This window comes from Watersipora subatra, chromosome 3, assembly GCF_963576615.1.
Source record: "Watersipora subatra chromosome 3, tzWatSuba1.1, whole genome shotgun sequence".
NCBI classification, from domain to species: domain Eukaryota; kingdom Metazoa; phylum Bryozoa; class Gymnolaemata; order Cheilostomatida; family Watersiporidae; genus Watersipora; species Watersipora subatra.
Window position 1 is genome coordinate 15691685 of NC_088710.1, and position 134189 is coordinate 15825873.

The following is a 134189-nucleotide window of genomic DNA, read 5'->3' on the forward strand; positions in this document are numbered from 1 at the left end:
TTGGAGCTATTATCAGGAATTGCTGTGACTGCATCCCATCTCACTATTTGTAATAGTATGAACAGACATTAGGTTGACAACTCTCAGATAGTCTGCTATTAAACATGATTGAGTGCAGATATGACGCGAGAGACTAGTATATGCATTTTTAAGCGTTCTTTTCGATTGTTTAGAATATCTTGTTGCCTGGTGACATGTGCATTTTTGAATTTATGTATATACATGTGTATATTATTTGTACTTAATGTGAGTTTTAATAAAATATTGAACAAATAAAGCATTATTGTAGTATTAAGTTGTGTTTGGTAAAATAGTAGAAATAATATTTTAATGAGTTATTTTGATATTTAATTTAATTGTTGATATTTTTTATATTTAATTAGTGAATTTTAATAAATGATTGCTATAATTATCATTTTTGAAGAAGTGAAAGCAAGCTAGGCTTATCAAGTATTGCTTGGTGTCATTTGCAAAGCCATAAAAATCTATCTTGTACTTGGTAATTATGGCCTCAATATTCAATGGAGGCCATAATTCTAGCATTGAACAACCATGTCATTAAACAAAACTTATTGGTAAAAATGAGATGAATGACAACATAACTCACCTAAAAACCAATGCTAATACAAGTAGATCAGCTATTACATTCCTTCGCTTGTTCCAAAACACTTGTGCATAACGCATTTCACGTGGATAGTAGTAGCTCGCTGAAATTTGCAGCCACTGCTTTGGGTTTTGCGATAACAAGGAAATGTAAGCAAACTATAACCACTATCGTTGGTTATGTTACTCCATTTTTTAAATTCAAAAAAGGCCTTTAATAAGAGAAAGCACCATATATCTAGATACATATACCGGTAGGTGACAGGTTCTACAATTTTGGTTTGTATTCGGAGTTGCCTACCCTATTAAAAATGTCAAGCTGAGTTGTACTTCATAGAAGTGCAAATAGCAATGTTAACTGATATCCACACATCGTGGCGATGTACATGATTCTTAGGGTTTGATAGTTCCGGGTTAGTTATCATTGTTGCGTCGCCAATAACTAACTATAAAAATCTGAATTGCAAGGATGAGAAAATAACCGTAGTTTTGTTTTAAAAACGTGTTTAGATGGAGAGTGTAACTATGACATAGTTGTTGGCTGCTATCACAAATGTAGTGGGCCTTGTGAATTTTGTAATTATTTTTAAACCAACCAGTTTGACTGTAGCCAATTCTGTCACGAAGTTGTTTTTTTCAAGTGTACACACTTCCTTTGCACTTACTTTGCACGTGGTCTGCGAGATGATGAATTGTGAAGGGTTCGGCAGGAGATGCAAATTCACGATGATTAGAACATTTTTCCCTAGCTTGCTGGACTAGCCAGCTACTAGCAAACCTTTATATGAGTTATCTGGGAAATTTGCGAAACTTGATTCCCATGCCTGTTCTCACAAATTACTGGCTGTTGAGATTTTCCTTGCAACTTCCTAGATCTATAACTTTTACCGCTACTTTTATTATTACTATTATAAGCATTTTTGATAGGGCTTGTAGCTTTGCAAAATTTTCCGTTATACTTATATGATCCTTATCTGTGATACTTATAACAAAGCATCATCATAATGTGAGTTACACTTGTAGACACTAGCATTGCCTTTATACAACATGCTGGTACAGGCCTCCCAACCCAAGAGTAGGGCAATGCTTGAGATTTGGTTTTGGGGCAATTGATGCATTAATGATAGCATATATAAAATTGTGGAAATTGAGGCAAAAATCTCACGCATTTTCATTTTTTCTTTGGTCTTATTGCCTGAGTCTCAAGCCCAATGCGTGAGAGTTGGCAAGCCTGTGCTGGTACTTGAAAGGTTTTTCTCATTCAGGCCAATCTTATCTACCATATCTTAAATTAATATTAATTAATCAGTTTATTGACAGCGAACTGATGTCAAATGGCTTGAATTCTAAGATGCTTCGACGAGATGCAAAGGGTAGCCGTTTACCACAATGGTTGAACTGTGATATCAAGGATATGCTGGTTGTTTGGTTGGGAGATAACGATTCTACAGACTGGTCCAGAGGTCTTCGTTTTGTGCAGTTTCAGAAAAATAGTAGTTTTCACTCAGGTATACAACACTCACCTTTCACTGCTTTATTTGGCAGTGATGCACATGTCAGGTTGCGTTCAGCATACTTGCCCAGTGAGATCCTCAGACGGTTGATAACAGAAGATGACCTGAGGAATCAACATCGGCCATTAATGAACAACAGGAAGATATTTCAAACAGCAATAATAATCCTACAGCTCCACCAACAGAACAAATAGGACAAACTAAAAAGACTAAACAGTTAAGACAAACTAAAGAAACTGAACAGATAGGACAAACCGAAGAGACCAAACAGATAGGACAAACTGAAGAGACTGAACAGATAGGAAAAACTGAAGAGACTGGTCAGATAGGATAAACTGAAGAGACTGGACAGATAGGACAAACTGAAGAGACTGGGCAGATTGAGCTGCAGCATAAAATCATTCAACTCAGTCGCAAGAGAGCTGCTGATGGACAGCTGTCACAGGCAGAACGCATGGTCAAATGGAATCGACTTGAATGTGTAGCTGAAAATCCTGCTGAAAATGTGACCATTCCCATTCCTTTGGTATATCACAAAAAAGGGAACTCTTGCAACATCATGGGCATGATTGTGGACAGAGATGACAATGATCTGTATCGCATAGCAGTCTGGGTGGGGATTTTCAAAGGCCGCTACAGCAGAAACCAGTTTGATTGATTCACCTATAAGTTATACAGCATGAACGATGTGTACAGAGACGAGAAAATAAGCTTGTGACAGGCAGTGCAAGAAGATTCCAAGTGTTGCAGGCAAGGGTGTACCAAGTGTAACTGTGGACGAGTGGCAAGCACTGCAAATCAAACAAATATAAATTTTTCCAACAAATGTAAATGTTACAAATGTGTTAATTTTCAAACAAATGTAAATGTAATTTATGCTGATGAGAAATGTTCCAGTAGATGTTATGAGTGTTGGACATATCCAAATAAAACTAAACCTAATAATTTGTAAGTTATCATAATCAATGACCATATAATTGGTAATCAAATGGACCCTTTGTTTTGGGAGAAGGGGCTTTAATCGGTGTAAATACATGTATAATTTAAATTTTTGAGTAGAGCCAAATGTGATCACTGTTTTAGAGACAATTAGTTTGAATTTGATGATACTGTTATTTACAGAATATTACAGATTAATTGTTTGTATTTTTTAATAAATTATTTTATAAACTGTTGTTTCATTGATCTTTCCCAACATAAAATGGATTTGTGGATGACTGCCTCTTTTAATGTGAGAACGCTACCAGACACTGTTGTTTGGCTCTAATTACTGCCTGAAATGGCCTCATTAAAGCTAGCACACCATTAATATGGTGAACAGCTACTCTTCGCAACTCATCCAAGCATCTTAGCCTTCAAGCATCTGGTGTTGGATATAAACATGTATTCAACTGTAGGTCATCTTCATATTCTCAATCAAATATTACACAACATGTGCTGTACCTATTAAAAATCATTTTTTTAATTACAAAAGGATAGCAAGTTAAACAATATAAGAATGCACATATGTGATAGTTGATGCATTACTTGACGTGAATGACTTGTTTTACTTCATATCAATTTTTCAGGCAATTTGTCTAATAAATGGTCTGATTTTTAGTCAATTTGTAAAAAATTCCTGAAAATTTCAGTCATTTTGTAAAATGACTGAAATTTTAGTCACTGGTGCACCCGCCTGTCATTTTGTAAAATGACTGAGTGAATCAGACAATTTGTATATTAACTAAAAATTTCAAGCATTTTACAGATTGACTGATTTTACACATTGACTGTAACATATATACAGAAAAAACTAAAAAAGCTCAATTGATCGAGAGCAAATACAGGCCAAGCTTGCCAGCAATGGCTGCTCAAACACACTTGACCAGAAAAGCAAAAAACAACTCACACATGCAATCACATTTCACAACAAATGAGTGATATTTAATGTGTATTACAACTGCTTACGTTAGTACTAGTTCTGGTGCACTCACCTGTTGGCCATCAATACTGACTAACCTTTTTGACCTCTTAAATATAGCGTAAATAGTGTCTATACAAGACGAATAATCTTTATAACTTGAATCATGAGTGTCTCCACTCCGTCGAGCATGCTGTTCTCACTGTAGTGCTCAACTTCACTTTCAAAACGTGTTAAAGGTGTGCAAGCTACAGGATCACTCAGAATCGTAGCGTGTCAAACCCGATCTCCTCACAGGTGATGCTTATTTTCTTAGAAGTCTCACCCATGAATCTCAAAACCATAGTCTTGCAAGAAGTGGGACACTTCCCCTTCTTGATGCCAAGCCTATCTGGTTGACTTTGCATATTCATTTTCACCACAGTCATGCTTTCCATTCAGTTCTCACAAATCTCATAGATTTCAGTATTTTATAGGCTATGTACTATACAAATATGTCGCGTGTAGAAGGACATGTACATACAATATACTATAAAAATATGTTAAAGGACATGTACGTACGTGTATAGTAATTGTGAAAGTTCATAAAGCAAGTTACGTTTTCTTAAGTGCTAAAATTTTGGCCTCAAGAAAATCTAGTTTCTGTTTCCTGGAAATTCCCATTTCACAGTTAGGTCTCTGCAACGTAACCTTCTCCTCCCCCGCTAAGCAGAAGAGATTACTGTATCTGCATTTTAATACTTTTTAGGAATTACTTTGGGTTAACTAACAACTACATTACTATTAAACTACAGTACTATTAAATGGTAGCCTATGTATCATGTATATGCTGTGAATTCCCAAATTGTTATTATAGGTTTCAGAATCATTTTCAATTATTAAATTTGTGTTCATTTTATTTTACTCATTTTGTTATAGTTTAGCATAGATAAAACAGTGATGGTATCTGTAACAGCATCTAGAGCATTCACTGCTGGGGTTATTGGAGGCACAGCTCTGCTCATCGGAGGCAAGTGGAAAGAGAAACAAGGGCTGAAGGCTAGTTGGACAACTAATCATAATACCCCAGAGCCTCTCTATAAATGGGATAATAACTGGGACAAGTAAGCTTATCACTCAATTCAATCAGTAGTCACAGTGGATTTAGCTCTGGCTGATGTATGAAGAAACATGGAATCCAAAGTAAAGACAATTTAGCAATATCTCACAGTCAGCTAAAATGTTCATTTTGTAATTGAGAATGCGAGTTGGTTACAGTATTATTGAACCAAAAATACTCTAACACTGTCACATATAACATTGTCACATATAACACTGCCACATATAACACTGTCACATATAACACTGTCACATATAACACTGTCACATACAACACTGTCACATACAACACTGATACATATAACATTGTTACATATAACACTGTTACATTAATGTTGTTACATATAACACTGATAAATATACAACATTGTTATATACAGTATAACATTGTTACTTATAACATTGTTACAAATAACACTGATACTTATAATAGTGTGACATTAATGTTGGTACATATAACACAGCTAAATAGAAAGCTCAATGAATGCACTTCAAATGTCTCATTGAAATCACCCAGGAGATTAGAAGTCACAGATAGTTTTATAAATTTCCGTACTCGGGCCAATATCTTGCATTTACTTATATAATGTTCTTATACATGTAGTTGGAGTCCAAGAAATTATCAAGTTTTGTTCACCACTCTGGTAGTTTGCAGTTTTTCACCTGCCTTGTTGTTTAAAACTACTGTTAACATTTTAGTACATAATTCAAGGATGTATCTATCTGATAAGCAAAGGGCTAACTGGTATATAAGTAGTAGTGTGCCAATCTATGCTTATGTGCAACTACTAGCAACTTTGGCCGAAATTATGGAATTAATATGTAAAAATTACATTGAATTGGAGTTGTGTTTCGCTTGCTAGGCGTCAACATATACCTGGTGACGGCGACTCCTGTGATGCTGCAGGTGATAAAGGTCCTGGGCAGCCTACAGCCATCCGGCATATCTTGCTTATAAGGCATGGGCAGTATATACTTGATGGTGAGACAGATGAGAAACGAGTTTTGACTTCTTTAGGTATTTTCCTCCTTATTTCTCTATTTTAACATGTTTTCTTTTGTTGCAGCGAAGTGTTTATGTCTAACCATAAAGAGAATAATATACTGTAGGGAAAGTACTAACTAGATTGAAGAGGTGCAGTAATTCTGTTGCATATCTTTCATCCTGTTTGATTCAGTTTGTTTCATCAACAAGACTCCTTTAGAATATTCTTGGTTTACAATAATTTTGGAATAATGTGCCGTTGCTGGTGTGAATTAATATTTATTTTGTTGTTTTTGTAACAGCAAGAAGCACATATAATACTCATGAAATTAGATTACTTCATAACCTCTACTTCAGGGATGGCCAAATGATTTTGTTCATGATCCGCTACAGTCAAATCTGACAAATTAAAGATCCACGAGCTGAAAATGCGCTGTTTTCTTTCTACCACACATAGACATGCAATTATTTGTGTACATCTTAAAACAAAGTATCAAATACGATTTTAAAAACTTTGTTTATATACATACAGTCAAACATGGATAACTCGCCCACGGATAACTCGAACACATGGTTAATTCGAACGGTTTCTTTGGTCAGTTCCCACGTAATGATAAATTGCTATAGATAACTCGAACTCAACACTGTTAACTCGAACTGTTTTTTGCCCAACGGCTACCGAAACGGTTGTAATCGCTTTAGAAAATCACTTTATTCCAAGCCATAGAGGTAAACCTCAACTTTTCGTAATTCATAAGCGTCGTTATTACCACCATCGGCAAAATATTTTTGTCAACAACTTTTCTAAAGGTTTGGTGAAATTTGATTTATACCAAACATCCGCTTAACGATCGCCCTTCCGAAGCGAGGTAAAGTGAGGTAATCTTTGCATAAAGTTCAAGAAAAATCGGCAAAATTGATCGTGGGTAAAACGCTCAAAAGAAAAAGATGTCTTTTCTTTTGAGCATTTCAACAATGATCAAGTTTTGCCAATGTCAATCTAAAAAACGTCCTGGCAATAACATCACCTCAAACAACAAACCAATCTCAAGTGATAGAAAAATCTCTATACTTTTTGATAAAAACGTTTTAAACTTTACATTAGAAGCATTTAATTTGAAACAAGCCATTTGTGCTTTTGATTTATATTATAGTTTGTATATGTACTGATGTCTTTTCTTTTGAGCATTTCAACAACGATCAAGTTTTGCCAATGTCAATCTAAAAAACGTCCTGGCAATAACATCACCTCAAACAACAAACCAATCTCAAGTGATAGAAAAATCTCTATACTTTTTGATAAAGACGTTTTAAACTTTACATTAGAAGCATTTAATTTGAAACAAGCCATTTGTGCTTTTGATTTATATTATAGTTTGTATATGTACATGTATCTACTAATAAATAAGTAAATACATGGACTTGTGACAGTGCTCTGATAACTTGAACGCTCTGATAATTCGAACACTTTTGCTCGGTCCCGTGAAGTTCGAGTTATCCATGTTTGACTGTAATTGGACTAAAAATCAGTGAATGAATGTGCTGTGATAAATAGGTCTGATATCAGTCAGAAAAATGATGAGTGGGCTTTGACTTCACAATACTATCAAAATGCGGTTTCCTGTTACTTACAGTGACTCTTAAAGTATATAAAGAGGAGTATCTGTGAGACTTGTTCTATGATTGTTTTTCACAAAATCCATTACTGAAAACAATGAATATACAAAAATCCAAAAAACAGTTTCCAAAAATCTTTTTAAACCAAATTTGTAAAAATGTACTTCAAAAATATTTTTGACAGCCAACTTGAAAGATCCACAGAAAAACTACAGAGATCCACATCCGGAGCTCGATCCGCCATTTGGCCATAGTTGCTCTATTTGTTTCTTCTGCTTTCTTTGCTTTTCCATGCTCTCTTACTTAGTATCGACCTGAACTTTGCTCTGTGAACATCAAACAATACATAAAAATGCATTGATAGAATTACAATTTATTTTTGTTTATGCAGGTAAAGAGCAAGCTGCTGAGACAGGTCAAAGGTTAAACTCATTTGACTTTCCCATAACTAGGGTGGTCTGCTCAACTATGAGTCGTGCCAAAGAAACTGGTTCTATTATCTCATCACATCTACCTGAAAGTGTTCCTGTGGAGTATTGTTCCTTACTCAGAGAGGGGGCGCCCATTCCGCCAGAACCGATGTCTAGCCATTGGAGACCTGAGGCGCAGGTGAGCTATGCAGCACACATAGTGTACATGCGGAAGCGTATTCCACTATTGAACATATCGGTAATCATCTGGTTCCATTGTCGGCTGGCGCCATGAAAACTTGTGCGTTTGTTTACTTAAAGCAGTTCTTCCAAGATGGTGCGAGGATTGAGGCGGCCTTTAGAAGATACATACACAGAGCAGATGTGGAGCAAAAAGAAACGAGTTACGAAGTACTAGTGTGCCATGCTAATGTTATTCGCTACATTGTCTGCAGGTTTGTGAACAGCTCCATCGCTACAACTAAATACGCTTCACTAACTGCTTGATTTTCTGCATAGCAAGCGATCCTTCATGCTTATTTTCAAGTCCAACTCTTTTTGACTAATTATTCATCAACTCAGGCCTTTTTCAAGCTGTGACAATTCTCAAGTTGTGCGTTATTTTTGTGAAGACTTCTATATAGTGAACATCTGGCTTCCGTGTGTAATACCTTGAAAAATAGTTTGTTTTGTGACATTACCATAAATCTGCGCATGGCTTGCGCTTTTACTACAATGTGATTATGCAGATATTGCGCGCAGTTTTTGTAGCTACCTGTATGTCATGGAGGTTCTATTACGTAAATAACTGTGAAATGAGTAATTTTCTACACAGCTAGACATCTTATTCAACCGTTCTAGGTGTAGTCTCACTTAATGGTGCTTACGGGTAACATTGTGTTATTACTTGAATATTAATTAAAATTTGGTTTCAATCAATGCTCCCATGTGTTCGTTAGGATAATCTTCATTCAGACTACGTACATCGGTTCCATGCTGATCATACACACAAATATAATTGTTTTGGTTAGAATTGTATATTTAAAAGAATATTATCTAAATAAAATCTGGGCGTTTCATCTCTATGATCTACATACAACAGGATGATTCAGGGCTTCTTTGGTTCTACATCTTCATCATTCTTTCAATATATTAGCCAAAAAAACCAATGAAGATAATAAGGATGAAGCTTTAGTAGGCGATATAATGCTTTGGGTAATGAACATGTGGATCAACAATTTCTAAGCGGCGTGTTGCTATTACATGCGAGTACATGCAGGCTTTTATACGGAGTACAGACAAGCTTTTATGCATAATTTAGTCAACATTTGTAATTCACTTTCCCACATCAACCTATAGTTCTGTGGGACTGTTAAAAGCAGTTCTTTGCGAGCAATCTCTGGCAAAACCTTTACAAAACTTACAGTGAGCATGTTTTAGCTGCTAAGTGAGCTCATAATTTTTGCATTTGTTGTAATTGATGTGTTCTATTTAGTGGTTTTGTGAAGCAATTTGACCTGCTTTGCCTAATCATGCAAACAAACCTAGACAATATTCAAATTGCAGCGTTTTCTCATCTGCTCAGCGGCAATGTTTTTGCTAGGCATTTTAATCAGTCATTATTTTCTATTTGTACAAACATCTGTGATTCTGGTTTTCAACTTGCAGGGCGCTACAGCTGCCACCTGAAGCATGGCTAAGGATGTCCCTCCACAACGGCAGCATCACTTGGTTAACTGTCAGACCAAGTGGCAATGTTAGCCTTAGAGCTGTAGGTGACTGTGGTTTTATGCCCATAGATAAACTAACTACCACCTAAGCCAATTGAATTCATGATCGTCAATTGCCAGAGTAGCGATGTTTTGATCAAATAATGAATGTAAATAAATTTATTTCAGTAAAGCATTCACTTGATTCTTTCAAAATAGCTTTGACCGATTACAGATTTCTACCTTGATTTTTATCCAACTTCTAAACATAATGTGAGCTGAAGCTCTACAAGAAACCTATTCTCCAGGTGTTATGCATAAGAAAGCAGCACTGCAGGGCTGTATAAACAAAATGGGTAGTTTACTAACTAAATATGAGACAGCTATATTGGAACAACATGGTTGGCAGAAAATGAGTATATACAATGAAGATGCTGTGCTGAAAAATGAGTTGCTGGAAAAAGCGTACAATAGGTGTTATGATGTCAGTTTTACACAGAAATGTACTGATAGGAACACTACATGCACTGCTCAATACATTTATTATCTTACAGTTACAAATGTCTACAAGGAGTGCGATATCATGTTCTGTGCCCTCCTGTCTGTTCTTGGTAGACTTCTATACAATCATCATCCTCCATGCCAAGCTACAAAAATTAACATTTTCAACGCTTGTAATGACCTATACTCCATACAAAAAGTATGACTTCTGTAAGGATGTATAAAACGGTGACACACAATTTTATCTCTTAAGAAATCTGCTAGGGAAAGTTGAATAGATAAAATGGACACCACTAAAAACTTACACTACTTGGAGTCTCCTCATCATCAATCCTCCTGCCATCAAAGAAAAAGCGTAACGATCCGACAGGCAAGCCCTAAAACATGACGTGAAAATTTTACTCTTGTACAGACAAGTATAAAATGTGACAAAAAAATATTGCAGAAATAGGCAGACCATAAGTGAGGGACATTGGGCTTTTAATGGGCCACAGACATTGGCTACGCTTGAGTTATGAATTAGAATATTAGGCGATGTGATTGAAATTTACCACTGACCAAAAACAATGGTACTCACCACTAGAGTATTTCGAATTCGATGACAATCAAGCATTCTTTCAGAACCTATATGCGTAGTTGTGGTGTTTGCAAATAATGGAAATGAATTGTATGTTACTCAAACAGTGTAAATACATGCTATATTTCACTAACTCTTGAATTTTGCTTCACAACCAATGATTCAGGAAAACTTAATTTACTGTTGGGTTGTTATACCTAATCTACTGAAGGTTGTTTCTGTAAACGGAGAGACCTACTTAACATGTGACAGAAAATGCAGAATAACAATGAATATCATCAGCATTGATTAACTTGGATTGAGTATCATGTTGTTGCAAATGTTGTGTGATCTTACTCCAATGAAACGAGGTTCAAGCACAAGTGCATGTGGGGGTACCTTGCAGAGGTTGATCCTAGTTTCAATTCTGACAATTTATGTACAAAACCAAAGTTAAATACACTTTAGAGTTTGTCGACAATGAATGACAATTGGATAGAACTGTAGTAGTAGTAAACAACAGGCTTCAGTAATAATTAGCCGTTTCTAATGGTCTCCCTTCTGCTAACAGTTTATTCTAACTGCAACTCACTGTGTACCCTATTTGACTCACTATGTACCCTAATTTAACCTGGAGACAAGACTTGTAAATTTTAAAAGTCGATCAGCGTAGTATCAAAGATAGCCCGATAGCTACTACAAAAAAGTATTTATTGTGAGTAAACTATGGCATATATACTAGGTAACATATTTGACATTTTTACAGGTTATGCGCAGACTATTGATGCAAAATGATAGATCTCAATAGACCAAAAAAACTGAATTCAATGAAATTGAAAAATTTTTAAAGCTACAAATCGGTTCAAAAAACAAATTAAAATCTTCCCATCACAGCAGCACTACAATAAATTTTCACCACAGCAGCATTACCATAACCGGCATAATGAAAATTTAGAGCCAACCAAGCATTAGGTCTCAGTGAGGTGACAACAGCAAAGTATACATGTAATTTATGTTAAATTGATGGAACTTTCTTCTGCAGAAATTGTTAACTAGTCATCAAGTGTGTAATGTGCACAGGATTTGTTGTGCAGGTGAAAGCCCTACATTGAGTACTATTACTAGTTGGCCGACTGTCAATCCCATAAGGCTAGCGGTGGATTATTATCTAGCCATTTATTATATCTGTGGTTTTGTTCAACTTTGTCTAAGACAAATAAATATTTATCATGAAAACAGATGATGCTGATATTATTGTGGAAACTCTGTTAGTGACAAGTTCCTTAAGCCTGGTTCCCATATCGAATGCGAGACTCCGCGGTAAATTGCGCAGCAAAACGCTTGCGACGCTAGACTTCCAGGCTTCTGTTCACATTTAAAGCTGCATCGCTAAACATAATCGCATAATCACAAAATGTTCGCATGCCATGCCGTTTTGATAATGGTGACCTTCACCTGTACAGTGCATTTCGGGAAGGGTTTGCCTGCGACTTTTCGCGAAACTTGAACAGCGCTAAACTCTTGGTACCCGGCGTGTAGGTTCACATTTCACCGCAATAGCCTGCGGTGATGTCGCCGGTGCTTTGCGACATATATGGGAACCATGCTTTAGACACACAATGCTAAGAAATTCAAGCCTATTGTTCGCCATTGTCTATGTTTTACGCCTATTGCCATGTCAAAGGTTGATTACTACTTAATTTTTAGTTTTTCAAACCAAATTAATAAAACTTGATCAGCCAGAACTTTTTATTTATCTGCGTTGCAAATATGAAGCCAGATTTTTTAAAATTATCATTACATAGGCTTACTTGAACTATTTAGTAAAAATTATTGTGCATTTTTTATAATATTTACTATGGAATTTAATTCATTATACATGTATACCTCTATAACTACAAATATAACTATATATATAACTTTAATTCAATGACCATAGGTCCTGAGTTTGATAACAATGTTAAAAGATGAAGGAAATGATAATCATTGCAACGAAGCTGGAGTTACTAGGTTAACAATAAATTAACTATAGTTACAAAGGTTAATATACTATTTTGTTACAAATTTTTAATTAGTACAATGCGTATATAAAATTTTGATGTTTTTTATCAAGGGGTGTTTCCTTTAGATAACTACTGTAGGTTTTTATATCCTCTTTACAATATTTGCGCCTTACGATGCCAACACCGGAATGAATTAATGTCGTATGGCGGGATGCACTGTAGAAGTAAACAAAGTTGCAAGTATTCCAAACTGAAGGAATACAATGAGTAATTTTAAAAATCAAGGTAAGTGTGACCAACCACAGCAACAATACGTAGATTGCCTGAACCTAGGAGTTCATACATTACCAATTTTAAACGAGGCAGTTATTTCCTTGACACATTTAGGAGCTACATATCATTGGCTCACTCATCGCACAGCTAGGAACCCACATTGCCAGTGAATGAACTGATGCTTGCAAAATCTGAGAAAGACAAGGAGAGTTTTGACCTAGGCTCTAAAGGTTGGAAGGTAGTTTCTTGCATGCCATTTTTCTTTTTCAATTAGGATTGGAAGTATTAGTTTTAGGTCATCAGAGGAAAGATTAAAAACCGCTATGACACTAGATGTATTATGAATAGAACAAATCAGAAATAGGCTACGTTATTCTTGTGAATCTGTTAAAATTTAAGGAATGGGTCACACCATGTACAATATTTCCCTGTATAAATCAGGCAGCGGTCTACTAACTGATGTATCTTCGAGCCAGCCATGTAATAGTGGTATAATGCACATACAGGATGATAACTAGTAACTACTAGTATTGATTACAATTATTCTACAATAATCATTAATCATGACCAACCTGCTTCTGGCTATATGTCTTCTTTAATTTGGACATAGGCGTGGTCATTTTTACTTTAAAGTGTATTTCTGATCCTTGATCCTAAAAGCATTGAATAAATCCTACAATGTAACCTTGAGGGACATCAAGAAAAAGCTATATCTAACTCATCATTTCATCTTGCTAGTTGATTAGTAAACCATGTCCATGCGACATACAAGGTCATAATCGAAAACTAATTACAGTGAAACTCGGATAACTCAAACTTCAAGGGACCGAGCAAAAGTGTTCGAATTATCAGAGCGTTCAAGTTATCAGAGCACTGTCACAAGTCCATGTATTTACTTATGGCTTGTTTCAAATTAAATGCTTCTAATGTAAAGTTTAAAACGTTTTTATCAAAAAGTATAGAGATTTTTCTATCATTTGAGATTGGTTTGTTGTTTGAGGTGATGTTATTGCCAGGACGTTTTTTAGATTGACATTGGCAAAACTTGATCGTTGCTGAAATGCTCAAAAGAAAAGACAACTTTTTCTTTTGAGCGTTTTACCCACGATCAATTTTGCCGATTTTTCTTGAAGTTTATGCAAAGATTACCTTACTTTACCTGGGATTCGTTAAGAGCAACACTCCGAGGCAGTTCAATTAAAAGTTTTACGAGGTTTTACGGTACATTGTATATCACTCACGCTTTTTGAATGGATACTTATTGAATGTACACACGTATTCTGTGTTTAGGTCAAACGATGAATAGTTTTTTTTTAGCTAAGACAACGTATACGTTTAATTACAACAATTTTTAAGACGTTTTAAACATTCAACATTCCGACGTTGATTCAACACGGAATCAACGTCGGAAAACTATTCGTCACGGGCTAGCCGGGTCACGCACTCAAGGATTTTCGCCATGCAAATACAAAACAAAAACAACATGCTGTTTTTGTTTTGTATGTGCGTGGCGAAAATCCTTGCGCCCGTGACCCGGCTAGCCCGTGCTATTCATCGTATAGCAGTATAAATCTAATTTCACCAAACCTTTAGAAAAGTCGTTGACAAAAATATTTTGCCGATGGAGGTAATAACGACGCTTATGAATTACGAAAAGTTGAGGTTTACCTCTACGGCTTGGAATAAAGTGATTTTCTAAAGCGATAGCAACCGTTTCGGTAGCCGTTGGGCAAAAAACAGTTCGAATTAACAGTGTTGAGTTCGAGTTAACCATGTGTTCGCTATATCCGAGGGCGAGTTATCCATGTTTCACTGTATTTAAAGCACGGTAGTTAGGATATCGGAGAGTACAGGCAGTCATTTAATCAATATATAAAATAATTAAATGGATTGTTGAAGATATAAAGATTCTACTGATCTTGTAAATCTCAATTCAATTAAATTTTCTGAATAGTAATTATTATTTTTATGACGCAGAGCTGAGTTGTACTGAAACCATCAACAGCACCTGCTATTATTATGTGCACACCTGACTTTTTTCAACTGACCTACAATCATCTACAGCACCAGCTATTACTACGTATTCGGCATGTAGTGTACTCACAAACAGTGATACAGTTTGACAGAAAAATGATGGCGGTGCATCTATCTACTAGTACAACTAGACAATGACATAGAGATTGGTAGATTCACCATGAAAATATGCATGATAAACAAATTCCGCTTGCTACCTCCATAAAACGCTGGCAATGATGGACAACTAACACTGAACAGTAAAAATTCTTAGCACAAGTCAGTAAATTTACTATTAAATACACAAGCACAAAATGGCTGCACTTGAGGCTTCATTTGTGTGTATATAAAAAAGTGTACTGTCTAGTAGGAGTCACTTTTACTAGTGTATAATTAGTTGGTAATAGTATTGTTGGGTAGAACATAATGTTCCAGTCATTATAAGCTAGAGTACATAATAATTTAACATACAATTAAAAATATAAGCTGAAAGAAATACAGAAATTATTATCTTCTGTTCTTTTACCTGCCCAACAACTTTAAGGGTGATGTATTCTGTGGTTTCTTTAGAGTCACCACTAGGCCCGGCAGCAGCATCAGGTTTTGCATCCTACAATCAAAACATTGGGCAAGTTATATCAGTATACATTAATATAATATAAACTTTAATCTAGCATTTCACCAAGTGAATTGAATCGATTGAACATGTGAACATAAAATAATTATCACGCAAATTGTTAAAACGGAAAAAAATACACGTGATCATTGGGCTGCTACGAATACTATAACCCAATCAGAGCTCGGCACACTTAGGAATGCCTAATAACAGAACTTTCCATGAAGAGCTTCTAGTGTGTGCTCTAGCCCATGGCTTTTGACCACGATTTTAAGCTGCAATGCTGAATATTTTTCTTGGTGGGGTGAAAACCAAAAATAACCTTGAATTTTCCATTATCATTTTGGAAGTACCACAGTATATATTAATCATCTGTCATGGATAATCAGTTGTGTTGGCAATAGCATTGGTGCAACTATTCATATTGTTATATTTTTGGCTCAAGAGAAACCCATTATGTTTAAATAAAATCAACCGACTACAAAATTATAAAGCCTATGAGATGAAGTGAGCAAAAATAATTTTTCAACATCTTCAAACAGCGAAAGTCCTATTTTAAAATGTTTTGCATATAGTTACAAATGGCATCAGTGGTCTTCACAAAGCTGACACAAGCCTATCATTGTTCTATATAAAGCATTTGTTTGCGTAAAGCTGGAGTATTGTCATTCGAAAGCGAATCTTAAAATACCAACTAAAGCTGAAAAATAATCCCACGACCACACGAGCGGAGCGGAAGTGTGGGAGTTTTATGATAAATGCATGCGCACACAACTTACGAAAATTATTCATCAACAATGAGACGAACCCTCGTCAAGAAATTTCATCAAAAAATTTAAGCATCGGAATTTAAAGTCGTTAAAGTATAATAACGATACAAAACATATTTAAAACTATTTAAATATGTTACCAAGTCTTTGTAAACCTATGATAATATCTTAAAACTCACCCATCTGATCGGATTATACACAAATAGACAGATTAATTTCAACGAAAATCGCCACAAAACACTTGAAAAGCTTGGTTTAATAAAAGTTAAGACCGGAAACTAAAACGCCGAGGGACAGATAATAGAACGATGAAGTATGAAGATGTCTTGCGCATTTCACGAAAAAGTAACGTGCACTTTTCACCAGTCTATAGCATTGTCGAATTGCCGAAGGTTTTGGCCATTAACATAGGAGTACAGAAATCGTTTCATTTTTGCTCATTTCAATTTTTTCATTTTCATTTGCCAACACATTTAAATACTTTCCCATTCTAACTGATGTCCAACGCAGTATAAGTAAAGGCAAGCAAATTACGATGATATTTTTTAACGTTTCTTATGAGATTATTACAATAATTAACTATAAGTTTGGACGACTACAGAACAATGACTACGTAGTACAGACTTTCTAAAAATCTAACGCAGTGTAAGTAAAGGCATGACGATGATATTTTTTCTAACGGTTCTAATGAGATTATTGTAATAATTAATTATAAGTTTGGATGACTACAGGACAATGATTACGTAGTACAGATTTTCTAAAAATCTATATAAATATCACAACTTCGTGATATTGTTAGCTATGCCGTTTTGAAATGTAAACAAAATTGTGCATTGGTTTTTTATTATTACTATATAAATAATATTGGTTATTCTAATAATATCAATGCATTTTACTTCTAATATTGGCCAATATTGCATTTCTTTTTTTGCAGGAGGAGAGATATAAACATATAATCTTTTCCTTTCATTATTACTATTTGTTGTATATAATAACACCCAGTTTACTATATTCTAGAAAAATATACTATATATATATATAGTAGAAATTAGTATATATTTTACTATATATATAGGAAAATCTATATAAATATCACAACTTCGTGATATTGCTACCTATTACGTTTTGAAATGTAATCAAAATTGTGTATTGTTTTTCTATTATTACTATATTAATAAAATTGATTATTCTAAGAATATCAGTGCATTTTACTTCTAATATTGGCCAATATTGCATTTCTCCTATTGCAGGGGGAAAATATAAAGATCTTTTCCATTCATTACTGCTTATTGTTGTATATAATAACACCCACACCCAGTACATTACAGCTACCATTGCAGTTATCCTATTGCACTGCAGAGCCATTTGATTGCTAATATTGCATTTCTCAACCATCAGTACCCTTTCTTTTTTTGCCAGTATCTCTGGCCATCTCTTTGGTCGTGGGCTGTATGACAGTGGAATTTCTAGTAAAATACAATCAAAATAATTCATCTTAAATGAAAATCAACTTTTTCGGCCAATTATAGATGCTTTGGTTTCAACTAATCATAGACAACATATACATTTAGATATGATGCTAGGTGTCGGCTACGCAAAGACTTGTCGGTGTGTAGTTACAGCTCAATAGTAAGGAGCTGAGATAGTGTGCCAAGTTTAAGTTAAAACCTCAGAGCAGAATGTGATTGTAAAAATTAAAAGGCGTAGGCCTACTGTCTTTGCACTGGACACTCAGTCAGACACACTGAAAGGGGTTACAGCAGAGCTCATTATACCTATTGTAAAAAGCTTGGATGAAAAACTGTTCTCATTGGTAATTGACTCCCTTCAAAAACTATACCTACCACAAGTCATTTGTCAACAAATTGTATTGATCTTATATTTTCAGTACTAATACGGAAATATTAGTTTGATTTGACATGTTTTGCTAATATCTTTTACATTGTGTAATGTAATAGATCCCAGCAACTATAACGCTAATCCGAGGACATGCATCACTTATTATAAGACGAGACATTGAGAATGTAATATCATTAGTCAAATACAAGGTCAAACTTAAACATTCTTTAACCAGAAGAAAAATGTATCAAATCATTAGAAGTTACACAAATTACCCATTACGACAGAGTTGTTTGCCTATCTCACCCGTGTATTGAATTAGATTTCCAACAGTATTCTTTGCTTTTTTTTCATTTAGGCACATAGCACTAACTGTTTTATGCAAAACTGGCTGTGCCAGCCAGTAATTATTCATTTGTCAGCTCTTAGATGAACTTTGATCATGACTATTGTATGAACACATTTATTCTGCACATAGTGACAAAACTTGCAAATACATGAGCATCAATAAATGGCAAATACTTTGGCACTACATGCACCAAGTACTCATATCGAAAAATACCATGCGTCGTGTCAACTCAATCGCACTTGATGCGAGTTAACTCGCATATTTATAACATTGCTATGCACCCAACGCGAGTTATCGTCTGAGATTTACTCATTGTATCACTATTTTTAAATTATAGAAGACAATTTTTTATTTGTTAGGCCAATCAGACAAACGTTGAAATATGTCTCAATGATGTCTCTGGTAAAAATTATGACCAAAATAGTACACCCATATCGGCATCTACCTAAACCGGAAATCATCATGGCAATTTAAAATTTTATCGTTTGCGATCAATTTTTTTCAACTCCAGAAGTAAATATGCAGATTCAGAAGTGGTAAGACAGCTAAAGACTGCATAAATCAAATCAAAACATTGTTTTTAATGTTTCAAAGTTTTTATTAACTTTTAATTTTGCCAATTTAAATCGTTATACTCAAATAAAAATACACTTTTTAGGCTGTCAGCCGTAGTCAGCCTAAAGTTATTGTTCACTTTTGATAGCATCAAATTGATTCTTAGAGCTGTATATGAAGTCTGAAAAGCCAAGAACAGAGTTATTGAACATATTTTTATCATTTAAAACATATTTGTGACAGTTAATTTGCGTTATATTGGAATGTAGATTAGCTATGTTTTGGTGTGAAGGATTATACTAGCGAAGAAAAGTTCGAAATTAGAGTTTCATAATTTTCATGTTCATGATTAACTGTTTATGTATAAATAACATTGATAACTGTGTATTGTATGTAATAAATAAGAAATTTTAGTCAAACTTGGCATATTTTGCAATTTTTATGGTGCAAGTCTAACTTTGTTTCAGCAAATAACAATTTTTTCAAAATGAGAAACTTTCTGAAACTAGCTTCTTTGAGACAAAGATCTACATGAAATGGACATGAGTTGTCTATATGAATGTAATATCATTTGAAAGAAATGACTTGGTTGGTTCTTGTGCAACTTGAATGAGTAAATTATCTAAAGTCTGTTTCTTGTAGTAGTAATTTGAATTATGGCAATTTTCTGAAAAAATGAGCAGTATTTGGGGCTAATCGCCTCGAAACTAGCCGGGTGCGAATGAGTTAAAGCCGTGAAAACACGTAAAAAACACGTGTAAACATTGCCACTCGATTGCAACTCAGTTACTCATGATCAGAGCCATATAGAGAAGGGCAGTAGAAAGCGGTGCTTCCAAAATCTCAGGTTAAGTTTTTTATCTATTTAAAGTGGTATACCAGTTGAAATTCCTGTAAACTTTTGGATATGTCTATATCAAAGACCTGTGCTATATAGTTTTTGATTTTTACATTTGTGTTAAAGTTGTAATAGCTTTAATAGATTATGCCAAGGTGTCCATATTGTAAACATGTAAACACGATAGCACGAATCCTATCATTGCCAACTTATGTTCTGCTAGTTATATTATGTGGGTATATAATATCATATATATAATATATACCCACATAATATATATAATCACCATTGTTACAGTTAGAGGACAAATTTCATTATAAAATAATAGTACTGCATTAAAGAGGATTTCAAATAAGATATTTTATTGGAGTTCAGCCAACCCTTTCAAACTATGTATATTATTATATGTGAGGCTGGATTAAATTTTTACTGAGAAAGTTTTTAGTGTGTCCTTTGTGTTAAAACGGAAAAACATGCATTTTGAAGAGCTAGTGGCTTATCTTTAAAAACTCTCCGATTTGGTGGAAAGCACACCAATAAAAACCAATTTGGCTAATTTTAACAAAGCATGAAACATGCGCTAAATGTTAATGTTAGACAAATATTTGATGGAGAAAGTGAAAAACATGCTTGTAATCATGTCACCGCTGTTACATATAATTGTCACCATTGTTGCGCTGCTTATATTCTGTAACCTTGAAAGCGTTTACATTACCTGCAATGAGATCAATAATGGTATTAAAGCTAAGGATTACAATATAATTATAATGACAAGCATTAACTTAAAATGTTTTTTGTTTTCAAAGGATAAAATATAATTGCACAATAGTTGTAGTAATAATAAAAACGTGATAAACATGATTGAGCTTAAATAAAACAAGATAAAATAACGAATACTGATCATGTAATTGAGAGCATGTACTAACAAAATGTTTTAGGACATTTTGCACTCTTTTAGAGTGAGTAGAACATGACAGTGACTTGATTATGCGATGAAACTTTACCCATGCTATATCTTGTGTATTACCAACAAATGTTTTTAAGCTTAACCTTTTTGACAAACTGCACTTCAGCTTCAAGAGTATCTACACTTTTTACTACTCCCACAAATGCCTAGAGGTTTTTTCCAGGCATCAATCTTAGCACAAAATCACCTTCATTTAATGCACTTGCTAGTGGTTGCTCAGTTCTGAATTGCAATCACCTTCTGGATCACTAATTACACATTCATCAGTATCTATGAAAATGTGTAAAACTTCCTTATGGCATATTTTTACTTACATGGCTATAACTACTGAATGTTTTGTGCACAGCTTGAATGTGGTGTACCTGCTGCAATTTGTTACGCTATTTACGCATCCGCTGAACAGATGCTATCTTGCCCATGTTGAAAGCAACAATGACTGGCAGACTTTTCACCAAACAACATTCTGTATCAAGTATTTGTTGCAAGTTACTTGCATGAGTAAATTAGATTAAATTTCAAACCATAATTTTAAACCTACTCAGAATTGGAGTCGCAAGTTTGGGTAATACATTTGTAAGGTAATGTTTTGCATGTTTCATCTACCAAAAATGCTTGTTAAATTCCCACAATGCCTTAAAGTTATAATATAATGAATAACTTGTACATGAGAACATCATTGCACTACTAATTACCTTCAAATGTGAAGCGCACTCAAATTAACCCTATAATTATGTGGGTTGAGGGGTTCAACAATGGTGCCAATGTAACAGCAGTGACATAAATTGCTGAAACAGACGCTACTTGGAGCTAAACTAAAATTAGTTATAGATACAGCATATTAAGTTACCATTGAAAACAAATTACTAGTAATTTTGAAATAAAAATAAAAGTGTAGCAGAAACATATTGATGTTTTCTGTTACCATTGTTACTCAAAACATGTCAACTTAGGCCAACACATGCCACAACACATGCACAACAACATGCCAACACATGGATTAGTGCACAAAATAACAATTTATGCAGTAATAGGCAGCAAAGCCACTGAAATCCATTACAAATAAGCATTTGTGTTCAGAGGAATATGTATACCATATACTAACATCTCTATCTGGCCATTATTGCAGTAACACGTTTTGCACACATACACTAACTTTAGAAACTATTAAAACATGATAGAGGAGCACTATCCCCACAAGTATTCTTTATTTTAGGGTATGAGGTGTATACTTCCTATGAGATGCATTCTTTTAATGAAATTCCTGTTTTAAAATTTTGCCAAAAAATCCTTTATTTATGGATATGTCCATGTAAAAGCAAGAAGCTATCCAAAAAATTGTAATTTTCACACCGATTCATTCAATTCACATTCACCAATGTGGTCCTGTATTAACCACAAGAAGGAGTGCTTAGCTATAACCAGTTTTTATTAACTCCATGACAGCGGACCTTGCAACACCAGGGTGTGGCTGAGGGTAAAACTGTTGAGACGCTTCATTTTCATGCATCTAAAACTTATTATATTGAAGACGGCAACGATATCAGTAAAATTAGTACTAGAAGATATTCTATCAAATATATTGTACAGGCCGCAATAAAATGGTAACATTAAATTGAATAATTAAAACAACCAATGGATACTTAGAAGAATTATAAAAATGAGTGAAATTTACCACAAATTTTACACATCACCAGATCACTTTAGGAAGGAAACCATTGTTGTATACGTTGCATTTAGCAGAGAAATTTATTAGCAGGGTAGCTCATCGGCTACGAGTAATGAGGCTGCTTTGGTTTGAAAACTTTCAAATTTCTGGATATTCGTGCGATAAAGCTTCTGAATATCCAGAATGTGAATCACTGATAATTTTGTGTAACAGAATATACGCAGGTTTTCTGGCGATATTTTAAGGTTGTCAGGCTTAAGTATTTCACCAAGACCGTAACACTAGTAGCACGACCTTTGGGGTTGCATATGAACCTAGCTGTTTTCCTTTGGATAGCTTCGAAGTGATTGATATCCTGCATATAGTAGGGATCCGTGCTATGAGATGGCAAGAGACTACAGAGTCTCTACTCGCAAAGACTAAGAGTCCCCATCACACCTAAAAGCCATACTCTATAATTGGTCTGATAAGAAATTTATACACAATCAGACTAAAAGTTTTTGAAGTATGAGAAATTGTTCTCGTAAAAATCCTAACACACGGCTGGCTTTTTTTATTTTTGTATTAAATATGTTGCCAAGACACATCATTAGAACGATGGCAACTTTCTGCATGAGTCTCAATTTTGAAAATTTTTTTTAGCTCTCTTCGACTCCAACAATTTTCTGCCGCAGCTGCTCTCGTAGCATTGTTTAACCCTGATCATGACCAAGCACTTTTGATCAATCGATCGCGAGCGATATTGGCAACAAAAATGAACTGTACGATTCGATGTAAGTACAAAACTAAAACTGAAAAAAAACAATCCTAATGTGTAATAAAATTACATGTACTATGAGAAATTTTGTTTGCCGACTCCATGTGTCAATTGGTAATTCTGCTGTATGTAAAGATCGCGGTTACAGCATGCTACCAAAACCAAACAATAACTTTATTACACTGAAACAGTGATATTAAATAATGTGGACGTTTATTGATTGTGACCAAATAAAATGTGTGTTAAATGTTTGTGATCAACACTATATGACATAAGAACAGTCATTTACGTAAAGCTTACATTGGCGGGCTCCGACATGTTTCTTCGATTTTGATCCGCGGGCGCTAAAGGAAATTAAAGTTAAGAATTCGCGGCGTTAGAGCTTCTTTGCGAGAAGAAACGTACATGTACTTATAAAAAAATCAAAATATTACATTGTAAATATAAAATAATAAAACATTTTACAACATTTTTTTTGTATTTTTCAAATAATTATTAAATTATTTAAATCATTATTTTCAAGTATATTCAGTTAGTTTTTAAGGCTAAACCAAAACGCACATTTTGAAAAATTGAATAACTTATGACCTGAGGCTTACAAAGACTGTGATACGAGCAATTTCCAAAAAGTTTCATAGTTCTATGAAAAACGGGCTATCCCATGGGATGGCCAGATTTGTTTTTTTAAGATCATGCGATGGACCGGCTTTTATTCATTCATTCATTCGTTTGTTATTTTTGTTGCAGCTTCGGCGATATGTTAAAAAAGTTTTTACTGATGCTTTAAATTTTGGCTTTAAATTAAGATGGGTAGTTTTAAGTTTGATCGATATCGGTGCTACTTACATCAATACTTTTCTTTGGAAATAATTTAAAGAATGAAGATACTATGTAACACACTTCATACCCACAACTCTCTAGAATATTTGCTAGATGCAGAGGGCTTCGTTTAGTTTTTTATTTTGTTTAGAGCTATCATAAAAGCTACATCAATGCAGCTACTTGCAATTCATTTGTGATTAATATCTTTAACAGTCCTGTGTAAGAGGTTTAACTACTGTGCTTAGCTTTTAATTGCATGCTGTGGTGTAGATGTTTACTAGTGTATTCTCTCATATTTTGGTTGGTGTGTTGTAGCAGACTGTTATGTCAGCTTTGTTTTGCTGCGTGTAACATAACTTGGTTGTTACCAGATGTCAATACTTTGTTTTTATTGTTTCGGTTTTGGTAGTCATTTGGTAGTTCATCACACGCTGTGGTATGTTGCAGCATCATATCTTAGAAATTTTTCATCATCTTGTGGTTTGTGTTACATTTTTTTTATTAATTAGAGATTAGCTAATTAACTTTACAGCTTTACAATTACGTTCAACTCCAGATCATCTTCCATGGCCTCAATATTTTTAGGTACTGAGTGTTATTTTTGTGTTTTGCGTCAGTATTGAGCAGAGGAGCTAGTATACCCCAGTAAACGTTCGTACCATGTGAGAGGTTTGAGATCTCGCTTGCGCACATTCTAGCAATTGTTTGTTCAGAAGTGGGTTATGCGTAATTTTTCTTTTATAGTTTGTGAACTTTTTTATGCTCTTTAAAATCTGTTTAGCAGGCAATGCCTATTGTAATCTACAGCTGTCTAGCATTATAAATTTAAGTGTAGAATCATTGTAGAGCTTTTTTTGTTGGAAATTAATCAGTGTGTTAACCATGAATGCTACGTAACCATACGCACTATGCCTTGCATATTACCTACACATACATTGCATATGACATAACTTGGCTGCTAACAGATGACAATACTTTGGTCCTGTTTTGGCAGTTCATCACAAGTTATATGCGTGATTCATTCATCCCTGCTAGCACACTCTGTGACACCATGCACCAATATGATTCTGGTTTTGCATTTATGAAAATGGTTTTTAGAAGTGAAGTTGAAGGTATTTGTTGCTTGAACATATGTACAGTGGTATTAGCTTTTGGATATGATTATGCAAATCACAGTGATTAATCTATTGCCCTAGAAATAAGTTTAGCAATAACTCTTCATACCAAGTTTTATTAGATCAACTCTGTTTAGTGAAATTTTTTGTAGTCAATGATCGATTAAAATACAATATTTTGATGCTGTAGAATGTATTGGTGAAGTATGATTTTGTTCCAGCTATCGTAACCTTGATAATTTTCTTATACAAAATAGCTAAAAGTTGTAAGGTTAATTATTGAGAAAATATATGTGGTAAAGATACAATGGTAATCTTTTAATGGCAGTGCTCTGTAGTATGCAACTAGATACTAAGTATAAATCAACTGATAACAACTTTAATTGTTAATGTGTCAACTGTTGTTGCTAAGGATGTTTAACATGTGGCTGCTCAATAATTTGGCTGTTTTTTAGTTTTTTTATATCACAGTTTTTGAAAATTTTCTTACTACATTAACTGAATTTCTGAGCATATCAACAAATGAAGTGTTCATATTTAAAAATGTAATAGATATCAAGTAATGAAATTGAATTTTTTATTGTATCATTACATTGACTTCACACACATTAGTAAATTAACAGTTTCAGCCACTTGTAAAGTCTCCAGACATCAATGTGTATGACTTGTGGTTTAATTTCTATTAAATAGTGGAATATAATGTTTTCTGAAGATGACTGGTTTCTTTGATCTATTTTTTTATTTCACATTTTATGGCTCTCTGTTTTATTAGCATTCATAAGAAGAATTATGTCTGACTATTGCTGCAGTATTGCTGAACTATTCTACAAAGCAAAACTTGGGTTTATTGTTGGATGAGCAGATGTGATGTTAGTTTCATCGTTCTCTTGAAATTATAAATCTGTCAAATATTAAAACCGCAATAGCTGTTCAAGGTGAGTTTAATATTTTGTTGATCCTGAAGTATATTTAATGTAACCGAATGAAAAAGCTCATTGGATAGCAAAGAATTTCAACTGTATGTTGCGAATAAAAATATGTGCCTGACAGTTGGATTTGCTAGGTATGAAAAATCTTAGAAAATGGTTGTTTTGTCTGTTTGTTAAAGATTTTCTAGGTTCCATAAGGTTGGTAATAGCCCAACCGTATAAGACCCATGGTGTTACTTGCTCAGCTCAGGAAACATATTTTTTGCCATCTTCTGGAAAAAGTAGATTATACGGTATTTGATTTTGTCAACTGCATTAATTTTTATTAGTACTGTATTAGCCAACTGTTAACAGACTGATATGCCAGTACCTCTAGTTCATAAAGTACATGCAGCATTCTTATTTCAAACAAGTAACGATCAAATACTTTAAATGTTAAGATGATCAGTTGACGTAATTGCTTTCAGCAGCAACCATCTCACCCAAAAACGTTTGTGCTAACAGTTAGTAGTACATAACTGTAAGATTTGTTGATTTGATGTGTAGAAATTTAGACCTTGCTCTTGTATACAATAGTTGACCAAAGAGCTGTAACTGAGAGGGATGGGTATAAATAGTTTCGTGGAATTCACCTAGAGACACAAGGTATTGTGTATATTATTTATCTTTGGCCAAGTGCCATGCAGATAACCACTTAAACAACAGGCCAGTCAGTATACGTCGAAAAACTGAAGGTTGCTGTCAAGGTGACTTCTGTTAATGCTCAATTAGTTTTTCTGATGATTGTTTCATCCTTGGGAGAACCATGCTTTCAATTTCCAGGCTTTCAACAGTAAGTGTATGTATAGCTTATGATTATTTATTTCTGAACATTTCGCGATTGATTGACCATGTTTGAGCTATTAGCTCTGCATCTCTAAGTTATGCTCAGTCGCATATGCGCAGGTTTAAAAGCCATCATATAGTAGTTCATCTCATTAATATTTCATGTGGCTTAAGCTTTGGCTTGCCAAGCTATCAATCGTTTGCATGGCCCCTCCAGTCACAGTGATCGTCACACTTTTTGGCATATTCAATTGTATTAAATTAAAGCCGGTATGGCAGAGAGAATTTCAATCAGTTATTCTGGTATCCTATTGCCGGCAAGACAAGATTTTCTTTTTATCGTAAGAAAAGAGGTGAGTGGCATATCGACTTTCTTTTTCCATAGTAAGCTGCTCTACAAGTAATAGCTTTTATTGATTTTGTCTTATGCAGTCTAATTTAATTATTGGTTTACCATGGGCCTTCATTTTACACGATTCTTCAGTAAGAAGAGTGTTGGGTTTCACTTAACATTGGTAATAGTTGAGCTTTTCATATGTGTTTCTGCTATAGATACGAGCGGTAGTGTATGTTGTAGCACTGAGGTGTGATGGCTGCGAAAGGTATATATGAAGCAAAGGGGAAGAGCCTCCTTAGCGCATCTCTTGGTGATCTGGTTGTAGCCAACAAATGTGCATCTGTGAATTCTTCAACTGATTGGGAACAACTTCAACAAGAGCAGCCATGGCTCTTAACCTCGGTAAGTCTATCTGCAATCTCTCTATTCTACTTTTGTGTAACATTTGTAAATCTAACATCATTAGACTCATTATGCATTGTAAAAGCATCTGTGAGTCAGGCAATAGTCTTGGATTGTTATCAATGCGCAAATAGAAGCTAATTCTGGCCGATCAAACATGAATTTAGAAAATGCCTATGGAGAAACTTTCAAAACGAACATTGAAACTAAAAAAAATCATCTTTGCCTCACATTAGATCACAGCGCAAATTATTTGCTTCATCTGGTGCTTAAACTGGTGAATTTTGTTCTGGAAATTTGATTTTAAGACAATTAGCACTTGGCAAAGTTAATTGAGCATTATGTATATGTGTATTTAGATGTATCCTTCTCAGATGTGTGACTCGGTTTAAATGGCCTACCAGACAGCGTTTGAAGTGTTAATTATTCTTGCAAGACTGCATGTAGACTAGCAATGCCTGTACTGTTGGTAAAATTTAGATGATTTGACAAAAATATGAGGTATGATGGCATCTGGCTGACGAATAACTACATATGCTAACGAAGAGAAGTATTTCACTATTTGTGCCATTGGTGTTAAATTGCATTGAAGATAGACTAGGTGATAATGTTGGTGCTATTGAGATAATGTAAAAAGTAAGCTATGTATTGTAATGTAAAAGTAATGTAAAATATATATATTATATATATTGTATCAAAAATATGTATTGTATTTATATATGTTGTATCAAATATATGTATATTATATTTATATATATTGTATTAAATATAAATATTTAATACAACCAAGTTGGATATTAAATATAAATATTTAATACAATACATTTATTAAATATATATATTATATTTATATATATTGTATCAAATATGTATATATTATATTTATACATTGCATCAAATATAAATATGATATAAAATATAGATTACGATATATGGTGCTTGATAACCTTGCTAGTCCAGTCTTATTTTGGCAAAAATATTTCTCATTAAATGATTAAATCAGTATTCTAAGATACCTGATGTGTTGCTTTGGATTTCAGCTAATACATAAAGGAGGAAGATTGTTATCATTTAAAATACAAGATGATTATTTTCGTGATTTTGAAGTAGGAAAAGTGTACCACTGATCTTGAAGTAGAAATATAGCACCTGTTACGCGCGTGTCACTGATCACTACCTGCCTTAGGCTGCTTGTCGCTCACGTCATGCAATGCGATGCTGTAGAGGCTGATTGCCAAGCCTGATCAGATGATTAAACGAAGAGGAAAATTGGGGTTGATAAAAATCAATGCAACTCTAGGAGAAGTAAAGCAGTGGATACAAGAGAAGCTGACTGTCTGCGTGGAGGTTAGGAGAATCTTGAATCTCGGTATTTAGTGTGTTAAAGGTTAACTATGATGTGGTTTATGTAGCGGAGACATGCCTTACAGAGTTTCCTTGTTATATCACCATGCAGGTTATTTACTGTCATGTTAAGTTGTTATGAAAACATCTCACAATGGCAGCTTACCCAAAGTGGAATGGAGCTGTTTTACCTTAGCAATGTGCAGCAATAATGGAATCCTTCTAAGTCATGGGTGGGCAACCTTTTGGGCATAAGGATACTTTCAAATTGTAATTTGCTAGAAGGCCGCCATCACCTATGTCCTATAACTTTTAATAACCAGTGCAGACAAAAGAATGTTTACCTCCCTATATCACCAATTCTCAAAATTTAATATTCATAGCATGAATTTTCAGATACTTCAACATAAAATTTTAGAAATTTATGTAAATTGGAAGAAACCCTATTTAGTTTGTCCAGTTAGTGAAATGACTGTATTATTCATCTTCAATTCTCCTTGAATGCAAATAAACATGAATTAGTATACATAGAAAGCAAAAATAAGATAACGTTAGCATGGTAACAGCAGTTTATGTTTGCACACAACTCCTTTAATGAGACGCTTGGCGTTGAATGTCATCCATGACTCGAGTGTGCCGTGGTGTATTGTCTGTGGCAGGTAAGTGAAGAATGTCATTGATGTGCTCATCTGTGAGCCTTGTTCTGTATTTATTTTTGACATAATGCAGTCAAGAGAAGAGTTGTTCACACCTGTAAATGTTTCTGAACATGCTCATGATTTGTGCCGCATAGGCCTTCAGTTGTGAGCATCTCAGACAGGGAAGCATACGATAGGCGCGGGTGAGATCTTGGTCAGGGCTAACAGCGGTGAGTAGATGAGATCATTTCGAGATCAGTCACTTTTAGTTGAAGATGAGGTGGAATATTTTCACAGTTAGCACCGCTGAGAACAGACAGAGTTCTCTTTTTATATTCTTGAAGTCATGTAAACTGGCTTCAAATTCTTGCTGTAGATCACACACAACATCAGTATACTTTTCTAGCTGTGGTTCACTTGGCCGATCTCAAAGCATTAGAAAGCTTTGTTCATCGACATTGGCCTCTCTCAACTGTGATTCCCACATTTCAAGTTGACCGTGAAAACCACCAGCAGCATGATAGATGTCACTAATCAGCTGATTTTCACCTTGCAGTTTAGTGTTGAGTTCATTAAGGTGCAGCCTCATATCCACAAAAAAGCAGTCATCCAAAAATTGAACATCATGAAACAGGCAGCTGTTTCTCTTGCAATCTATATAATTCTATTATTTCAGTTTGCAGGTTGATAGCTCGGAGTGACATCTTTTCCTTTGATAGCCAGAGTACTTGAGCAAAATATGGACCCTCTTCTAATTCTGATTCGATATCATTGAGAAACTGACGAAATTCACAATGTCTCAATCCTTTGCGCTGCAAATAGATTACATATTTAATGACACTTATAACATGATCTAGTTTCATTGCCTTTGCAGCCAGGTTTTGTTAAGGCAATGAATGCAGTGAAATTGTAACGAAAGTGGATTAATTCCATCTTTCTAGAGCTCCTCCATTAGCAAACTTTCGAAACCATTGACACAACCAATCATAGCAGGCCTCCATCTGTTGCTATGGAACATAAGTTGCGGAGAACAAGATTTTTTCTGCTCTTACCACACATTCTTTCCTGTTATACGACCATGCGTGTTGCACAGAGCAAGTAAATCGTCAGTAATAGTGAGCTCTTTGTCTACTCCACGGATAAATACAGCTAACTGGGCTGTATTTGTTCCACCTCTCGTTTCATCGAGTGCAATTGAATTTGCTATAAAACCTTGCAGTTTATCTTGTAGCGGTCGCTGCACAGCTCAACTCAAAACTTCAGTTCGACAAGCTACTGTACGACGGGAGAGGGGTATACCGTTAAAAGTTCTCTTGGTTTTTTCATCAGAGCATATAATATCAGCTGCAACTTCAATACTCTCTTTGATTAACTTCCATTCAAAAATGGCTTTCCACACTTGCTGGTTCGGTAAACTATCTTCATGCTTGCTAAAGTGGCCTTTTGACTGCTCTCAGTAGGAGTCCTCATCATACTCTGCTGTTTTCTTCCGTTGCTAAGCAGCGTCGCAATTCTTGCCCTTTTACCATCATTAGACATCTGCCCATTTACTGTTCCATGCTTGGAGTTGAAATGCATATTTGCATTGCTTTTTTCCTGGTCTTGATGATGTCTAAACATTCTGAACATGACATTCAATTCCTGTTTGGCAGTTCCACCATAAGAAATTCATCAGTCCGCTCTTCGTTGAGTTTACAATTCCCTTCACCTATTGAACGCTTTGAGTTTTTTTGCTGCACTAGTCATTGCTGCACCGTAAAACTCGCCACAGAGTTGCTGAATATTTTGTTGTAGAAAGGAACTGTTGGGGGATTCTCCATGCAAAAAGGGGATTTTATTTTTCGCAGGACAAGCACAGGGATAACCCATTAGTGTTGTATTATTTCATCAATAAGGGAAGCAACTTTTTTATGATGCCAGACTGACAATCGATTTTTGCATTATTCATATAAAAATACATTCAATGTTTTTCTCTTTAGCCAGCAATGAAAAGGTCACATTGAAGCAGCAAAAGGCCGCAGGGGCCTGAAGGCCGCACCTTGCCCATGCCTGTTCTATGTCGTCTTGATTTGTTTGCTATAAATATTCTTGGTCTGGTCTCAAAATGGTATGACCTTGAGCATGGAATACATTTGTTTTTGGCTAACTTGCAAGTTTACAGACTATACTTTAGAGGAAAGTATTTTAAATGTGAGAGGAAGCAACTCATAAAGTTTTGCATTTATGATTGTCTCATGTTTCAATATCCTTTGAATATTACATGTATGTAATCTACTAGGGTTTGAGACTTCGGTAATTGACCTGGTATGGCATTAGTTACATTTGTTAGAGCTCTAATCATGTTATCAGTTTAAGCTCCTTATGTGTGAAATAGCAAATTATTTTCTTTTTCCATTCATAATTAACTTATGAATTTTCAAATCTAATTTTATTTTATCGTTTCTGACCTTTTAAAATTGGTCATTGATGTCAAGATATACAATTGCCTGTATCTAGTAAGCGAGCTCAATATACTGATTTTAATTTATGCAGATTGGCAGGTCTAAAGGCTATTTGAAGACATTCATCATAGAGCCTTTTGTTCCGCACGAGCAGGTATGCTGTCTTTTCGATTATGTTACAAAACTACAGTAAGTTGTTCGCTTGAATATGATCTGTTCTGTATTCTGCGTGAAATCATGCGTTAAGTAGGTTAGCCTATTACAGATAGCTGGCAGTGATATGTGAAGTAGTTTGTTTGTTTACAATCTGGCCTCTTGTAAGAGATCTTTTTTGTTGACATTGGGTTTATTCTCTTCAGCAAATGTCAACACCTAATTTGCTTGGAAAGCCTTCCTTCTATCAAAGATTAGTCTAAATAATTTGTCATTGTGTCCACTAAAATGGCTGCTGCCGTTAGATCATTTTTAATACAGCTAATAACTGACAATGCTTGGGGAAAACAACTCCAGCTCGCCATCGTTCACTGATGGAATGTCAATGCCTCAGCTTTTGTTTGTTGAGCATTTCGTGAAGCAGAATTTTTCGGTACATATTTATTTTTAGGTCGTACTGTTTGGCCTTTTAGCTATGTAGCTAAATTACAAGTATAGCTAAATTGGCAGCTTCAAAAATTAATGCTGTCATTGATTTGAATCATTACGTTAGCATCAGGTTTGAGGCTACTTTTCCATAATCTTAACGACAAAATTACACTTTTTTTAAATTTTAGGGCTCGAGAAGCAGTTGAAATATGTTAAATTTCAACTACTATCGAAGTAAAAAATTGTTTCATGGCAGAAGTTTTTACCCCAAATATTTATAGTAAAAAACACTCCTTAAATTCTTTGTTCGATATCGTAGTTATTTGACTTGCTCAAAATGAATGAGTTACGTGTGTAATAATTTGTATTACAGTCAGAGGAGAGCTATGTATGTATTTACTCACACAGATATGCAGATACCATCCTTTTCTATCACGAAGGAGGTGTTGATATCGGAGATGTGGATGCCAAGGTACCCTTTTTTAGGTTTATATTGTCCTTTTCTTGTCTGATCATGCTCTACTAGTAAGATTTGTTGCATTTTAGTAAATAGTTGTCAAACTAGGAGAAGTGAGAACATCATGTGCCGTATTATCCACACACTGTTTGCTGTGTCAAAAATTTGGAATAGCAAATATTAAGTTTAGACATTTAGAAATCCGTTTTTTGTCAGCTTATAAAAGCAATTTTGGCAGCCTGAGAGGCACACTGGCTTGCCGACGCCTGATGTGATGTTTAAATACATCAGTCGGTACAGACACGCAGTTGTCAAACACGAGTTGCTCATGAAATTGTGGAATTACAATGTCTTATTCACAGATGTGGTTATAGTGTGCTATGTTTTTACATGTTGAGTATTAGTAGGTGTTACGCTATGGTAAAGGGTAGGAAAGGATATTCACGATTAAATTCGGAAACCATTAATCTAAAGCGCTCTACAGCTGGAACACAATATGGGTTTATGACAAACTTTAATATTGTATATGAATAACACAGTGTATGGTTTACAATTGCACTAGCTATATCACAGAGTGTAGCTATTGTGTATCAGGCCTGTATTCACTGGTTGCAAGTTGGGGCGGCTAATGTTAGGCGACTAGTTATGAACACCTGGGAGTGTGGAGGGGGTAGTGTAAGCCCCCCAACAGGTTTCTCTCATGTGGGGCCTCAACCAGGCCTCACATACGAAGTTTTAAAAATTTTTATCGGAAAGTATCAACATTTTTCTATTTTTTGAGATTTATTTTGTTTTAAGGTGATGTGACTGCCGGGACATTTTTAGATTAAAATAGGTAAAACTTGACTGCAGTTAAAACGCTCAGAAAAAAGACATCTTTTTCTTTTGAGCGTTTTAACAAAGATCAATTTTGCCGATTTTATTTTAAGTTCATCCGGAGGTTTTCACGCTTTCAATGGGACATGGCCAAGCAGATGTTTGGTAAAACTTGACCTGTTGCAAACCTTTATAAAAGTCTTTAACAAGAATATTTTGCCGCTGATGATGATAATAATGACGCCTAAGAACTACTAAAAGTTGATGTTTGTCTCTATGGCTTGGAATAAAGTGATATTCTACAGCGATAAAAACCGTCTCCATTACGGTTGGACAAATAACTGTTCGAGTAGATGATGTTGAGGTCGAGTTATCTGAAGCAATTTATTATTGCGTGGGAACAGACCAAACAAATCCGTTCGAGTTAACCATGTGTTCGAGATGAACTGTTACATTTTATCCAAAGGCGAGTTATCCGAGTTTGACTGTACTTAGCCGCGGAAAATTCCTAAAAAGTTGGGGCGGCTCAGCCTGCCAGCCGCCTCAGGGAATACGGGCCTGTTGTGTATGCTAAAGTATTCCAATCAGGTATATGACGGTCAGAGTAGACTGTGCTCCCATCTATCAACATACAGGTGTGAGATAACGAGATTGGCTGCTTTTATCATTATTGCTGGATTTACTTACAGGCAGTGGCAATGGATGTTGAGGTGGGAGCTGACCTACCAACTACCGAGGAAGTTACACAAAAACTTTTAACCGCTGTGCAGCAAGCTGATGTTAAACTGTATGTTTAGTGTGCTGAGTTTTAATTATTCTTTTTATGTATCTTGTAGATGTTTTCAACGTGTCCGCTTGGATTAATAGGTAATATAAAAAAAATTACAGCTTTCCTTGGTTGAGAAACTTTGCATGTCCTCTTGGGGCATGTACCTGAACCAAATACATTTCATGGACAGCCAACTCCAACATCTTTGACGGCTAGTGTTTGGCGAAAGCAGAATTTTTATGCAGACAAATTAACATAACCGAATAACAAAAGGAACTAGTATGTGTGTGACTTACCTGGTGCTATAATACTTACATACTGAAAGGTTACAAGAATGTTTGTTACTTTAGGCATGACATTTTGAGAACCTTTGAGGGTCCTGTTGGGTCATGTTTAGGTAAAACAACCCGCTAACACCGTGTTGTTCTGCAGAGTCCTTCATGTAAGGTCACCAAATTTCAGGTCATTAGAAGCATCAGTTTTCGTATAACTGGCTAAAATGTACAAACTTAATTGGCTTAAAAAACAATCATGGTGTCGACTAGTCTCTTGATGGCGTATAAAAAATTGTCCGTTATTGTTTACAAAACATTAGTCTGAGTTCTGAAATACTTTGCTCCAAAAATAGATTAACTAGTTAAAGATCTTTTGCTAGTAGTATGTGTCAAACATTTCAGTAGTACTTTCATCTAGACACTAATAACGGTTAGTAAAACTCATACTGAACAAACACATTTAAAGAGTGATTTTATTAGAAACGATCAAAGGAGATGCCAGCAAAAGTAGTCCATTTTTTGCGTCGACAATAAATAGTTTAGTACAATTATTTTATATGTAAGGTTCAAGCTCGATTAATTTACTAGTCATCCTAAATAATATGGTGTAATTATTTTTACACGTTAAATATAAGCGTGCGCAGTTAAACCAATTACAAGAAATATGATGCTTCAATTGTCCTAAGTTTGATGATTTTTCATAAAAGGCTCTGATCAACAGCACAGTTGCTTCGCCTGATCGTGGCCCAATGGGTTCTAGCATTTTTAGACTTGGCTCCAAGTTCTTTAAGTTTTTGGTTGTGGTGCTGGATGATGTTGAAGTAGGCAAGATTGTATTGATTATTCACAGACATTCACTAGATTCTTTCTTTGTCTGATGTTTTCATTAGCTGATACTATTTACAGACTTCTGGCTGGTTTCATAGTGGCACTCTACAATTCCTACCGCGATCTCTTCTTTACTTACCTGGAGATCAACCCATTGGGTAGGCAAGGATCTCACTTGTTTTTATTACCTCATCTGCTGTGACAAGTTGGGAGTTATATACAATGTACTCATCTGTGTTTTTATGTGGGAGTTGCTTTTTCCTACAGTAATCACAGGAGGAAAGATCTACATCTTAGATTTAGCTGCTAAGCTAGACCAGTGTGCTGAGTATCTCTGTAAGATGCAGTGGGGAGATGTTGAGTACCCCGCCCCATTCGGTAGAGATGCTTATCCTGAGGTTTGTCGCTATTGTTTCCTATCTTTGTTAGTCAATGACTATCCTATTTCATTGATTAGATTGATTTATGAATAGTTAATATGGTATAATTCACGTTGAATATGTATTTCCTGTTGAAGAACCAACCAAGTTGTTTTAAAAATGCGCTATTTAAAATTGACACGCAAAAATTTCAGCTTGGATGTAAATTGTTGATTTACCTACATTTGTATGTTTATAAAATTGCAAAATCATTTTTGATCGACTAGCAGTTTTATCATTAGCATATAAAATTCACTAGTAGTAGTATATGTGAGAAGCCCGTGTCGTTGGTATGGCAACTTTACTACTGGATAGAATCTACTAATGTATTTAATTAACAAAATTTGATGAAAGTTCAGTCAAAACTATGCTATAAAACAATTTAAACTAAACTACCATCACTATAATAACAGGATTTTGATGTCTGCAAAAAGCTTAGGCGATTCTCTGAGCTATAATGCAGAAGTCTGTTTTCACTCTCATCCACCAGGCAAGTTGATTCATATGAAACTTGGTGTGATATGTTCTGAAAATTTTTGGTAAACAACTTTTTCTTTTTATCAACTTAATGCACACCTACTTGTCTTGTCCGGAAGGAAGTGTAGTTTGGTTACCAAAAGGTCAATCAGAAATACTATTACTTAAACTTCCACAAACAATGTCAATCTAGGAAAAAGTACCTCTATTTCTGCAAGGGAGCGTATCTGATGTGATAGTAAATGGCTGAATATTACTGTTGTAGGAAGATTTTTTACCATTTTCTGAGTTTTCATGAACCTCTTCTGCTGTAGATACAAATTTTGTTATGAGAACCATGCCATGCTGCATATTTATTACCAAATAATTATTTAATAACGAATATTGTTAAATCAACATATCATTTCCCTTAGTAAAGCAGTTTCTTTCCAGTAGCTTGCTATGTACTATGCAAATTAGTTGTACAGTACGTACTTAGTCAATTATTTTCTGACCTTTGGGAATTGTTTTCTCGCTAGTAAACAGTTTACTCAAGAACACAACTCCCATAGCTACTTTGCCCTCAAAACTAATTTCATAATGTCATGCCCGTAGATAGTGTAAAAGCAATGCAATATTGCTTTAGTTTATTCTAGTTCTTTTGACAAAGGAACTTAAAGGTTGACTTGCAACAAAATTCACATTACAGTTATTTGGTATCAAAAGGTTCACCATGTCTTACTCTGTTGTGTTGTAAGTGCCAAATATGTGGAAATGTGATTACAAGCTCTTAAAAGCTCAAAAACGAAAAGCCGCCGTAGATTGGAATCTCTTTATTTCGATGACGTAACCACGAAATTTGGTTATCGTCTTGTCACGTATATTCTCACGTGAATTGAAAGGCCAATACAAAGCTCAATATAAAACTTATCGTAGTACTAGTTTATGACAAACACTTCGGGTTTTACCGAAGACCCCGTATCAAATATAGATGCTCGCTACTTTACAGTTTTGTTTCGGCATTATTCAATCGTCAAGTCGTAGTCTGATCATGTGACCCAATACTTCGAAAATAATTTTTGCAGCACTTTTCGATTATCACAGGTGACCAACAAGCTCATCATAATTATCAGACAATGATATGTACTCATTCGAGGTAAGGTTAAAAGGTTTAACAATTTTTTACGGTAAGTTATAAGATATCAGTGCTAAAAGTGACAGCATTACAATGACGATAAAATAGACGCGTAAGATCAATAGACATGGTTTTATTGAATGCGTGAAGTATATTTGTGAAAATATTTCGCCGAATAAGGTTGCAACAAAGTGTAAACAGAAACCATCTCTCACAGCTACATCACATTAGATCCGTTTTGGAAAGGAAATCCAAACTACGGCAGTCTCGTGTGGCTGCGATTTTCTGTTCATTTTTTAGCTTTTAAGAGCTTGTAATCACCTTTTCACATATTTTGGACCTACAACACAACAGAGTAAGACATGGTGAATCTTACCATATCAAATCACGGTAATGGGAATTTTGTTGCAAATCAACCTTTAAGAGACTTGAGATTTCTGTTGAATCAATCAAGCGCTATTTAGCTGCCTTATTACTACCTTTGTATATTAAGTTGTGGTTTTTAGGCATAATATATATTATAAGATATAATATAGTATAAGATATAATATATTGTAAGATATCATATTGTGGTGTTTAGGAAGCCTATATTCAAGATTTAGACAGCAAATCTGGTGCATCGCTTAAGCTCACCATTCTGAATAGAGAAGGGAGGATTTGGACTATGGTGGCTGGAGGTGGCGCTTCCGTCGTCTACGCGTAAGTATTAGTTGTCTACTGTGCGAGACAATTCCTTGGTTTCAGTATAACATATCAACATTACAATTGAATTTTACTCGTACATTATTAACAATTTTTACTTCTCATGTCTTTCTAAGGAAAGACTAATAACATAGCGTATGTCTTTTGAGTTTGATGCATTCGTAAGGTAACCCTCATTCCCATTTCACGCAAGCGTTGTGAAGACCTAAAATGAAATTTTTTTGTTTGACCTGTTATTTCCCAATGTTGTAAACTACAGAATATGTAGTGTGACACCTCTATTGCTCTACTGCACCACAGACACACTTTGATAGCTTTGAAACCTGCTACTCATGTCGATCAACTTTTTCCACCTCCATCATTTACCCGACTCGTGATATCATCATCATCTTCACCATCTTACTTATAACATCAGCTGCAGCCTCTGAAAAAACCTCAGCCATAAGGACTAAAACATCTCTCATTCAATCTAAATGACAAAAATACATTTTAATGGCGAGGCATTTTATTTCAGTAATATATTTATATTATTATTTATATTTAGTCGCTATGTTATTGTGATTGCCTGCCCTTACTTAATATACGCTCCGAGTCCTTGATGTTTGATATTTTAGTGATACCATCTGCGACATGGGTGGCACATCCGAGCTCGCAAACTATGGTGAGTATTCAGGAGCCCCAAGTGAGTCGCAGACGTACGAATATGCGAAGACTCTGTTATCCCTCATGACAACCAGTGCTAAACACCCGGAGGGAAAGGTTCTCATCATAGGCGGTGGAATAGCTAACTTCACTAATGTGGCCGCTACGTTCAAGGTACCACCATTGTTCTTGTTTAGTTGTTTACTAGTGCAACTGCTAAAGCTGCCTGTGTGTGGCTGAGACACTCTTTCAAATGAGTCTGACACCATAGAAAGAGTCAACTCTCAAACTCTGAATTGCAATCATCTCTAAGTAAAATTTCCTCTACAAATGCCGTAAAATTTAACCGAATGGTAGTCTTAACGTCGGAAGCAAATTTAAATGTACGACTTTCTAATTTTGTTTAATCATCGCAGTTTATATTAATACATATGTTTGCAGTTTCCGTTTACACAGTTTTGTCCCAACATATGAAGTTATTCCTAACATGCGACATTTAAAAAAACTAGTGGAAATGTAAAATAAAGGTATATAAAAACAAACTATATATAGTTTAAGTTAATTTCAACCATATTATTTAAGCCCTATAATATTAAACCACAAGCTGGAGTAAGTTACTCCCACTACTACCCAACTTATGCATTACTGAGATGGCACTTCTATTCACATAAAGACCTCACATAAAGACCTCACATAAAGACCTCACATAAAGACCTCACATAAAGACCTCACATAAAGGCGCACGTAAAGACCTCACGTAAAGACCGCACATAAAGGCCTCACATAAAGGCCTCACATAAAGGCCTCACATAAAGGCCTCACATAAAAGCCTCACATAAGGCCTCACATAAAGACCTCCCATAAAGGCCTCGCCTAAAGACCTCACATAAAGACCGCACATAAAGACCTCACATAAAGTATTAACCGAAACCAATTCTTTTACTGATTATTACTATACTTTTTATATACATGTAGTTTAGGTTTTTATAATTAGTCTTTTATATAATTTATGTTTTATCGCCTAATATGATTATTTGAAGTATTTATTGTTTTTTAATCTCCGGAACAAATAAACAAAATACAATGTATTTGTATAAGGATGCTTCTTTATCATAGGATAGATTCGACATCGGAAGCAAATGCATGTAGTGCAACAAGTTAATTCGTTATGTTGCGATCTGACTGTACATGAGTACTCTACCAGTGGTACTGGCCTGTGTGCATGTAGCAAGCCTGAATATGATGTCTTCAAGTCAAGGACAGTTGAAAAATTACATAAAATGTGCAGCAATGATCTTTTTACACGCTTTGAGTGTCTGTTCACATGAGCATCTGAGCATCCCTCGAATTGAGCTACAACTAATTCAGTTCTAGTGTTGCCCATGACTGCCATCTTATTTCTGATGACTAGTTTATCGTTTAATGATGATTTCATGAGTAAGTGCTCTGTAAGTGCTCTCAGTGCTCTGTAAGTACTCCGAGTGACATGTTCTACATTTACTGTGGCTGCAATGGTTTACATCTACCTTGTCCGATCATGCTACAAACATTTTCATAAATATGGTTAAATTTCTAGTTGACATATTTGAGTACGTAAAGGTTTGTTGATTTTTCGATGCTAGTAGTCTATAGCTTGTTTTATATATTGCAAGTGATTTGTGGCATAACAAACAACGCAGGAGGCTTCATCTTAGTATCGCTTGTATATATGCAAAAATGCTTGATCTGTTAAAACATTGCCATGGGTGACTGCAGCGTGTAATGATCTGGCCTTAATTTTTAAGGTTTTAGGCAAATTAGTTATTCTCTCACCGTACACTGGCCATTTATAAATGTAGGGTTATTTTCAATTATTCTTCGACCTTTTTATACGCAGAGATTATTGCAGTGGTATAATTTTCAGTTACCGTTAAAAGTACAAAAAGCACTCAAAACTGAATATAAAAATCTGGTATAGAGCTGAATGATACAGAATTCTTTAGAACAAACAACAGCATACTTGAAACATTCATTGTATATGCTTTTGAACTTGTTTTAAACACATCGACACTGCGTGTTTGATGGAAACCTATACTCACTCAATACAATGTAGATATATTTTGGAGTTGTTTTTCCTATACTCTAGATTGAAAGCTTTAGCGTCATTCTTTATTTCAGTCTCGGAAATCTTTTGGTCAACGAGACCAAACATAGTATTTCTGCGTGTCACACTGATACTATCATGTTGGTTTTGGCTGTCTTTCGCTGTACTACAACTTGGCAACTGTGTTGCGTGATATCATGGTTTGTAGGGTAAGAAGGAGAAGACAACTTTCTGACTTTGTTTCTTGTTTGAGTTTTTGTTTGCATGTTATGTTGGCATATGCAGAACGGAGTTATTGTCTGTTGTACATGTAGTTTATAACATGAAGCCACTCAAGAGATGTCATTCTGCTCGCTGCAGTTTTGGCTTCATTACTTTTAGAGTAGTTTTGCCAACTATGTTTGCACTTATTGTATGCCGGACTACGAATTCAATGCTTGGTGAATATTGAGTCTTCGGGGTCAATAAAATGGAAACAAAAGTTCCTTTTAGACTATGTTTTTTGAAAGGCATTAGTTCACTTTTTTCTAAATTCCCAACCTAGATAGCCAACATAAAAAATAAATTAACACTTTGCCCAAATCAATTTCCAGCTTCATTTCAAAAGTTATCAATTCGTACTTTGTTTTCATACCAGACATGTTTAGGTAATTCAGATGATTTAGGATATCTTCATAAACTTAGCAATTTCATTTTTCTATCGGCAAGCTTCCTGATTGCTCACATAGAGTGCAAAATGGTAGGGATGCTAAATATGATGCAAACAGAAATCTTTTAATCATTTTGCATCATATATGGTTTGGATGCAACAAATAACAGCTTATGGGTAAATCAGAGACTCGGTGAAAGTTATTGCTGTAGATATCATTTAGATTTACATTTTAACTAAACATTTTAGCCAATTAGTTCGAGCGTGACGATGATTCTCAGTAAGTCATAACTTAGTCTTGGATTGCTCATGCAATTAAGATTGGCCATTTTTGGGATTGTACTCTGTATCACTGATTGTACAGAGATGATTAATTAGATTTGCGTGTATAACACTGACACGACAATTAGTTCAGCATATTTATTGTAATAAAGATTAGTCAACTTGTAGTGTCAGTGGTAGTAGCACCTTTTATTGGCAATTGAGCTCATGAAAATGTTCTACCTGTTATGAAACTTGAAGCAGTTTAGAAGTTGTCTTCTCATTTCATGTGAAGTCCAATGGATCACAGTAGCTATTAAATGAAAAAATGTTTTGCCGATTATGTCATCCTATAAATATGTAATATATATAGTATATATATACTATATATTTTTATATATAGTATATATAAAAATAGATGCATGTTTTATATAAATGTTATATATATAGAATATATAAATATCCTAGAAATGTATTTCTTTGATCATTGCTATTGCCTAGTCGCCTGTGTAGCTTACTCTTCATTCTACTCTCAATCTCTCCCCATATTGTTGCACTCCTGCCGTTTTTCATATAATTATACTGCGGTCATGCTCAGTCTAACTGCATCAACAATCTTGTTACGCATTCTTTACACGCTCCTCTTTTACAGGGGATAGTCAAGGCCCTGCGAGAATATCAGCTCGCACTGCAGGAGCATCATGTTAAAATATATGTGAGGAGAGCCGGACCCAATTACCAGGAAGGCCTTAGAATTATGAGAGAGATGGGTATGTACCCAGTAACATGCTATTGAGAATAATATTATGTAACCTAGTATATATATATATATATATGTATATAATATTATGTAGTCTAGTGTAAGCAACGAACTCCAGACGCATTAAATGCACATCATCAGTGTGAATGAATATAGATTTTATATATTTGTATTATATAATTGTACTAGTGAATGCACGGCGTTGCGCGAATAATAAAAAGGTTTTTACACAGAAAATGTATTTTTAATCAACATATACAACATCTACCATTTCAACTTTTAAATGAGTGTTTCTTTATTTCTGTGTACTGTGTTTATAACTCTGTAATTCATACTATATCGGCCGCGGTGCCTACTACAGCTACATATATACTGATTGCAATAGTCTTGTTGGCTATATGAGTTTGAGCATTTTTCTTCTGTCCAACAATTCTAATGCTAGCTGAAATGTCTAGCATGAAGCCATGAAAAATTGGCATATGTAATGACTATGTGCATAATTGATTCCATAGTATAGCCAGTTGCAGTGTATTGTATTAGATAAACGCCTGCCTGTCTGCACAACTGGAGGTTCCAAGTTCAAATCCAGTGCACAGCGGATTTTTCATTCCTAAAACTATTTTGCTATATCTGGACACACGAACAAACAAACAAAATGCAAACTTTGAAATTTATACATACTGTATAGACTAGATAGATGAATGTTCGACGTTGCCCGGATAATAAAAATGTCTTTGCACAGAAAATTAATTTTTATTTAAGATATTCAACATTTACCATCATAGATTTCAAACTTCATATTACGAAAAAGTATTTTGTGCAACTCAAATAAATTAAGAGTTAAAATAAAATTAATAGTTCGTTTAATTTTTAAATTAAAATTAAAACGAACTAATAAAACAAAATGAAAATCACAAAGTTTACTGTTGCTGCAAAAGCTATTCATCATGATTTTGATTACGACAATACTGGTACCTCTCGATACTGCCACAAGTGTAAAAATGAGATATCGAAATTAAGTTCATCAGTGAAGCCCACGAGGGTACCTTGTCTCATTGAACCGAGAGAGAATGAAGAGGCAATTCCTACTTGAAAATGTCCACGTGAACATTTTTTAGTTTTAAAATTTCTAGCAGTTACCTCTTTGCAATAACCGAAAATTGAAGATTGAAATTGTTACAGTTGCACTGTACTGGTACCTTTGAATTTGAAATGGCTCATTTGAAAATTACAAATTAAAAAAAAGGTAATGGAATGTGAAAGGGTTTTAAAAAATTTTAATAAGAAAAACAAATGCAAAAGGTAATATTAATTGATAATAAAAAGTACATACTCATTTACTGCAACCATGATAAGTAGACCGTAGATAACATAGCTGTGATGATAAGGAGCCGTTTGGTTAGGCACACGTGTTTGCAAACGCGCTTACAATTATCGCGTGTTCAATTCCAGTGCTGTGCGGATATTTTCATTGCTAGACTTTAATAGCTATGACTGGACACATGGACGACAGAAAATAAAAGACAAACTAGACAAACTTTGAGGTTTATATATATATGTATGGTTTGTTGTACTCTAACCTGTGGTCAGTCAGTGTCTATATGTTTCCATAGGTCAGACCCTTGGTCTCCCTCTAGAGGTCTTTGGACCAGAGACTCATATGACAGCTATAGTCGGCATGGCCCTTGGTCATGACCACGCTAAACCTACTCCTGAGGCGCAACTGCATACTACAGCCAACTTTCTTTTACCTGACAACGATGGCATGGTGAGTACAATTGCGAGCAATTGCTCATTAACAAAAAGTTACTACAGTATACTCGCTATTAAAAAAATATACACATCTTGGAGTTATTTTCCCTTTGCACTTTGTGAGTCGTTTTTGTACAAGACATTTTTTTGAAAAGCTATAGCAACAATGTTTTTAAAGAAATCCTCTAAAAAGCATGTAATGAAATATTAAATTACCTATACACTTATTAGAAATCTGTATATATTGACCTTGTACCATAAAGACTTATCATAGAAGGCATATATGGCCTGTCTCCTGAAAGGTAGCCATTGCTGTCGTGACAAACTTTTAAAAACTTGTGTGAATGAAGGAGTGAGTAAATATTTTATTCTAATAGTAAACTTGGTATGAATCTTAGAGAAATGCCACAAACAGTTGACTTCCATCCTGATCTATTTAGTTGACATAGTAAGTCACCTTGCTTTTATTAAAATTCCTTGACCTCTACAGGCAATGCAGAGTGATGAGATGAGAGTTGCATCAGCCATCCAAAGCTGAGTTAAGGGAGTTTTTAATAAATTAGTCTCTCATTTTGAACATGTCTCGATATGCATAGACATTGACACTTTCTTTAAGATATATACTAATTGTTCCTCATTAATCAGTCTTGAAGTAAATTCAATGTAGCACCGGCACTTCTTGGCCCTTCCGCAGGACAATCGCAGGAGGCAAGTTTGTATAATTAGTGAATTTTACATTTGCTATCTCGTGTCAGGACAACCAATGCTTTAAGCCAAAATAATCTGTCTTGTCGAGCTGATTGAAGGGATGTCTTTTTAAAAAAAGAAGACAACTACAAATATTGGTTATTGTCGATTTGTTTTTGTAAAGTTCATGAGAATTCATGTTATTTTCAACCTGTTTATAAATAAGGTACAATGTAATTTGTAATTATGAGGCAATCCATAAACTGTTTAAAAAATGTTTAAGCATTCATTTTATTACTGGCAGCGTCATCATTCCGAACTTGCATGTAAGTTCATGCCATTTTCTTTAAAGCGTATCTTTAGGCCATTTTAAAGGACACAACACCTTTTTTCATCACTTTTAATGGTCTCTTCATCCAGTACATTAGTCTGGGATGGAGTGTATTTGATTATTTTGCATCGGGTTGTTTCCCCTTTTTAGTGTCAAATTGTGTTGTTTTAGAAATGTTCTACTCAACAGGTAAGTCACTTTTAGCGTAGTTCCTATATTGTTTATGCGTCACATTATTCATCCTTTTGTGCGACAACTTGGTATTTGTGTGATTCAGCGAACTACCCTCACTTTACCGGTAAGCTTTATCAATGTCAGCATTATCATTCCTCGCTGCCTCCCACTGCTGGCCAGTTATAAGTCATATTTGTTATGTTATCTGACCCATCATGCCTTGTATGCTTTCTGCGCATGCTTCTACTGTATGCTTAACTATACCGTTGCTTTACGACATCAAATCAGTATATTTTTATTATTTTACATCCTGTTAGAGGACTTGGTTTGAGCTAAATGAAACTGTTTTTGTTGGTTAGCAATCAACTTAGTTAACCGAAGACAAATGTACTTTTAGCTTTATTGTTTTGAGAATAAATACATACATTTCTCAAGATGTAAGGCTATGAACTGATGTCCTTTTGCATATAATTTTACAGCTCATTTTTAACGCTTTTTCCTACTATCAACCTTTTTGCTCTTTGCAATAGATGAACGTTTTATAGGGCTCACCGAGTGTAAGCAGAAACCAATCAGCTGCAGATCTGACTAATAGCATAGCCGAAGCCAAAGAATTCAGCCAATCGCTGTTCACACCTAAGACGCGTGCCATCGTGTTGGGAATGCAGAACCGGGCTGTTCAAGGCATGCTCGACTTTGACCATGTGTGCAGTCGTGCAACTCCTAGTGTTGTTGCTATGACCTATCCGCTCATGTGAGTCACTATTCAAGCTATGACGGGAGTTGCTCGCTCTATATCGAGTGTATTTTGTGGTTTTGCGCATTTTTTCTGGGAGTGTGAAGCTTTGTGACCATTGTGTCTGTCATTCTCTGCTTGTAGACTGTTCGTATTACTTCAACCAGAGCTCTGTTAGATATGTCAAGTTTTCATTATTGTATATATAAGATTCTCTAAAAACACCTTGCTCTTACTGTAAAAATATTTAGGTATCTCATTGCTTTGGCCATGTTGATGGTCACGGCATGGCTTTTGTCTGAGCAGCTCAATTGATAAACAGATACTACGTTTGTTAGCGGTAGTAAAAATTCTCTGCATATGTTTGAGCAGTGTTAGAAGCTCCCTTCCGTACTAGCTATCTATGCGCTAAATTTGAATGACAGTCTAGGAAACTGTTGACTGGATGCGCCACAAAAAATTGACTTCATCATGCAGACAAATTTGCAAATAATTATCTCAAGGAAAAAAACTTAATTTCTTAAATGTAAAAACAGGTGTTTAGACTTGAGAGTTCAAACTGCGTTGTGTATGTTTGTGGACTAGCACCAGTCCAATATCAATAGATAGACGGATGCTGTTAATAGGTCAATAGCCCTTTAACACACGCTGAACTCTGGCATGTCCTATGTGTACCTCATATAGCGTGTCAGCTTCCGCTAGAGCTCACTATTGTCCACTCGTATTTTGTAGCGGCGACCACAAGCAAAAGTTTTACTGGGGCCACAAGGAAATTCTATTGCCAAGTATGTGTCAGATCTCATGTAACTTAAAATGTGTCAGATCTCATGTAACTTAAAATGTGTCAGCTCTCATGTCACTTAATGTGTCAGCTCTCATGTCACTTAGTATGTGTCAGCTCTCATGTCACTTAATGTGTCAGCTCTCATGTCACTTAGTATGTGTCTGCTCTCATGTCACTTAGTATGTGTCAGCTCTCATGTCACTCATAAAGTGACCCATGTCGCTCTCTCGTCACTTAGGTTTTAGTGATAGTGACCCTTTGCAAATATTTACCTTTACATCTCATGACAGTAAACTGTTCATGGTGGCACTTTCTAACAGCTGTTTACTATGAATTATGGTTTGCCGGTCATCTTACGCAACCACAGCCACTTCATTAAGATGATAGTTTCTCGCTGATCATGTTCAGTGTATTGCTGTTGAAGAGATTGTCTCTCCAAACTTCATTTTTATGATGGCTGCGGTTTTTCCGGCATGTTTTTCATTGTAATTATCTTTGATGATAGTGCAATGCATGTTAGCCTGTCTTGACAAACTGTTGTTTTTGCGGAGTTGTCCCCCGTCGCGCGGGCGAGCAACACAACAGCTTGTCACAAGACGTACTGCACCTGATGCATCAGCTGGACTTATAGGGAGTTGTTCTTTTCCATCTATGCGGCTTGGTTGCGATGTTATGTCGGTCGCTCCATTGGTAATCATAACGGATTTCGCGCAAAAATTTATGTAGAAAAAATAAGATCACAACGTTTAACCAGCAACCAGTCTCTGCGGTAAACTTTAGTAGAACTTGAGAACTTAAGCAACAACAGCGACTAAACATGTCGTTATTTGTGCGCTCAGTCAGTTTAATTTCTATTTTTGTATCAGTCAGTTTTATTTGTTCTTATGGATTTTATTTTCAATTTATTTTATTTTTAAAATTTACTAAAGGTTACAACAGAGTTGTAAACAACCAACAGTCTTTGGTTAAACGGTGTAATCTTATTTTTTTCTACATAAATGTTTGCGCGAAATCAGTTATGATTATCAATGGAGCGGCCGATATAACATCGCAACTAAGCCGCATAGACGGAAGAGAACAACTCCCTATAAGTGCATCTGATGCATCAGGTGCAGTAAGTCTTGTGACAAGCTGTTGTGTTGCTCCTTGTTGGGGACAACTCCGCAAAAACAACAGTTTGTCGAGACAGGCTAAATGTATGTAGATTAGTTTGATAGGAGGTTTGGACAGTTAGTGTTTGACAATTAATACTTAATCTACATATAAATCTCAGTGTTTGTGTTTTCTATGAATCAGTGTCTCCAGCTATAGCTATTAAAATCTTGGAATAAAAGCTCACATCGTGTTGGATTTGAACTCGCAAAGAGTGCAACCGCTTGTTTGTAAACTAATCATCTAACCACAAGTCTATGAAGGCTACGATTTCGTAGCTCTTACTATATATACTGTATACCCTTTTCTCGATTTCACACGCTAAGTGATGTATTAATTGATACATTGCGCCTACGGGTTGCGATGCCCTTGTTATGAAATATTTTTCGCCCAACTCTATAAACCACGATGCTTTTTTGGCCTCACCATACTAGGGCGAATTTGTTTTCCGTCATACGATATCAACAGAAATTACTCTCAAAGTTAAAAGTTGGAAATTAGTGTATTGATTATGTACGCTATTAAGAGATATACGTTGCTCGCCATGTCAGTTCAGCGTTATCCGTTATGGTTAAACGGATTCGCAAACAGATAGGTGATAAAATTTTAGTTAAAAGTTTGTAGTTTACTAAAATATATACTAAAACTTCTTTTAAGTATGTGTTTAGTAAGCTAAATTCATTTAAATTACATTCAACATTTATGTTACACATCTGTCTCGAAGGTAAAAACTCTCCACAGTACGTTTTGCATGTAGTACATTGTAATGTTACATTTTCTTGCAGATCATAATCACAAAATGCACTAAAGTTATTGTAGGTAACTATAGTTACTAAGGTTAACATATTGTTTGGTTACTATTTTTTAATGATGATGATTTTTGCCAGGTGTTTGCATTAGATAATTACCATGGGTCTCTATACCACTCTATACGTCTATACGATATTTTCATCTTATGATGCCAACGCTGAAACAAACGAAAATCATATAATTATATACCAAATAATTTTTTATTGTAATCGTAGCAAAACGTACTATATTTAGCCATTACTTGCTAATGATTTCGCACTTATATTTGAACACTTACAGTTTTATTTTTTTTCCCTGATTTATTTCACCAAAACACTTCTTTCATTATATGAAATTTAAAAGTTACAGTTGTTTGGAAATGTTTGAAAACCTTTACAGCTGTTTTATTTTTTCTTTTAATTCATTTGAACTGCGCACAAACACTTTCCTCGTGATATGAAGTTTGAAAGTTAGAATTGTAAATGTTGTATATGTTGAATGAAAATAAATTTTCTGTCCAAAGACTTTTTTATTACCCGGGCAACGCCGACCATTCAACTAGTAATTAATGAAAGAGAAAATATACTAAATATTGGCTAGCAGTCGAAAGCTCTGTCATGATGCTGTGTTATTGAACAAAATACTGGTTTGATGGCATATGCAGGTAAAATATATGCAGGTAAAATAATTGTTTGCGTTTGTCTGGTACAGTCTTACCTTGACATACGAGCTTAATGCGTTCCAAGGCTTAGCTCCTATGTCAATTTGCTCGTGTCTCAAATCAATTTTTCCTCTATAAAATAACTAAAATACAAATTAATTCATTCCCACCTTCTAAAAAACATTTAAAACAGGATATTTTGATGAAAAAACATGTTTTTAATTGTTCTGATTCACCACCTACGCTCACAAAGTAACAAATACCCATCTAATGGTTATGATCTGCAATACAATGTAACATTACTATGTACAGTTCTGTATGGAGTTCTTACCTTCCAGACATATGGTAGTGGCTAACTGCAGTGTGAGAGAGACTTGAGGGCAAGAATTTCGGTACATTAGGCTTTTGTAACGCTACGTAACACAACATAGACATTAACTTTTTACTTGAATGAACTTGGCTTATTATACACACACTTTTGAAAATAAACTTTAATCTTACGTTACACTAAACCTAGTTCTAATTATGTTTCTATTTTAGTTTCGTTCTTTTCGTTCAACTTTTTTTGGCTCATTTGCCTCGCTTACCGACTTGCTTTCACTTTCAGCCAACCTTTTTTTAAACTTTTTCAAACTGATTTAACGAGAAAGACCAAGCAATGCTGTTCTCATTAGCTCAGCCAATTAATTGATGTCGAGACACTCGTATGTCTATGTATGACTCGTATGTCTAGGTATGGCTCGTATGACTCGTATGTCTAGGTATGACTCGTATGTCTAGGTATGACTCGTATGTCTAGGTATAACTCGTATGTCTAGGTATGACTCGTATGTCTAGGTATGACTCGTATGTCTAGGTATGACTCGTATGTCTAGGTATGACTCGTATGTCTAGGTATGACTCGCATGTCTAGGTATGACTCGCATGTCTAGGTATGACTCGCATGTCTAGGTATGACTGTACATTGAGTTTGTCTTGCCGCTGTGCTTTGGCATCTTTTATCTCTAGTGACTAGGTTTAGCTCATTCAAGCAATCGCAAGTTCTTACAGGGTATATTATAATTTCCTAAGTGAAGGGATGAACTTCTAAATGATGAGATGAAACCACCAAGCTAAAATATCAAGCGTGTCAGATTTGCTGAATAATCGGTAGCTGCTGCCGCTAACAACATGGATTGCGCTTGTGCATTCACCGATCTCTTTAGTTGGCTATACCTATCATATATTATCTCATTTGAATGAGCTTGCATTCTGTCCTTATTCCTCAGTAGCGTTTAGAGTTTTCTACCTTCTGCCATAAATGCTATTTTTAAAAATAAATGTAAAACTACAAACCATTCCTTCAGTCAATCAAAACAGTTTTTTATTTTGCTAACATAGTCATAGGACACAGCCATAGCTTCAGGTATGCCCGCATTTATTACTGGCACCACTGCTTAAACGGATGACTTCATCTTAGTTTTTGTGCATAGTATAACAAAAATTTGTCTATTACAAACAAGTAAAAGGTGGCTTTTATGTTCAAAAGTACGATTTTAAAAATCAGTTCTCTTCTATTAATTTAAGAGAAAACAGTAGTATGTTTTTTTTCTTTTATTAATTATTAATTGTCAAACATTAACTGTCCAACCTCCAATCAAACAAATTTACATACATTGCATTATTATTAAAGATAATTGTGACGAAAACAAAAAACATGCTAGGAAAAATCGCAGCCATCATAAAAATGAGCGCATCTGAAGTCAATACGATTTAAAAAATCAGTTATTTCAAAGGTGTCAGTAGCAAAGTCCATGTGTTTGTGAAATGGTTGAGGAGCCGACAAAATGAGAGTTATGTCCTCATGCATGTGTGAACTAATGGTCAGCCCTTCTATCTCTGCTCAATGTCCTCATAAAACGTGTTTTATGAGGACATTATTATCGCAAAACTCTAAACACTGATTCAAACATGGCTGCTCTATACTTGACACACTCATTTTTGTTATTATGTAGTAAAAATGTATTATAATTTCAAGTATAATTTTTAGTATTTTTAACTTTGCAGGACTATTGCATTTGCTGTGACATGTGTAAGTCTTTTGCTGTCATTAGTCACTATTGCGATATTTTCAAACTCAGTAAAATGATAACAGAGCAGTCTTGTAAATGTTTTTTAATGAAGAAGTTCAAATGTTACAAAAAATACTCCTAGTAACATCTCTGATTTTTTGCTAGTACATATACAAAAAATGTGTTATTTTTCAATTTTTATTATCTAGGCTTATATGAGCGGAGTACGTAAGCTGTTACTAAAATAGTTGGTTGGGCGGCACTTTAATGTATCTTTACACAAAAGGCGGGTCACTTGAGGCAAGTCTAACTTTAGTTTTGTTTCAACTCATAAGATCTTCTCAAATGTTGCGACACTCAGCTGTCACGTGTCATAAGGTTCTTTTATTACATGGTATCTAGAAGAGTGAGTGCACAAAAACAATGGCCTTTTCACCTCGTAGCAATATATTCTTCAGAGGTGAGGAAAGAAATGTATTTTTAGCGCTGTTACTCTATCTGACACCGGGTGATTCAAGAACTCAGTTCATTTATGGTAAAAAATGAGATCTGTGAGCTTGAAAACTGCTTCAAGATCTTGGCTGTTCTCCATCAAACACACCTGGTAGTTGACATCGATCTCGCTTCCTCTAATTGGGAAAGTTGAGTTTGAGCAACCAGCATTTTTCAAATATGTTTTGAGTAGGCCTCAGTTGGTCTCCAGGAATGTATGTACACCTCTACTAATGTATAATCATAGAAGTATGTATCTATATTTACAGGTGTACATTGATGTGCTAGTTTTTCACCTTGCTAGTTCTTGTCAGTTTTTGCGAGCCGCTTTACTTATCTGTGGCTTGTGTTAACATGACCTTTACGCGGCGGCTTTCACATTTACTGCAGTCTACAAAAAGATGAGTGATGCAATGAGCAAACATCCAGAGGCTAGCGTGCTGGTGAACTTTGCGTCACTCCGATCTGCCTATGAGAGCACAATGGAGGCACTCGAGTTTCCCCAAATTCGATGCATCGCCATCATAGCCGAGGGCATTCCTGAAAATAAGACAAGGGAGATAATCCGCGCCGCTAATAAGCGTGGTGTTACCATAATTGGCCCTGCCACGGTATGCTACATAGCAAGGTCTCTCTCATATCATAACATTGTTTGGGTCTAAAACTATATTTAATTGTAAATATGCTGCTTTTATAGTCTGCTCTGCATTTTTGCTTCGTGTTATCTTTTTAGTTCCTTTGTACTAAACCATAGAGATGTTACTGTGGGTCATGTTATAGACTTACCTATTACGATAGCACATATCCTAAAAACAAAACCAGACAATATTGTTGACTTTTTGATAGTTTAAATGATATCTTACGAGTGAGTAAGAAAGTGTTTGAAGTTTTTGTATTTGGCTGAATGGCAGTATAGAAGGCAATGCCATCAACTGTTTTGTTAAAGAAAAATATGTACTGATAACTCCATATTGGTGGCACGCTTCAGCCACGGCCATTTGGTACCGCTGTCTATTTTTTAGCTAGTAGGAGAAGCCGTTTTACAATTGGTGTAGAGAAGGTACCAGTGGGAAAGAGTGAAGTCAAAGATAATGTGTTTGTAAAATCATAAATTTTGAGAATTCTTATAAATTTTGATTATAGATAGCGCTCAATATTTCACAATCTTTATCCGTTAGGAACATAGGGCAAGTTGTGATAAGCCTCTTGGAATTGCATCATAGCATTAATGTTTCATCGCCCAGCTGGTAAAGCTCAAACTTTTTCAATGAATGTATCACAGAAGCTAGCCTTAGTACCTCTATGCAACTAAATTGGTATAAAACCCAACCCACAGGACATGCGTAAATAGTATTTTGAAACTAATCATGTATCAGTAAAAGATCTGACAAGTCGCTTTGTCAATTAACATGTGATCTCACTTGCTATAGCTGTAAATACAGCTCAGACTACTTGGGCTAGATTTTTATCTGTTACCAACATTAGTTAAAACACGTATTTTTGTTTTTTATCCTTGGTTGTTGGTGCAAACAACCGACAGCATATGCTGATTCTGTAGCATCGGTAGTTGTCTCACCCTCTATGTCCATAAGATAACATATATTCTCTATAGCAATGATCATGTTCATTATGTTTAGGGAAGCTTGTGCATCAACTACCACCTTTTTTGCAAAAGTCAGGTCTTTTGCTATGGAAGGTTTTAACGTGGCAATGGTGGGAGTGTATTTGACCAATTAAGTTGTATATTCACACTAATCATGTCTTCCTATTGGTCGTATATGCTTACTTGTTGTTAAACCACTAGATCGTCGCGACTTTTACATTGTACAATAGAAATACTTTTCTCATGACAATAATCTATAGCTTTCTCGGTAAGATTCTTACAATCTAAAAACTCAAAGATTCTTGGTTTCCGGAGTGTATAGGATATTTTAAGTCGTATAGATAAAAAGGTAAAAGTCGGGTGTTTCAAAATCATCAAAAAAATGGCAGCTTTCCTAAAGCTGTTAAGTGTTAATTTGTGGTTTTGAGAAGAAATGATTCGCGCAATGTAATTTTTCCATTCTTTGTTAGAAATCTTTGTGCACCGAAGTTTCACTCCCGCGAGATATATGACCAGTCAATGTTGTTGGTAGGCAACCAGATAACTGGTTGAACTACAGCACCTGGCTGGTCTATTTAATCATTGTGGAATCTGGTGAAATGTTTGATACTTTGGTACAAACATTTAAAGTGAAATAAAAAATCGTAAAGTATCTCTTAAGGCAGTTGTTGTTTTGCTTTGCAATGCTAATATCTGCACTCTAATAGCGTCCATGATGGATTGGCTGCGATTGCTTGACATCCACTGTTGATGTCCATTCTATTTTTTTAGTATTCACCCGGTCATGTGCTGGCCGTTTAATGACAGGAGCGGCTTATACATTATGGAGTGCATGAGCAAACAACTGCTTGTGTTAGAAACGTGACTATGATGTGATGTGTGCGTAGGTTGGAGGAATAAAGCCAGGCTGTCTCAAGATAGGCAACACGGGAGGCATGATGGATAACATTCTCTCCTCGAAGCTCTATCGTTCCGGCTGTGTAGCTTATGTGTCAAGGTCAGGAGGGATGTCCAATGAGCTCAACAACATCATAGCCCATAATGCTGATGGCGTGTTTGAAGGTGTGGCTATCGGCGGAGACAGGTGGGATGCGTAGTCAAGTGTAATGAACACGTTTTGTAATAAACATTAACGTTCTAACGTCGTTTTCTATTCCGTGACTCCAACATGCTACATACACCATCATATGTTTCAGTTGATGAAATTTATGTTACTAAAACCTTCAATTTATATCCCGACTCTGCAATACTATTAGATATTAAAACACATTTGTTCAACTCACTCAATAATTATTGAATTCTGTCTTCTCATTTTCCTTTTGGCTTGTAATGTAATGTTACTACAACTTTCAATTCACTATTCCGACTCCTCCGTAACACCATTAGATTACCAACTTTTAAACACATCTGTTCAACTTACTCAATAATTCATGAGTTTTGTCTTTTCATTGTTTTTTCTTTTGGCGTGTAATGAAAACATTATTTGGTTGATGGTTATTAATACCACTGAAAAGTTATGCATTCATACATCATAAATTAAGTGATGTTTCCAGAAAGGTTGCATTTGTAAATGGTGTATTATTTGTAGGAATTTCAAAACCAATTCGTCAATTTTGTTGACATAGTTAAATTATGGTGGTAAAGGTGGTAAATGTATTGGAATGACCCGTGCCAGCATGCAGCCGTGATTGGCAGAGGCTATTTTCGTAGTACATATGTAAACTTGGTTTTTCACATCTCAGCATTTGACCTAAAGAGAAATGACAAACTAGCATTTTTCTTGTAGATCATAGTAGGTGTCTAATTCATACTCACTTACTATTACTAATATTGACTTTGGCTGTCTGCTTCCTGCATTCCAACATGCGACACTGTTTGGCTTGCAGAGATAGCATTTCATGTTTGCCTACAGTTTTGTTAGTCTCACTCATGTCTGTTTACTTTGGAACTAGAGCAAGCATACTGCTTGCATGACTTGCACTTTTATCTTTCTACGATGCAGTTTGTTTTACACATTTGTAAAAAAGAATTTTAGTCTGCCAATCAAAATTCCTAGTCTTGGTCACTCAACTCTGCCTGTGTCCATTATCTATTTGTCTAATGATACCTGTCATATGCTGTCAAAGGTTAAATGCTGTTACCTGTTGAATTTTGACCAGTTAAGGTTTTCGGAGTTACGTTCACTTGTCAGTCTGCGGGTCTATTGCCACTGGTGGTTTTGGATTTCATACATAATTTGTTATTTTATTTTTTATCAATTGTCTAGTTTATTGATCTTAAATAGGATTGGCATCACAAGCTGGGGATACTCTGATATGGATGATTTCGATTGATCTAGTGGTTGAGTTATTGAGTTGATACTTGCTTCCTCTTACTGTCTGCTGATACATAAGCCTCGCTAGCAAGATTCGTTTTCAATGTTGAAACTTTGTAATGCACAGGCATTTAAATAGTCATGTTTTGCTGAAATTTTTATGGCCTTCAATTTTAAAATATTTGGTAACGTTGAAACAGATGTAGAACCAGAAACACCTGTTAGACTCGCAATGTATCTTAAAACATGCTCATTCCAGTATTTATCATTAATTGCTTTGCTTTAATGTTTTAGATATCCTGGCTCTACTTTTATGGACCATATTCTACGCTATCAAGCTGAAACAAATGTACATATAATTGTGGTACTGGGCGAGGTAAGTGTCGAGTAGGAGGAAAAGAATTCGTGTGATCTGCCCCAAATATATATGCTAATTGCAGGCACTTCTTTTATGACAAATGTAACCTAACCACGTTTTATGCATTTTGCAAATGTATGCTAGTTTTTTTTGGCATGCAGGTAAAATTTGCTTGCCTAAAATCCTATCACGTCATTGCGAATTGTAGATATTGTTATTGGAATAGTCAACATAAATGGGGAGTTGTCCTCACCTTTGATTGGTTAGTATAAGAAACATAGGCAATGATTTTGCCTTAATAAATGGAAGGTGCTCGTTCATGAAATGGGTGTTAAAGTATAGATATGTTGTGTGAAGGTTTATTTAATCAAACAGGTTTTCTGTTCACTCTATGACGTACGTAATTGATTTAATCCTTGGTGAATTTAAATGCAAGCGGTTTTGCAATGAATCATAAACCCTCTCATCGCCACCACAGAAAATATTACAAATTTCAATTAAAGTTAGAGGCCCCTGTTAAGTGTGTTCTGGGTAAAGATTTATGTATGAAATCTGGTTGTTTATGCATTGGAATTGCTGAACATTTCTCTAAGGTTTAATGATTCACTCTATAACATTGACCGTGGGTCATGCCTGTCTTCGATATTCATTTGTTATTGCAAAGCTAGTTGCTGAGCATTACAATACCGTGTGAAATGGCTGTTCATAGAGCTGAAGTATGGTAGCAGGGACACGGTGCTAAGAATAGTTAGAACTCGGCATGATGACACTTTGTCAGCAGCATTTTACAGTTTTTGCTCTGCACTGTTTCTGAGTATCGTGGCTGATAAAAGGACTTCATAAGTACACATGTACCGTGGGCATATTTGTTGTGGTCGGTTTGTGGATAACTAAGGCCCTGGCCGCCCACCATACCTGATTTGAGATGAGATCAAAACTAAAAATTTGTAACGATGCCAATGATTATCGATCATTTCGGTTTTCATCTCAAAAGTGTCAAAACAAAGTTGTAAACATTTTTATGTGGAAAAAATTCTGTTAGTATTAACAAAACAACCAAGATCTGAGCAGCATATACATTGAGGGTATACGTATTTTGTATTTGTATCGCTGTAATAAACTGTATCCGTGTCACAGCTAAACACTGTATTCGTGTCACTGTAATATACTGTATTCTTGTCACTGTAATATACTGTATTCGTGTCAGTGTAATATACTGTATTCCTGTCACTGTAATATACTGTATTCCTGTCACTGTAATATACTGTATTCGTGTCAGTGGAATATACTGTATTCCTGTCACTGTAATATACTGTATTCCTGTCACTGTAATATACTGTATTCGTGTCAGTGGAATATACTGTATTCCTGTCACTGTAATATACTGTATTCGTGTCAGTGTAATATACTGTATTCATGTCAGTGTAATAAACTGTATCCGCATCACAGCTAAACACTGTATTCGTGTCAGCGTAATATACTGTATTCGTGTCAGCGTAATATACTGTATTCGTGTCAGTGTAATATACTGTATTCGTGTCAGTGTAATATACTGTGTTTGTGTCAGTGTAATATACTGTATTCGTGTCAGTGTAATATACTGTATTCGTGTCAGTGTAATATACTGTATTCGTGTCAGTGTAATATACTGTATTCGTGTCAGTGTTATATACTGTATTCGTGTCATTGTTATATACTGTATTCGTGTCAGTGTAATACACTGTATTCGTGTCAGTGTAATGTACTGTATTCGTGTCAGTGTAATATACTACATGCAATTTTCTTCGTAATTTATTTTTTATATAGATATGCTCGTGGCATCCTATAACTTTGACTAAAAAAAGCAGCCAATGATTTTTTAAACGATTTTCGAAATTTGAACTCCTGAACTCCGGACAACTCGTCACTGTAATTCTCTCAGTCTTGCTGCACAATGAAGTGCTTCACAGCAAAAGAATGGATTAGGTTGTGGCATTACAATTGAGGTTATTTTAGCATTACATTTTTACAAAGCTGTTACTATCACCTGATTGGTTAGTCATTGTGATGTCATAACATTGTCTGATCGCTGAATGAAAACAAAGTGAATGGAAACATTCTCTAATCTAATAATACGCATTCAGTTATTTGTGGAATTCAAGGTAACGATGGTGAAGTGAATAAATTAGCATATATACTTATGTCTGAACACCTCTCTGCACGAGGTTCAACACGTTTACGCACTTCACAGCAAACCTTTTCAATATGTGAAGGCCTTTAGATACAGCATTTGATATATATTGTGCATACATGCAATGTTTAATATATATTGTGCATACATACCCACTTGTTAATATATGTATTCTGTATATACAAGGATTCAAATATTTAATTTTTAAAATCTTCAATATATTTCTACGTACTGCGTTTACTCTTTTTATTAACCAAAGTAGCAGTTATCGTTTTGTTACGCTAAAACAATAGTGGTTTTGTCGTCAAGTCTTAAATAAGTAATTGTGTATAATTATACGTCTTAATAAGCAATTAGTGTTTTACGGAATACTGTAAGAGTGGGTGTTTTGACAAATGAAATTTTGTGTTAGTGGAATGTTCAGTAATGAAGGAAGTAGAAGATGTGCGAAAATTCATTCTTTTTAGGAAATGACAAAAAATATTTTCTAAGCACAAATGTGCTGGTTGCTTTAGGCCCAGTTCACCGACATCAAACTTCCTATAGATTATGTTAAAAGACACTACTAGTTGTGTACACTAATAGAATCTTCGTCTCATGAGCTTTTAGGAATAAAATATGTGCTCTTGTTGAGCAAAGATACAGGGACATTTTGTGTAAATAGCCATAGACATTGAAACTCTCCCGCAGCTGTGATCGCAAGCACGCCACTCATACTCGAGCTCCCACAATTCTTATAAACCGTATCACGATGGTAATATTGAGCAAGGCTCAGAAAGTTGGTAGTTTGCTTTTTTTGCAATGATTTAACGATAAAAGAAATCATCGAATAACAGTTCATAAGCCTAACATCAAGTTTGTTTTACGCTATAACTGTCATTTTTATAAACCAAGTTTGCTCTTTTAGCCCTGGAGCAGTTTTGTTGCATTGGTCCCAAACAGGTGTAAAACTTGGCATAAAAGAAGCTAAAGATACATCCATCAATAAATGTACAGCTTGCAGAAAACGCTTGAATGCATGCAACCTGTTACATTTATGTGGTTTTGTTGTCAAAACAATCGACTTACTATTCGTTTAGGAAAAAAAACATAGTTTTATGTAAAGGAAGTCGGCAATAATATACATTTGTTAGTAAACTTTCTACCAACATAATCTATATACGCCACTTCATTCAAGCTACCAGACTATCTTGGACACTTGTTAATATTGTTACAAAGACATTGGTATGCTTACGGAAAGCTTATAGTCTGAGGATTGTGTTGGATTGTTAGATGAAATGGTCATCAGCGCTTTTAGACCAAACACAGCCTTACGAAAGACTCATCGTAGCTCAACCATAGAGCTATCATAACCCTGATATAGCGTTGTCGTAGATCAACCATAGACCTATCGTGATCCAACCATAGGCCTATCATAGCCTACCTATAAATCACATTAAAAGAATGGTTAGCTAAAGCCATTTTGGTCCTAAAAGTCAGAATTGTGATTCAAAAAGCATTGACCACAGTTTATTGTGTATTCCACATACATTCTAGATCTAGATTTAATATAATTAATACGCTGGATAACTAACATTGTCTATCAAAGACAACCAACATAGAGTTGTTAAAAATCACCTGTCTGAAGTTGTCAAGCCTTTATTCTTCCTGTTTGCGATATAGGTGATGGCCATTTGACGGATCTTCTGTTGTTGTTGTCAGCGGGTTGTCATCTCATCAAAGAATCAATAAATCTCTCTTAACGTTTCTTAATACGAGACTCATTGTCTTCAGTACATTAAGTTGATTCATCCGTAAATTTAGAACTGTCATGCACTGTTGCAATAGCTTACTGAGGCACTGCTATATCAAGCCATCTCTATTTTGTTGTTAGTTCTCACATCCTGATGTAATACCTAAGTTTGTTTCTTAACATGTCTCGGGTTTGAATTATCAGGTCAACACCGTAGAAATCTGTTCTTCCCTGGAATACTTACCTTAATATTAATCAAGTTTATGTCGAATAAATAATTGTGTGATTGTTATGATATATCGTATATGTTGACTTCATTTGATACTTTCCATAGTATATCAAGTGATTTTTACTAGCTGTTGTCATCTCTTCATATCTTCCATGTCGTACATGGAATAGTCGATATATTGTTTTTACCTACACAAGTCGGCATCCGCAGTTTTCCATATAGTGCTGTAATCACAAAAAACAAATGTACATGTTTCTATTAGTTTTTGTTATCCAGACAACTAAGGCTTGGCTCTCAATTCTGCTAATTAATTTGTCTCAGATTCAGGGATTTTTTGCATTCAGTTAAAAGTTGTGATAGGACTTGGCTCTCAATTTTGCTAATTAATTTGTGTCAGATTCAGGGATTTTTTGCATCCAGATAAAAGTAGTGGTAACCATTAGAAAAAGGTTTAGAGTTTTGATAAAAGTTGGACTTTGGAAAGTTTTGGGGTCTCTATTATTTAGATAATTGATGGCTTGGTTTAGATATTTCAACAATCTCTTGCGTTGTATATTTCCCTCTAGCTCTATTATCCTGATAAAATTTATTCCTCGTTAATGTTTGCAGTTTTATCTAAACCGTTTTCACGTGATGAACTTTCACTGCCTCATATTAATGGAATGACTACCCATAGCTAGGTTTCACGGTAATCAATAAAAACATCAAACACCAGGTTACTCAGTGGTATAGCCTTTGATCTAATTAAAGCGCCAAAAATGTTGGTGTTTTCATAGCATAAATTTTATCAGAGCGTACTCAACCAAAGCAGGTATTAGCCATTTCTCACCACAAATTCTCATATCTCCCCACCACTACTTATTTTCATCACTGAACATATCATCTATACTAACTATGTTTTACCTTTTAACTGTGTCGGTATTACTAGGTATATGTCTGGTATTTCATCTGCTTTTGTAGGTTGGCGGCAGAGAGGAGTACGAGATTTGCAAAGCCATCAAAGATGGCCGGATCAGCAAAAAAATTATCTGTTGGTGTATTGGCACCTGTGCTAAAATGTTCAACTCAGACGTGAGTGTTTGTATTGCATACACCGTATCACCTATGCTTTTTAGCTTTATGATGCAAGAGCAGCCTCTTGGCCATCATAAACACATCAGAAATATGAGGAGTCTCCTTTGTCTCGCTTGTGAAACTAATAAAACCTGTTGGTAAAAGTGACTCGGTGTTTTTCCATCTTTTTAACACGCTAGTAAGATTGCTCAAAGGCTGGTCATCTTTTTCTATTAAAATTGAATTCATTTTCATTGTTTTAGAATATTCTAGAAGCGCTTCTCGAACAGTTTGTCAGTTTTACGCACTCTGTCGAATTATCCTTTAACAAAGCCGATTACCGATGCGATCATTTCTTCATCTGTCATCATTTACTTTGTAAAGTTGTGTGAATTGCTAGAGAGGTTTTTCTACTCATACACGAAACATGGATGTTGACTGTCAACTCCATACAGGTGTTGAGGAGTTACCTTATTCTCTCACACTCGTGCCTGGACGATTATACAATAATTGAACTCTAGTTCTCATTCTGTCTCCTCTCCCATGTTTAAATTTTATTTGTTTTGTTTGCCAGGTGCAATTTGGTCATGCTGGTGCATCGGCGAACGCGGACAGTGAAACAGCGACGGCGAAGAATGTAGCATTGAAGGCAGCCGGAGCCTATGTGCCAGCGAGTTTTAATGACCTTGGCCAGATGATAAAGTAAGTGACAGCCTAGCTGTTTTGTAACCTTGCATGAGATTTTTACGATTAATTTATAGAATTTAGCTGTTGAAGCACTTGTCTGGCAGCTTGGCAACGCATTGCCAATTTTTTGCAACATTCTTTGCTAAAAACGTTTATTTAGCTGTATCTGTGATGATGGATGAGTTACCGGCTGAGTATAGTCGATTGCATTATCAGTACCCGGCATTACTTGCCTAAATCATTAGGACTCTCTGAATCATTCTGTTGTTCATCCAGGTATTTAAATTTGAAAATGCGAAGCTTTGTTATCTTTGAACAGATTTAGGAGGGATGTGCAATGTTGTGTCTAGCAAAAATATCGCTCTCCTTCATTGTCTTTTTCCTGTCAGCACTGTCTCGACATCATGCGCTTGTTCTTTCCTATGGTCTTTTTCTCTCTGGATTCCAACGTGTTGACTAAGGTCCCTATGAGGAATGCTCCAGGTGTGTGTTTTAAAACCCACACGGTCATAATACTCATCAGTCCATCATCAATAATATTTATATTCGATTGTAATAGCAAAAAGAATGTGGTTCGTTTAGGTTTTAAAGCAATCAGTAATGATCTTTGTAGGGGGGGTTTAGGATTCCATCTCCACTGTTACATTTCTGTTGCTATTCACACTAGATCTCACAAAAACATTTTGAACCGAGAGAATACAAACAGACTCGTATTGATTAGCATCGATAATGACAAAGGGAATGTTGTGTTCAGAGTGACTGACATATATTTATATTTTTGTATGTTGGTTAGAGAAGTTGGTATGGTTTGTGGCAGCTTTTGTCTGGAACTATATACAGCTACTTACGAAATTAATTCGTTGCTGCTGTCATTTTGTAGGTAGAAAATTTCATAAGGTAGATATTAAGACATACTAAGGCATTTGTATGGCATTGGTATGCGTTCCGAGTTTTACCATTTGAATGGTGAAATTTACATTGCACATTTTCTGTCATATCACAAATGCCCTAATCATTTCCATACCCCCAAAACTCAGACATTATATTTGTATAAATTATAAATATACAGTGTATGTAATGGTGAAAAAGGACACATGGAAAGAATGACAGAAATATCAATTAAAAACTGTGTATGGTATATTTGTTTACTTTTAGCGTTGGCCAACTAGACAAGATTAAGTGCTAAGGCTAAGTGACGACTGCAGGGAGTGGATGCACGGTGAATAAAAGTTAATCAAAATTGGAAGAAAGCATTAAAACACGAATGAAAACAAACCCTTGTCGTTTTCTGACTTCCGCTAGCATATGAAACTTGAGTGAGACGCATTGTACAATCCAAGGGAAACAAACGAGCCAAAATATGAGCCAAACCAAACCAACGGGCCAAAACACATAAAGCCTTTCGTATCTAGAAACATCTTTCATAAGTCTTTCGTAAGAAATACACGTTTTAAGCCTCATAAGTTTCAAGTTACGAAACGTATGTGTAAAGTTATGAGTGTTGCATGTATTTATTCTGCTCTCTTTTTGGCCAGTTCAAAGTCATCAAGTGAGATTTTGTTAGGTTTGTTGGGAGTTGTCTCACTTTCGTGAATACTTTCAGACAAGTCTACCGTGAACTTTTGGCGGAAGGAGTGGTAAAGGAACAACCCGATGTGGCCCCTCCGACTGTTCCTATGGACTTCAACTGGGCTAGAGTAAGGCTTGAACTAAATGTCTGTAGCCTTCTCGATGTGTGTCACATGCAGTGTGGTGTGTAGTGGGGACAGCAACGTGTTGGATGTGTGTAGTGGGGACAGCTGATCGTGAAATGATACATAGTAATTAAAAATGTTGATTAGATGTCATAATATTCTCAACGACTAAAGTGATTGTTGAGTTCTGATCGAGTTTTACTGTTGTGAACAGCTGGCGTGAAAGTTGGTAAATATAAGAGCATGAGTAGGCATTGATCAAGATTTATGTCACCTTATCTTTTCTCCCCAGCGTAATTGTACTATAGGAGTTACATAACATACATTAATCAACTCCATGCTTGGAATTTCCATTGATATCAGTTTCCTCTGTGCATAATATGACATACGCTTCATTCTGATGTAGGGTGTGTATGAGGTTAGGCGAACCATATGTGCTACAGTTCTGCAAAATGAGTCATATAAAAAATTTGTATGTTTGTGTATATTTAGTTTTATTTATTTTATTTAGTCTGTTTATTTGTTGATTAATGATGAACTTGCGCAAGATTTTAGTTGATTTTATCGGAAATCTTTGGTATTTTTCTACCATCTGAGATTGTTTTTGATGTTTGAGGTGATGTGACTGCCAGGATGTTTCAAGATTAAAATCGATTAAACTTGATCGTCGTTAAAATGCTCAGAAGAAAAATAAGTGTGAAATGACGTCACTAGTTGTTATCGTTGCTACGGCTGATATCGGCTATTGCATTCAAGATGCAGCGTTGCCGTCACTATTCTATCGGTCTCTTTGCAACTATAGACGTCATAATCACACTTTGTCTTAGTCTGAGCATTTTAATCATGATCAATTTTTGTTGATTTTAATCTAGAAACATCCTGGCAATCAGATGACCTCAAACTTCAAAAACAATCGTAAATGATGGAAAGATACTGATGCTTTTTGATAGATCTATTAAAATTTTGTACAGATTCTTTAAACACTTCGGTTTCATTTTTAAATGTAGTGTGCATAGAACTTTAAACTTTTCTGTGAAAATACTTAATACCTTCATAGCATAACAATATTACATGAAAAGGCAGCATGAAAAAGCATGCTAAACCATTCACTTATACCAAAAATATAGCTCTATTGCAAATAATTAAAAAGAGTAAAGGCGCATGAAATAATCGTTCAACAGCTGTTTCTGTGTTGAAAATAATATATACATAAAAATGGTGGGAGTAGACTGGAATTAGGCTATTTCATATACTGAACATGCCTTTGAAGAGAAAGATCTTCCATTAATAGCTTTTCTGGGCATATTTCATTTGATTCTATCAAGAAAAGGATTTTTGGTGCAAAGTTCTCCAGCTCATAAGTACATGTAGAAGCTGAACTGGCGCTATCACTTGGCTGTGTGTCTCTAAATGAGTATTGAATTATTGGTATTCATGTCAACTCTAACAGGGCTTACCTCCTAGATCAGAACTTTGGATTACTGCAACTGTAACTAGTAAACCAGAACCTAGCAGATAAAAATTCCGGGAGGCCTGGAGTGATTATTACGTGAACACGGAATTATGTGAGGATTATTGATCACTTGTGAAGTTAAGCACTCTCGATTAATTACGCAATAATAATATAAATCCTTGAGAATGTGGTGGGCAGTGTCAGGCAATAGCGAACATTTGCATTCCAAAGGCTTCTGCGCTATCGACCAGAGAGACCAACATATACTCCATCTTACTCCTCATCTAGAAGTACACGACTTAGGTTAACGAAGAGCTTTGTAATGAAAAAGTGGATGTTTCCTTTAACAACATAATCTGACATCAACAGCAAAAAATCTTGGATTGCTTGCCCTATCATTGCCTGGTGCGTTCCCAATAAATGGGTGGATCATGGCAACTAAGTGAGGCATGGCTTACCGATCTTACTTGGATTTAAAACTATTAAGAAGAAACTGCATCGTAAGGCCATTCAGTGACATCGTTTATGGGAAAATATATCCGAGGATATCAAAGAAAAACACAAAAATGATAATTTTGGTAAAAAAAGTTTTTTATCTATCTTAGATGCGAATGAAACTGTCTAAAGGTCGTTCCTTCAAATATCACGGCGTCGCACTGGAATTTTAATCCAGCGGTTAAATTAGACCAAATATGATCATGAAGCAAGGTTGTGGTTTTCAAAGGAAGTCCGTGAAAAAAGTTCTCTCAAGGACTGAAGACACTTGACTCCATGATGACATTTATTTTCTAAAAGATTACTTTGATATCTGAATTTAAATGCGTACGGCTTCTCTCACCTATCTCGGAATGCGTAGTCACTCTAAGCTGCTCTAAGCCATAATAAAACCACCATAATTTTAACAATGTCATATAAATAAATGTAAAAGGTGTGCTGGTGTTGCTTTCATCTCAAATGATGAATATTTTATAACATATAATATACAAAATTATGTTAATATAACATTGTAATAAAGTTTATGACATCTTAGGGATTCAGTAGAAGAATGAATAAAGCTTAACTGCACATGACGAGTTTCCGTGGGAACTGATTTAATAATGGGATCTACATGCGCAAGGGTAAAGCATGGCTGGCCTAGCCGGTTTGCTTATGAACTAGCATTTGTTAATAAATTATTCTGCTATCAATGACATGAAAAAATTCATAAAAAACTAACTTGTAACCAAATATCTGTGTGCCTCCGATAAATAAAATCTCAATGTGTTACAGCAAAGCAGCCAGTTAGAGCTTGTTGACAACATATAAACACAAAGTTATTAGGTAGGGGAATTTTATGCCAACTTATGAAAATTTAGGCTAAATCATAGATTGAGCGCATTGAGCGATGGATGAAAGTTGCAGCGAATATGTAACTAGAGTATATTTATAACAACACTGTTGAGAGGCAGGCTGAAGTGATTTATATGCTTTAGTTGAATTACACTATATGCGATTACACAAAATTTTAGTAAAATTTATCAGAGAGTATCGTTATTTTCTTATCATTTGTGATCGTCTTTGATATTTGAGGTGATCTGACTGCCAGGATGTTTCAAGATTAAAATTGATAAAACTTGATCGTGATTCATATGCTCAGATCAAGTCAAAGTGTAATATAGTTAAAAAAAAGACCGACAGAATAGAGACTCAGCACTGCAACTTAAACGCAATAATCAATATCAACTATAGCAACGAGAGTAACTAGTGACGTTATTTTGGTATGTATTCTGCTTCTGAGCATTTTAACCGTGTTCAAGTATTGTCGATTTTAATCTTTAAACATCCTGGCAGTCAGATCACCTCAAATATCAAAAACAGTCACAAATGATAGAAAAATACCGATACTTTCTGATAAAATCTACTAAAATTTTGTGCAAGTTGATCTCTAACATGGTGTTTAAATGCTAGTCAGTTATAGAATAATTAATCGGTAAATTAATGGTATTTTGTAGCTCGCTGCGGTAATCAGCAAAAATGTTTTATCGTTATTGTTCCGTTATTAAGAATTCAGTTGTCGTGCACAAGAAATAACTGCTCGACGATGAAAGAGTTGTTGGTAGGGTTAAAAATATAGAAAAAATATTTGTATTGTTGTACATACAAAAATTCGGCAATTCGACGCTTTATGAGACAGTCCTACATCTGTCTCATAAAGCGTTAAGATGTGAATATTTCTATTTCTATTCATGTTAAGACACCAACTGGAAGGTAGACTCGGGCCTGACATTGTTTCATTCTTCTCCTAGTCTCACCTATAATACAACTTTGGTGGGCTATATCAGTCCTATTTGTTCTCTACATGTTATCCCCTCTCAGATCTGAGATTGCGATTGTATCTGTTAGGCTGAATATCATCACAGCTGTAATGGTTGGTATCCAGAAAAATTGCAATTGGGTGTTGTTGTTCATCGCAGGAGTTAGGTCTGATCCGCAAACCAGCTTCATTCATGACTAGCATTTGTGACGAGAGAGGACAAGAACTGCTTTATTCTGGCATTCCTATTACTGACATATTTAAGGATGATCTCGGGGTGGGAGGTGTCCTCGGACTGCTCTGGTTTCAGAGAAGGTAGGCAATATTGTACTGTTTAACCGCTTTCTATTGATTGGATTCTATTCTACTATCTTTCAGCTCTCTTCTGCCTTCTACGTCATCATTTTTTATCTTTAAATAAATGATTGTATCATATTGTGCCGGCTCATTGAGTTTCCTTTTGCAGCTGATACCCTCTAAAAAGTTACAGCCGCAGTTCCAAGAATTTAGATCTTTTAATATGATAAATAAAAATGGAGTGATATTTACTTATATTGTACTATGAATGATTTTGGCATAATCTGGTCGCACAAACTTATTTTCATAAATGTACATTATCAGTCGTATGCTGAATGTATGCTCGAGTAGAGATAGAAATTGGAGTAGTTTGTTTCTCCACCCTTTTGACCATTCTTCATCTCTCCAGCCATGTTACAATCGACCTCTGCCGCAGCTGTGATCACAAGCCTTCATTCATTGTCTTCTGCTTCCGTTTCTTAAAGACATAAATGCCTTGTCAGGTGCAATATATGACCCATTTAGTGGTAATATATGACCCATTTAGTGGTAATAAAACTGATTATGAAGTATGGAATTTAATCATAAAATAATTCATGGATTAATTTTGCGGTTTGGGGTTAAGCTCAGCTTTTTCAACTTGAAACATTTATAATCGCCTCTCCTACATGTATATCATATCTCCTTTATATTCACATCTACTACATGTATATCATATCTCCTTTATATTCACATCTACTACATGTATATCATATCTCCTTTATATTCACCTCTACTGCATGTATATCATATCTCCCTTTATATTCACCTCTACTACATGTATATCATATCTCCTTTATATTCACCTCTACTGCATGTATATCATATCTCCTTTATATTCACATCTGCTACATGTATATCATATCTCCTTTATATTCACCTCTACTACATGTATATCATATCTCCTTTATATTCACATCTACTACATGTATATCATATCTCCTTTATATTCACATCTACTACATGTATATCATATCTCCTTTATATTCACCTCTCCTACATGTATATCATATCTCCTTTATATTCACCTCTACTACATGTATATCATATCTCCTTTATATTCACCTCTACTACATGTATATCATATCTCCTTTATATTCACGTCTACTACATGTATATCATATCTCCTTTATATTCACATCTACTACATGTATATCATATCTCCTTTATATTCACCTCTCCTACATGTATATCATAACTCCTTTATATTCACATCTACTACATGTATATCATATCTCCTTTATATTCACCTCTACTACATGTATATCATATCTCCTTTATATTCACATCTACTACATGTATATCATATCTCCTTTATATTCACATCTACTACATGTATATCATATCTCCTTTATATTCACATCTACTACATGTATATCATATCTCCTTTATATTCACATCTACTACATGTATATCATATCTCCTTTATATTCACCTCTACTACATGTATATCATATCTCCTTTATATTCACATCTACTACATGTATATCATATCTCCTTTATATTCACCTCTACTGCATGTATATCATATCTCCCTTTATATTCACCTCTACTACATGTATATCATATCTCCTTTATATTCACCTCTACTGCATGTATATCATATCTCCTTTATATTCACATCTGCTACATGTATATCATATCTCCTTTATATTCACCTCTACTACATGTATATCATATCTCCTTTATATTCACATCTACTACATGTATATCATATCTCCTTTATATTCACATCTACTACATGTATATCATATCTCCTTTATATTCACCTCTCCTACATGTATATCATATCTCCTTTATATTCACATCTACTACATGTATATCATATCTCCTTTATATTCACCTCTACTACATGTATATCATATCTCCTTTATATTCACGTCTACTACATGTATATCATATCTCCTTTATATTCACATCTACTACATGTATATCATATCTCCTTTATATTCACCTCTCCTACATGTATATCATAACTCCTTTATATTCACATCTACTACATGTATATCATATCTCCTTTATATTCACCTCTACTACATGTATATCATATCTCCTTTATATTCACATCTACTACATGTATATCATATCTCCTTTATATTCACATCTACTACATGTATATCATATCTCCTTTATATTCACATCTACTACATGTATATCATATCTCCTTTATATTCACATCTACTACATGTATATCATATCTCCTTTATATTCACATCTACTACATGTATATCATATCTCCTTTATATTCACCTCTACTACATGTATATCATATCTCCTTTATATTCACATCTACTACATGTATATCATATCTCTTTTATATTCACATCTACTACATGTATATCATATCTCCTTTATATTCACCTCTACTGCATGTATATCATATCTCCTTTATATTCACCTCTACTGCATGTATATCATATCTCCTTTATATTCACCTCTACTGCATGTATATCATATCTCCTTTATATTCGCCTCTCCTACATGTATATCATATCTCCTTTATATTCACCTCTCCTACATGTATATCATATCTCTTTTATATTCACCTCTACTACATGTATATCATATCTCCTTTATATTCACCTCTACTACATGTATATCATATCTCCTTTATAATCGCCTCTCCTACATGTATATCATATCTCCTTTATATTCACCTCTCCTACATGTATATCATATCTCTTTTATATTCACCTCTACTACATGTATATCATATCTCCTTTATATTCACCTCTACTACATGTATATCATATCTCCTTTATATTCACCTCTACTACATGTATATCATATCTCCTTTATATTCACCTCTCCTACATGTATATCATATCTCCTTTATATTCACCTCTCCTACATGTATATCATATCTCCTTCATATTCACCTCTACTACATGTATATCATATCTCCTTTATATTCACCTCTCCTACATGTATATCATATCTCCTTTATATTCACCTCTCCTACATGTATATCATATCTCCTTTATATTCACCTCTCCTACATGTATATCATATCTCCTTTATATTCACCTCTCCTACATGTATATCATATCTCCTTTATATTCACCTCTACTGCATGTATATCATATCTCCTTTATATTCACCTCTACTGCATGTATATCATATCTCCTTTATATTCACCTCTACTGCATGTATATCATATCTCCTTTATATTCACCTCTACTGCATGTATATCATATCTCCTTTATATTCGCCTCTCCTACATGTATATCATATCTCCTTCATATTCGCCTCTCCTACATGTATATCATATCTCCCTTTATATTCACCTCTACTGCATGTATATCATATCTCCTTTATATTCACTTCTACTACATGTATATCATATCTCCCTTTATATTCACCTCTACTACATGTATATCATATCTCCTTTATATTCACATCTGCTACATGTATATCATATCTCCTTTATATTCACCTCTACTACATGTATATAATATCTCCTTTATATTCACATCTACTACATGTATATCATATCTCCTTTATATTCACCTCTACTACATGTATATCATATCTCCTTTATATTCACCTCTACTACATGTATATCATATCTCCTTTATATTCACATCTACTACATGTATATCATATCTCCTTTATATTCACCTCTACTACATGTATATCATATCTCCCTTTATATTCACCTCTACTACATGTATATCATATCTCCTTTATATTCACATCTGCTACATGTATATCATATCTCCTTTATATTCACCTCTCCTACATGTATATCATATCTCCTTTATATTCACCTCTACTACATGTATATAATATCTCCTTTATATTCACATCTACTACATGTATATCATATCTCCTTTATATTCACCTCTACTACATGTATATAATATCTCCTTTATATTCACATCTACTACATGTATATCATATCTCCTTTATATTCACATCTACTACATGTATATCATATCTCCTTTATATTCACCTCTACTACATGTATATCATATCTCCCTTTATATTCACCTCTACTACATGTATATCATATCTCCTTTATATTCACATCTGCTACATGTATATCATATCTCCTTTATATTCACCTCTCCTACATGTATATCATATCTCCTTTATATTCACCTCTACTACATGTATATAATATCTCCTTTATATTCACATCTACTACATGTATATCGTATCTCCTTTATATTCACCTCTCCTACATGTATATCATATCTCCTTTATATTCACCTCAACTACATGTATATAATATCTCCTTTATATTCACATCTACTACATGTATATCATATCTCCTTTATATTCACCTCTACTACATGTATATCATATCTCCTTTATATTCACATCTACTACATGTATATCATATCTCCTTTATATTCACCTCTACTACATGTATATCATATCTCCTTCATATTCACCTCTACTACATGTATATCATATCTCTTTTATATTCACCTCTACTACATGTATATCATATCTCCTTTATATTCACCTCTACTACATGTATACCATATCTCTTTTATATTCACATCTCTTACATGTATATCATATCTCCTTTATATTCACATCTACTACATGTATACCATATCTCTTTTATATTCACATCTCTTACATGTATATCATATCTCCTTTATATTCACATCTCCTACATGTATATCATATCTCCTTTATATTCGCCTCTCCTACATGTATATCATATCTCCTTTATATTCACCTCTACTGCATGTATATCATATCTCCTTTATATTCACATCTACTACATGTATATCATATCTCCTTTATATTCACCTCTACTGCATGTATATCATATCTCCTTTATATTCACCTCTACTACATGGATATCATATCTCTTTTATATTCACCTCTACTACATGTATATCATATCTCCTTTATATTCACATCTACTACATGTATATCATATCTCCTATATATTCACCTCTACTACATGTATATCATATCTCCTTTATATTCTCTTCTACTACATGTATATCATATCTCCTTTATAATCACCTCTACTACATGTATATCATATTTCCTTTATGCTCACCTCTCCTACATGTACGTATATCATATCTCATTTATATTTACCTATTATTTTAACCACTGCATAGAAAATTGTAGTTAAGTAATCGACTTTTTCACACGATTGTTTGTTAGAGTTCTTATGCCCAATGTAGCAAACCTATACAGATGACATAGCCCATGTTCATGATGTAATCATTTCAAGTGAGCATCTGCAATACTTGAAACTTTAGCACTTGAAATAGCTACAATGTACATGTAGATAATAAAGGCCTAATATTTGACCAACAGAATAAATGAGAAGGGTGGTGCAGCTCAAAGGCATAAGACATGGTACAATGGTACAATGATGTACATGGTATAATGATTGGGAGGGCAAAACTTCATATCTCGGTTGGGATTAAGACGAGCGATAAATTAATAATTAGCTTTAATTGCTGATAGATGTGGTCACCTGATGAACTAACGCTCAATGTTCCCAGATGTTCATTCATCGCTCTTCACTATTCGGGTCCATTTAGCTCATATTTATTGCTGCTAACTTGGTGTTAAGCCCACATAGAATGTTAAGCCTACCTCACAAATGGACACAAACTGCTTTAAAGTTTTGCGTATTAAAGAGGTAAACTAACGCTGCCAAGGTCATTCACACGTTGATATTAACCTCAACGGCCAACTCTAGGAGAATAGCTGCTACAGACAACCATACTTTGAGTGTTTGGTTGTCCTAGACACTTGGCTAGGAGATGAATTTCACTTTCAGTGGTGAGACAGAACCTAATTAAAGGAATGTTGTTGTTTGCGTTAGGCTCCCAGCGTATGGAAGTAAATTCATCGAGATGATTCTGATGGTAACTGCTGACCACGGACCCGCTGTCTCAGGAGCCCACAATACCATTGTGTGTGCGAGGGCTGGTAAAGACCTCGTCTCCAGCCTCACATCCGGCCTCCTCACAATTGTATGTAATTTATTTATAGCTTCACTGTCTAAGATGTTTGCGATAACAAATATGTTGCAATGTGATTTTTGTGTTATTTTTTTATGTAAAATACAACCGGTGGAAACTTATAGTTACGCAACACTAGTAATACTAAAAATATATCATAAAACCAATAAACAAATAAAAAAGTGGGGCTGTTGAGACACATAAAATGTATAAATAACGGTTCTTTCTGTTATGGCGGCTCAAACCAGTCCACCATTAATGTTCCCGTTTCGACTTTCAGCAAAGCATTACACATAGAAGGATTTGTCAGTGATAATATCTGTTTTTAGAAGGAAACATGTAATAATTAACAATTTTAATCTCTGATTAAAATTGCTATTGTATTCTTTGTCATTATTATCAGTTTGAAGCAATGAGATTTTATCAATATAAACTTTTGTTGTAATCATTATGACAACCGATAGCTATAATAAACTGCAGAGTTTTTTTTGTTAAATGCAAGTAATTTTCACATTACCATTTATACAAGTTTACTGGGGCTTTTAAACGCAAGACTTGTGATGCATGTAGCGAACCTTATTGACAACAGCGCACCATCCATCTATGCAAGGTGTGAAGATCCATCTATGCAAGGTGTGAAGATCCATCTATGCAAGGTGTGAAGATCCATCTATGCAAGGTGTGAAGATCCATCTATGCAAGGTGTGAAGATCCATCTATGCAAGGTGTGAAGATCCATCTATGCAAGGTGTGAAGATCCATCTATGCAAGGTGTGAAGATCCATCTATGCAAGGTGTGAAGATCCATCTATGCAAGGTGTGAAGATCCATCTATGCAAGGTGTGAAGATCCATCTATGCAAGGTGTGAAGATCCATCTATGCAAGGTGTGAAGATCCATCTATGCAAGGTGTGAAGATCCATCTATGCAAGGTGTGAAGATCTGTGACTAAAGATTTGTTACTAAATTGATGTTTTGCCACAGACGTATTTTTAAGAATATCTTTAAACCAGTTTGACGCAAGAAAACTCACAATTCATGCCTCTGTTATGGCGGAGTATCCAACTATCAACGATTCCTTTGATCTCTACTTCTAGCTTCTTATTGATTTTAATGTATTGGATCGAAAATTTATTGTTGAGATGAATTTTACCCTAGGTGATTACAGCTGATCAGTTCGCACTTAATGACATTGCACCCTGCAAGCTTTGGTTATGTACACTTTAATCCATAATTGACCAGCCCTCTGTGAGGTGGTGTGGTAAAGTTAACTCTTGCCACGACAGCAAGATTTGGATGAACAACAGGAAAAGTTGTGGCAGGTGCTCGTTGTAGCATCCGAGTGGCACAGATGACAAGGAGCTCCATCAATACAGACAAATATGTTTATTATACTTGTACCCCTTCGCTGATTTTGCTTTATGTGGTTTTACAAGGTCAAGGTAATCAATAAGAATCTAGCTATAAATTACAGGGGGATAGGTTCGGTGGAGCTCTTGATGGAGCAGCCAAACAATTCACAGAAGCCTTTGACACTGGTCTTATTCCAATGGAGTTTGTCAATGGAATGCGCAAGAAAGGACAACTCATCATGGGCATAGGTCATCGTGTTAAATCGGTGAGCATTGCTAGATTAATGCTTTCTAAAGTTATTTCTAGTTTCCCGCGGTATGTTAGCGAGTACATCTATGAAGGCCATACTGTGAAGGTCAAATTCTCTTAACATTTTAGTCAAAGAATCAATTTTATTCTTTAATGACAGAAGGTTTTGCGACAAAAACATGAAAACTTTATGGCAGTAGTCTGCATGCATTGTTTAGTGTTGTATGCACACAGTCAAACATCCACGTACAATGGTAATCATTTTTATCTGTTAAACCATCACGTGTTGGTTCAAATATCACTGAAAGAATCTACTAACTCGTCTAATTCGTTCAACAGCCCAAAAAACCTACTATAACACCTACGTAAATAAATAGCACAGGTAATTACCTACACCTAGCATTAACACTGTAAAAACCTGGATGAATAAATAAAGTGATAGCCAATAAAAAATGTTTTTTTGCTATTTTCTTTAAAAGACACGTAAGGTAAGTGTAGTCTTGGCTGTACGTAGATTCAGAACTAGAGGTTTGTTCAACTCACTTAATGTTTCTTCATTTCGGTCTGTTTATTTTTTCTACATTTGGCATGTAATGAAAAACATCATTTTGTTGGTGAATAATAATGCCAATTAAAAGTTATACATACATAAAGATACTCAGTGGTACTTACAATAGCTTATATACTCCTTATTATATGCCAATACAAGCTGTACATACATGAAGGTACACATTAGTACCTTCAATAGCTTATATACTCCTTATTAGATTTATTGTATTGTTTTTATTTTCTATTTTCACCACAATAATCAATCTTACCTGTGAAACTACGATGTATGAGAATCTTCAATCATTTGTTGTTAGAAATAGTTTTAGGTGTTGAGTCAAATATTAGTTGGAATTTTATCGTATATTAATAAATTTAAAATAGTGGTAGGGGAGATTAGACTGTATACACTATATTGCACTCGCTTAAGCTTCATTTGCTCTCAATAACACGAGAACTTTAGCTAGAAAATTAGCAGCCGTGGGTCTGTGAGCGACTTTTTATTTCACGATAAAGTTACAGAAAGTAAATTTTATAATTTATAACGATAAATCAAAAGCACGGTTATATAGTGCCACCTTCCTATTCGTTTAACCTGCATCGTTGCTTTTGTATTGAAAATATATTGAGCGCTAATAGATTTTTAATAAAAGTTACAGGGTAAACTGATTCCTAATAGAAACCAGAGGCTAATTGCAATTAAAACTAGTTATTAAATAACACAGTAGCATATGATTGCTAAAGAAATCTGTTTTATACTAAAACTATATTGGAATAAAGCACCGCTAGAACTTCAAGGTTGATGGCTCATGCCTTACGTTTAAAAATAATAAATTATAATTATATATAATCTTGTCAATTTTTGTTGATAGAATTACATCATCAATGGCAAATATAATCACAGGCTTACAAATAAAAACATTATTTACATGAGATAGCGTTTGTGTTGCAATTGTTATTTTAATAGAATATCTCAACGGCGGAATAGTAGGAAAACTGAATTTAATACAGAGTATCAGCCATAAAGCTTAGCATTTCTACATCTGCTTCATTTCTGAAGGCCCCGTCGCTCTGTAGTGTTATTAAAACGGTTGTTTAGCGAATAATTATTAAGGAACCAATTTTAAGACCAGTTTTGTAAATTACATCTACATAAACTGTTATTGAGTCTCAAAAATGATGTTTTTTAATCAAAATCATAAAAAAGGGAAACGCATCAGGTAGTTCTGAAACCTTATTTGTATAAAGTTGCAAACAAACTGTACATTGTACAATATAATCTAATATTGTACAATAGCTTTGGTATAATTTTGTAATTTAGTAATCATTATTTATTATTAATAATTTTGTTTTAGTTTGAGAGAAAGTAGATCATTAAGGCTCATCTCTTTCATACCTACTGTGACACTTAGTTGTGACACTTGCCTGTGACATTTACCTGTGACAGACAAAGCAGGCACCTCTGACAAGCAACATAGATGTTGGTTTAAGGGGTCTTATTTTGGCCTTCATAGACATTCATTCTCTTAATGGGTGTGCTTTGAGGTATACATAAAATATGTATGTGCTCTGAGGTGTACATACTGTAGTACAGTACATGTATGCACTTCAAGGTGTACATAATGCATGTATGTGCTTTAAAGTTTACTTAATATATGTATGTGCTGTGAGGTATGTGTACTAGCTACCTTTGTTTTGAGATACAGCTAATAGATGTTTACTCTTTTCGCTAAGCCATTACGAAAACCATTAAACTAAATGTCATTACGTTGCCTGTCCATTCATTATTGACACAATAACTCATTATGTCATTAGGTTAGTGTTACAGCTCGCCAGATCATGTACCGGTATGCGACAAAAACAATTATTTGACTATGAATCTCGTGATGTCACACTTCAAGTTATCATTGCAGAGTGAGAGTTTCAACCAGGTACACTAATGATGCTGTGTAGTTGATTGCATATAATGCAAGTATTACTTAGAAAAGAGAAATTTTGATGTAGAATATTTTTCGGTGACTAATTGCTATGCAAAAGTCCTTTATCCAGATACCCGTGGAGTAGACCGCAGCTGATAACCATAAAATACTCTACAACTATGTGTTGACGCAATAACAAACTTAGGAAAGCATTTCCTGTTCTTATCTTAGAAAAAATTCCAATTCATTTCATTAACCATCTGCAGCCATGCAGATCCTTTTTATGTCAGCCCTTAGCATATTAAGAATTTTTTGTTGCTGGCTCAAGTGATATTCGCAAAAAAGTACACTGGCTGGTACTACCCGTTTTTTTAATAAGTAGGCTGGCACTGTTGTCGAAAAATAAGTTGGGCCGGAAAAGTCATTCAAGTCACAACAACGACGATTAGTGCCACTTGCTTCATGTCTGAAATATAAAAAGTTCTCTAATTTTTCTTCATAATAGTTTGATCGAATAAAAACTGATACAGAATTTGTGTAAAGCATTAACTAAGGAAAGGGAAGGAAAGGGAACTAATATGGAAGTTGCTGACGCACTTTTGGAGTACCGTCTGTAGCTAGTTAACAATTTAAGTGCATGATCACTGCAGAATTTTCCAATTTGCTTTCGTTAAGAGAGGGCAACCCTGAGTCTCCTACCTTATCAATCAATACTTATCCAAATCTATTCTTGTTGGAGTTTTGATTTTCTAACCTGGTTTTTCCAAGCAGCGCTTTTTCGATTGGCTGAAACTCAGGTCTATTGCGGTATACATAAAGTAGTTTCGAATTGCATAAATCGAACCATGTCAGGTTTACTAATTTTGCATATTTACCACTTTTTCAATTAATATTTAGACAAACTTACACCAAATGATCATGCGATTTGGCATTTATACGTTCAAGCAGAGCGTCCATGGAGACCCTCGCAACCAGTTTTTAGAGCAAAGTTGTCGACTCACAAATGTGTGACAGTTAGTATCGCACCTCTGTTTGAGCTGTTCATTATCGGGAGTCTTTCTAGTGAGATCGGACATATTCCTTTCATCACAATGTATTTGTTGAACCAGACCTCTTGTTAGCATTCCAATCTTCAATAATCTCAAGAAAGGAACCATTTGGCAAAATGAAAACGGTAAATTTGAAATTAAATTAAAATTGTTTGTGAATGTTTATCAACTAGAGGATGACGTAAAAGTTGCATGTTTTGTAATATTTATATATATTATATTGGATGCAAGCTTTGCAGCCTTTTGCATTTTTATCGCGAATTCGATACAAAAACCAATCGAGTGAGAGGTAGGATGCCTAAACTTTTCCTCCAATTCCGTGTTTAAAATCTTTTCATTTCTTGATTGATGTATTGCCTAAGGGAACAAGTGGACTGTCGCATGTAGTAATACTGATAAATTGTGTTAACTGGTATCATCTCTGCATAACTCAAACACTCGCATCCGACAGCGCCGTTGGCGAGATTGTAGCCAACCATAAATTGACCTTGACAGGGGAGGACAGAAGGGACCACCTGTGGATACTTTCCCATTTGCCTGTTTATTCATGAGTTCCGGCTTTGTTTTAATCCCTGTTTAGCCTAATGGCCATCTCTAGCTATGTTTGAATGTTATCCCACCAGCTGATTCTCCTCATGAGAATATTATTAATATTAACTGCAATTCTCGTTTGATGTACTTAACATTCCTTTCTAATTTATCTTTCTCATAATACCAACTTCTTTTTTTTCTATGCGAAGGAGGAACTTTAAAGTTATGCAATATTTATAAACTAGTGTAGTGAAAGATAGGAATGCTTTGTTCATTGCCTTGCCTTGCCATTGGTTTCATGGGATATCGTTTCTAAAAATGTCCAATTTTGTTGCTTTATATCCATGAATTTTATCTATAGATTAACAACCCAGATATGAGAGTGAAGATTTTGAAAGAATATGTAAAGGAACATTTCCCAGCTACACCCCTTCTCGATTACGCGATGGAAGTAGAAAAAATAACAACATCAAAGGTTTGTCTAGACTTTTAGTCTATTTTATTATTGCTCCAAGTGCTGGTATATTGTACTTTGTAACCCCGCAAATACTATTTTATAAAAAAAATTTGGTAAATTAATCTGAATCAAACCACTGCAAATTTCAAATGTCAGGCTTAGCTATTAATATAGTATAGTTATCAATCAGGAGTAAGTATATGTGCAAGAGGTATTGACAGGGTCTGGTATGGCAAGTATAAGTAAGTTCTCGCAACTTAACTCTTGCAAACACTTTTCTGTAAAGCACTAATTAATTATCAAGATGAGAATCTAGTGGGATGTTTTTTAAATATACATGTACCGCTGTGTTTTGATGAGCAAAAAAGATTTTATTCATAGAATAGTTAGATGAAGTAGTTTTTTACAGTATCTGGCCAACCGTTACTCTTCTTTTTTAAAAAGAGAAACTTTCGGTACAGTGAGTGCCTTTAAAAAGAGAAACTTTTGGTACAGTGAGTGCCTTTAAAAAGAGAAACTTTCGGTACAGTGAGTGCCTTTAAAAATAGAAACTTGAGGTACAGTGAGTGCCGCTAAAAACGTTGAAAGGTTTGCTGGCAAACATCTTTCAGCAGATTATCAATGCTATTCTTGGAGAGCATTTGCACACTTTCTGCCAAGCAGTAGTTTTGTCACGTTCTCAAAAATAAGTTCATAGAAAAACTGTTACGATTCGGAGAAATGATAAGAGGATAAAACTTGACAGCTATCTCTGCATTGTTTGACTTGAGAATCTTTTACATGTCTGCAATTTCTGTCGATTGCCTAACAAGTCTTCTGTCTGAGATTGTTCACAGCGTCAAGCAGATGTTATATTTCAAACATTATCATTGGCCCGCATGTCAGGGGAAAGCGCAACTCTATCTTGTATTTTTTACAAGCACATTTGTTGAATTTGGGGGTATATGTCCTTTTTTGGACATTTTTGTTGTAGAAACCCAACCTGATTCTGAATGTCGATGGATTTGTGGCTGTTGCAATGGTCGATTTGCTGCGCAACTGCGGTCTCTTTACAAGGTCTGTAAAAATATTTCCGACTTATTTTGTTTTTTTAAAGGAGATGTATTGCTAGTATATGTCACCTCTTAAAGCACATCGATTACATAAGTATTGATGTGCTTATTCAGGCTCTTCAATATCTTGGCTTTCAAATGAGCCATTGTTTAACATGGTGAGACAGACATTGGTGGGTGTTTATAGGATTTCCCCAGAGCTTTACCGCAGAAATCTTCAATAGTATAGGCTTGGAAATTGTGACGTCATAATTTTCATATTCGGTGTTGTGTGCTCTTACCGCCTATTTTTATCGCTTACCACTTATATTTATTAGCTACGATAATGACGCTAGTGGCACGCGTAGATAGGACAATTCCAGAGAACCAATGAAGATGACAAAGGAATCAGTGTCATTAGCTCTCCATGTACAGATTATTTTTATGATAAATAACTCAGATTCCAAGCACCATGCGATATTTTCCCGATGATATTATGCACTAGCTCTTTCTTTTTATTGTGATGTTGAGGGGCATGACTGAGGCTAATTAATTTCAAGCATTGGGTGATCTTGCAAGAGTTCCATCTACATATAGTCCTAGGGCCATGTCACTGCAGGTCACAATTTAATCGATGTGGTTTCATTACCTTTACCACCCATGAGTGGTTAACAACCAAGCATGTTGTTAGTGGTCATTTCTGTTTTTGTTTAATTTTGTTGTAGAAGTCAATTGAATTAAATCAATCGTTGGGGTTGGCTCCCTGCACTCCGGGATTGTTCAAAATAGAGAAGCCTACTGTAAATGAATTAATCTGCCTATAAGCTAGTACCATACACAAAGTGATTAATTTTACTGTTCAATACACCTGTTTTCTACAATACTGTAATTTATTCGAATATAATATAAATATTTTAATGTTTATATTTTTTTCCTTTTGATATTTAATTACTAATTAGTTATTAATCAAGTTATTAATCATTTCTGGATGAGACAAACGATGCCATCATATAAAACAATGGGATATTAATTACTATAAATGTTTAAAATGAACGAGAGGATGAAAAAAGTAAACTCTAACAATCACCCGAAATCTATTAACCCAGAACATGTGTTTGTATTGGTTGGGCATTAGCACGATCCCCGGGCATTGTTGATTATCTAGAATGCTAGTTTATTATTAGCGTTCTCTGGGTTTAAAAGCACCGATTGTCTCAGAAAAGCACAGCCTCAATTGTAGCGAAAGGGATCGACGAGCTAATTCTAAATGATTATGACATCACATTGTGAGAACCACAATCAAGTGTTTTTTTGTTGGAAGATATAATTTTGACACCCTGTTTTTCATAGTTCTATTATTCTTTGTGTATTGAATATAGGCTCATTCGAAAGCCAAGACTCTGATGTATTGAAATGTATGATAAAAGTACTTATATAATTGATATGCTTTAAGTAATTGTTATTAACCTTGTCAGTACGCTCCGCTATCATTTTGGTATTACAATTGCTCTGGGAAAGATTTAAAGGATCCAGTTTGTTGTTGTTAATCGTTTTATCTTTTGTCTAACTTGATGCAACCACATATTCATTTAAATTTGGTTTAGATATTACAGATTTATAAATTTGTTCATTTAGAAATTGCTACATTTTTATTACTGTATCCTTCATAAACTTTCCGACTGCGCTGTGATCGTTAAAAAGCATATTTAACATAACATACATTTAACATTTTACATAACTTGCTTGATAGACTAATTAGTAATTGACTACAAAGTCTAAGAGAACCGAGAACTGAACCGATCACTTGCCACTGACAAGTTACTAGCTGATTCTGTAATCGAAGAGTTTGTACTCAAAGTTGAATCTTATGTTTTAAGTTTTTATTTTTATTCAAATATTTACAACTAGTTTCTATTGTATTTCGTATAAGAATATATAGCTGTTCAGTTGACCTGATTTTTACTAGCCATTCCTTGTTTAACAGTCTAAAATTAGCGGAATGGTAGAATGACTTCCAGTGATGACAACAGGCGGTTTGCTTTATTAACAATTCCATTTTTAACCATTCTTGCTACAGATTACTGACTTCAGTAAAGTTATTGGTGCCTTTGAAACTTTTTGTAGAGAGGAAGCAACTGATCTCATCGAGAATGGAGTGTTGAATGGTTTGTTTGTTCTGGGCCGCACGATGGGATTTATTGGTAGGTCATTCAATATCAGGCTTGCCCAATTTCATTAAAAAGTCAGTCGCAGCTGATTTAGCAAAATGCCGAAGACATAAGCATATTTTATCGATCATGAGGGGTTATTTATCGATCATCAAGTGATCAAAGTTGTTTTATCAGAAAATTTAACAAAATCATTTGCTAAAATCTAAGTATGCTCCAAAATAATTTTGGTTATTCTGTAGTGGTATATGATTGAAAGAAGTGATAAGAGTATACTTCATACAATATTTGCAGTTAGACCCTAGGCATCCGGCTGCGCAAGGTTCCAGAGGTCAAAATTATAAAATATTGTCAACTATAAACCTGTGGGAATGTCATCGCTCAAAACATGCCACAAGAATGCATTTTATGTCGCTTAGTCACAAGACCATTCTAAAATTGGTAATTAAACACAAAGGACGTCTGCAGGCGTGTTGTATGCTATACTTGGCTTGTTTACACGAACATTTCTATTTTAGTCTCATTTGACGATTACTTCTACGCCACATGAAGCATATCTTATGGGACAACAAGCACTAAATTGTGTTCCGTGAAAATATCATACTGAAAAGCAAAGCAGTTCAGTACTGCTGTTGTTAATGAATCTACGTCAACCTAATATCCATGTTTGTGAACATTAAAAGAGCATTTGGATCACGCCATTTGATTTCGGCTTTCTATTTATGTAAAACATAATTCTTAGTCCTGCCTAATATATATTCCATGAAACCATCTTGGATGCTGCCTTTTTCGTTTGAGGCAGCTGTAACAAAAATGTGTGAAAGAATACAACAGAAGTTATTTTTGTCTTTTAAAAAAGTAACTTATTTTTCATGTGTAGTTGAGGTAGTCAGGAGTAGCAAAACTTATTGTTTAACACAAGAAGGAACCGATTTGACATCTGTGTCACTAAGTGTCATCATTGCGAGTGAGAACTACGCAACAGATTATCCTGCTTTCTTGACTAATTGCAGTACTTTCCTTTGACTGGTATGAATTCGTTGAAATCTTAGATTAACTAGTGAATGTGTCCAATGTGACACACATCAAGTTCGATCGGTAGAATTTTTGGATCACAGAGCGTGCAACAGTTTAGTTTTTAATATCAATATACTAGGTGAATGCTCGGCAATGCATGGGTAATAGAATAATTACCTGATGAATTTGAGTAACTTGCCTGGAAAGCTAAATCTTTACTGAAATCTGTACTAGAACAATATCCGAGTTATGGGCCAGCTTAACAATCGGTACATGTAACCGTCAATAGCGCTAGTTATTAACCCCAAGTAAATGCTTCAAGCGTGAGTAGCTTAGCCAATGTAATGACTATTTGCCCAAAGAATCCGTTCGCCGCCTCTAGATCTGGAGGTCTCGAGATCCAATCCAGTACTGTGCAGATTTTTTATTGATAGATATTAATTGCTGTAACTGGACACAGAGTTTAAGAAAAAAAGACGGTCACTGAGATTGATATTTAGATTAGTTTTTATATATCGTTTTTGCAGGGCACTATCTTGACCAAAGACGTCTCAAGCAAGGTTTATATAGACATCCATGGGACGATATTTCGTATGTTATGCCTGAGCAAAACATGTGAAACAGTTTGATGCATAATTGAAACTATAGGAAGTGACACACACCATAATTCTTAGGGACTTCAACTCTGTAATGAGACAAAATGTCTCAAACATTTACACGTGTTTGTTACACTGTTACTACATTCTCTTAAATGTTTTCCATGTAGCGAGATGATGGATTATGCCACATATTTATGCTATTATCTGTATTATGATCTGTGAGTAGGTTGATTATAGGAATGTGTAGTCTTTCACCAACATTGTTGTTCGTTGTGAAAAGTGCTATGCTTGCTTGATGTTTGTTGTGACAAATTATTCATAACAAAATACAGCAATGTGTCTGGCTATTTATTCTATGTCTAGAGTTTGTAGACATTTTAGACTATAATATTACGCATACTTTTCATGCAGAGGTGCAAACTTTGTAATAAAGTTCATCATTGAACTTCCAATTGTAATTTCTTTGTGAATTTACATACTACATTGAGAAACTTAGTAGCAAATAAAATCCTAAACTAACCTAACCTATGCTATAACCTAGACTATAACTAAACTGTAGCAAATTTTTCTTACAGTTGGTTATAGTATAGAGAGCGAAGTAGTTGAAGCTAGATGATGATTTCACTTAAGTTTTTTCATAAACTCGGTCACTTGAAATGCCTATTTCGGGAAACACCAATCACCTGGGACAATCTTGTCTTTTCCTATCAAACCAAATAACTATGGAATATTTGGAAGTAATTTTAACATAGTTAGTAGAAGAATTTCAGCTGACCTATACTCCTGTTACATGAGATCATAGCACAGTCTTGAATGGCGTTTATCCTTTACTATTTGAGTTAAAGCCATATTTGTGTTCTATATTAACAGCTGGTCTTTATATAAAAACTTTCATTCATCTGTTTTATATTAACACCATCCGTTCTATTACGAGCTCCAAAGCCCTATCCTAGTTACGAAACCATATTTGATAAATGAAAATTACTTGCTGAGTAGAAGTATTCTTGTCAGCTAATCCTGCTATCATGGCTCAACTATGTTTGTTTGCGAAATGTCATTTTTTATACAAATGCGTGTATGTTCAATCGGTACACTGCATTAAAAAGCTGTAATACTTGGTGTCCGTGTGTCTTCAATTTTTATTTTGAGTTATTGAAGCATAAATAGAGTGGATTTGTCAAGTCTCAGGCTCCACAAGGTAAACTGTAAGTACGAAATCTGTACTGCATGTGGCATTGTAAGCTTGTTTAATCATAGCATTCAGTAGTGTGTACATCAGTGCAAGCTGTTGAGACCCTTTTGCCAAACTTCAAATAGTTCTTTAAAATTATTGTTATTTTAGCATTTGCTACAGTATTTATATAAAAATATAACAAAAATTTACTTCTCAAGCTAAAGAAGATTACTTAACCCGTTTAACCTCTTGATCTCTTAGTAAGCATTCATGACCAATAATCAATAATCTCATTGAAATCATTTGCCGTAATGATAACCTGTTGAGCGGTTATTTAAAGTAGGAAGTTATTTGTCACCACGTTATTTTTCACCACGTTATTGTCGTAAATTGGAAATCTTGCATTTGTACCATTTGCTGTGGCATTAGCATATATGTACAGCAAATTACAAATTTAGTTTACGTAAACAAGTGTAGAAATTCTATAGATTTAGAATTTATATTTAATAATATATTAAGGTAACATAGATATGTTGAGACGGAGTTGCGCAGGATTACTGCTTGAAAACATTAGGTACTGAGTACGCTGCAGACATGGATTTAGATTTGAAGGAACCATTATAGAGATTAATCTCCCCTTTAATATCACAGATTGTGCTCGTATTGATTAAAAATGTTCATGAATTAAAATGCACAGAGTACATAAATTTACATTTGAACAACAACATGAAGACTCTGAGGATACATCGGATGTATATACATGTATCACCAGGAAATGAGATCTGCTAAAATGCTGTTTGAAAACACCGCATGAAGTGTTATTTATACTAGTCTAAGATCTTCGGCTTAACGATGTGCTGTAGCCATCTTGTCTAAACAATAAATTTAGAAAATGTATATAATACATGAAAATAAATAAGTTGCAGAGTCGAAAGTTCACGTGCATTTGCAGCTGTGTATGGTTCGTATAGTTTTGCTTGATGTTCGTATGTTTCCGGTTTGGTCTACATAAGTGAAGTTCTCTAGAAATTCTTCAGAGGCTGGTACGCAGCAAGATGATGCTCTTCCAGAACGCATGTAGTTTAACATGGCGTCAATTATATGAGTTTGTGAGGACATTGTAGCTCTGTCAGCGGGTGAGTTGGAGCAAGTACCCGCACAGTAGTTGGCGGTATACCTTTTAGGGAACAGAACCCAATCCCAACCCATCGCTTGAAAGTCCACAATCAGTTCTCTCGGGCAACAGCTTCCGGTACTGCACCGATTCGCACCATTTCGCCTCGTTCTCCGTCGCCTAGAATTTATTTTCAAGAAAGGCACATTTTCTTTGGTGATTGTGTCTGGAAAGGCTTGGTAGTTATTGCAGTTCAAACAGGTCAATTGAAGGTTGATCGTGCTGTTGGATTCTGGTGGGATAGAGTCATCAGTGAGGAGCTGTGAGATAAGATCTATAGGAATCTGTAGACTATGCCAGCCGATGAGATGACGATGAATTTCTAAACTTTTTATTGGCACGGATCTTATCTTGCCATGCTCACCTTCCTTTAGCAAGCTGAGTCTGAGTAGCAACTTATCGTTGGCGCTGTCAGCGGATATGGTAATATTGGAGGCGCTGAGATAGTAGTAGAGTTTCGCTTCTGACAATCTTGAATTCCTGTCCTCAGCATTGACAACGAACCGAATAGTTTCTCCAAAATGCTCAGTTTGTACTGTAAAAAGACATTTCTTATAAGTGAAGACAAGCAAAAGTTCTGTTGTGGGCTCAATGAGTTATAATCAGAATAGATGGTAGTTTGAGGAGATCAACTAAAGGCTGTGGATTTGTTATGTGGAGGTCTGATGTAGAGGTGATCAGGAATGCGTGGTAGATTAATTAAGATCAAAGTATCATGAGGCCAAATAGTTTACTGATGGTAAAGCCGTGCTATAATGGAATTCTGTTTCTTCTAAAGCCTCACATCTGAAGATATGTGAATTGATTTATTTGAGTAATTAAATACTATAAGAACCTCTAATGATCATAAACATCATTTCTTTATAAATGATATTTTAGCGGTTAGGTTGTGGATTGTTGTTTTTCAACAAATTCAAAGTGTGTTTTTGGAGCTAATGAGTAGACCAGTCTAAACTGGTGCGCGTATTGAAAGGAAGGAGTAGTCTGCAGGACAAACATAATTGCTGGTATGCCGACATACTTGTCTGAGTCTGCAACAGCTGCCGACTGTTTTGCTAGTGTAAAAGGTCAGATTACAACCAACACATAAAATGGCATTGTTTACTCATTTTTGCGTCGGTCCTTTAGCTTTCTACCTGAACTCTCCGAGAAAGCACCTGTGTCATGTGACTTAGTACTTTTTGTATGGCCTATCTTGAAAAAAACAGCAAAAAATATATTTTCAAATTTTGCCAGTTTCTCGTGTTTCAATAAAAAGTTAAGGCCACATGTTAGTAGCAACTAATTCTCTCAAAACTCTCATCGTCGTAAGAAAAGTATAAATTGTTAGGTGATCATATACACACAGCTGTGATCATTAGGTTGGAATTATCAACAGTGAATACCTTCGGTAATCAAGCATTCATAAAATAATTTTTGGTTTATGCAGCTGATACTAAATACTAAAAAGTTGTTAAAAGACAAACAAAAGTTTCTATTTGGAGTGGTGAAAGTCATTGACATTCTTTATTCGATAGCGAAAAGTTTGTAATGTTTTTAATCATTGCTAAGATGAAAAACAGGAAGTATATTTTTGTGCTGATATTGTGCATTGTCCAACCTGAGTTTGTATATAGCAACCATGTTTGTTTTAAAAATATGTAAAGGGAGCAATGCATTCACAATTGTTAAATTTTGCTACTACATGTAAATATGAATTGAGCAAGAACTCATCTCTTACCTAGATGTGTAGTCGGTTAGTAAGCTTACCTTTTTTAGCTATAAGCAATAGATGTGAACTCTTTTCCATGAAATGTGTTTCTGGCTGATCAGATGAAGCTTCCTCAAGCGCAAGCTGCCTCGCGTAGTCTGGTACGGGTAGCTGGTTGGTAGGTGTTGGCAACTCTGACATGCCCAGGTTGTTCAAAATGTCGGTCTGCAGCCTAGCTAAAATGTTGCTATCACTAAATACATTACTGTCCGTGTCCTCTTCCTGTCCCGAACTATGACGTATTCTTTGGTTGCTGCCGGTCTGAGGAGAGTTTCGGCAGCATACCACTGTGATGAGTGACACCAGCAAAAGGTAATGCTGTGCATTCGCTATCATGGCAACTCCGATTTTGCAGACGCTTGTCAAGATATAATAAGAAGTGATGGTTAGATATGCAGAAGATGATCTCAACAAGGTCCTTATATACCTACACTATGCTAAGTATGTATAGGTGGCTGAATCTTGTGAGTTCAGTTCTCTCATTGGCTCTTCAGCCTTGACTTGCCCAATTAAATCCGGTATCCCCATACATAATCCCAAGGATGAACTTAACAGCAGATAGTGCAGAATCTTGTCATTACAGGTTTTGCAAGCGTGCAGCTCTACACACACAAGATTTATAAAGAACAAAGGTTTTCTGACAAGATCACATATGCCAAGAAAGACGCTTTCATAGGGTTTAGATGGACATTAAATCTGTTGAAGAACTGTCTACAGTAATCTGTCTGAAACAGGTTTTGCACCCTCAGAGCTAGATACCTAATTTTAATATTAGAAACAAAACACAGAGTTTTATGGCTCCCATTAAATCTTTCTTATGCAGCATATTTTTAAATTATAATCGTTTATTTGATTTTTAAACACAATTTGCAACCGTTTTTCTTGTTAAAAAAAAGTGCTCAACTGTATAATGGTTCATCGAAGTTGCCATGCAGCCCCCATTAATGCTATACATGTATAGTAGAGTTTCAACCTAATGACACAAGTTATGGCTGTCACTATGCACAGGGTTATATGTAATAGGACAAACAAAGTGCAAAAATCATCTTTCGTTTTCCATTCTAACTGAAAAGGTGGATGACATGAGACATCGGTTGAATACTTCCTTCTTTTATTTAAACACACCCATTTATATCGCTTCTTATGAATATCCCAATCATAAAAAGTGACAGCGGTTTGGAAACACTAGCGTGTCGAATAGATGAACTCATCAGTCGTTACCAAACCAGCAATCTACTAGTTTCCGCAAGTAATAATACACAGGTAGTATGACACACGAGGAAACCACTCGTTATGGGATACCTATATGTACATTCCATTCTTTTTGCTACCGAATGGTTAGGAGCTAAAAAACTGAAATAGGCTGTTTATCTATCCAGCTCATACTTGTCTAAATGTCACTAAATAGTTTTGCCCAGTGCAGTATGTTTGATATTAAAGCAACAAACATGTATTTGAAAAGGTCGCCAAGTATTTTGCTCCCATGTTGTACTCTACTCTTATAGTGGTTATAAAATTGAGATTAAAGCTAACTTAAAATGCAGTTTTTAATCTTAGTTTTTTTAAGCTAGTTTCTTTGAAACACGTACAGATACTTCTAAGTAACCACTTCAGTACATAAAACAGTAACAGATAGGATGAAGGATATAATGGTTGTATTTTGGGTACGCAAAACGGAAAGCTTTTATGCTAAATACGGCAATCAAATTGAGTTACCTGAGCACCAAAGGTAAATACTAGAAATTTAAGCTTTTGCCAAAATGATTATCTCTCTGGCATTAAATTTGTAGTGTCAAGTTATTGGTTCTGCATGCAATGCAGAACCAATAACTTGACAACCCTTCGGCCTCAAGTGACTTTCCATTATCCTGTTGATAAATTGAAAAAACTAATATAGTTGTACTGGTAGAAAACAGATAGGATTATAGATTATTTATTTGTTGCCTGATCGCATGTAGTTGCAAGTAATCCACCTTGATACATGCCTTATGATATATAGTATAGTTATATGTATAGTATATGCTATATGCCTTATAATATATAGTATAGCTATATGTATAGTATATGCTATATGCCTTATAATATATAGTATAGGTATATGTATAGTATATGCTATATGCCTTATAATATCTAGTATAGTTATATATATAGTATATGCTACATGCCTTATGATATATAGTATAGCTATATGTATAGTATATGCCTTATAATATATAGTATAGCTATATGTATAGTATATGTTATATGCCTTATTTGGCTGGGAATGAGGCTGGGATAGTTAGTTATTATGCAACAATATTTTGTTAAAAGTAGTCTTATACGCTGGATTTACCAAAAAATTCTTAAATTAGGATGGATTGTGAGCTAAAAGGCAAAATATAAATTCTATAACGGGGCTCTGTGTAATAAACCGTTTCCTTCAGCCATTTCTATTCAACGAATCAGAGACTCCACTGAGTTTTTATTACAAAAGTTAGCAATTTTTGCTACAACATGATTTCGATCTTCCGAGTTTTAGATGGTAATATAACTTTTTTCTAGGTCTAGTTGACATAATTTAGTGAACAACTCTTTATTGAGCAAGAGAGCTCCATGTAATCATGCGCCTCATTCATAAGAAAACAGGAATATTTATGTCCTTATTTATCTTTTAACTATTCACTAAAAACTAACATCTGTATATTAATAAAGAGATTTCAACAGCCTTTAGCATGCTAACAGAGATGCTGATGTAATGCAGTAGAGACGTAAGCATCTGCCACGCTAAGCCATTATGGAACATATTACTGATTTTTACTTCCTGTTTGAAAATTGTTTTAAAAACATAATATCATTAAATCGCTAAATGTTTTAAAATTTGCAAACAAACTATTCAGGTGGCATCTTTACTCAAAACGTTATGGAATAATGTAATCTTTTGAGTGAAAACATTATTCAGATGAATAACTCTTTCTTTCAAGGATAAAGTAATGTACTCTAGCTGTAATGTCATATAGTGCCAATGTTATCAAGTTGAAATACATGCTGGTAATATTCTATAATATTTCCTGTTGTCATAAGTAAGCGTACCCTGACAACGCGAAAAGGTTACACATGTTCCTATAGGCCTACTAATCTCTCAATACAATAATGTGATAGTATTTCAACTTGTCAATAGTGATCAATAGACACAACAAAGCTATTATTGTTGTCATTGAATCACTTCAGGCTACATTAAACAATAAATATTTACATATCCATTTTGTAATATGAAAAATAGAGGTAACTTGAAGAATGGAAGCTAAATACCTAATTTTAAAAAGAAGGCGGCTATTAAGTTACTCGCCCTCGATGAGAGGTCTATTGCTGATAAAATCAATTAATCTATTGAATATTGTCACATGATGGGCTCATGTGAGCGCTGAACTATTGTCTGAACTTTGTTGGTTGAACTACGACTATGTGAAGGTGACCGAATACTATCCAATTTATGTGCTTGCCATTGAGTGGTGTAGACTGCTTGCTGATTGATGATTCGCTGACATGAGCTGCCTGCAATTGCCATAACAATGTCAAGTCCAGCCAAGGGCAAAGAACATGATTAGAGAGCTCATCACAGGCAAGGCTACTTATTCAGCCACTATATCTAGGTTTTGCCTACTATAAGAGTGTAATTATCATTGGTTTGCTTGAAGCCATGAAATGATAATTAGAAACACAAGGCACTTGTTGAAAGACTGATAATGACTATTAGATAGATTGTTTCGAAACTATTTACTGAAATAAGCTTACAAAATCTATATTACAAAATAAAAGATTTTAGGCAAAAGTTTTTAATCTAATGCTAAAAAATTTTTAATTGAAAAATCATAAAAGATCAAATTGAAAACAGAAACCTTTAAGGAGTGAGAATGCTCATTTAGGCCTGCAACTAGTAACAAAGTAACTATTGTTGTTATTTTCAATCATAGACCTATTAACTATACAGGTATAGTTAATAGGTCTATGTTTTCAATATACAAAATTAAGTAGAATTTTCCAACTTTTGTATAAAACAGATATTATTGAGCAGGGTTGTTATGCGATTTGAAAAAACAAATTCTTAAATTGCAAGAGGTTCTGGGCTGCATATCAGCGATGTTGTGATCTAATTTTATAAGCAAATACAACAATACCGTTTTTATATTGGCAAATACAACCATATCTTTTTTATATTTGCATATACGGCAATACGGTTTTCGGATTTCAGCTAACAGAATATTTTTAAAGGAACGACGCAATTCAGTGAGCACTACTATTTCTAATGCTCTACAGTACACCGTCCACACACAGTTCATAACACAGTAGTAGTAGCTAGTTCTCTTGTTAAAGAAGCCAAATGTTCAACTAAGGTATTATATCTCAGTTCATAACCGGTATGACACATATGCCATGTCACGCAAAGGTCAAACTCTAAAAATCTTACAACTAAAAAGATATAAGTGGTTTCCTTGCAATATACAAGAGCAAGTGCTTCAAACTTGGCAATTCATTAAATTACTAGGAAGTATAGAACAATGTAACCTTAACTTGCAGCATTGCCAGAGGTAAGTACTTGCAGATTTAGCTAGTAGGTTGTGAGTAAAGGTGATCCAGCGCTGATTGGGGCAACAGTTGCAGGATCATTTTGTTTGCACAAGAATGTAAGGATCCTCTGTGTTCTTTCTGTAGGTGTGAAAATCTGGGACATCAGCATGAACCTGTTTAAAAACTATTGCAAGGTAAACATCGCTTGAAAACTGCACCATGCTGAAAACACCATGCTGTACAGACTACAACTGTGATCAGTCTCTTATACAAATAGACTTACGAGACTCTGCCTCTGCTTGTCCCCAAACATGTGTAGTTATATTAATTAATGTTTATGATTTGCTGCTCATCACCAAAATAAAAAATGATGTTCACTTCTGCAACTGCCGCTAGGCATTGTTTACGCTACTGAAGCAAAACTTTTGGCATCAATTTTTTACCCAGTGCTCTTTAGAGAACACATGAAATTATTTATAGTTTACTGTGGGTATGCCTATGTGGATATGTAGGTGAACCCTTAAACTTTGAGTTGTTTTCCACTTGCTACTTTCATCGATAAGCGATCAAAATGGTAATTACTCAAGTGATCATAGGAAAATCGCAAGCGAATTGATTACATAATTTTTAGCATTTACCTAAAACGGTAGTAATAAGCCCAGAGCCGGTAATCAAAGCCTACAAACATCAAATGTTGATTAAGATCACAGGCTACATTTTTCAAAGATCCTTTTTCGTTGAGCTGTAAAAAAAGAACTGTGTCTGTGAGCTGCTTCTTGTACACTGACATGCATCCCAATCAGCACAAAAACTTTAGCAATTCTTCTACAATTTTGAAAGATACGCAACTGAAATTCAAATGCGGTGTGTGTACTCCATAGGCATACCCTTAACGTAGGTATTCCGGAAGCCCAATTATTTACATAGTCACCAACTTTTTATTTTCAGCGCAAATTAGGATTGGTCAGTGGCTCACAGTGTCCTCAGCTAGGATTGGTCAGTGGCTCGCAGTGTCCTCAGCTAGGATTGGTCAGTGGCTCACAGTGTCTTCAGTTAGGATTGATCAGTGGCTCACAGTGTCCTCCGTACATTCATGTCATAGGTTGTGTCGCTAAGTTCTGTGTATGAATATCAGAAATACAATTGGTCCCATCATATTATTAGTGTTGCCCAAATAAGATAAAAAAATACTGATTTTCTGATTGCTAAGTAGAACTAGTGAGCCCACTCCTTCCTGTTCTGGATGAAGAAGTTTGATTGATTATACATGAGCAACCTTTGTTCAATACAAGAGCACTTAAGATCAATGATAATAGCAACCTTCAAAAGGTCAGAAAATGTTACAGAATACCACTTCTTTCTTTCAGCTTTCACCCTTATCACCTCGATATCTTTCTCCAGCATTCTTTTTTTTAAGGATGAAAGAATTTAACAACTCAATTGTAAGGGTGTAAAGACGATTTAAATGTAGATGAACTCTACGTGACTGGATGAGAGGTATACTACACTACACTCAATTTCTCACGTATTACGCTGTTTAATATTAACTATTAGTGACGCATGCATCACGCAGAAGTCGTATATAGGTTCTTTATAAACTAAGCAGAACTACTGACCCATTGTTTTAGGTAAGTAAAAATATATGAAACAAAGGGTGGTATTTGGGCCACATGACTATTCGAAAAGCCAAGAATTGAATCACTGAAAAATAAATACATGTGGCTGTCCAGAGTTAAAGGCGTGCAAATAAGTTTGCTAATATATTTTTTGTTGATGATTTTGTGCACTTGGCAGATAATGACTGCTATTAAAAAGCAAGTAAATTTTTAAATGAAAATGGAAGAAATAGACCAGGTTATGAAAAAAGTAAAAAGGAACGAGAAAGAAAGAAGGAGAGGTTGACGAACACTAAAGCACAAATAAGAAAAATGTTTTGACGGTTTAGTCTACCACATTTTGGGAAGGTGGTAAAACAAGTGCTCTCAAATGTGCTTCGTATTTTATCGTTACGTAATATTTGAAATGACAAGTTCATTTATGACTTACTGTTAATAATTAATACGGAGTCACGCAAGTTTGATAAAGCTTTAAGTATTAGATTAATTTGGTCATCAGTACATTACATTAGCAGATACAGCTAAAAAGAATAATTAATGGACATCCATACCTTGATCAAAATTGATAAATCGTTCTTCAGGATGTAACCACATAACTTACATTTTCTTAATAGCTTTTTGTAACAAAATGAACAGCAATTAGTTGAAACAGTTTATTTAGGCTCACACAATGAAAATATAAAAATGCATAAATAATTAAACATAGCCCAACAAACAAAAGTGTAAAATAACTCCGTTCTCAGAAGGGCCTTAACAATTAGCACTTTAAATAGCTTTATTTCGTCACGCTGTAATGATATCATAACAGACACATGTCTTTGATCAGTAACTTTAAGAAATAGACATAATGAGGCGTGAAAGCTGTTTTTTACCTTCAAGTTTCACAGCCAAGTAATTCCCTTGGCAATTTTTGATTATGTCACAGTTTCAGTTGGTTCGGACTTGTGAAATAACGTAAACGGGTTGTATGCTTGTGTTTTTGCTACTATAGAGAGCTACATCTGTAGATGTTACATAATGTCTATCTAACAGGATTGCGTATATATATAACAAAAGGTTACAGCATTTGAGTTTTAACAGAAATTGAGGTTTACCTTGAAAACAATGACTATAATTATGAAAAAGAGTAAATAACGATATTCACTGTTTAGATTCTTTGTTATTTTTCTGTTCAATGAAAACTGAATGACTACCGTTACTGTTGCTAGTAGTAAAATGTTCTTCCATCTTGCAGATATAGCCTAGGTTACAGCTGCTCCGCTGTTTGTATCGAGAAACAGACATGAACACCAACCAAAAGACTAGGGGATGGACATCTGTTCAACTTTGGAAGGTTCATACCTACTCATAACCACTCATGCAGTTGAAACATGCAAAGCAGAACAGCTGTCATGGTGGTTTCAATAGTGAAATTATCACAAACAATAGAATAAACATTAGCGCTACCTAAAACTACTAGATAGAACTAGCAAATATGAGTTACTTCTTGAAACTTGAAGGTTTAAAAACTAGACAATCAGTAGCTTGATGACGTTTTAGGATAATCATCTTATTGTATCCAGAAGATGAAAAAGGTTTTGTGGCATTTTATTATCTTTTTATCATGTTTTATGAGTAAAACAACTATTAAAATTTGTTATTTGAATAAAAATGTGACCGGCAATAACATTGTAAACTGTGTAGCAAGTAGTAACTAGTAAAATATATTTTTATTAATCTCTTATGGCATAGTCAAAAGCTGTTCTAAACGACACCACGATATTTCTAAAGCAACTTTTACAATAGAAAGAAGTAATTTTACTTACAGGTAATCAATAACTAATATTTATAAATACTTAGAAATTTCTTTTTAATAAAAATCCAGTTTCAAAATAGTCACCTTCATGAATCTCCAATTAAATCAGCTGTCAGCATCTACTAGGCCATTATTTGAATGTTCGCACTGTAAACAGGACTATGTATAGAAATGCCCACTTCTAACCAGTCCCACACCTTCTCTTTTTGTCGTCTGCTAGATCATAGCTTTGGCAGAATCCACAAACGATGCTACACATTTCCTTTTATTGTTAAAGCGATGATTAGGAATTAGGCATTGTCACTATTACCAATCAAGATAGAAGTATTGAGATTTTGAGGATATATAAATTTTGTTAACTGGGAGGGGGTATGGAGGGAAGGACAAATCTTTCAAACTGGCATATACAATATGAAAAAAACTACAGCAAGAACTGTAACAGTTTGCTGCTGATGTACATTTTATTTGGTAACCCACAATATCCTACCATAAACACAACCTTTGAATCATGGATAGAAAATGCAGGCTTTCGACTGTAGGACTGTTGAAATCTTAATTTGCTAGTTTTTAAACTTTCTATCATGGTTTAGGCTGCAAGACAGCTACTAAAACCTATTTGGACCAGCCCCCTATATATCATGGCAGTTGGTACAATAAAGACCAGCGATTGGGTCTTTACATATTTATATATTTATATAAAACTAAATATAAAAAAGTGCATTATCATGCCTCACATGTTCTAAGCGTGTTCAGCAGAGATTCTAAACCTATAGATGATGGTTTAAGTTTTTTATTGAACTCAAATGGTTAAAATATTATCAGTAGTTAGGTAAGCAGAGTTGGCTAATCATCTGTGACTGATAACTAAGACTAAATGAAAATTTTATCAGCTTAAAATGTTTGTGCAATCCTAAGCAATGGACTGTAACAAATAACTATTGAATTATTTATATAATGTTAAAGTTAAACATTCTTAATTACAGATAAGCTATAAACGGCATATCTTTATAGTAAGCAAGGTTGGATACAACTGTGTCGGTTTGGTTTGCCTGTATGTCTGTATGTCTGTATGCTTGTATGTCTGTATGCCTGTATGCCTGTATGTCTGTACGCCTGTATGTCTGTATGTCTGTATGTCTGTATGTATGTATGCCTGTATGTCTGTATGCCTGTATGTCTGTATGTCTGTATGCTTGTATGTCTGTATGCCTGTATGTCTGTATGTCTGTATGTCTGTATGTCTGTATGTATGTATGTCTGTATGTCTGTATGTCTGTATGTCTGTATGTCTGTATGTCTGTATGTCTGTATGTCTGTATGTCTGTATGTCTGTATGTCTGTATGTCTGTATGTCTGTATGTCTGTATGTCTGTATGTCTGTATGCCTGTATGCCTGTATGTCTGTATGTCTGTATGTCTGTATGTCTGTATGCATGCATAAGCTGAAGCATAAGCGACTCCATTAAAACATATCCTCGCATCAAATCATAGTTAACTGCTTTACTAACTGGATACTGCTTGACTAAGCAAGCATTATAGTGTGTCAATTTCCATATAGATATTTTCTTGGAGTTATGAGCTCTATTTCTTATAGATGATCAGAATTGTCATAAACAAAACTACAAAAGGTAAGGCAACTCTCATTGCTTCAAATATACCTTGTGCTTTGAAAATCACAAAAGTAAAACCATGCCAGACAGCTTTTAAAAGTAATATAATGGTAAAATTAATGTTAGTATATTTCATTAATGAGTAAACAATATTTTGTAAGAATAATTTTGAATATATAAAAGTATGCTGTTACTCAAACATTTGTCATCTTTAAAACTACTAGGGTGTCTGCTTTTTATTTGATAGCTACACAGATAGCAATCGAGGAGAACTAGAGCAAAGCTTCGTTGCACTTTCTGCTGATTACGAAAGCTTGACAGAGGCCCGATTACTAAACTATTGCAGTATTTTGTTTAGTTACTAGCATGAGTGCAATGACTTATGGTTGATTTATAACCCCAGCCAATCCTTCCTCATAGCGCAGCACTCAGGTTAGTAGCAAGTAAGGAACTCAAGTTTAACAAGCGTTAAGCGTTAACTGACAGAAATGGTAATTAAAATGAGGTTGGACAAGATTTGCTAAAGCGAAGCTAGATACCTTCGACTACAGGCTTATCATGAACAAAATGAGCCTCCAGAAAGCTTTGAATCAAAGGTTTAGCATACTGGAATATTTTTATCCTCGTTTATCTAGTTTTTTAGCTTTACTTTTTTCTGTAAGTGAATAGATGTCATGCATGTGCTCACAGTAATGTTGCAAGCGAGGCATGTAATGTTGAGAAGAGCCCACAAACTACAAAAGAAGTAAAATACATAAAAGCCAAATGGAAGTTTTCATATATAACTGAACGCACCGAAAGTAGGACCTATAACTATTGTGTTTGTGTAAAGATGTAGATCACATGAGTTTATTAGTTTGCTACAAAAGTTTTTGAGTATTTGACTTTTACTATATAAATCAAATATATTAGTTATAATTAGAAAAAAAGGAAATAAAACATTAGAAAGGTTTTTTAATATTTTCATCGGTTTAATATGACTAGAGTAATGCTCTCCTACCTCGTTTTTGAGAAATCTTTGTGACCCTTTGAAAAAGCGATAAACAGCTACTATTGTGAGCGGTCAAGTCAAGGCACTCCAACTAAAAGCCTTTTCAACAAATAATTTTATTATTTTTAAAAATACTGTTTTCTAACAAACATGTAACAATCTTACCAACAATCTTGACAACCTTTAATTATTTACAGTTTTATTATTTTTACTTCTTTTTTGCAATTTAAAACGAGTAAATAGTTGTTGATGATTAATTGTAGATGGTTTTGAACTGAGTAAACACAGGCAAAAAATAAAGACGGGTTAGAATTTATAAATTGCAATTGGTTTGATAGCGCAAACCCTGTGGCTATCAGAGACATTAAGTCAAACCATTGCGCAATGCCATGGCATCCAGATGCATGGTAGACTAACTCCAACCTGTTAGTTTTTTATCTGTGGTGAGACAGATAACATAATGCTACTCTACATCAATCTATTCATTCAACTATGTCTGTTTTGGCTTTTGGATAATTTATAGGTTGATCAAATCTTCTTTCCTATTTGGGCTTTTCCCATTAGGAGTCATTTTGGGGTTACCGCCGCGAATGGTCTTTCTTTTGGAATAAGATTTACTGTGCGCATATTCTACAAGAATTTGCTAAAGTGCAAGTACGGTTGGATGCCATTCTTAACTCCACCATTGGTCCTTGAGTGATTCCAACCGCTTAGCGACTAACCATAAGTCAGCACACTAACCAGCGAATTACAGCTGCTGCCAAATGATCTTCAACTATCCTTCTCTATTTAATCTTTTCAAAAGTTCTTATATATTTACTGAAGAGGTCATTGATAAATTTCTGCCAGTCTCAATCTGATCACTAAATGTTCTAAATAAAAGAGACTAGGCATCAATAAAGAGACATTGCTGGCATCATTAGCTTTATAAAAAAATAAACAAACTTTCAGATTAATGGGAACTTATAAAAATTCAAGTCTCAGGAAATTATTTTATTCCTGCAATACAAGTTGTTAACGCTCTAAAAGTAGAGAGTTACTCGGCCCGCATTCAATGATAGTAAGATATGGTACTGCATTATATAGAGTAACGCCTACAGCTAGTTTCTGGCATTAACTTTTCCCACCTACATGTATATATGCCCTCTTTTCTAGTTAGCTGAAGCAGGGTCAATTCCTTTACACAGATTACATTATTTCATTACATTCTTGATCATCTTCTGGTCGACATCTTCTCCCTACTTAGATTCGGCCAGGTAAGTAGATTCGGCCAGGTAAGTAGATTCGGCCAGGTAAGTAGATGTCTCAACACTAAAGTGATCAGCGTCATGGTAAGTACACAACTTGCTGATGAGGTCATTTGACACTTGTGAAGTAACACACTGATGTTTGTTCAGTCGTATATGAAAAGCCCATGCAAGTTTATTAGCGTTGTCTTCTTCTGATTTCACCAAGGTCATTCCGATGAATAATCCACTATCTTTGATCAGCTCACTAATTAAACCAAGATACCTTTTTATTATTTTCTCTCATAAGCCACTATCTTTAATTTTTAAACTGCTGCTATCGGTCAAGACAGAGTTTACTCATCTCAATACAATTGCCAAGTCTGTCATTAATGTCACATCTCTCAGTTGTCACTTCATTGCCATATTGACGACTTTTGCAAAGTCATCTATTTTGCAACATTTATGTTTGCACCACCATTGATGCTTCTCAGGCCTGAAGCGCCGTCTACGATGTTGTTGTTGTCTAATTTTACTCTACACAACATCCCATTGCAATGTTATTTGTACTGCACCGTAACTTACCACATTTTGTAGTAGCATAAGTCACCTCCCACCAGCCAGTTTTCCTTAGTTAAAAGCTCTGAAACTCCCTTCAACATCTTTCTCACCCCTATCCCAGAGATTACTGTGCGTTTTACGTAACAACATGCCACTCTAATTACATTCTTGATTACAGATTACTCTCCAATATTTGGTCTAAGCAATCTCGCTACATTATATTGTCCAAATCAATTTCTACAGAGAAAATATAACTAACTGTCTTTTGGTAATTCCTGAATGAATTTCAGGTAGCTCACTATCTTTCGCCAATCAAAGGAACTTTGCGTGGACCTTGCGTGGACCTTGTGGGGACTTTACATAGACCTTGAGTAGATTTTTTGACTTTCAGACCCACAACTCTTGAATCATGGTTTGTCTCTCATGCATCTGTATAGGAAACTGAACAGTTTTAGAAGTTGCCTTACTCCTGACACGAATACCACTGATTAGCTGACCAGTATGTTGTCTATATAATGATCAGTTCCGCTATGTCCAATCTTATCAAATGACAAAGTTTTGGTCAAAATATTTTGTCATAACCTTGTGAGCGACATTCAGCTCACCACCCATGTGATGTCATCACATATACATAGCTTTTGTTTGAAGCGCACAACTTGAAATCTCTGCAATGTGACATCAACCTGAAGTTGCAAATGAACTTTGGAAGGTTTATTAGACAAACATTGTCTTCTTTTTTTCTCCATTACCTCAGCTTTCTCTGACATACTACCACTTCACTATTAAAATTGCTATGTACACAATGACTGTAGCCCATGAATGGCCTCACCTTCTTTTCATTGTTAAGCTGTAATACTGCCTTAAAGGTTGACTTGCAACAAAATTCACATTACAGTTATTTGGTATCAAAAGATTCACCATGTTTTACTCTGCTGTGTTGTAGGTGCCAAATATGTGGGAATGTGATTACAAGCTCTTAAAAGCTCAAAAACGAACAGTGAATCGCAGCCACACGAGACCGCCGTAGTTTGGATTCTCTTTCCAAAACGGTTCCAAAACGGACATAGTTTTATTGAATGCGTGAAGTATATTTGTGAAAATATTTCGACGGATAAGGTTGCAAGAAAGTGTAAACAGAAACTATCTCTCACAACAACATCACATTTGAACCGTTTTGGAAAGGGAATCCAAACTACGGCGGTCTCGTGTGGCTGCGATTTTCTGTTCGTTTTTGAGCTTTTAAGAGCTTGTAATCACATTTCCACATATTTGGCACCTACAACACAACAGAGTAAAACATGGTGAATCTTTTGATACCAAATAACTGTAATGTGAATTTTGTTGCAAGTCAACCGTGTGAAATTATCCCACTTACATTTTCATGTATTTACTCATCCTGCGACTTCAGCCAGCTATTCTGGACATCAATTTCGTAACACAGGCTTTGGGCTTCTCTGTTTCCTGCTGTGAAGCAACTATCATCAATTATTACATATTTTTAACTACCAACTCTCTTTTGTTGCAACTATAGTAGAATGTAGACAGTTAAAATTTGTTGGTGATTCAGACTTTAACATGTAAACATGCTGCAATAATAGGAGCATCTGCTTTACTGCGTTGCTTTGGAGAGTGTCCAATGTGAACACTTCCTCAGTGTCATTTCCAACTTTTTTGTTTTGACAATACCTGCTAATATGACCAAAGGTTACAAGAAAAGCAGCAAATAGATTGTTAGCTGAGTGATGACCGTAATTTTCTCCCAGTAGGACATTCCCAAGCATAATGGCTAAATCCAGAACTAAAAGTACATTGAATGTTTCTGTTCATACACTGCCATCGGAGGAGGTAGTCGCTAAGTTCTGGTGAAGCTTTTTTGAAGCAACAACTTTATCTAATTCCTCAACTTTTACTGCTGCAGATGCTCTTAGTTGTTTAGCAACTTCAGTTGGTCAGCTACTAGGAATACACAGCTGAGCAGTAGATCTGAGCAGGTCTGTCCTAAATCACCTACTAGCTTTTGTAAGTCAGATAGATAAATTTACACTATTTCATCACCTTGTAGCATCTGCTCACATAATTTGCCATACACAGTATAGCAATCAATGTTCAATGCAATTAGATATTGTTCTTTAGATGCTGGTGATCAATTTTAATCTCCTAAGATAATGAATGACATTTGAATGACGTTCATGAACCAGAAAGCTCATCTATCCAGGAACAGTAGCACAGATGACTTTGCCGCAGCCAGACCTTGTAACTTTGCCACTAGTTCCAACTTGTGTATCCATGTTCTGTATTCTTCACTTTCTTCTCCTTATCATAACACTATACCAGGTCTAATAGTTTCACTGCTATGGTTGATCACCTTAAAGGTTGACTCGCAATAAAATTCACATTACGGTTATTTGGTATCAAAAGATTCACCATGTCTTACTCTGTTGTGTTGCAGGTGTCACATATGTGGAAATATTATTACAAGCTCTTAAAAGCTCAAAAATGAAAAGCTGCCGAAGATTGGAATCTCTTTATTTTGATGACGTAGTCATGAAACTTGGTTATCGTCTTGTCACGTGATGTTCTCACGTGAATTGAAAGGCAATACAAAGCTCAATATAAACTTATCGTAGCAATAGTTTATGACAAACACTTCGGGTTTTACCGAAGACCCCGTATCAAATATAGATGCTCGGTACTTTACAGTTTTGTTTCGGTTTGGTCTAATCGGCAAGTCGTAATCTGATCATGTGACCCAATACTTCGCAAATAATTTTTGCAGCGCTTTTCGATTATCACAAGTGACCAACAGGCTCGTAATGATTATCAGACAATGATATGTACTCCTTCAAGCTAAGGCTAAAAAATCAAACGAATTTTTACGGTAAGTTATAAGATATCACGGCTAAAAGTGACAGCATTACGATGACGATAAAACAGACGCGTAAGAACAATAGACATGGTTTTATTGAATGCGTGAAGTATATTTGTGAAAATATTTCGACGAATAAGGTTGCATGAAAGTGTAAACAGAAACCATCTCTCACAACAACATCACATTTGAGCCGTTTTGGAAAGGGAATCCAAACTACGGCGGTCTCGTGTGGCTGCGATTTTCTGTTCGTTTTTGAGCTTTTAAGAGCTTTTAATCACCTTTCCACATATTTTGCACCTACAACACAACAGAGTAAGACATGGTGAATCTTTTCATATCAAATAACTGTAATGTGAATTTTGTTGCAAGTCAACCTTTAAATTTAGCAAAAGTGCCAAAGTAGCTTTTGCTGACTAAAGGCTCGTGCACACTGTCGTCCAAATCAACGATTAGCTGAGTGATCGACCACAACGATGGGCTGCTGTCAGCCCATCATAAACGTCATCCCATCATCGGAAACGTAAACCCATCATCTGAACGCTCTATAAAAGAAAGAGCATTGACTGGCCAAGTTATACAAGTTCAATAACCTTTCACCATCTGTAACTGAAAAGGCCCTAATTGCTTTACACATAATTCCAATTGCCTTGTTTTGGCAAGGCTATCCTATTGGACAATGTTTTGTTGACAAAAGTAAATAAAGTGCTGCAGTATTCTAGTTTACTCAGTACTTATTTGAGAAGTGAATTAGTCTCTAGTTAACTAGAGTCTTTTCTCCAGTCTCTAGTCAACTAAAGTCTGGTCTCTAGTCAACTAGAGTCTGGTCTCCAGTCTCTAGTCAACTAGAGTCTGGTCTCCAGTCTCTAGTCAACTAGAGTCTGGTCTTTAACCTCTGGTCAACTAAAGTCTGGTCTCAAGTCTCTAGTTAACTAAAATCTGGTCTTTAGTCTTTAGTCTCTAGTCAACTAGAGTCTGGTCTCCAGTCTCTAGTTAACTAGAGTCTGGTCTCCAGTCTCTAGTTAACTAGAGTCTGGTCTCCAGTCTCTAGTCAACTAGAGTCTGGTCTCCAGTCTCTAGTTAACTAGAGTCTGGTCTTTAGTCAACTAGAGTCTGGTCTCCAGTCTCTAGTCAACTAGAGTCTGGTCTCCAGTCTCTAGTCAACTAGAGTCTGGTCTCCAGTCTCTAGTCAACTAGAGTCTGGTCTCTAGTTTCTAGTTAATTAGAGTCTGGTCTCTAGACTAGACTCTAGTTAAAGGTTGACTTGCAACAAAATTCACATTACAGTTATTTGGTATCAAAAGATTCACCATGTCTTACTCTGTTGTGTTGTAGGTGCCAAATATGTGGAAATGTGATTACAAGCTCTTAAAAGCTCAAAAACAAAAAGCCGCCGTAGATTGGAATCTATTTATTTTTCTGACGTAGCCATGATAGTTTGGTTATTGTCTTGTCACGTATGTTCTCACGTGAATTGAAAGGCCAATACAAAGCTCAATATAAAACTTATCGTAGCACTAGTTTATGCCAAACACTTCGGGTTTTACCGAATACCCCGTATCAAATAAAAATGCTCGCTACTTTACAGTTTTGTTTCGGCCTGGTCTAATCGGCAAGTCGTAATCTGATCATGTGACCCAATACTCCGCAAATAATTTTTGCAGCACTTTTTGATTATCACAGGTGACCAACAGGCTCATCATGATTATCAGACAATGATATGTACTCCTTCGAGGTAAGGTTAAAAAATTAAATGAATTTTTACAGTAAGTTATAAGATATCACTGCTAAAAGTGACAGCATTACAATGACGATAAAACAGACGCGTAAGAACAATAGACATGGTTTTATTGAATGCGTGAAGTATATTTGTGAAAATATTTCGACGATTAAGGTTGCATGAAAGTGTAAACAGAAACCATTTCTCACAACTACATCACATTTGAGCCATTTTGGAAAGAGAATCTAAACTACAGCGGTCTCGTGTGGCGGCGATTAACTGTTCGTTTGTTAGCTTTTAAGAGCTTGTATTCACACTTCCACATATTTGAAACCTACAACACAACAGAGTAAGACATGGGGAATCTTTTGATATTAAACAACTGTAATGTGAATTTTGTTGCAAGTCAACCTTTAAGTTACTAGAGTCTAATTAATTATTTGAGAAGTACGTACTACTAAGGGTTCATAGCATTTCAGTGCTACCCACATTAACGGAAATCCAAGTAGCTTTGTTCGCAAATTTTGAAGCTAAGGTTTGTTGATGATTTAGCATCGGTTTATAGAATTACCAGCAAGTGCTAGTTTATCTGGCAAGAGCAAGCTCAGACCTACAGCATGCTCTGTGCAATCTGAGTTTAACACTCTCAATTTTGTGTGAGTGTTAACTCACTCGCTAATTAGTTTTATATTATTGACCAAATTCTTTTTCTAAGCTGTCTACAAAGACCACATCATATCTGTTGAAAATAGCAAATTGTTGTCATTGAATCACTTCAGGCTACAAATTGTTGTTGTTTTGTTTTTACAAATCTATTTTGTTTTTGGTACCATTTTTCGAACTTTGTGCTCTCGCTAAATTAGCAATGCCTAAAAGAAAACAGTGTTACAAGTGTGCTAATGTTAGTTTAAGAGTATCTGAAATAAAATTTGACCACAATGCCCTGTCTTAGACACCATGGCTTTCTAATGGATCAGAGTAGGGAAATTGTTGTGCCTGCCACAAACCCATGAAGTGAAGAGTTGATTTATTGGAATCAAAGACTAACTCCAAGAAATTTTTTTATTTAATTAGTGTCATTTCTGCAAAGAGCAGTTTTGACTCAATTCTGCTCTGCTTTTAAGGTCTGTCGCTTCTAAAGGCTTGAATATTTAATTTATTTGCATAGAATGATGCCGATGCACATGTAAGTAAAAAGGGAATTTTTGAAGGTTAAAAGAAGTTTGACAACTATTGTGCAACAAAAGCAAGCAGTGTGGCTTTAACTCATAAATGATCAACTTGACAACAGGTAGACATTCAATAGATAAACTTATAACTGAACTAAATAACATAGTTTACCTATTCAAGTTAGGTTAAGTTATAATCATTTAACTTGCTCAACCTAGTTGCTCAAATGGTTAGGCTATTCTAGTTATAAAGAATTACCGTTCTTGTTGTCAGCTCTAGATGTATGCTGCTCATAAGATAGTGCAAGGGAGGACCTTAAAACTATTGAGTGCAATTTTAAGAATATGATACAAGTGTCGGCCCATCGGCCACACTTTCTCGAAGGTCACACCCTGCATTTGGGAAACAGGTACCCGGAGATGAATTATTTATCACTCAACTTTTTGTTCATATAAAGATGAATCATCAAAGAGAAAAGCGCAAATGACTAAGAAGCAACAGGTTAACCAGTTTGCATACTAGAGTTAGTCTACGGAAAATAAACTTACCAACAACTTGTTTATCAAGTAAAAGCTTCTTCAACTCAAGCTACCATATATTGGACCTTATATATATATGTATTCTCACACCAGGTGACATAAAACCTGGCTTCCAAAAAAGACTATTGTCAAAATGGATCCTCTTTTTGCCATCAACTATCAGAAGCTTTTTAAGAATCTAGCATCTCAACATTCTTGTAAAACTTGTTCTATCCTTGTCTCTGACGTTGGAACCATTGAGCAAGTTAGGTATCAGCAAATTTTCTGTGCTGACAGCTCAGCAAACACAATCATTTGCTAAACTGAAGCAAATATGATTTGCAAACCTTGCAATTCTTGTAAACTTGCCAGTAGTTGTTGAGGCTGATGCCTCCACTGCAGGATTAGTGGCAGCTCTGATGCAGAATGGCAAACCAATGACTTATATCTTCCCACAAAAAAGTCTATGTAAATATGTATTTATAGAATTGAAAACTCTGGTCATAATTCTTCAAATAGCCAAATGTGGCCAAAACATCTTTGGACACCTTGGCATTATCATTCAAACAATTTATCAAGCTTTGTAGACAACTTTCCATTGGCAAGTTCACTGCAAAGTAACCAGAAGTATTCAGACACTTTTGTTGCAATATTGTTAAAGTTTCAAGGGTGTGTGGAAGCTCTCTTGCTCAATCGTTTTTTGACTAGTCAGTCCTAAGGTAAAATGCTTTGTAATATTTTTGGGAGATGCCCCAGCTACCCCTATCTTATATGGCATAGCAGTTCATCTTCCATTTTTATGCAAAACAAGGATGAAAACTTCTATAAAGATTCTCGATGTAATTGGGACCGAAAACCTTCCTGTCCCAATTTCTAAATACCATCATCTGGCCATCACTCCCAAAGGACATGCGCAAGCTGAAACAAACCTACATGTATACATTCGAAAAGTGCTCATTTAGGTTAGAACAAATATAAAGATAGACTTTTTTGAATACATAAACTGGTTTTGTATAATGACGGTTGACTATTCTTCTGACCTTTTTCGAGTTTGAGGGCCTAAGATGAGAAGCCGGTGATGATACCACCTCTTTGATGTAAACATTTTCAAAGAATAGATATCATTTGTGCGGAGTTTCCTAGTTTACCCAAAATGAGTTTGCCAAGTTTTAAAATATTCGGGTTCCAACATACCATCAGTAGCCCATACAATCCCTAGACTTCAAGCTAATGCTGAGACAATGTGTGTATTCCTATCTTCAATATTGACACACTACAACTGAAATTGTATGGAAAAATCACAGCATCAGCAGTTCTCTGAAACATCCATAAGCCAACAAAAATGAACAAACATGTGCAGAACAAAAACAAGACAAAATTCTAAAAAGACAGTTTCAGTACAGTGAGGTTATTTGAAATCTGATGCTTCTGTAGAAAGAAGTCTGTTTTTATAAAAGATGATTGACAGCTTCAGAGACAAGTTTTCATCCTTGTTCTGCATAGAAATGGAAGTTGAAGTGATATGCTGTACGGGATAAATATTGGAGAGAATAGATCACCATCTACAGAAACAACTGATCTTGCTTAAACCATGCCACTTGGTACACTTGCTAGAGAAAGCACTAAGACAACTGCATAGGTCAAACCAGCCAAAAAATAAACATAGTTTGATGCCCAATTATAAAAAGTAAAAAGGCATTCTGTATAATAATGATATTAAAGTAAAAAGGCATTCTGTATAATAATGATATTAAAGTAAAAAGCATTATCTTATTACATCCTCTCAGGAAATGCAATAAGGATTGTTCCGGGTGTGATGTAACTGATAAATGTTCTTGATCGTGCTTTCTGAAGACTTAAGTTTACTTTAGGAATACTGGCGGATATGATAAGTGTAAAACATAAGTTACCAGCTTGAGGTGCACAAGATAAATGCCTCAAGAGGTCCAAAAAATAGAAGAGTTTTGCTGCCAATTGCTAATGAATCATACTTTTGATTGTAAATCAATTACACAAATGTAGAAATAGTATTGAAAAACACTTAAATTGGGATAAGGTTTGGTGAAATCACAACCCTGGGGTTACAATTGCCTTATTGGCTGTCTCTTGAGGACAGCTGATAGACGGGACAGGGAGTGAACATGTATTAATATGTTTATAACTTTATAGCAAAATAAACTGCTGAATCTAACAAAAACTGATTCTGATATATTCTTCTGCTGCTTAATTTATTCAATATGTAGCAGGTTTGTATCGCCTAAATAAACAACCTACCACTATGACTCAGTAGTTTACCACTATGACTCAGTAGTTTTCTAACTTACCAATGATTTCAGTCCTCATATCTAAAACACATGTATAAAACTATTTGTTACTAGACCAACTTCAAGCAGACGTTCCACTACTTTTTTCCTATAATATGACTTTATGATCTGTTTTTATTTTTGGCAAACAAAATTTAATGAAGTCAACTTGTTTATTTATGCATATTTTTTCGGTATTTGTTGTGTTTTAAGAACAAAAACTTCTTAAACTTTTTGACATACAGTCACTCTTAAATTACCTTCATGCCAAAGTTTTGAAACTTATTTTTCATGACAGGCTGTAAAGCATAAACTAGTATCTTTTCATTTGTCTTTTGATTTGTTAAAGTTTTTGCTCAGAATTTTTGCATAACATTTTCTTTTTACTCTTTAGTTACCAGAGGCTAGGTCAAATTTTTCTCTTCACCGACTCAGGAATTTCAACGCTGATCGAGAATTTTTACGCTGATCACCTAGTTAAGCATCGCTTTTTAAATCAAATAAAAACCAGTTTTACTGTTTCAGATTACTAAAAACTTATGTTGTACTAACTTAGATATTAATCTGGAGGTCTTAGTTCATCATTAGGGTGAGTCAAATTGTACAACATGGTAAGGCTGACAAATATTTTTTCCAACGTGAAAAATATACAAAACTAGCTTCAAGACAAATGTGCTTCTTACCTTTGAAGGTTTGTTGACCCGCGTTCAGGTGAGATGATATGTTAATATTATGATGGTAAGCAGATTTTTTCTGTAAAATCAACAAATTTCAGGCAATTTGAAGCAACAGTTTTGTTGAAACTGGCTAAAATTTTCCGGCATATTTGGCCATGACTATTACACACTCCTATAATGTAAACCTCCTATTACAAGACTTCCAGTTACCTAATTTAAATGAATTATGTAAAGTTTTTGTTTTAATTTGCATAAAAAGTTCCATATAACGTAAAGCATTGGTACAAGTTACCAAATTCTATTTGAATAAAAAGAATCTTATAGCCTTAATTAAAAATATTAGTTTTCTCATTTGCAGCATTTTAGAGAGGAAACAACTTCTTTGTATATACATATACTAGTACTCTGATAGTCTGACTTGCCAAAGGCGACAACAAGATGTGCCGGCAAAGCGCAGATAATAAGCACTGTTCGCGAGTTAGAGTCTCGTTGAAAGCAAGGTTTTATCCTGACCTTTAACCTTGACCTTTAACCCTAGCTTTGAACAGACGGGCAGACAGACACCGCTCTTATTATAGTATAGACATATTTTTGTCTTGCTTTATTTTAGACATACAATTTTTTTGCAGCATAGACCTTGTTTTGAAAAAAGGTAAAAAAAATACTTTAAATTGTTATTGAATGTGTGCACTTTCCTTGATTTAACTTAATTTATTGTAATCATATACCCCTAAACCAAGTGAAAGTGATAAGAAAAAAAGAGAAATGTTGTCGATACAATCCAACGATACCACAGTTACTGTACAGGCATTAAATTAAAAGTTGAGTTTAGTTTTTTCCCTCGCTGAAGCGGCAAAGTGGTGAGTTTGGAAAAATCTTGGAATGAATTAGGCAATTTGCAAGTATTTTACGTTTCATATAACGCAAAATCCTCATAAGATAAACATTCTCCAAACCAGCTACTGAATTTTTAGGAGTGTCTACTGTAGCCTTGACCAGCCAAGTCATGACATACAAAAGTTACTCTTTACTAAATGCTAGTCTGACTGTCTGAGTTCCTGAATGCTTCAACCAATCACAATCAATTACTGGAGCAAAGACCCTTTGTTCGCAGCAAAACATTTCAGTGGAACGTTTAAGCAGATACCGATAAGATTTAGTGAGACAAGCATGAAATTTGTTCTTGAAGACAGACTCTACCTACACCCTACTTACATATTCAAATTTTTGAAAATTTACAAACTAATTGAAATATTCTTATTAGAATCATTCATAGGAGATGCGGGTGGTCCTTCACTTGCATCTCCTATGTTTCTCCATTTCTTGGTTATCTTGTCAAATAGCGGTTATGTTATTACCTGTTAGTTAAATCATTGTCTAGGCAGCTTTATTAGATAAGATAACCAAGAAATTTATCTATCAGTTTCAGTATAATCCTTCTATATGTGAGGTTTAAACGCCGTTAATTCAGTGTTCAGCTGCCCTAAACCAAAATGCCCAATTCTATTTACACCTCATCAAATGACCGAAGATTTTTAGCGAGCGTCAAATATGCACGTACATGTTACCCAATTACAAGAAAACAGATGCTTCTAATGACCCGAAATTTCGTGATTTTACATAAAAGACTCAGAAGAACAACATGGTGTTAGCGGGTTGTTTTACCTAAACATGACCCAACAGGACCCTCAAAGGTTATCAAAATGTCATGCCGTGATTAAAGTAACAAACATTCTTGTAATCTTTTAGTATGCAAGTATTAATGCACTAGGTAAGTCACACTCATACTATTTACTTTTGTTATTCCGTTATGCTAATTTGTCTGCATAAAAATTCTGCTTTCGCCAAACGCTAGCCATCTAGGATGTTGGAGTTGGCTGCCCATGGAAGGTATTTGGTTCAGGTACTGGCAATTGAGAAAGCAAATGAAGTGTTTGTAACCTGCACACTAATACATGTAAATGTGAACTACCATATAGCCAAATTGGTTATTGTACGCATCACATCATACACGCCTTAACCGCTGTTTAAAAAAAAAGAATAAAATTCAGAGCTATTTTATTTAAAAGAGCTGAATACTGGGTATACTCATCTTGCTACTGCTAACTTTGTGTTCTCCATCAACTATCACAATATATCTGCCTAGTTTATATATATCATATATCATATTATTATTATATTATATATAAAAATACATGAAAAGTTAGTAGCAAAATACACTACTGGCATACTTGTTTCTAATGATAGTTCAGTCGGAGTTTAATCTTGCCAATACTTAACGATAATTCGATTTATTCAATCATAAAATGTGCTTGACAATGAATTGCTTGTTGTTTGTTGCATTTATCAGATATTGTTTGCTGCTTTCTTGGATTTTTTATAATTTTAGAAAAAACTTTATAGCTTTCAATTGTATAACAATATAAAACAATTAAGTGCAATTCTATACTAAAAATATATCTGTGTAGTTTTAGATAAATTGTATCTGTTCACACTATTAAGTAGAGGCAGGGTAGTGCAATGAAAAATTGTTCATCGGTTCAGTTGAAATATCAAGTCAATATATATATATATATATTAACGATTATTAAGCTGGCTTCAAACACGGCTATTGTTTTAGTAAAGATTTAAACTCCTATCTTATGAGGTAAGTTACTCAAATTTATTGGGTAATCATTTTATTACCTGTTCAACTCTAGGCATTCATCTAGTATAATATATATAATCTAATTATATAATATAAGAAACACCTTTTTGTGCAACATTCTGTAGATTTTGGACTGGTATATTAGACAAGCATATGACCAATATATAAAGCAACACATTTTGTATAAGTTTAACTGTAGTCGAAGCATTTCTCCTCCAGCTTTGATTATGCACAGGTTAGTAATAGCAAAGCTGAATATGTATCCTAGATAACAATATAAAAAATATATCATTCTAGAACATTCTCTTGTAGCCTTACATGGTTATATAAATATTTGTGCTCCGGCATACAATATAGAAAACAATGCTGTTTACTAATTTTTATCCGATGACACAGAAAATAAACTTGAAAAGATTTCGAGTCAGCGTTATGTTGTTAGATAGTAAAGTATATATAGCTTTCAAATGTTATATAGCTTATATATATAGCAAAGTATATATAGCTTTCAAATGTTATATAGCTTATATATATAGCAAAGTATATATAGCTTTCAAATGCATTGAAGGGATTTGAACAGCAGTAGCGGCCATACAGCAGCATGAGGCGCGAGTACGACAGAACTTATTTGCATCAGATGAGTACATTCGGTGCAATTGCTCCTCTAATCAATGCTTTTCTCATTCATGTTTCAATATAAGCTTTAATTTGCCTTTTTATCATGGGTGAGTCGAACTTTGTCACAACTTCGCGATTGATTGTTATTTTATATACTTATTTTAAAGTAAGACTATTTAAGATGTTTATAGTTAAACCTACATATAAATGAGGAGTTATAAATATTTGATGAGACAAATTGTATAACTGCAATTGTTACAAAGGGACTAATACAACGAGTCAATGATTAAGCTTAAAGTCTGGGAATGACTCTCTAGTGAATCATTTATCTGTGATTATACGGAAGAGAGCTGAAAGGCTGACAGTATATCACAATCCCCAATACTCTCGTCCCTCGCTAATAAAATTAATTAATTTAACTCTTGACGAAATTAAGATAACAGATAGACAGGCTCATCGATTTGATAATAGATATTGTCCAGCGAAATGCTGTAGACATTCATACAGAAATGACTTTGCGCAAGGTTGACCTGGTCCCGCTGACCACACCGCAAACGGTGGCATTGTTTTAATAAATGGCTCAACAATTGAAGGCGCTACTACACTCAGTGCTTACCCAATCAAGCAAACCGAGTTATACATTTGGGAAAAGGGTTGACAGCGGTTTACATTAGATGCACTGATAGTCAAACACAAATACTTTAGAGGGATTATATCAAAAGTATAGCTTGCAAGCTTTGCAAGTGACCTGTTCTCTATCAGCAATGTTAACCCGCATTCGTTGCAATTGTTTCGCAGCGTATGCTGGGGCTGAAATATGGAGTTATGTTTCATGGAATTGAAATGATCGCCAATGAATGATAAATGTTTTTGGGCAGATAACTGATACATTTAAGTTGTTATAGCATTGAAACAACACAGCTACTGATATTGATTCAGTGTTGTCTTAGGTTTATGTAAACTTTTCTTACTAGACAAAACATTGTCCAGTGATTCACCCACTAAGTGTCAGAGCTCCACAGACATTGATATATTTCCAATACTAATTGAATACTTTACTCCAGTTGTTATCCATTTGTAATCTATAAATAGCAACTGTACTCTTTAACGACTGCAAAGTTGGTCATTGCAATTTTTTATGCTTTGGGACTCGGTAAAATTTAGTCGAACACTCAGCAGTCAACATTCACAGACACAAAGGAGACTAGAGTATAACATCGGACAATAGGAAGGTTAAACAAAGTGTGCGCTTACGAACAATACAAAGTCATCCACCCACGCCAAATTATTAACCTTCATAATTACAAAGCGTTTTTGAACAAAAATTGGACATACTCGAGGGATGGCGAGCCATTTACTTATTTATATATTTTGTCTGTGTGGCTTAATACTATTTGCAATGCAGTATGTAGCATGAACTTGTAACAGGGGCAGCGCGTTCAAGTGGTGCTATTGGCCTGAGGCTGTTCGATTTCCGGTGGATTTCTCATAAAATTTGAATCTTTGCTTGATTGCCATTGCGTTGGGACTCGAGAAAACAAGTTTGCTGAAACTTGTCTTCTCGACTACTTCTCCTAACTTAATATATATAAATTAATACAATAAAGTATAGGTTAAAAGTCAGCATAAAGTGCTCGATACTAAAGTAGAGCTTTCTATAAATTTGGTAAAAAGTTTATTAAAATTTCTTAGTAAGTGCTACACACCTTTTGTGTAATATGAAACTTTTGGTATTTTTATGCTTAGTCAAATTTTAATAAGTTTCTTATCAAATTTATATAAATTAATATATAATATATATAACCTATTGACTTTTACTAAGTTTGCTAGTTTATTTTTGCAATAAGTCGTCTGTAAATTAAGCAGCGTTCTAGGTTATAATTAAACAAGATGCTGCCTAAACACTAAACCATGTCAGGTACAAGCTATTGCAAATTTTATAAAATTTATTAATTCTTGATCAGCTCCTAGTCCAATTTTGTTTTCTCAAGAGCTGTCGGGTCAGATATCGAACTTTATTTTTTCCCGATGTTTCTATTCCATAGCTCACACATCTATGCATAACAAAGACAGTGATTTCTGAATGCAGTTTGCTTCAAGGCAGTAAATTTCTTTGCTCAGTGCCGAGACGAGTACTAGTTCAAGTTGATATGTGATAAAAATAGTTGTGTGTAAATGAAAGTTTATATATAGAATGAGCTAACCATTTGTTTTGCATATTCTTGATTTATTTAATACTCGACTTCAAAGGAAAATAACAATACCTAACATACTTGTTGTCAGTATTTGTAACAAATGGCTGGCAGGTTGATTCAGTCGCCTTCTTCATAAAGCCTAAATTGGCATTCTAAATTTTGTGGCTTCACCTATTATGGCCATATACTGCTGTAAAAGGAAATAGTGATACTTCCGGTGCTCTGTTGAAAACAGAGTTGTGACAACTAACTGCGGTGTATTTGTTACTCAGATATAATTTCGAGCTAAACAGCCATAGAATATGTTCATGTTTTAGAGTATCGCATAAATCTACATGCCTTCTTTGTAATCTTTATAAATTTATAAGCATTTCTAAGAATTACGTACGGTAGCTTGACTTGCACCAAAATGGTTTCACGGCTATGTACTCTCATATCATGATGCATTGAGTGTATATATATTGAACATCTTAGAAAACTTGATTATCGGACAGACGGTCAGACGGAGTAATTTGATGTGAACTATTTGTGGACGGAACTTGCGCTGGTTAGTCGGAAATTCCCTCAACGAATATAATCGTATTAATAGATAGAGACAAGCTTGGCTATGGCCAAGTTAGATGACCTATTTACTGCCAGATATAGGCCTTGCAATTTATTCTCTTCAAACGATGGCACTATTACCTAATTGAACTCTTACTAATAGCGTAACCTTTAACCTTTAACCTTTTAAAAGGTTGACTTGAAACAAAATTCACATTATAAGTATTTGGTATCAAAAGATTCACCATGTCTTACTCTGCTGTGTTGCAGGTGCCAAATTTGTGGAAATTTGATTATAAGCGCTTAAAAGCTCAAAACGAACAGTTAATCGCAGTCATCACGAAAATGCCTTAGGTTGGAATCCCTTTATTTCGATGACGTACTCAACTCAAAGTGATTACTGTTTTGACAGGTGATGATATCACACGAATTGAAAGGCCAATATGTGAATTTTGTTGCAAGTCAACCTTTAAGCTAATTATCTTCCAAAGATACACAACTTTTAGGATTGTACAGACAATTATGGGTAACCCAGTAACATAATCTGGCATGTGCAAGTTATCTGCGGCAAAAGAGGAGGACTAAAGCGAAATAACTGATAACTGCAGTTAGCAAATCAGCTTTTCTTGCATTGCAAAACTCTTGTGCAATAACGGGATGTTTCCTATGGGAGTAAAAATCATTGAATGCAAGGAAGGTCTGCTGTGAAGTTACATAAATTGAGCAACAATAAATGCTTAAACGGAATGCTTTGAGATCGCAGTCTGACGCGGAGGTGTCTTTATTCATACTTCTGGCCACAGCATCTGTAACAAGATGGAGATGAGATTCTTATACAAAACTTACAGACTTAAAAATTACGGGTGAATTCTCTGCAAATCTGTTGCAGTAGATATTATTTGTCTTTATTCTGCATATTTAGAGGGACTAACAGGAAAAGCTGGCTGTCAAAGAAATTGCCTAAAAAACCTTGCTAAAAAACCATGCAGCACGCAAACAAAACATTCATTCTGAATCAGTAAGGACAGCTATTTTTCTCATTTAGTTTTGCCGGCTTAACATTGCTGGCATCCGGGTCTGAATTGAGCGTGTGACTATTCTCCGTGAAAGAATGATGTTGGACCGAGATCTGAAAGCCTCTTCATTGTTTTGTAGACATTCATAGTTATTTGATGGCTAAAATATGTTATCTACTTGTTTATCTTTATTAAAAGTTATTAAACTTTTGTACATCCCTTTCAGATAATGATATATTGTTATATAAATCACTTTTAGATACATTCTTGGTAAAAAACTATGATACATATCGCTTTATTGGTAATTATTTGCCGCCTGACTTGTTTGTCACGACTATAAAAATATCCAGGGTTATGAAATATCACGTGTATTAACAATATTTAATTAATATTCAAATATGTAGACTCAAGCATAAACAATCGTGTGTATCTTTGTTATTGACAGAGGGTGTAAACGGTCTAACTCAACCAAAGTGAGAGTATACTCGTAAGTGTGATGCAGAGGTCAGCTAGAAATAATGGATATTTGTCTAGAATCACACATCTAAGAAATTATTTTAGCTATTTTACTTTCGAATTAATTAGGGATGGGACGTTAGAGAGGCTAGATCAGGGGATATCATTCAGGTTGGTGTAAATGGTTTAGGTGTCATTTAGAGCAGCAAAGTTGGCATTCTCTAATGGGCTGGCCGCTAGAGAGCTTTCCTTATACAAAGTTGACATAATGAGAGGGAAATGGGACAAGCTCTCCAGCAACACTGAACAATGTGAAACCTCGATATCGCAAGTCCGATGGGAGTGCTCATAGTACTCTAGATTGAGTCTAAATTGACAGCATTCATGGCAGAGGTAAGGGCATATCGCAGTAATTGAGCACTTCGCGGGAGGCATATACCTTATAAAACGGGAAATCGAGATAAAATATTTAGCTTTAGAACAATAGCTGAGCTTACAGTTCTCGCGAAGACCGCTGAATGACTGTTTTGTCTATTTGTGCTCTAGCGCCAGGCAGATTTACTACAGCTTCTCTTAATTATCCTGCAGACACGCTGCTCTCCAATGATGCATGAAGTACTTTTATAGGAACTTTTATAAGAACTTCTCTCCAAACCCATCAAAATCTGGGCCAAGAGAATACAGTATCAGTTATGCCAAAGGCACAATCTAGTTAACGTTTGAATTTATGCGCAACCTGATCTTTCCGTTTATTCATCAGACCAATTAAAGGACACGCTAGTTCGCCGTTGTGACAACTTCTGACAAGTGAGCCGGCCCCTTGCTGGTAATTATAGATAAAACCAGCCAGAGCCAGGCTTGAATGGCTTAGAGAATTTTATCTGCTGCATAAGTTTTTTTGTGGGTAATTTATGGTGCTTCCTCTCTAACCTTTTTGAAGCGCATGCTAATATGCAAGATCAGTTCCATAACGGCTATTTTTTCTCACATATATCATCTCCTTTAATCCTTTAATGGGTTTAGTTAACACCGCATTGGCTTACAGCGGAGATTTCTTATGAAGACGTCTTAGATAAACTTTCATGTCGAGATAATGCACACTTACTGTCTTCCATTTATATTAATTACCAACAAAAGACGGAGAGACTCTCAGTTCACCAATCGTTGAGTTCCCTACATATAAGCACATCTATCAGCTGGCTGTACTACATGGGAATGCATTTTCTTTCTTTTGCTAACTGGGATTAATCGTATTTGGCGGTGCATATTAGCCTTTTTAAAAATCACTCTGAACCCGCTCATTTGGTTGCAGTTTTATACTGGAATATCTTTAACAGAAGCTTTAAATGCAAAATGAAAGTCTTTGACAGGTTCTGTAGGCCATTTATAGGCACGAGGAAAATTTTTTACAGTGTTTATGCATCTAATTTTTTTAAAAGTTGTATAAAATTGTTAATTTTGCAATCCCTTCATTTTTATGTTACAAACACGGATCTTTCACAGCCCCTTTTGATGAATGGAATTGCATTAAATATGTCAATATAGAAGTTTGAATAAGGTTTTTCCAACAATACTTTTTTAAAGGAATAATAATTATAAATTAGGCTATCTATTTAACTTAAGGAATCAGACTGTAATCATTAAAGGCTTCAAACTGCTACAAGTGGTTTCCATTCGCCATTCAAAACCACCTGCTGTAACTGCTCCTTTATAACCAGCATAATAAACAACATTGAAAAATTTAATAGCCAAATTTAAATAACATAAAAACATTAATCACTACTATCATATATCTATTGCAAAAACTTACTGGAATGATAAAAGCAATTCATTATGCACTCAGTGATTTATATGTACGTAGCCCATGAACTTGTCAAGTCATCAATAGGTCAATTGTCTTTTAAGCTACAATGTTTAGGCTTCAACAACATGTGCTTAAAGTCCTTCAATAAAATAACTACTGCTATGAAAATTTCTTTGAAGCTTCAAGTCCATAAAGACAATTAAAAAAGGGCAAGTATAGAGTGCATAAATATTACAAGAATAAATTATTGTTATCTGATGTAATTTTTTATGCATTCTCATATGATTCCCATAATGACAAACCATAAAAACTTTTTATGGTTCTTAATGTTTCTTATAGATCCTTGAGCAAAGCTTTCACTGTAAATTTTGGTCAATACTTATGAGTTGTTGAATTCGTACCTGCAAGAGCTTTTCATGTAAATATACTTAGTCTGTTGTTATTTACTACCTACTCTTTGTACAACTCTGTTTGTCCTTTAACTCTTTTATAAACAGCTTGTTGTTTATTCATCATAATTTCTCAAAATTGTTTACGCATATTTTCTGATTAAAATAGGTGATCAGCCCTTCAGAACATTCGCCTTTAAAATTCTGTTTCCTCTTTTCTTACTGCCCATATAAGTGTATTACATTCAACAATTATTCCACACACAACATATATGATCATCAACAACTTTTTGAATGTTCAAATAATTATTATTTATCTTTTATATTTAAACCAAAGTACAAACAGCAGAGTAAAATTATACATGAAAAAACTGATCAGACAGAAGGTCATTGGACTGTATGAGTGTGGCAGCATCGGCAGCGGAATATTGCTTTGATATACCGTCTTTTTAGCAGCACTTTCAAGTTTCATATCACAAAGGGAATATATAATATATAATTATATATTATACATTATATTATATAATTTTATAATATATAATTATATAATATATAATTATATAATATATAATTATATAATATATAATTATATAATATATAATATGTAATTATATATAATATAATATGTTCCTTAGATCCACACAAAGTCATTCTTATCAGTATACCCTCCAAAACACCCTGAGCAGAGATATGCCTTGGAAGTGAGATTAACACTTAGTTTTTTATGTCACACTGACAGTGACTTCAGACTTGTCGTATTTCTCAAATGATAACCAAGGCTCAAATCCATAGCCTCAGTATCCTTTACAAAAAGATTTGCTAGGTTATCCGCTGACCTCTCCTTGTCTTCTAATTTTTAGTAATTGCGATTCTCACAGTCAATGGTGAAGTAACAGTAAGACTTACTTTTGTACGCTAGCTGGTTCCTGGTGCTATTGCTATAGTAGTACAAATAAGTATAAAGGGAAAGAATATTCGGAGATAGCCAGCGCTTGTGTTTGCAGCCAGATACCAAGTTACACGCTAGAATAACTTCTCATCTGTTTATTATGTATCTCCATAATATAAGCCTAACTAATATTCGCCCGCTGTTCTTCTTTTTTGTCCGAGCTGGATAAGGTGCTTTCGAGTCGTTATTCCATTTTTCAGTGACATTACTGAAGCTGGTGGCAAAGGAAGCGTTAAATTACTCTTTCATTTTTCATCTCGTAGTGAACATCTTTCACACTAACTAACCTGTTTTTTCTGAGAACCTATTCTATGCGCTCTATTTATGCACTAAGCATTTATTCAGTGAATCATGAACATCATAAACAGGTTACCAGAGTATAGCTTCTATTTTCGCATGTTGAGGCCCTTGTATAATCTAACAACTACATCTATTTAAAACTCGAAAACCTTTGTTTGAATCTATAGTTATCACAACCCTGGTAAACTTCGATCTCATGCCTGTATCCAGAAATGCCTCTTTGAACCAGTTTTGCATCTCCATTATATGCCTTGTATAATGTGTCATCATCTCATCAAGCCTACAAGCTTCCAGAAGCTTCCAGAACATCTATAGCTCCTTAGAAATTTATTCAAATGGTGCATGGTTGGTCATACTTTTTTAGTTTTTTTTTTCAAATCCTCAAACAATAATTTATTTGAAAAATAATGAAGTGACAATTACCCTCAATTATATGTTAAGACACCGCATTTGTGAAGCTGCTGCATCTCCACGCGTGATTGGATTACCAGTGCATGCAAACTCTAAAGTAATCTTTACTTCTTTACTATAATAAGAGCCGTGTTCGTCCCTCTGTTCCAAGCCATGGTTAGAGGTTGAGAAAAAGATTACATCTTACAGAATTTGAACTCGTGTATATAGTCATGAAAATATGGATGTCAAGACATATCTTCAGCTCTATTCCAAAGAGATGAAAAGGCTCACTTGTGTCGAAATTATAAAATAACAAGGTAGTCTGGTAGAAGGTGGCCCTGTCATAAAATTAGAAACAGCTAAAAATGGCAATTTTTTCGAGTCAATTGGAAAATAAAAGAGAGAGAGTTTAATGCAATGCTTATAGAATCAAAGACACGTGTTTTTGTTTAAAACAAGTGTTGGGGTCTACTCGGCAAAGAAAGGAAAAGATGAGTCTGAGTACACAATTACTCTATTACATCAGAGTCCAACAACAGAATAATAGAGTTTATAAAAAGAAACATTACAAAGCTGACATTTGATGTCTGGTGAGCTGACTTTGACGAGCAAACTAAATGCGTATAACATGCATTAAGTTTATATATAAATACATGTATATATATAATATATTAATGGACAAAAGTACATAATCATCTGAACTTAATCTCCAGCTTCAGCAATACTTTTAGCTGACATGTTTCTTTTATTGTAATACTGTAGGCTTCTTTTAGCTGCCTAGGTTCAACTTTAGGAAATCAACAGTCAGAGGTATAGCCAGTGCATGTATTGTTTATCTTAAATGATGGGAACACTTGATGGCTGTTAGTACCAAGGATTTGATTTTCGATTATTATGCATCATTTTGAGCATGAAATAGCCCTTTCAGATGAGGCATCACTATGTAAAAGTGTCACTATGTAGAAGTGTCACTATGTAAAAGTGTCACTATGTAGAAGTGTCATTATTTAAAAGTGTCACTATGTAGAAGTGTCATTATTTAAAAGTGTCACTATGTAGAAGTGTCACTATGTAGAAGTGTTACTATATAGAAGTGTCACTATGTAGAAGTGTCACTATGAAGAAGTGTCACTATGTAGAAGTGTCACTATGTAAAAGTTTCATTATGTAAAAGTGTCACTATGTAGAAGTGTCATTATTTAAAAGTGTCACTATGTAGAAGTGTCACTATGTAGAGGTGTTACTATATAGAAGTGTCACTATGTAGAAGTGTCACTATGAAGAAGTGTCACTATGTAGAAGTGTCACTATGTAAAAGTTTCACTATGTAAAAGTGTCACTATGTAGAAGTGTCATTATTTAAAAGTGTCACTATGTAGAAGTGTCACTATGTAGAGGTGTTACTATATAGAAGTTTCACTATGTAGAAGTGTCACTATGAAGAAGTGTCACTATGTAGAAGTGTCACTATGACTTTTCACTTATTTGGTAGTGAAAGCTATAATTCTGATTGCATCTAAAATTATATCCTTTGGTTTTGTAGTAGGCCTATCGCCAAGACCTTTCTCAGTTTTTTCTGGTTTCAGCAGTATTTTTATTCATATTGAGCATATTACAGCATATATAGCTGTCCAGCAAAGTTAAAACTAGAGATGAACATGCGAGGTTGATAGCAGTCATAACAGCTTCTACTAAATACCGAAGACACTTCTAACCGACTGAGAAATGTAAAATGGCAGCTAACAGAACACTAGTTTCTAATGACACTCTGATTGAAATTATTGATAATGTAGACTCAGAAACAGACAAAGCTAGAAAACTTTTTCTCAGCAATGAGAGCTTTACTCTATAACTATTTGTTTTTTTTTCATAAAAAATATACGCGTTCTATTAGACTCGGTGTACTGCAATCATTATGTTTTTACCTGAGTTACCTCTAAAAAATATAATAAGACATTGTGATATCTGTTCATCTGCGTATAATTGTCCGAGACAGTTGAACTAAAAGTGTTCAAAAACGTTGATAAATATAAAACCATTGGCTGACACTCTGTCTAGTTGTGTTTATTTTTAAAATCAATGATGTCATCAAACTAAAAATTCTCTTGAATTCAATAGAAATGATGTGAGCATTTTGTGGCTACCGCTTCAATGGTCTTTCTGATGAGACTACAACGTAGTGTTTAACAAAAGCACAATAATGAGAAGTAGAAAAGAGTGAGTGCAGGATGCAGCAAAGGGACACAGTAACGCGATGAAACATTCAATGGCCATTCTAAAATTAGCACTATAGATTTCATAGCACAAGCGGGAAATTGAGTTCCGAATTGATACACAGTACAAATCTTTAATACATCTCGTGGCAGCTATATGTAGAAATAAGAACATATTTGTTACAAGGTGTGGGATAATTAAACAAAAGAGTCACATTCAGTAGCAATACTGCTAGTGTTGAACCGACCTGGACAGGGAAAAGGTTTATGAGCAGGGAATATCTCTTTCTCCTTTAGACAATTTTTATTGATTGCTCTACCTAACGTCAGATAGCTGCATAGACCTATTAACTATACTGTATAGTTAATAGGTCTATGGGTAGCTGGCTAAATGTGGGTCTATGCAGCCAATTACATTTAGTTCAGCCTCTCTGCTGCGATCTAAAAGCAGGTACAATGCCTTCACATTTGTTAAAAACCTTTGCCATAGAGGTATCTATGTCATAAGGCCATATATAGGAATAGATGAACTCAGCTAACCCTTCTCAATCCAGACAAAAATGAAAAAAACTAAAATCTTCAAAGCAGGACAAAGGGACAAAACCTTTCATTTTTAAAATGAATAATCCACAACTAAAGCATCCCTTAAAACTGTGAAATTAGCTTTGAGAGAAAAAGATTTAAGCGAAGCCAAACGGGATCACGCATTTGTTCAGACCACTCATAAGAAAATAATAAGACATTTGCTATAGAAACATCAATAAGTTTTTAATTACTTCAACTAGATTGGAAGATGCACAATAAGTAAAACAATAATAATAATAATAGTAATAATACTTTCACCATAATAATAATAATACTGCCGTAAGCATTCCATATTCTAGATAATTTCAAGGAGCTTTTTGACCTCTCTGAAAAGTGAGGAGATATGCAGCATCAGGGAGTTGGCTAGGGGGAAACTCCACAATACCTTCTTTGCAGAAGATTAATGCTACTGTGATCCTACTTGAATTGCGATTTAATGCGTAGTGTATAGCACTAATATTTTTTTCTTGTAGTTTGGTTGTGCATAAATTTGTCGGCTTTTTAGTTAAGTGATTTTTCAAGCCAGATGGGGAAATGTGACAAGAGCTGTTCATGCACAAATTAAATTTTTGTTTTGAATACAGTTTTAAATTAGAGTTTTGTTTTGAAAAATAGGCAAGTTATTTGGATCTAGAAAGCTATTTGACCTCTCAGAGATTGTTGGACTAAGAACAAGGTCTAATACGCTAAACGATCCCTACTTTGTTGACCCTTGTGTGATACTCAAAAGATGTTTCGTAACGAACAGCAGCCACTTCTACCAACCACAGAATCATTTGAAGTTTTACTAACCATCATTATAAGTACTAGAAATTCTACTGTCATACAGCCCACGACAAGGGTTCGTCTCATTGTTGATGAATAATTTTCGTAAGTTGTGTGCACATGCATTTATCATAAAAACTCCCACACTTCGCTCCGCTCGTTTGGTTGTGGGACAACTGAATTTTCGCAAAATTTGCTGCTGTGTTTGTCCATACTGCATTAGTTATAAAAATGAAGCAAATTATATTCAAATTTAAATGTACTGTATTGTATTCTGCTCATAGTTATTAGGTCCATAAAGCACTGCCGCGAAATGTGACATTTCAATCACATGATTACATCAATATTCTAATCACATTATTACATGAGTAGTTTTTATTGACCAACGCATTGTGTACACACTTGAAAAAAAATCAATTGCCTGTTTTGGTAAAAGTTATATTTCCGGCTACTGTAGTAGTTTCTATTCATACGGTGTTCAAGCATTATAAAAATAACAGCAAGCAACATGATGCACAAAAGGAAATATTATTTTTAAAAAAAGAAAGAAAAAGTGACTCCCCATCACGATAATAGATTTTCAATTCTCGCAAAAACAAAACAATAACAAGACACATTCAGCAACTGTGAAAATATCAAATCATGGATGTAGCGACTGAAGAATGTAGCGACTGAAGAATGTAGCGACTGAAGAATGTAGCGACTGAAGGTTTGCTGTCTGTTTGTACAGATATGAAGGTAGAAGTTATGGCATATGAAATAGTTAAGCTGACTTTTTGTTCAATAATTTGTCTTACTTACATCAGCATTAAAAACCCTCTGTCAATATATTGTTTAGGTCATAGAACCAAAGTTGAAATGTTTACAGTTTCTTGTGCAACATTGTGTGAATCATTTAAGCATTACCAAATGTGCTATCCATTCCGATGCTTTTTTAATGTTGTTTGTTTACTGTGATGTTCCCAGCAAATGCTCAACATGTCATAACCGTAATCTTTGAGCCATGAATAAATGGCAAGCTTAGCAGGCAAATGATTCATGAGAAAACTAATCTCCAGCCAATGCGAATTGGAGGCCAACTTGTTCTCAGCACTTCTTCATCTCTATTATTAGTTTAAAAGTGCATATATCACTTTTTCAATGTAATAAAGTTCTCTCCACAAGCTTATTTATCAAGTTTGAAGTTAATACTATAATATGGTATATTATAGTATGAGAAAACTAAATAACTTATATAACTGTAAGTTATTCATTTAAATTTTGGTTTCCCGCAAAAAGCCGGTACGAGCAAAAGAAAAAATCAGCTTTACACTAAGTAGTTTTTTTTAACGATTTGCAGCGGTTTTTTTCCGCTAATCATAGTATTAAAGTTTGAAAGTTATCTACAATATGAGGAAGCAAAGATCTATCCTTAGCCGTTTGGTCTTATTGAATTCAGCAAGCTATTCAGTTATGATCCACCATCAGTTAAGGCTGGGATGAGTGTACTGATGGAGTACAGAAGGAAAGCTAATTTCTCTGATGTTCTTAGCTTTTAGCGTATGGCTTACCAATATTAGTCTGGATCTATCTTGTCATATTTTTCATATACCTTTATTTAATTTCTATATCTGCTATCGTGTCCATTCTTATCAGCCCTTACCTTCTGTCACTCTTCTATCTTGCGCAGTTGATTTCTACATATTCTCTTTCATAAATCTCAATTTTAGTTTTGTCCGTACTAGCGATTGCCAGCGGTTTTTTTAGTTCCGTGTGTTTAATCTAAAAAGATGAGTTTAATTTTTTGTAGTTGACACGCTGTGAAGATAAGCATGATACATTTATTGAAGAAGTTTGCTTTGACTGTTGATGTACTAGTACATTTCTGATTAAGATATCCTTGTATTTTTCGAAAGCAATCATCCTGCATTTAGTCTTCCCTCCATTTGCTTCTAACTATTATCCCTCAAGCCCAATTTTGCAGCCATGTTGGTTTTAAAAAAATTATATGATGATATATTTTTGTACTAAATACCAGTTTTTTTGTATTCATATCCTGTTCACATGTTTCACCTCCGTTGCAGGTTATTGAATTATGCTTTTGAGGCCTTTGTATTTGCTGAGACAATAATGATGTAAGATGCAAACCTCAATTGACTAAGCTTTACTGTTTTTATTGATTCATATTGTTTTTTATCTGCCATTCTCATCATGATCTGTGAAAGCGTATGTGGATAACTATGCCTGGTTCTAGTTCACTATAACTACTCATATACTCCTGTCATTTATTGATGCTTTTCCCTTTTAGTGTATCGATGTCGTGTTTTGATTAATTAAATGCCTTTTTTACCCAAAAAATTCTGTGCAATCTGGAATGTTCTATTTGTAACATAGTTTTTTAGTGAATTCATGACATGTGTATATACTCTACAGGGCATACTTCTGTTTTACACAGGCCTTCTATGTATAATTTATAAAGGCTTAGTTAAACATGTTAGTCTATAGCCCTTGATATAGGCTTTCAGTATCCTTTTTCTAACATGAATTTCATGCTTAAACTTGTTCATATCGATTGAATTTTTTAACTTTGCACGAGCCATGAGTTTCGACAACTCTCAGTATTGCTGCCGAGAAAGGTTCTACGTTAATCTGCAGAATCCTTCTTCTCTTTTGCTGATGCTTTTGTGCTGCCTAAATCTGTGATATATGGATTTTTTCGAAATCTGTATGAGATGTCAATGTCTAAGTTCTATGTCCATTCGCGCATACTAACGAATTATTATTGTCTTTGACTTAATAATAAGTCTTACTAACACTTAGATTTGAGTCCATAAGACTTTAATATTAATACGAGGATTGATCTCTTTATTATCGCAATTTTTCTTTCATCTGCCTATTATGATACTATTACTATTATTATCATTATTACTATTATTATCATTATTATTATTACTATCCGCCTTATTCTATGCAAGGATGCGCCAAACTTTCAACATTTCTTAGTTCTGGATGTATTCTCCAAACAATTTGCTTTGGTCGTCATATTTTTTGCTCATTTGCACTTCAATGTTTTGTCTAACCTCACTTTTTACAATATTTTAATCTTATCATCGGTGGAATGACTAATCAACTGCTATATGTGATTTTTATCACTTGTTTATATGTTTTTTATATATAAGTAATTCCACTGATTTTAGACCGTATCACCAACTTTCCATGGACAGTGAAAGCGCTTAAAATAGAGCAATGGACAATAGAGCATACTTTCCATAGAGCAATTACCTTTGAACTGAGTATACTTTTACAGCTCCACACTTGCAAAACTCAATGAAACAACAACAAGAATCAGTTACAGTAAATAATCTTTTTTGCATTCCATCTAAGAAGTGATGTTTCAAAGATGACTGAAGAAACTTGATTCCAGCACACTGAAAATATGAATAATAAATAGTTTTAGTGTAAATAATTTGTGCTGAGGAAAGGAAGTTTTCTAGCTTTGACTATTTTTGATTTTTCATTACCAAGAATTTCCATCGGAGTGTCATTAAAAACTAATGTCATGTCAGCCGCCATTTTGGTTTTCGGTCGGTTAGGAGTGCCCTCGGTATTTTGGTGATATCTCAAGAACTATTAAACCAATCAATTTGAGACTTTGGAATTATACTGAAAACATATTCTGTGCAAAGGGAGCACAATGCCGTAATCCTACATAAACCAAAAGTGCAGAAAAACCAACAAAAACTACTAATCTGAGTTTACTCATGCGTAGGAATCGGGGGGGGGGGGGAAACATTTTCCAAATTATCTCAGGCCCAGAATTTAAAGTGTTAAGTTAGCGAATAATTTGAAATTACTGTAAAACCTCTATTTGAATGCCATGGCATTGTATTTTTTAACCCTTCCCATACAGTGGTGTTTTATTACAGGCGACGTTCAAATAAAGGATAGCGCTGTGTTTTTCGACTAGCTTGTCTGAATTTTGAGAAAATACACGTAACCTTTTTACAGGCGAAGTGATGCTAATGTCGTCTATATTTTGCCCTTTCCTCTGGAGGGGGGAGAGCAACATTAATGATGTCAGCCTCAGCATTTCTGTTAAACAGTTTTTCATATACGTCGAAATATCAGACCGAGTTAAACAAAAAACTACTTCGCATAAAAAATGAATGTTAGCGTAATACAGCTATTGATTGTTTTGATGGTGTCGTGCTCAAAGTCTTCAAGAAAACTTGTAAAGCTTTGAAGTTAGAAAATAGACTTTGATACGCCATAACGATTGCTGCTACTATGTCTTATGGTGTTACTGAAGAATTTTCTCATCGTTCAGATTGTAAACCATATTATGGATGAATCTGAAACAATGGATATGATCTATTCTAGACCTTAATGACTTCGAATTAGAATGTGGGCCTACATAGATTTGATGATTGCAGCGATCGATCTCAGGTACACTGTCACTAAAATCATGGCAACCATTATAATGACAATGAAATAATAAACTGTTATTTATGTAATTGAGTAATTATTAATACCATTTTGTGGACACTTTTCTACTGATCACTTCCTACTATGGGTTCGTAAAGATCAAAGAATGTCAAAGTGGCGGTCAAATAGAGGTGACGCTCAAACAATAGTGGCATTCAAATAAAGGTTTTACGGTACTAAGCAATGGCTGATCTTACAGTTTTACCTTGATAGCTTGTTATAAAGTGTTGTTAGTGCATCACATGTACTAACAGACCAGTGGGAAAAAAAGACTAGTCAATACAAAGCTGAGTGACCAAGCTGTTTACCTAAGATGTGCCTGTTATGGCAGTCAAAGCAGAAGCACCTGAAGTTTTCAATATTCTGCTGTGTTTTGTGCAAAATAAGGGTAATGTAAATCGGCACATCCTAGTAGCACTGTCAGAACCTGCTTTCAAGTTAGGAATTTTTATTCAATTTAAATTATTCTATATAATATATAGAATAAGTTAAATTGAATAAAATTCAATTTAAATTGAATTGAGGTATGACTGTATTGATATTCTTATCTCAATATATATTATATATTTAATGTCAGTTAAATATACAAATATATATATATATATATAAATATATATATATAATATAATATAAATATATATAAATATATATCTCAATATATATTATATATTGAGATAAAAATATCAGTACAGTCATACCTCGACATTTAAGTGCCACAACATACGAAAAAATCGAGATACAAGTAGAATTTCAAGCAAGTTTCTCCCTTTAGATACGAGTAATTTTTGAGATACGAGCCAGTTGTCGATGGCCACTATATGGCCAAGTATGTGAGAAGCCGCTTTCGAAAACAGCATCGCTCGGCCTTTTGCCTTGAATCAGTCTGAAGAAAGTTTTTAAAAGGTTGACTAAAAGTTATAGTATCGTGAGGCAAAAAAGCGTGAACATAACCAGAAACCAGGAACAAAACCAAGAACATATAATAAAAAACTGAAACCAGGAACAAAACCAGAAACCAGGAACATAACCAGAAACCAGGAACATAACCAGAAACCAGGAACAAAACCAAGAACATATAATAAAAAACTGAAACGACAAAATTGAAGTAAGCTTTGTAAAAGCTTAAAACTTAACGTTAAGCATGTTTTTAGAAAGCAAATTTATTTAAGTTAAATTCTGCGAAGCATCACAAAAACTTAGTCTGCTGAACGGGTTGCTGTCAAGTCTCTTTCAAACCACCTTTAGCCACAGCATCTGTCTCAAAGGTAGAAACTTGCAGTACGTGATAATGTTACAGTTTCATTCAAATTTTAACAACTAAATAGATATTTGTAACACTTTTTAGCACTGATACTGAATTACATAAGTTAAAAAACATTTTGTACCGTAATATCCTGGTTTATGCGGTTCTTTTCAAAGTTTGATACCGGATTGATTTGTATTTAGTTATTTTACAAAGAAAACAGTGCCTTGAGATACAAGTAAATTGAGATACAGGCTCAGTTCTAGAATGAATTAGCTCGTATGTCGAGCTTGTATGAAAATGATGTTAAAAGATTCATATTTTATGTTTAGGTCCTACATAGGTAGAAATAGTAATGTAACTTTAGTTGCTGGCAATGCCACGGGTTCATTATCTTGACATTTTCTTTCACCTCATAAACATATTATAACCCAAATGGTCCCATACAGCAATGTATTTTAATGGAAACCCATATTCACCTTCAAAATGATTTAAAAAAAAAAGAAGGTTATCTAAAGCGTTAGAGCAACTGGAACACTGTAATGTTATTAATCACGGATGTTCAAATAGGATTGGCAATAATTCTCTGTAAAACTATTCAAAGATCTATAGTGAGTAAAACTACCAACTTTTTACTTTTGTTTTGTCAAAATCTATGGCATAACGAATATCAATTTTTACTTCAAAACACTTATAGTTTTAAATAGACAAATTGATAAAAGTGTACAAATTACGAGAAATTGTAAGAGTGATAGGCTGGATCTCGGGCTGAACGTTTAGCAAAAATTAGCAAAATAATAAATCTAAAAAATGGAGTTGAAAGATCCGCAAAAACATTGGAAATATCATCAACTCAAGCAAGGTCTGCTTTTTAGCCAGTGTCGGTATAAATTGTAAAAAATCCCATCAGCTATAAAAACCTGTTCATGTACCTTTTAAGCTGTTCATTCATTTTTATTCGTTATTCTGTTTTAATAACCGACCTTACAATTCATGTGTATACAAATTCAGTTACAGTTATGTGGATATAAATTCAGTTACAGTTAGGCTATGTGTATTTAATAAATACAACGCAATTGTCATATGAATCGTCTGAGACTGGCTGAGATAATAATACATCTAAGAAATAGAAAATTCAATCAGACGATTGGCCAGTTCTAAACTAAGATGAACTAACTAAATTTGAAAAAGACATTCCGTTCTTTTTCATCGGTTAACATGTAAAGCTTGAGTTGAAAAAATTTAATTTCAAGGATTCTTTATAAACTTTTTTCTCGGTGTAAATGATTCCTTTCGTTGCTATTTTGGATAATCAGCAAATATACATAAAAGTAAGATGATAAATAAGACTAACAGATGCACAAAGGCTCTCAGAACTGATTTCATTAATATTTCAACATCCATTAAAACCCAGCTTCACTTTTATGGCTCCTTCAACGGTAAAATTAATATCCTATCTGCTATTATTTGCTAATAGCTGGCTTGTCAAATTGATGGCATAACACATGATTGTCTTTTGGTTGACACGCTTGTTATAAATAGTCACTCTATTCTTCTAAGGCAAGAAGCAGTCATAATCTCGTGTCAGATTACATTACTGAATTAGCAACATGATTTATTTTGTTTTTTTATTGTTATGCCTATCCAGGGATTGTTTGTGAATAGTTTGTGCTAGTCAAGCAGCTTTAACCAGTTTGTCTTCCAGTAAATGTACATACTACTACATTAAACAAGTACTGTACAAGATGTCAGAGGCCTACAGGGATATTTCATAAGTCATTGCATCTAGTAACCATCTTAAAACTATATCAGAAAATTGTTACAGTTGGAGAATTAAACTTGTCATGTTGACTTTACAAACTCAAAATCGCACCAGCAGACGTTCATAGGTGAACTTCCTTTGTGCCAAGTTATAACTACTAAGCAAAAATCAACCATGATTATAATTTAATTTAATAAATCCAATTGTTAATAGTAGACATTTCAAGCAGACAATGTAGCTACAAATTATGTCTCCATTGAAATTCACGATATCCATTTGCTGGCTTTTTCATTTGACTATGAAAATAAGAATCATATAACTCGGAAAGTAGTCTATAACCTTATTGCTCTTCAGCATGTCAGTTATGTAAAAACCCTTCTACTTGCTGGGTGTTGCAGCTTAAACTAACAGTCTGTTCATGAGCGAGTTGTTATAGCAAAATGTTTTTGTGCTGCTGTTTTTAATACTGCATTATGCAAAGAAAAAATGCATGAGAAAATCATACTATGCAGTTTGACGGTGCATTT

General features: G+C 34.8%; 4 protein-coding genes across 6 annotated transcripts; 2 read left to right on the top strand and 2 right to left on the bottom strand.

Annotated features, from left to right (window-relative positions):
* Positions 1–4915: 4915 nt before the first annotated feature.
* Positions 4916–10032, top strand: LOC137389521 (serine/threonine-protein phosphatase PGAM5, mitochondrial-like). 2 transcript variants are annotated; one of them, XM_068075550.1, is made up of 5 exons: positions 4916–5120; positions 5979–6133; positions 8109–8326; positions 8449–8582; positions 9796–10032. In XM_068075550.1, exons 1-5 carry the CDS (start codon positions 4957–4959, stop codon positions 9944–9946), a joined length of 822 nt encoding a protein of 273 aa, XP_067931651.1. In that variant the 5' UTR covers positions 4916–4956; the 3' UTR covers positions 9947–10032. The 2 variants fall into 2 exon arrangements, with proteins under 2 accessions (XP_067931651.1, XP_067931652.1); XM_068075551.1 differs by having other exon boundaries at positions 8452–8582.
* Positions 9999–23918, bottom strand: LOC137389522 (small ubiquitin-related modifier 1-B-like). The gene is made up of 5 exons (XM_068075553.1): positions 23840–23918; positions 15709–15792; positions 13742–13822; positions 10643–10714; positions 9999–10483 (listed from the first exon to the last, which is right to left on the bottom strand). The coding sequence occupies exons 1-5, from the start codon at positions 23855–23857 to the stop codon at positions 10418–10420; spliced, it is 321 nt and encodes a 106-aa protein (XP_067931654.1). The 5' UTR covers positions 23858–23918; the 3' UTR covers positions 9999–10417.
* Positions 23919–27187: 3269 nt separating this feature from the next.
* Positions 27188–86072, top strand: LOC137391068 (ATP-citrate synthase-like). 2 transcript variants are annotated; one of them, XM_068077414.1, is made up of 28 exons: positions 27188–27243; positions 27808–27969; positions 29194–29316; positions 32484–32546; positions 33348–33446; positions 34937–35034; positions 36198–36277; positions 36387–36517; positions 38710–38828; positions 39446–39647; positions 43119–43236; positions 44840–44994; positions 46168–46185; positions 46716–46924; positions 47639–47691; positions 53226–53446; positions 55326–55522; positions 57047–57128; positions 62202–62312; positions 62869–62996; positions 64585–64678; positions 68582–68736; positions 74570–74720; positions 76183–76326; positions 80717–80830; positions 81786–81868; positions 83968–84044; positions 85556–86072. In XM_068077414.1, the coding sequence occupies exons 2-28, from the start codon at positions 27820–27822 to the stop codon at positions 85645–85647; spliced, it is 3267 nt and encodes a 1088-aa protein (XP_067933515.1). In that variant the 5' UTR covers positions 27188–27243; positions 27808–27819; the 3' UTR covers positions 85648–86072. The 2 variants fall into 2 exon arrangements, with proteins under 2 accessions (XP_067933515.1, XP_067933516.1); XM_068077415.1 differs by lacking the exon at positions 46168–46185.
* A 1210-nt stretch (positions 86073–87282) lies between these two features.
* LOC137391098 (inhibin beta B chain-like) lies at positions 87283–90101 on the bottom strand. The gene is made up of 2 exons (XM_068077454.1): positions 89725–90101; positions 87283–88510 (listed from the first exon to the last, which is right to left on the bottom strand). The coding sequence occupies exons 1-2, from the start codon at positions 90059–90061 to the stop codon at positions 87738–87740; spliced, it is 1110 nt and encodes a 369-aa protein (XP_067933555.1). The 5' UTR covers positions 90062–90101; the 3' UTR covers positions 87283–87737.
* Between the last annotated feature and the right edge of the window lie 44088 nt (positions 90102–134189).

Coding starts and splice junctions, on each gene's coding strand:
- LOC137389521 (XM_068075550.1), top strand. CDS start 4,957: ATGGTATCTGTAACAGCATCTAGAGCATTCACTGCTGGGGTTATTGGA. Junction 8,327..8,448: donor ATTGGAGACCTGAGGCGCAG/GTGAGCTATGCA, acceptor GTTTACTTAAAG/CAGTTCTTCCAAGATGGTGC. Junction 8,583..9,795: donor ATTCGCTACATTGTCTGCAG/GTTTGTGAACAG, acceptor TTCAACTTGCAG/GGCGCTACAGCTGCCACCTG.
- LOC137389522 (XM_068075553.1), bottom strand. Junction 10,715..13,741: donor AGACATATAGCCAGAAGCAG/GTTGGTCATGAT, acceptor GTCATGTTTTAG/GGCTTGCCTGTCGGATCGTT. Junction 10,484..10,642: donor ATGAGGAGACTCCAAGTAGT/GTAAGTTTTTAG, acceptor TAATTTTTGTAG/CTTGGCATGGAGGATGATGA.
- LOC137391068 (XM_068077414.1), top strand. CDS start 27,820: ATGGCTGCGAAAGGTATATATGAAGCAAAGGGGAAGAGCCTCCTTAGC. Junction 38,829..39,445: donor GGCGCTTCCGTCGTCTACGC/GTAAGTATTAGT, acceptor TTGATATTTTAG/TGATACCATCTGCGACATGG. Junction 43,237..44,839: donor TAGAATTATGAGAGAGATGG/GTATGTACCCAG, acceptor ATGTTTCCATAG/GTCAGACCCTTGGTCTCCCT.
- LOC137391098 (XM_068077454.1), bottom strand. CDS start 90,061: ATGATAGCGAATGCACAGCATTACCTTTTGCTGGTGTCACTCATCACA. Junction 88,511..89,724: donor ATTGCTTATAGCTAAAAAAG/GTAAGCTTACTA, acceptor GTCTTTTTACAG/TACAAACTGAGCATTTTGGA.